The sequence below is a fragment of the Rhinoraja longicauda genome, chromosome 25 (assembly GCF_053455715.1).
Source record: "Rhinoraja longicauda isolate Sanriku21f chromosome 25, sRhiLon1.1, whole genome shotgun sequence".
Taxonomy (NCBI): domain Eukaryota; kingdom Metazoa; phylum Chordata; class Chondrichthyes; order Rajiformes; family Arhynchobatidae; genus Rhinoraja; species Rhinoraja longicauda.
In genome coordinates, this window is record NC_135977.1 from 6,592,950 (window position 1) to 6,737,128 (window position 144,179).

The window sequence follows — 144,179 nt, forward strand, 5'->3', positions numbered from 1 at the left end:
CAGATTCCAATATCTGTAGTCTCTTCTGTCTCCTACTTTTTCTGATTCTTGCAGGCATCTATTCTGCCATTGCATTCAAATAAACATCTGTGTCTGAATTTAAAACATTTCAAGGGATTTTCCTACCTTTTAATTTAATCAAATCATGAAAGCCAGACTACCAGCCCATTCCATTTTTACCCATGTTTCATAGTTGGCAAAGATTTAAACCATCGTGCTCCCTAACTCTAGAAATCCCTTTGTAAATCCCTCCAATTTTGCTCTACACCTTTAAAGGATAACTCAAAATGAAACTTTTCAACAAAACACAATCTGCAAGACACAAGGAACAGCAGATGCTGAAATGCAGAGTCCGAAGAAGGTCCCAACCCAAAATGTCCTCCAGAGATAGATACAAAATGTTGGAGTAATTCAGCGATACAGGCAGCATCTCCGTGCAAACCCCCCCCCCCCCCACCTCACTCACCCACTCCAACCCCCCCACCCACTCCATCCCCCCTCAACCCACCCCACTCACCCACTCCATCCCCCCTCAACCCCCTTTATTCACCCCCCACCCCCCCGCCGTTTGGACTGTCGCAAAGTCGAAATATCGTAAGTCGAAGCATCGTAAGTCGTGGAGCATTTGTATTAGAACACGTGGACGGAAGCGAGCTATAGCTCGCAACGGGTCGCTGCCGTTTGCACCATCGGAAAGTTGAAATATCGTAAATCGAAGCATCATAAATTGGGTAGCATCTGTATTAGATCAGCGGGCCCCAACTGCGCAATTGCGGACCTTCTCCCATTGTGACATCGAAAATGGAGGCAGGCACGGCTGACGGGCAGGGCAAGTAAAAAAGGGATTTTTTAAAGTTTAAAAGGTCTTTTTATAAGTTTAAAAAATGAAAACATTTTAAAATGTAACAAAAATTTGAATCCCAGGACGATGGTGAGTAAAGTGGGCCTAAAATTGTTATGCTTTCACGCGGATGCGGCGGCCATCTTATGTAAGTATTAAAGTTGAAAACGTGATCAGTGGCCATCTTACGTAAGTATTATAGTTTTAAAAGTTTTTGTCCCCCGGGGCCGTGGGCGGGGACAAGGAAAGGAAGAGGGAGCCACTCACCTCGGCCCCTTGCAGCCAGAGCGAGCCGTGGACCCGTAACCTCTCCTGCAGCTCGGCGGCAACGGCCATCTTGTCACCGCGCTGCACCAAGGGAGGAAGGTCAGGCGGAACCCCTCATTGGCTGCCTCCCGTCACTCTGGCGATTGTGCCCCCCCCCCCATTGGCCGCCATTCCCGTCACTCAGGCGGGTCCCATTGTGACATCGAACGCAGCTGACGGGAAAAGTGATTTTTTAAGTGAAAAACTTTTTTTAAATAACAACATTTGAACCCCAGGACAATGGGGAGTAAGGTGGTGCTAAAATTGTCATGCTATAGGTGAACCGTTTTGGCTGTATTTCGGGAACAACAGACTAGTATATAGTATATGACTTTTTCAATGTACAGAAAAGGACAGGAAGGCCCTTCAGAGGGTCATCACGACGGCCCAGAAGATCATCGGCTGCTCACTGCCCTCCCTGGAGCACCTGTTCAGACTACGCTGCCTCAGTAGAGCAGGCAAAATAATAAAAGATCCATCCCACCCCGGCCACCGTCTGTTTGTTCATCTGCCCTCTGGTCGACGTTTCAGGTCGATCAAATCCCGAACAAACAGACTTAAGAACAGTTTTTACCCCAGGGCCATACGAGAACTGAACTCTACCTTTGCACTAGGCAACACCGTTAAAAAATCTTGTACTTAATATAATTGTATTTAATTGTATTTATGTATTTATTTGTTTCTGCATTTATTGCATATATGTTTGTACGCACTGTCAGGATTGGCTATTTTTTAATTTCGTTGTACTCGTTGCAATGACAATAAATGAATATTATTATTATTATTATTATTATTATTATGTGTTTTGGCTTTAAGGAGAAAAATAGAATTAACTTCACTGAAGCATTTGGCAATGATTTCAAATTCAACTCCATAGAGTGCACAAGCATACTGAGACTCAGTGAAAGATCCCACAATGAAGTCATCTCCAGTACCTGGGCCAACACTTATTCCCCAGCTAATATTAATAAATTTATCTTGTCAATTTTGCACTGGTGTTTGCAAGGGCTTGTTGTGTGCAAATTGGCTGCTATGTTTCCTCCAAGATTGACTAACATTTATCAAATGATATTTTGGTTAAGTTCTTCCTGCTTCTCCTAAAAGGCTGGAATATAATTCCAAGAAAGACGGTCAGTAAGTCTAAGTTTGGTTTTGCCAATGTATTGCCACACTGGAAACACCGGATGCAATAGATGTGGTTAGAGGAGGTGCACATAAACCTCCGTCTCACCTGGAAAGACTGCTGGGGTCCCTGGATAGAGGCGAGGGAGGAGGTATAGGGACAGCTGTTACATATTGCAGGGGAATATATCTGGGAAGGTGGTAGATTGGGTGGGAAGGGATGAGTGAACCAAGGGGTTGCAGGGGAAGTGGTCTTTATGGAAGGCGGAAAAGGGTGGAGATGGGAAGATGTGACTGGTAGTGGGACCATGTTGGAGGTGACAGAAATGTCAGAGGATAATGTGTTGGATACAGAGGCTGGTGGGGTTGAAGGTGAGGACCAGGGGAATTTTGTCCTTGTTCTGTCCAGGGAGAAGCAGAGTGAGAGTAAAGTAGAACCACAGGATAGAGAGGAGATGCTGGTGATGATCCATCTATGGCAGCAGGGGGTTAACTATGTTTACTAAAGAAAGAGTACATTGTGGATGTCCTCGAATGGAAAGCCTCATCTTGGGAGTAGATCCACCAGAGATGGAGGAATTAAGAGTGGGGAGGTAGCGTCTTTGCAAGAGGCAGGGTGGGAAGTGTAGTCCAGATAACCGTGGGAGACAGTAGGTGTGATGTTCTGTGCCCTTAGAATGATCTGATGAGAACACAAGTGTTCAGTTGAATATGCTAGGGGAGTGGGAAATGGAAAAGGCACCAGGAACCTAATGGACACCATCTATTAATTGAAGTGGAACTCAGTAAACATTTAATGAGAAAACAAGGAATTGCTGATGCTGGTTTACTAACAAAAAATGACACAAAGTGCTGGGGTTACTCCTCGGGTTAGGCAACATCTTGGAGAATGTGGGCGAGACTAATAGATGGAGGCATAATTGTGATGTTCGATTTTCAGTGTTTCAACCACTGTTCAGGTGACATTCACTTGACTATGATTTTCTGTGCATCTTAGCATTACTTTACTTCGATTCTCTAGATTGGCTGAAGTTTAAAAGAACTTTAAAGAATATATAACAAAATCCCATAAGACGTAGGAGCAGAATCAGGCCATTTGTCCCATCGAGTCTAACATAGAAACATAGAAAATAGGTGCAGGAGTAGGCCATTCAACCCTTCGAGCCTGCACCGCCATTCAATATGATCATGGCTGATCATCCAGCTCAGTAACCTGTACCTGCCTTCTCTCCATACCCCCTGATCCCTTTAGCCACAAGGGCCACATCTAACTCCCTCTTAAATATAGCCAATGAACTGGCCTCAACTACCTTCTGTGGCAGAGAATTCCACAGACTCACCATTCTCTGTGTGAAGAAATGTTTTCTTATCTCGGTCCTAAAAAACTTCCCCCTTATCCTTAAGCTGTGACCCCTGATTCTGGACTTCCCCAACATTGGGAACAATCTTCCCGCATCTAGCCTCTCCAACCCCTTAAGAATTTTATATGTTTCAATAAGATCCCCCCTCAGTCTTCTAAATTCCAGCGAGTATAAGCCTAGTCTATCCAGTCTTTCTTCATATGAAAGTCCTGCCATTCCATGGATCAATCTGGTGAACCTTCTCTGTACTCCCTCTAAGGCTAGAATGTCTTTCCTCAGATTAGGAGACCAAAACTGTACACAATACTCCAGGTGCAGTCTTCACCAAGGCACTGTACAACTGCAGCAGAACCTCCCTGCTCCTATACTCAAATCCTCTTGCTAAGAATGCCATTTGATCAAGGCAAATCCATTTTCCAACTCTTCTCCTGCCTTCTTCCCCGACCCTTTAATGCCCATACTAATCAACTACCAAACAACCTCCACTTTAAAAATACCCAATGTCTTCGCCTCCACCAATGAATTCCACGGATTCACCACCTTCTGGCGAAAGCTATTTCAGTCAGAATGTGTATGGGTTTCCATGAATTCAACAACTCTTCAATAATTCTCCCCAGTGCAAATTTTGTGTTTGAATTGAGTTTAGTTTATTGTCACATGTACCCTGGTGCAATGGAATGTTTTTTTAAAAACGTGCTTACCAGTCAGCGGAAAGACAATACATGATTGCAATCGAGTCATCTGCAGTGTACATATATTCTTCACCAATCTGCCCAGGCATTTATTTTCTCCACACAAACAGCTGAACAGTTTATAGGGAGATGCAGGAGAATGGGGTTAGGAGGGAGATAGACAGATCATCTATGATCGAATGGCGGAGTAGACTTAATGGAATGGCCTAATTCTGTTCCTGTCACTTATGATCTTATGAATATTGTGTTATTTTTTTTTGCATTTCTGATTTCATTTCGGACGTCCAACAGCTGCAGTATTTTGGAGACACCAGAAACTGCAGATGACGCTTTGCTTTTGGTTGAGGCACCCGTCCATCAGGCGAATTCCCGCCCAAACCCCACGCCTTTACCTCAGCAAAAAATAAAATTTAAACGGTGTAAATCGTACCGAAGGTCTGTCTTCTCAACACTCGGTGCCGTTGTGGATGAGGAGTGCTTTTGAAGCCAGACAAATGCGCTCGACGGCGACAACCGCGGCCGCGGCCGTGACCGTCCTCGCCTCAGTCGACGCTCAGCTGCAACGGTCAAAGCGCTTCCATATTAGGAGTGCCGGACGTCTCGGGAGGGAGCGCTCCGATTGGCCGGCGGCGCCGGTGACCGCGGCCAGGGCGGGGGAGAGCGGCGGGCGCGCAGGCGCACTGGCAGTCGGGCGTTGCTTCCGGTCGGTGCGAGTGAGGAGCGAAGTGATCGGAGCTGGCGACAGCGCGAAACCAGAGACAGAGCCAGAGGCAGAGAGAGAGAAAGGAAGGCAAAAAGGGCCCAAACACGAAGTAAGTGGGACGGGCAGCTCGGGTTAAGGAGACGAAGAGCATCTCCCTGACGATGCTGGCTGGGGTTCGTTATTGGCGTTGATGTTGTCATTTTTAATTTGCGTATCTGGCGTTGGCGCCTTGCAGCCATCGACACGAAATGTTGGGAGTAACTCAGTGGGACATCTCTGAGATGCTGTCTGTCTGAGCTACTCCAGCATTTTTGTGACTATCTTCCGTGTAAACCAGCACCTGCAGTTCCTTCCTACACGTTGGCGCCTCACAGACTTGGCAGAGTTGCTGCAGGGACCACGAGAGCGATGCAGGAGCATCGATGGGAATGAATGAGCCTCCCCCAGAGCGTGCATCCCGGGGTCCCTTCTGCTGCGCCTTTCTCTTCTGTCCGTGCCTTTTGTGGCAGTTCAATGGTTAAAGAGTTTCAGGCTTTCCAGTTGCTATTGGCAGCGATAGGTGAGAAGCGATTTTATGAGGAGTAGATAGACGTGTAGGAATTGAAAACGAAAACCTAAGAGCGAACGTACTGAGATCGGAATATTTATTGCGATGTCAACTCGTAATGAACTGACGGAGTCATCTAAAACGGCCTCTCCCGATCACACCCAAATACTCGTGTCAAAAACTAACATCAAAGTAGTACTGCATTGGGCTATCTAAATTCCGCGTTTGGTGCATAAAGAACATTTGAATAAATTATTCCGTTTTGGTATGAATCGGGTTGTTTTGCCGAAGAGCAAATTTCATGAGATCTCTTCTAATGACGAGTTTGTTGTTTTTGCAGTGTATTTGTTTATTTAGCCATAGATTCGTGGTTTTGGAACTGATTGGGTGTGATTTTCTTTTTTGTATTATGCCTCTATTGTGGCTTTTGTGAATAACTTGCATCATATATATAGGTATGATTAGTGGGGGGAAATCTCGAGTCTAGGGAAAATATAGAAAGGTTTTGGTGTCTTTTGTTACGTAAACGGTGATACTGTGAAGCTTTACACAATGTTGAAGGTTATAATATTTTGACTACTTCCGATAGCTTTTTAGGGGGTTACAAGTAAGAGTGCCAATATGCAGTGATTTGTCATCTTTGATTCCATTATCAGTACTACCATAAGTTTGTTTTTGTGAACTTCAATGCACATTTAAAATCTACCACTTTATAAACAAATTTTAGTCGTATCTGGCCATTTGATGTACAGTATTTATCTCTCAAAGTATGCTAGAGTTAGTATGGAAATTATTTTCAGGAGTTGTTGAACTTGAAAGCTGGTTGAATTAGTATTAAAACGTAAAAGGATGCAAAGTGCTGGAGTAACTCATTAGGTCAGGCAGAATCTGGAGAAAATGACATTTCGGGATGAGATCCCTCATCAGGCTTAATTTAATTAATGTGATTCAATAGTCTTAGTGTAAAGTTTTTTAAAGTATTTATTTTGCTGATAGGGCAGCACAGAACTGCTGTCTCGGTGCCAGACACCCTGGCTTGATCCTGACCTTGGGCGCTGTCTGTGTGGAGTTTGCTTGTTCTCATCATACACCTCCAGTGTCGTGTTGTTTATATTAGAAGTAGACCCTTCACACCAACATTGTGAATTATCTTCCTAAATCTATTGCCTTTATATCTTTTGATGCCAAAACCCTCTGAAAAACTGCCTCGGTTACCTTAATGTTCTGGTCAAAAATTCCTTTTTTGTAATGTCGCATAAAATTTTATTTTAATTTGAATTCTTCCTGCAGGATTCAGTGATGAATATCAGTTGATGTAATGACATTTTAATGCTGGTCCCATGCACTATCTGAGTATAGTTACTGCAGTAGTTGTTTGATGACAATTCAGAGGAACAACCCTGTCCGTCCCGTCCCCCCACCGCCAAAGCTTGAAGATTTGCATGTCTGATTTAGTGCTGTGTAGTTCATTCTTTGCTTGTTACATTTGCAGGCCACCTGTTGTCACCATAATACAATCTCCAACTATCTGAATGTTTCATGGCAAAGTAAAGTGATGCCAAATACTTCCACACATTGAGCTTTTGAATGCTTCCCTGTCTGAGATCAGTTAATTCAACATAAACTAGGCCAAATGTTGGCTTGCATCACTGTGTTCCATGTCAAGCACTGCTCTTACTAATTGGTATGTAAGAAGCACCTCTGATTTGATTTCTGCACTATATTGATTGTATTTGTTCTGAACTAATTTTACATTCCATAAAATCTAAATCTGACCAAAATTTTAAAGATTAATGAATTGATCATCCAAGTTTCAAAAGTTTAAAAACATTTCATTTATTTTTCAGTTATGAATGCTGTCTTAGGCCTTTTCTTTGCATACTGTGTCTATAGTTTTTGACTGTTGAGAATGCCCAGTGTCTCCAGTGGATCTTCCCTTTTATAAAGAGGAAGAGTTCTGAGCCTACAGAGCTGAAATGCCTGAAGCTCTCTGCAGTTACAATGACATAAACTGTTCTATATTAGCATAAGAATTGCCTTTTATTGTCATCCATTTAAAAAAGTGGCTTTAATTTACTGGTTAAGTGCATCTGAGTCATAGGATGCTAGAATGGGTTTCATTGTTGGTATAATGTCCAGAAATGACAAAATATCTTAATTAAATGAAATGCTGTGAATGTCCCTTTTCACTGTGAGAATGATTTATAACTCGTGATGACTGAATTTTGCTTCAAGCAATTTTATTTAACCGCAGTCTGCTTGATGAATACATTACACTTTTGGACAAAAGCTAGTTAAAGAACAGTTAGCTGTTGCTATTATTTGAACACCAAGTTATTAATATTTCAATACAATCCAATTCAAAAGTTTTAATTTAAATATTTGCCCTCTTTGATTAAAAAAAAAGAAGCTATTTCAGTATGTTGCAATTGCAGATTATTATGTAGAACAAACTGATGGTATGTTAAAGAATTAAAATGCACCCCAATCTGTGGAGACATTGAGCTCTACCAAGTTTTCTTTGGTCATCGATAAGATAATCAGTCCTGCTGCAGAAAGGCTTTGCTAACTCAACACCTTATTTCCATTACCCATTAAGAAAAACCCCTTGGGAAAGTGAAAAGGGCACATTGTTTAGTTGCAAAATCCAGGCCTTGATTAGTAACAACATTTTTTTGTGATGTAAAGGACAAGTTAGTAGATCAGTTGAAGATTATTATGGAAGAGGGTGGATAGTTAGCTTATTTTAATGACTTATATTTCATGACCTCGACAGTCCCAAGTGCTTTACAATTAATGAAAGTATTTCTGAAGTGTAGATACCACTGTAATAATATAAGAACTATGGCAGTTAATTTACATAAATCTCTTGTGGGAATGATCTTGCCAGCAATTGTCTGCTTTAGTTGTTGATTAAGGAATACTGCGAGATCCCTTGTGCAGCTTTGAATAGTGTTACTAGGTCTTTTATTTCTGCTAGAGAGGACAAATTTCTTGGTTTGTCACTTTGTAAATCGGAGGATTTCATTTTTAATGAAATATGATTTTAAACAATCGTTAAATAGAGAGCACAAGAGAAATTGAAGTTTGCGGCCTTTCCAGTTGATAATATGGGAATATTGGATTTGTCTGTGTTTTGGAAGCACTATTGAATAGAGAAGTTCAATGACAATTAATGAAACTTTTTTGTCGATTCAAATACAATAAGGTCAGAAAATGTCTAAATCCCAGAGAATGAAAATTTTCCATGTTTCTGTTCCAGAAACAGCTGTAAATATCCGGAAGGTTTAAGCAACATCAATGAACAGAAGTACAAAATTAACTTTTCTGGTTGGTGACCTAGTATCTGCACTGGAAGAAATTAAAAGATTTAGTCATTTATAAGTGGAACTATGTAGGAGTCAGGACAGACTAAGACAAGGAATTGAATTGGCAAGCGACCAGAAGAAACTCAGGGTCATGATTATAGACGTTCAGAAAGCGTTCAGCTCTGGGCTTTATGGGTCACCCAAGCAACATTTTGTTTCTGTAGATTGTGAATACTGCCAGTATCTTGCCCTTGGCTGGTTGGAGAATGAAGAACTGAGGCATTTTGTTTTCAATGAATATACAGCACACTGCCAGTGTGAGAGATTAAAGATTGTTGGCATTGATCCTCTCTTTCCACTCTTCAAAGAAGTCTAATAGAATTGGATGTCCGGCATGATTACTATTCCATTTTCAGCTGAATGAATGACTTGTCTTGCCTGTAGCAAGTTAAGGCTGCATTGGAATTCAGTATTTGGAGTTGTGCAAGTATTGTGACAAGAATAGGGCTTGATTTTCATGTTTTTTGGCATTAATAATATTATTTACGTCATTGCATTGTTGTCAAAGGCAGCAGTGTATCTGATGCAGAATCATAACATTGACATGACTGCCTGCAGAAGCATAAATATGTTAAACTGCTTTTTAATATCAGGTGCAGTTTATCTGAAACTGCCCTGGAAAGTTCATGATCTAAAATGAGATTAGTGAAATGTGACATTTAGACTTTAGAGTTGCAGCGCAGAAACAGGCCCTTCAGCCCTCCGAATCCACGCTGACCAGTGATCACCCTGCAAACTAGCACTATCCTACACCCAAGCGACATTTTACAATTTTACGGAAGCCAATTAACCGACAAACCTGCACGTCTTTGGAGTGTGGGAGGAAACTGGAGAAACCCCCACACGGTCACAGGGAGAATGTACAAGCTCCACAAAGACAGCACCCGTGGTCAGGATCGAATCTGGGTCTCTGGCGCCGTAAGGCAGCAATTCTACTGCTGCGTCACTGTGCATCCTTCAATGTTTCTGCTGCTGATTTAGCTTCCACAAGAAGGGATTGGTATAATATTTCTACTTTAGAAATTGTATGAGACATGGGGCAGATGTCACTCAAAATCAACATCCTGTGCCTCTGCTTACACAACAGCTCAGTGAGAAAGTTGCCCGTTTTGTAATGTTCCCTTTATGTACGCAGGGAATCTTGGACTTTTGATTTTCTAGCTAAGCTGCAGTAGATTTTTAAAAATTACTTGCGTTTAAAAAAATAAAGTTGTATGATTTAACTAAATGTCAAAGAAGGGAAAAGGGAGGAAAATTCTAATTGAATTCTAAAGGAAACCAAGTGGTAGCCAAATGGTTTTAAAGAGATGGGTGCGTGGTGGTTGATGGATGATAAACAGCAGTAATCCAGAGTCAGAGGTGCACTCATATCATCATATCATATATATACAGCCGGAAACAGGCCTTTTCGGCCCTCCAAGTCCATGCCGCCCAGTGATCCCCGTACATTAACACTATCCTACACCCACTAGGGACAATTTTTACATTTACCAGCCAATTAACCTACATACCTGTACGTCTTTGGAGTGTGGGAGGAAACCGAAGATCTCGGAGAAAACCCACGCAGGTCACGGGGAGAACGTACAAACTCCTTACAGTGCAGCACCCGTAGTCAGGATCGAACCTGAGTCTCCGGCGCTGCATTTGCTGTAAAGCAGCAACTCTACCGCTGCGCTACCATGCCATAAGGGCCATAGCCATTAACAACGCAAACAATCATTCATCTGAGCTCTATATTAGGCTATGAGCAGCCGGTGGTAAGGGTGAGCCCGATCATATTGAATTTGAGATGCCAGCCTCAACGCAGTGGTAGCATCCTTGCCTACGGGTTCAATTCTCATTCCAGCATATTAACTTCCTAGTTTGCTTTTTTTTGTTTGTTTGCAATAATGGTGAGAGGCTTCTTTCTTGAGCCTGTTGAATTATCAATGTAGACAGACTAACTGAGGAGGATCAGTTTTAAGTTTAATATAGAATTGTAATCAGAATTTTCTGATTCATAAAGAATCCTTCTGTGGCATTGAAGAATCCTTTTATGTGATCGGTCACAGCTTTTGTCAGCCTTGCTTCTACGTAAGTGCCACACAAATAGTCTGGCAGCTCTGCAAGCATTTTTTTTGCAGTCCCCACCCAAGTGAAGTCATAACCACTAAGTCTGAGTCAGTTTTACGAGTAGGTAACTGCTTACTGAGGGAGTGTTTTGGGGAAGTTGCAATAGTATGAGATTAGGTCTATACTTTAGATGCATAACTTTAGAAGTAAGCTGTAAAGATGTTGACTTGCATGGTTGTTGATCCTGTTTCACCTGGTTGTTGAGACCCAAAGATAATGGTATGAAACAAAATATTTGCTTATTTTTCTCTATTCATACTTGTCCCCCAATGTGCAGAATTGTGTTTATTATTGCACACAACCACAAGCAGCAGCTTAGCTGAAGTAACAAAGCAAAGACAACCCTGAATTCCCTTGTAAGTTTGAAGAAGGGCCCCCACCCTAAACATCACCCATCCTTTTACTCCAGAGATGCTGCCTACCCGCTGAGTTAGTCCAGCACTTTGTGTCTATATTGCCATCTATGATTGCATTGCTAAACTCTGCCATTGTGCTTTAGACTTTGACCATGATCAAAAGTGGATCACACTATGTTACATTTGAAGTCAGATGAGAAGGAAGGAGTGCCATATCAAATTCTTAATCTCTTTCTGACTACACCTATGATATGTGCATGGGTAGCAAGGTGTATCCCTGATAAGGAACTTTGTCATTTGTTTGTGAAATATTGTGTGCGTGTGATCTGGAATGGAATAATTCATTTTGAAATTATCTCATGATTATGCCATTTATGGTGAAAATAGTGTACTATAATAAACTGAGTGGCGTTGGCACAGTGTGGACACACATGGGCTAGTAAATATTGGGACTGTGTATTACCACAGATTCACATGTGAAACCTGCTTATTTCGGTTGTCGCTGAGCAGCTAAATCCGGCATGTTGCATCTTTCACCTTTGAAAAAGGAAGGGGGCAGGTATCCGGTATCACAGTTTGGGGAAGTGACTTGAAGCGTGACTGAAGGAAGGATTGGTTGGAACTATTTTCATGGGGGTGGGGGATGCAAGCTAAGGATGAAAAGTTCCAGAGGTTGGCTCTGTGTACGTAGCAGGCAGGTTATGATGCTATGGGAATGGACAACCTTATTGGATCAGAAAGGCTTCATTCCCGAGGTTGACCATGTCTAAATACTGAAGGGTAGGAATGGGATGGGCTACTAGTATACTGAGCTTGTGAAGAAATTTGAGTGGGTTGCAGGATGGAAAGCTCTGAGTGCACATGTCTGGTACATAGAGTTGAACTAGTTGCAGCAAAGGATTTTTATCACTCTAATTTGACTGGAACCTATGCCAAAATGACAGGCTGTAGAGCATTGAACAACATTTGGTGATGCATTGGAGAATAGGTCTTGCCTATAATGTGTTGCCATGCTTATTTTTGTGCCCTCTTGTGTGTACTTGTACAAATATGCAAAATGTGGTCTCTTCTCCCTGCTTGATATCTTATTAGCAACCTCTTTCTACTGGGGATCAATTTATCTTGGATTTAAGAGACGGGCGACTGGGTAGCTGCGAGACACGGCACAAGTATGTAGGTTCTGACAATTTGCTTCACTGGCAGTAATTGTTCGTTCTGAAATGCTGGTAATACCATCTTTGCCGCAAGTGTTAACTACATTATTTTCTTTGAAATGGTAAGCTTTTGACATGGATTTTTTCTAACTTCAGTTGACTTGATGACTTTTCAAGCTGAAAGCTATTTGGTGTAAATTTGTCTTTCCTCGTGATGTAAAGGCACAAATGCGCTTTCATAGTTCATTTCAAGGGTCATTTAAATGATTTGAAATCTGTGTTTTCAAATCACAAGAGTATCATGTTCAGCTCTTGTATCCTCAGTGCATATGAATTAATGCCTTGCCTAACTCAAAGATTTTTTTAACCAAATTTAATTACATTATCAGGTTTGTGATAAGCCCCTCTCCGCCAAGGTTTTGAGGTTTAGGATTTTGTGAAAGTCCTCGAAGGGCCAGGGTAGGTGGAAAGGTGAATGCTGGAATAATTTAAGTATGCAAATAGCTGCAGGATGATATGTTGTGGGAATTAAATGTGTGTGCGTGGAGAAGGTGATGCATGCTTAATATTGCTCGACTGTAAGATATTCGGGAAGAGAAAGAAAGGGGACTTTAAGTGCAACTTTGATTAAGGAAATATTGGCGCAAGAGCAAACATCCAAGATGATCAAAGAATTTTATTTGGTTGTATGAAACCATTTGAACTATTATGTCTGTATTTAATAAGTCTCCAAATACAGATTTTGGATTTTCCAAAGAATTGCTGAATTGCAAAATTTGCAGAGCATCAGCCGAAGTCAGTACTGATTGTGTTAGGACCAATTTTTGTTAATGTGATCAGGAGAATTTTCATATTTCCTCACTAATAATGGTGTTGGAATAATAAAGATCTTGTCATAGAGAATGGATGCCTCAGGAATGGGAGAGGTGGGGGTGTATGGAAGTTTTGCATGGATCCAAATTGGACTACGGTTTAGTTGGAATTAAAGAATGTAGAGAAATGTACATCACCATATCCAATGCAGTTTGTGAATGGTATGGGCCTGAGCGTTTGGGGCACAGCTTGGAAAGACTGCAGATGGATTGAAAATTGGAAGTGTAGAATATAGGAAGAAGATGGTAATAGAACATACGCCATTGCGTCCAATGCTCTGCACTGGATGCTTTGAAAACCAGTCCTGTGTTGCACTGTTTTAGATTAATTGTGGATTGAAGCAGTCTTCCTGTCTTCTCTGAAACTTCTTCTCAACTTCCACGATAAAATATTTTATTACTCTATAGGAGGAAGTCCTTGAGACTCGTCATCTGAAATTCATTTTGAAAGCATTAAATTACTTATTTGAGCAGTTTCCAAGAATATTCTTCTGCACAGTCATTCATATGACACTAATATGATAGCCAAATGACCGCTGCCTCTGCTTGTTGTTCTGATTCTGTACTTAGTGTCTGGAATTATATTGCATATCACACTGCAAATATACATCTGTTTAGAAGCATTCAAATTGTTTTTTCTTAAAGCTCTACATTAATGCAGTATTAACTCTGGGCATAAATTATGATTTGGGAAGGTATAGTTGGCTATTGAAATGAATAATGTCAGGTGGAGCGAAAGATGGATATTAATTCAATTGATTGGCCCCTGAATGTGTAATGTACAATGCCAGCTATCGGCTGTCTATTTAAATAGACTGTTTCCCACTAGGCACACCTGCATTTTTCAGAAATAATTTAATACAGTGACTATTTAGCATATTTTGAAATATTCTCGCTCTCTAAACGAGCATCTCTTCCTCTGTTTTAAATTTGAATCTTTGGCTTGGATACAGAAGGGGCTGTTAAATGCTTATTTAAATGATAAAACATTAGCGAAAATTGACTACGAGCGAATAGCTGGCGTACTCAAATGGGGAATATCTTTGGAAAAGTTATTAATGTTTGTTTCTTCCTTCTACATGCGGACCACTCTGACCCCTTGTCCCTATTATTTTCTCCCTGAAAAGTAACTGATATATGGTTGTGTTGTTTCCCACAGACCTCTGACTCTGGGTTTGTAGAAGGATGTTCAATCATAATGGGAGCTCAATCCACTTCCTGCACCCAGCAGGAGAAAAACTTTGTAATGATATGCTGCTATTTGGACTTTTCTAAAGGGTCTCTGACTCACCAATGGGAAATGTAGGCAAGACTTTTTGTGAAGAAGCTTCTGCCTTTGGGGCCGTAGTAAATAACTTAAACAAAAACCACATGTGTCAACCTGTGGTGTTACACAACCCCCAGAGGGCTGATCTTTCTGTCACACCATATTGGTTGGATATCTCAACCCTAGTCGGCACAGATGTTTCTGTTAAAAAATGTTAACAAATACAATTAATTGCTTTGTCATATACTGACTTGAAGAGGCTATGTATGAAATATAATTTACAGTAAAGGCACAATTTAAAACTAACAATCTGCGTGATAATCTGTCTTGAGAAGCAAATGCAGCTGGAAAGGATTCTTAATTCCCAGCAATCGACTTTTGTTTAACTGTATATGCAGACTTAATGAAACGTACAAGTTTGGAAAATTTTTAGACTAATGTGGAAATATTCAGCAACCTTTGTGTTGGCTGGCATATGTGAGGTAGGCGGCAATATAAAAAGTGGAAATCCTGGTTGGGTTTTATGGTGAGTATCAGTGACCTCACTTACCGCAAAACCTAACCAGTATCAGTGTGTTCAAATCAACAGATTTAGAAATACTCTTTATCTCTCTCACCATATATCCTTTTAATTCAGTTTTTTAAATTCGTCTCTGACTAACTGGTCATGTAGAATCACATAATTTACAGCAGAAATGGACCATTTCTTTGCAATTCTGCTTCTACCTTCAGCTAACCCCTATCAGCATATTCTTTTATTAACTTTACCTCCTGTTTATTAAGCTTCATCTCTGTATGTTGTTTGCCTCAAACACTGTGGGTGACATGGTGTTCATCTTCAGGTAATGAAATGTTTACTGAACATCTCCTAGATTTTTTCCTACTGACTCCATTTGTGGCATGCTGTTTTGTTTTCGATAAGTGGTCACTTCCTTTACTTATTTTTTTCCTTCGGAAGATTTAATTTTGAACAGTTCTGTCAGGTCACCTCTCAGCCTTACTCGCTAAGGAAAGTATCCCGGTCTGGTTACCATTTCCAGATGCAAATAACTTCTGTTTGGGCGTCTTCCTAGTAAATGGTTTCTAATTTTTTCAAAATTGGAGGCTGAAAAGTGTATTTGATACGTATGAATTTCAGTTAGATCTTTGTATTTCGGTATGTCTCCTATGTCAGCAACCCTTACCTACTTCTGAATACGCACCGTAAAAGGTGTCGTGCCGGGGTGCATTGCAACTTGGTTTGGCAACAGCTCTGCCCACGACCACAAGAAATTGCAGAGTTATGGATGTAGCCCAGGCCTCCCACCACTATCAACCTCCCCCAAATTGACTCCATCTACACTTCTCTCTGCTTCATGAAAGCAGCCAACATATCAAGGACCATTTGCACCTTCTCCCCCTTTTCTCTCGGGTGAAAGATACAAAAGCATGAAAGCACGTATCTTCAGATTCAGGAACATCTTGTCTTGCTGTTGTCAGACTACTGAACAGTCCTTCTGTAAGCTAGGATGTATTTCCAATCTTCTAACCTACCTCATTGTGAACTTTGGACTTTCACTGTAGTCCTGTAGCTGTAACACTATAATGCTGTAACTAGTGTTACAGCATTATAGTTTTACTATTTTCTGCACTTTGGTATTTTTCCCTTTGCATTACCTGTTGTACTTGATTGTGCACATGTACGGCATGATTTTACTAAATATCATACTAACAAAGCTTTTCACTGTATCTTGGTACATGTAACAATATAATCTCGATACCTCATGCTTTTATCATTTAATGAAGATATTAGCCTGCTTTAAAATTTTGCTTCAGAGCAAGTCGGAAGACTTCCTAAATAATTGATTTGTGGCTGATTGCTGCAGTGATTGAAGAAGGCAAATTCTTTGTTCTGTTTGCTTCAAGTTTGCTCTTTTGTACATGGCAAGTATTGAATCTTCAAGCAATCTTTAATCTTTTTAGATAAGGGTATTGTGGTTCCTGTAGCAACTGGCTGTCTATAATTTGCTCTGTGTATCCTGAATTGTAGAAGCTAGTTCTCTGACCACCAATACCAGCACATAGAACATATTTGCTACAAATGAGCAATTTTCACAAGGGTAGACTATTAAGCCTTCAAGCCTGCCCCACCATTTATTATGATCATGGCTGATCTATGTTGGCATCAACTCCTCTTCTGTGCCATTTCTCCATGCCCCTCCATTCTTTGATCTATTAAATATGTATTCACCTCCATTATAAAAACTTCTTACAATGCAGCCTCCATTGTCTAATAGGGCAGAGAATTCTAAAGATTCAACATTCCCTACAAGAAGAAATGTTAATATACCTTAACATTTTTAATTTTAAATGCCCCTTGTAGTTTTGTCCTTGTGATCAAGATTCATTCACCAGTGAAAACAACCCACCATTAACCCTGTCAGGCCCCCTTAGGGTCTTAGGAATGAGGTCAGCCCCAATTCTTCTAAACTCCAAGAAATACAATTATCTTGATAGGACAACCATCTTATCCAAGGAGTCAGCCTGATGCATCTCCTTTGTTCGACCTCCTATGTTGCTATATCTTTGTATAAGGGCGCCAAAAATGTATGTAGTATTCCAGGTGCGACCTCGCCAACACCTGTACAATTGCCATAAAACCTCCTTAAACTACAGCTCCATTGTAATGGAGGCCAAAATGTTGTTCGCTGCCTTAACTACTAGTTGGACCTCTCTACTAGTGATTGATGCACGAGAGCATGTGGATCCCTCTGTATCTCACTAATTACAGTTATCTTCCAGCCGCAAGTATTCTAACCTGCTGAAAATGAACCATACTTCTCGATCTATGTCTGTATCCCTCCTGAACATAGCTTTGAATTTTGGACATAATATCAAGATTGTTTATTATAAAATCCCCACATCTCTGGCAAATTTGAATTCCTACTTTTATAATGACCAATTTCAGTGAAAGTAAATTATTTTTTAAGATGGACAGACTTGTAATGTTGTTAAGCATTGGCCATCAGATAATCAGCCCCCTTGGTACCTTTCTGTTGTGGCGGTCCCTGGTGGTGAGCCACGAGTGGTGCTAACCCTCGGGGCGGGGGGGGGGGGGGGGGGTCACGGAACTTGGAATGGGGAGGTGGCAGTTGGTAGTGGAGTTCCAGGAGGAGTCGAACTGGTTGGGGGTTTGGGGAGCTGTGTGTTGCTTGAGGAATAAAGAAAACTTTGCTTGACACATACTTGACACTCGTGTCCCGCTTCACTGTATTAATTAATCCTTCCCCCTGTTAAGAAATGTAATTCCTTTAAGTCCTTAGCATATGATTTTTTTTAATCAGATCTTGAAGTAAGTTCTTTTCTGTTTGCTTATCACATTGTTTTTTAATACGTGGCTAATCTAATGAAAACTACAGTGGTCATGACCTTGCAAGTGTTCTTGCAGTGCTTTTGCTTAACCATTCTGAAAAGTGTGTTTACTGTGCAGCCTATTCATTTGTGACCTCGTAGTACAGCACATCCAATATCTGAAGAAGGGTCTCGACCTGAAACATCACCCATTCCTTCTCTCCGGAGATGCTGCCTGTCCCGCTGAGTTACTCCAGCATTTTTTTGTCTACCAATATTAATGATCAATAATATTGAGTTTGGTTTATATTATTAAATGCAAACGAATTAATAGAACCAGATTTTCCTTTCATACTTTATGATGGGTTATGTATGTATTTTCAAACTACTGTAGTTGAACACTTTTATTCTTTCCACCTTCATCCATGTATGGTGATTGTTTACATTAAATTATTTAACGTTTACAGCTAAAACCCAAAGGGCATTAAGAACCCAGCCTTGATGGCTAAATATTGGTGGTGCAACATGGACTGCCATTGCAGTGTAGCTTGGTTTAATCCTTGGGCTCTGAAATTAGTTAATTTTTGTAGTATGTTTTCTTCCACATCTGAAAAAGGGTGGTCTCTCTAAGCATTTAACTGTCTAACTTGTCATGGACAGGAAACCACACGTGGAATTTCTAGTTTTTTTTGCCTTTGTTGAGGAATTGCATCCAGTTATTGAATCTGCCAAATTGTGTAACAAAATTTATTTTATTTTCACAATGGTTAAATGTACCTTTGGGTGGGGAAGAGGGTGCAAAGTATGCTTAATTCTAAAAATACTTGGGTTGGGCCGCATCTATGGAGAGAAACGCTTGATGTTTCTTGTCCGTGACCTTTCAACAAAATGTGGAAAATGTTTCAAGTTGCAGTGACGTGTGAAGAGAACAACAGGAGTGGTATAATGGGATAGAGGCCCATAAATATAGGTACAGATGCTGTTGGTGTTAAATGAAAGAGGGTGATGCATGATCATTAATAGAGGGAGATGAATGGGGCCCATGGTGTTGTGGGGTGGGGTGGGGTGGGGGGGGGGGAGGGGGGGGAGGGGGGGGAGGGAGGAGGAGAGCTATGTTGGTTCAGTGAGATACAAGGCACTTGCTGGAAATAAGATATTAAAGAGAGCAGGTAATACTTGACAGATTCCATAAGTAAAATGCACCCAATTGCCATCTTCTCTTGGAAGGCAAGTTTTTGCAGATTTTGATCAGGCTGAAACTTGTTGGTTATGCTTGGTGTTTCAGCAATGCTGTTTTAATGTTTACTGCTTTTGATGAGATTGAGGGATTAAATTATTGTCATCCACGCTAGTTCCAATCCTTGTTTGCATGAGGCTTGTAGCTTAAAGTATACATGGCAATGATAGATACAACAATAAATTCAGCTACAATGTTGCAGAATGGTGGAAAGATTGTAATACAATCTGAAATCATGAAATAAAAGTACAAAGGTTTAAATAATGGAATAACTGAAAGAAGTTGAGTTAAGAGTAAGGAAGGAGTGAGAAAGAAGTGATTGTTTTTTTGAGCCAGAGAGTAATGGGGAAGAAGCGGGATATCTGGGCTTTCAAGCTCCTCGATCATCTTCTAGAATGTTGAAGAGTAAAGGGAGTGGTCAAAGCGAGAGCCTTTCATGACAATACTTTCAGCTCTCCTGATGCTATGCACCTTGAAAATGGACCGGATGGATGGAAGTGCCAAGCCTGTGCTGGACTGGGCTGTGTTCGCCACTCTGAATTTTTCGACAGTCGCAACCAAAGCAGCTGCCATACAAGGCTGAAACGCATTCCATCAGAATGCTTTCTATAGTGTGTATGTAAAAGTTCAAGAGAATCTTTGTGGACCTGCTATTCACAATCTTTATGGTGCTGAAGGATGTGCTGGAGTCAGAATAGCATCCTGAAATGGGTATTTTTAGTTTGGTAAAACAGAGCTAAATGTAGGGCAAGGGAGATGGTGTCCTGTATGCAAACTGCATGGGTCTAGATTTTCCAGAAGAATGTCACAAATGTGGGCTATTACCAATCTTTCAAAGCACTTCATAATGGTCGATGTTAGATCTATGGAGTGGTGTTCATTGAGGCACGTGGTGCTTTTGGGGACTGGAAGGATAGAGACTTTCTTGAAGCTGATGGGGCCACTAGACTGTTGAAGCCAGACATTGAAGATGTCAGGGAAGACTGGCCATTTGATTGGTGCACAATGTTGGATTCAATCTGGTTTGACCGCTCTCTGAAAGTTCATCCTCGTGAAAGCAGATCTGACTTCTGCTTCCAAGATATATGGGACATCTTATGGGGAATGGGAACGCATATTGGTGGGATTTTACCTCTAAAACATGTGTAAAAGGAATTGAGCTGATCCGGTAAGGTGTTTCATTGCTAGAGACCCCCCCCGAATTTGGCTTGTAGCTCCTGATTGTATTCAGGCCCTGCTGCAGTCACTTGAAATCTGCTTGATTTAACTGAGCCAGTGGAATTTTTCCATTTCCATGCTTCGAGCTATTCATATTGAGTTTAAGACATTAAAGTGGACAAATGCAGTGCAATGTTGAACATTCCACTGGTTATCTGTCTGATTGCATAACAGAGCCATGTGTTTCAAGCCTTGTCAGCAAGGATTCTTTCTGGTGTTGTCTGCCTGGACAAGCCCTGCTTTAATTCAATACGGCAAATATTTGAGCTTGAAAGTTGGAATGGCTTTGGTGGGGATCTGAGAGCAAGCTGACAGCTGTGGTTAGTCTCTTGCTTGCTCAAACATGTTCACTTGGGAAATTAATGATGCTTATGATTTTACATTTTCCAGTATGATTGAAAAGACATGCCCTAACTGAGGAGAGTGCCAAATGAGTTCCCAACCTATTTGGGTAAACATTTTAGATACCTCGCCTACATGTTATAGGTTTGAGTTTATTATTGTCATATATAATTAAATATATAGATATAATGAAAAGATTTGTTTTGCATGTTATCCAAACAGATCAGATATACCATACATGAATACCTTCAAGACAAACTCGATTACAAAAGATAGAGCAAAAGGGAAGATACAAAATGCAGAATGTAGTTCTTGGCATTGTAGCACATCAGGTCCGATGTCCACAATGGGGTAGAAGTGATCGGGCAGTACCCTAGCTTATGGAAGGACCATTCAGAAGCCTGATAACAGGGGAAGAAGCTGTTCCTGAGACTGGCAGTGCACACTTTCAAGCTTTTGCACCTTTTGCCAGATGAGAGCAGGGAGGTACAGAAGCTTGAAATTCATGGATAGACACAAAATGCTGGTCAGGCAACATCTCTGGAGAAAATGGATGTGATGTTTCAGGTTGGGGCCCTTCAGATTGATTGTAGGGGAGGGGAGTGGGGGGAACTGGAAGCAAGAAAAGACCAGGACAAATCGGGGCCGGCAACAGATGATCTCAGGTGGTGTGGTTCCCTGATAGGCCCGTTTCTCGGCACTTGAAATTCATGGGGTGAATAGATACATAGATTGTCCTAAGGATAGGTTGTTCATCACAATCTAACCCTGATGGGCATCATGATTCTGTAGGAGGGAGAACATACACAGAAATGATGCAGTGTGTTTATTAAGTTTGTATTAGTGGTAATTGACAGCTGAATTAAGAGGTTATTCTGGTCGGGAAAGATTGAACAGCTGCAACTATCTTCAATGGAAAGTGTAGTACTGAGAGACAAATTGGTCTTTTGAAATGGTGATTTTTATTTGATAAGTTGCATGCAGAGATGTTTCCTTTGATGGACAGAACCAGAGCTAGATGCCAAAATTAAGACCACAAATAAATTAAAAATAACTATTTTAGGTTAAGTTATAGAATGTGGAATTCATCACTATACAGGGCAACTAATGTTCAGGGGATGATAGATATGCAGAAAGGCAAATGGAATAGGAGGGTATATTAATAGGGTTCTTGAAAAGAGGTTTGGAAGGGTCTTAATGTCAGGCGGAACTAGCTGGATCCATAGAAAGACACAAAGTGCTGGAGTAACTCAGCAGGTCGGGCAACATATCTGGAGAACATGGATAGGTGATGTTTCAGGTTGGGACCCTTCTTCATTCATTCTGAATGAATGAATTCTGAATATTCTGAAGAAGGGTCCCGATCCGAAAAGTCACCTATCCATGTTCTCCAGAGATGCTGCCTGGCACGGCGAGTTACTTTAGCACTTAGCTTCTTTCTTTGGTAAACCAGCATCTGCAGTTCCAGTTCTTATACTTTCTGGATCCATGCCTTATTCCTGCCCTGCAAATGATGTGCAATATATTTTTTCATTCGGCCACTGGGTATATTGACACACTTGATACTTCTATTGTCCAGTTATCAGGCTGGGTGACCATTAAAATCTGCAGTTCCATTGTGGATACCAAGTGCCTTGATAGTGATTGCACTAAGCTTTTGTAGTTTTGTAGACTGATGGCAATCTTGCAGGAATATCTTGATATAAAGCAACTGGAGGTTTGTGTGTCAGGAAAAAATGTTATCAGCTCCTGAGCTATGATGTCTTTAATCAAAGATCAACTTGGATTTCTTAGGCATGCTGTATTCCTTCTTCAAAAATGTTAAATTCATTATTCTGCCTCTGACAAGGGGGAAATCGCAACCAGTCTGAGCTGCAATAACCATCTTCGACATGGTATAATGGACTTTGGTTAAATGAGAGCATTGGTTCTTCAAACTTGAATGTTCACTCCCATACACAAGCTGATGGCTTTGATCAGTTTTCAAACTCCTTCTCCCGTGTCAATTTTCATGAGCACATCTTGTCCTGCCTTCCTTAACATGTCAACTCATTACAGGGGTATTGTTCATTGGTCATGGTTGAAAGCTGGTTGATGAGGCAATGTCAGCTGAGGGTTTTGTCTGTTCCATTATACAGAGTTTAAGGGAGTCAACTCTAATCCTCCACCTATTGTATTGTCTGTCAGGGACCCTAGCCACAACACCAGTAGCCCCTCTTCCCACAATAATGCACACATATCCCAGTCAGTCCTTAAAATGCTCAACAGTGGGAGCATATAAAAATGGAGGTATTGCTCTGTAAGTGTCTTCATGTTATTCTTTGTGTATCAATTTTTATGTAGTGCTTTTATTGTAGTGAAACATTCCAAAATCTTTCAGAAGAAGGACACAAAATGCTGGAGTAACTCAGCGGGTCAGGCAGCATCTCTGGAGTAAAAGTATAGGTCACGTTCTTCAGACTGAAAGTAGAGGTGTGTAGGGAGGGGGAGAAGGAAATTGGAGGCAAAAAAAGGGCTGAACAAACTTTCAGCGTTCTCTAACAAATGTTGACATGGGTGCGCAAGGAGATTTCGGACCGATAACCAAAAGCTGGGTTGGAGTTTTAAGAAGGGTGAATTCCAGAGCTTGGTGTGTAGGCAGAGCCAATGGGAGTGGAATAATGAGAACTGGTGATGTGCAAGATACCAAAAGTGGAATGTAGGTACCTTGAAGCATGTAACATTAGAGATGAGTTGCTGGTGGCCAAACTATAGTTTGTAACTTTTATAAAGCAACTCAGCTTGTTAGCCTGCACAACATTTTAAAGCAGAACCTTTCTAAAATTCCAGTGTAAACTGGACAAATTCTGAACGCTGATACACTTAACACAATAGAAGAATTTCTTCTATCGGAGGCAGCAACGCCGAGACATAAACCTTTATTGTTTTTTGCTCTTTCACCTAATTCTCAATTGCTACTTGCCTCAGCATGCTTTCCACAGTAGAATAGATCTGGTATTTGGTTGTAAAGAATAGCAAAGCTGGCAGTCAGTAAACCCACTAATTCGGACGAGAGGTTCTATTGTGATTAGCTGCTTTGATTTTGCTTTTATAGTTTGATCTGCTGAGAACTGCTTCGTTGTCTTATTCAATTCTGGCTCCATTATTTCATATCAGACTATTGGGCTACGATGCTATCCATTATTAAATATTGCAGATGAACAGCTTTGCTATGGCTCACAAATTTGTCAGTGGTAAATGATTTTCATTCAGCAGCATGAGGGACTCATTTGCTTTTGCATGCTGCCTATTGATATTCGTAATAAACTGTCCGTAATGAACCTTTGGCTGGTTTTATTTTGGCCAAATAAACATCACTCAAAGTGAACAATTGAGAAGACATTAATAGCATAGTGCTTATGCAGCGCCTTGTGATCTGTGATGTGCTGTAGAAAGGATAGAGGGAGCAGACTCCATAAACTTGTACAGGTCCACCACCAATTTTCCGACACCCTTGGTTCTGGAGCCTTGCCATATTATCCGTTTTGCCAGACCAACAGCGGGCATGGCCTTGTGGGGACGAGATACCGGCATACAAACTCAGCCGTGGAAGTTGGCTATGGGATTGGATCTGCTGGCTTTGGCTGGGCTAGAGTTCCAGAGCCTCGGCAGCAGCGCGGCAAAATTAGACCCACTAATCGGCGTGGAAGTCCCGATGAGGTCGGGATCGGCTCATACAGTGGTACACTTGTGTTCACAGATAGCATCCAGATCCCGTGACCACTTGTCACGGGATCTCTTATGAACATTGACTTCTCCAACTTTAGATAGTTCCTCTGTCCCTCTCTTCCCCTCCTCCTTCCCAGATCTCCCTCTATCTTCCTGTCTCCACCTATATCCTTCCTTTGTCCCACCCCCCTGACATCAGTCTGAAGAAGGGTCTCGACCCGAAACGTCACCCATTCCTTCACTCCCAAGATGCTGCCTGACCTGCTGAGTTACTCCAGCATTTTGTGAATAAATACCGTGACCACTTGTCATCTCTTGTTGGATGTCATGGAACCTATTTCTTCCCCCACTTTGTCTGGCTGCACAGCTCTCTGAAGTCCAGAGATTTTACAGCGATAACAAGCTTAACTTTGTTTGCAGAATGCTGTGGATGTGACAACCTCAGTTAAGCTTGTTATCACAGAGAAATCTGTGGCCTGAACGGGAGCAACTTCCACCACATCTAATAGAAATGGTTGAGAGTAACAGTGTGACATTGTATTGGAAGCGTTGCAGCCACTACTCCAGGGGCGTTCCGTTGTTTTCCAGATCATTTCATATGGTTGTGATTTGCCCTTTCTGTGCACTCCAACGTTGCTTTCTTCTCTCCTCCATTGCTAGTTCCAATGTGCATTAGGCATAGAAGTGCAGAGGTGATTCACCAAGATGTTTTACGGGGACTACCTGCTGGAGTAATTTAGCGGGTCAGGCAGCATCTTTGGAGGATTTGGATAGGTGACATTTGGGTTTGGGACCCTTCTTCAGACTGAAGATGGGTTCTGACCCAAAACGTCAGCTATGCATGTTCTCCAGAGATGTTACCTGACCCTCTGAGTTATTCCTGTACTTTGTGTCCTTTTGTGTAAACCAACATCTGCAGTTCCTTGTTCCTACAAGATGTTGGTTATGGTTATAGGGTGAGGTTAGATAGACTGACTTGCTTTTCCATGGAACAAAGGAAGTGGAGGGTGACCCAGCTTATCCATTTCCCATTTCTCTAAGAACTAAAATGCTCCAATCCAGGTAGTATATTGGTAAATTTCCTTTGCCCAGCTCTCCAGTGCAATCATATTCTTCAACCAGGACTGCACATAATATTGCAGGTGTGATCAAACTTATGATTTACGTTGGTGGGAGGGGGGAGGTGCTGGATGAACTCAGTAGGGCAGGCAGCATATGTGGAGGGAATTAACAAATGATGTTTCGGGCCAGGATCCTTCTTTGGACTGATGGACTAGGGGGTAGAAAGCCAGAAAACAAAGGTAGTATGGGCGAAGCCTTGCAAATGGTAGGAAGATTCAGGTGAGGGCTGCTGATCTACACATGAGTGGAGAAAGTCACAAAGGCTATTGGTGAAAAGAGGACACAAGGGTATCAGAAGGAAAGACGAGGAGTGAAATGTAAAGCTGGTCGGATATAGGTGGAAGGCGATGGATTTGGGGGGTGGGAGATGAGCATATAGAGTAGGGGAGAAAAGCAGGATAATTATGGTGGTAGGATAAATGTGACAATTTCTCTGAGCACTTGTGCTCTGCCAATCTACAAGAGCTCCTGGTTATTAACCATTTTAACTCCCTCCCCCCCCCCCCCCTTCCCTCCATTCCCATTACGACCTTCTGTCATTGGCCTCCATTGCCAGGGTGAGGCCACAAGCAAACCGGAAGAACAGCACCTCATCTGCTTGGATAGCCTATAAACTAACAGAAGATAGACACAAAGTGCTGTTACTATAAACAAAAATATGGATTCTGAATTTTCCAATTTCAAGGTAATAACCCTGCAGCCCCCCCTCCCCTTCTCTTGAGCCCCTGCACCCCCCCCCCCCCAAAACTTGATGTGCGCACATTCTTCCCACCATCACAAACCACTCTCGTCATGCTTTTCATTTCTAAACCTCCTATGCTAATCTCTCTTCAGCGAGTTCCATATTTCCTTTTATACCTCCTCATTCGTCTCCCCATCCCTTCCACCCATATCTCGCCCATTGTCTTTACATTCTACCCCTTTTTCCATATCTGACACCCTCTAGCCTTCGTCACTTATGCCACCCATCTGCCAAACAACCCTCTCTAGCCTATTTACTTAATGCTTGCCAGGCTTTGTCCCCGTCCCACCTCTCATTTCCAATTTTCTCCTCCCTCTGCTCCCATCGGTCAGAAGAAGTGTTCTGACATGAAACTTCAACTGTCCATTCCCTCTGCAGATGCTGCCTGACCCTCTGAGATCTCCCAGCACATTGCTTTGTCGAGGAGAAAGCGGGAGAATGTGATTGAGAGGGGAAAAAAAGATCAGGCAAGATTGAATGGCATAACTCTGCTCCTACTATGTCTTCTAGTTTTTGGCTCATGATTCCAGCATCAGCAGTCTCTTGTGTCTCTGTTTTATAAAGACATATAAGGCTCCACCCTTTCTACTATCAACTCTTTTCTCTATCTGAATATTTGGGGACATGGGGTGCATTGGAAATTAGAGATGGGAGGGGGGAGTTACAAGGAACAAGCATCAGTGAGTGGTTAGAATTGGAGAATAGAACTGTTACAGTGACAAATGGTAACAACGCCTATGCATTGTTGATGTTCACCTCAAGGGAGCTTAAATACGCCAGGGAGGAAACTTTTCCAGTCATTAATGTGGAGTGTTTACCCATGTATTTTGAAAAACGATCTAATGGAAGTGTATATTTATACAGTTGAATTCCTTTATTTGTTTAGCGGGGAATCCAGAAGAATGGGAACTGAAAAAGACATAATGTGCTGGAGGAACTCGGTGTGTAAGGCAGCTTCCATGGCAAACATGGATTGGTGACGTTTTGGTTCAGGACCCTTCTTCAGACTGATTGTGTGTGGGGGGGAGGGGGGGGATTGGGGGAGAGATGGGAAAGAAAGCAGGAGGAGAGGAGGGGCAGGACAACTCAACAGTATGACTATTGAATTCTCCAATTTTGGGTAACCTTTAACATGTGAGTCCCTCCAGCACTTTGTGTTTTAATTGCAGACTTGTTAGTTTTCACTTTCCAAGGCTCTTCAATTTCAAATGGTAACTCGCTTTCTACAGACATTCTGGCCTTCCATCACAGTGAGGAGGTGACTGGAGGAGACTCACTATGATGGATGTTTCTTTTTTTTGTTTTGTGTTGGTTTGAGATTGTGTGTATTATTGCTTATTTTTGTTGCTGGACTGTGGGTAACGGAATTTCGTCCAAAAGACATTTTTTGGATGACAATAAAGGCTATTCTGATGCTACCTAAATATTAAGTGGTTCCAGAAATATTGTTTTTTCAGCATCTGTAGACTTATTTTTGATTTTTACTTACAATAACTATTTGTCACTGCCAACCATATTTTTGTTGTAACACCTAAAATAGGCAAGGCTGAAAGGACACTGAATTTTCAGAAGTGGGTGTAAACTTGAGTGTGGTCAGTTCCAGGTTCTTGTACTTGTGGAAACAAGGAACTGCGAATGCTGGTTTACACAAAAGGAGAACATGGACAGGCGTCGTTTCGGGTCAGGGACCCTTCCTCTGAAACCAAGAACATTCCACAGATCCTGACACAGAGGAAGGTTCTGACCTGAAATGTTGCCTGTCCATGTGCTCCAGGAATGCTGCCTGTCCCACTGAGTTTTTCTTGCACTTTGTATGCTTCATTGTACCTGCACAGGTTAATGTAATTTTCCAGTTGATTTCCCACATGACATGGATGACAGTGCGTTTTGAGTTTAATTGAATGTTTAGGTCTACATTTTTTAATCAAAGAAGAAAATATATGCCTCCTTTCCACCTCCGTCCCTGTTTGTGGCTTGGGGGTAAAAGCAGAAGCATTGCTTTTTTTGGTGTTAATGTTTTACCAGGCAGTACCTGAATCTTTCATTGTGGGCGGTTTTCTCCTTGATTCCAAGCAGAGTCTGTCTGTTTGTCTTAGAAGCTCTACAACAAAAGTTCAAATTTCGTCTTTAAAAAAACAACTAGGTTTCAACAGAAAAACCCAGCAAAAAGAAGTGCTCCAACAGGGCATTCTTTCCAGAGGAAGTCATCTAAAACAAAACTTGCCCCACGAGTGTGTGCTGCTGGGTTGAATACAATAGTTGGGATACTTCCTGCATTGTAATCGCAGGCAGGATGCATTTCCTCTTGAAGTCAGGAGGGCTGCTGTACGTTTATCTCAGCATGATAACAATTGGCTTTAAAATACTTGTGGGGGAGAGTAAGGATGCATTGAGGAAATAGACTTTAGCTGGAACAGAGTAATAATGTACAATTTCAAATCCATTTGTGCTTTGCTGGTCTTTTGGCTTCAGTTTTGGGCATTTTTCATTTGGGCCAGTTGGTGCTTGGGTTTGAATAAGCTAAATTACTGCCTACAAAGTTTTCCAGATTTTCGGCAGTTTTCTGCTATTCTATTTAATCTCTATCCAGCACCATACATGATCGCAACATTTTACAGTGTAAAACTGATTTCTAATAACTACTAGACCAAGTGGACCTGTTGGGCCCAAACCTCTCTTGCATTGGTGCAACACCCTCTCCACCCCACCACCCTCCCCCCAATTGTCGCGCTATCGTGTACCATTTTGGCTGTAGTTCAGGAACAAACAAACAAGAGTTTTAGTATATAGATTATCGTACATTTACATTGTGTAAATGGACTATGATTTGTTAAATTGTAGCATTGACAACCGTATCTTAAACGGTAAGTTGTTATGGGTGGCACAGTGTCACAGAGGTGGAGCTGCTGCCTCAGTGCCAGAGACCTGGTTTTGACCAAGACTATCTGTGCTGTCTGATCCTCTTTGTAACGCCACATATCCTTTCTGCTCTCCAACCTTGGACCTGGTGCGGGATACTTTGTAACTTTGTCGTTGCCCTTAAAGTGGCGACTATTGCATACCTTGTGAATGCAAGCAAACAATTTCACTGTGACTTGTTACGTGACAATAAAGTATTCATTTATATCCTCCACTCCTACAAATGCTCTTCCCTCTCAGGTATTTATTCACAAAGTGCTGGAGTAACTCAGCAGGTCGGGCAGCATCTCGGGAGAGAAGGAATCACCCATTCCTTCTCTCCCGAGATGCTGCCCGACCTGCTGAGTTACTCCAGCACTTTGTGAATAAATACCTTCGATTTGTACCAGCATCTGCAGTTATTTTCTTATACTACTTCCCTCTCAGGTGTTCTGCAACTTCAAATATGGCAGATTATGTATTTCCCTCTCCCTGAGCTCCTCCGTTGACTGCTTTGTCTCCAGTTGCCTTGACTCTAAGCTCTGTAATTTGCTGCTTTAATTTCTCCATCTTCCCAAAAACATTCATTGGAAGTTGTGATGGACCCTTGAGCCTGCTGTTTAAATGGATTATGAGTCATAATTTATGACTGATTCTGTCCTTCTGTGCCTTCCAGTCACCGCCACCTCCCTTCTCACATTAAAATCGTGAGATTTAAGCTTCTGGTAATTAAGTTGACTGAGATATTTTACGAGCAAGATGGTGAGAGGATGTTCAAATTCAAATGGATGTAAACTCAGAATAAAGTTGGTTTCATTCTATTTAACAACTTAAACCTTTTTAAAAGCATGATTGGGAAGACTTTCTGTAGAGGATTAAGCAGTTTTTCAAGAGACTAGTTGCTATTTACAGGAAACAGAGTGTATTTTGAGGTAGTGACAGATGGGCTATGGGATTGGTTCCCAGTCTTTTGGGTGCAAGCCCCACTCGTTTAGACTGGGTAAAATACAAACGCCCCACTCCCAAAATCAGATGCCTGGTGATCTAATGGGCTACTCCTTTTAATGAGTTGTAGCAATAAAAAAAACTGCATATGCTGGTTAGACTGAAGAAGGGTCTCAACCCAAAACATCACCTATCTGTTCTCCAGAGATGCTGCCTTGGCCTGTTGAGTTACTCCAGCACTTTGTGTCACATTGTGCCTTTTAGTGAGTTAGTGTTTTCCTGGGAACAGCTAGCAGCCCGTCAGCAGAGGAAGCCAACTTGTCAAGACTATTGTAATTGCTATTGCTGAGTATGTGAACTGAATTACTTCTATTATTAAGATCTGTTGTCATGCGCCACATGTGCACCTTTGCCAAGTGGCTTAAGCACACCTGATTGCGGACGGCTGGGCTATGAGTAATGATTGTGGTGATGGATTTTGGTTTCCTCTCAAATGTCACAAACATCACAATAATGGGGGAGTCAAAGTTCCTCTATTGTAAAGGAATATATATTTAAAATAGCAGAAGTTGAAATTCAGGAATGAGGAAGTATTTAAAACAAATTGAGTCAACTATGTAATCGTCAAAAGTATTTCACAAACTTTGGCTACCCCAGCTCATCTCTGACAGCCATTTGAGAATCCAGAATCTGTCAGTATCGTATCTTCTTGGTCTTGTTTTCATATCTTGAAATCTTGTCTCAGTAAACTTGTCTCGTATCTCGGTAATCTTGATTCATATCTCAATAATCTTGATATTTCCCATCTCTCTGCCTTCATCAGCTTTGTAATCTAATGTAATTTTTGTAATCCAAAGCTTTTGTATAACCAATTTATTTGGCACAATGGCAAAATCTGTTAATTGCTTCAGTGAAGGGCCTTGTGAATTTTGTTGTACATTTCATAAATGTAGTTTGCTCACTCGGCAATCTAGCCAGAGCCCCATTACAGTAGTAGTGCACAAATATTTAATGCTCAAAGGAACTCCTGAGAGAATTTAATTTCAGGAGAGCAGCATGATGCATTGAGCCATAATGCATGTGAAGTGCGGTCAGTTATATTTTTATAGATGCTCAGCGGAGAAAAACGTTGAGAATTAAAGAGTGCAAATAGGAATTTTTTAAATGATCGGAAATTGAATATGAAAAACGCATGAGATGCTGCCTGACCCACTGAGTTACTCCAGTACCTTGTATATTTTTTTGTAAACCAGCATCTGCGGTTCCTTAGTAACAATTTTGCAGGGAAGCTGCAAAATGAGAGAAACATGAAGTTCTCCTCCTTTCTCTGATGGAAGTTCAGTGAGGCCCTCTCTCACTGCTTCCCCCGCTATAATTCCTGCTGCTCTCCTACTCTGACCATGAGTCCAAGGAAGGATTCCGACCCGAAACGTCACCTATTCATGGTCTCCAGAGATGCTGCGTGACCCGCTGAGTTACTCCAGAACTTTGTCTTTTTTTATATGTAAACCAGCATCTGCAGTTTTAACATTTTGCTGCTCCACTGTGAAATCTCCTCAAGGTATGCTTACTTTGAGTATCTGAAGAAGGGTCTCAACCCGAAACGTCACCCATTCCTTCTCTCCAGAGATGCTGCCTGACCTGCTGAGTTACTCCAGCATTTTGTGATACCTTCGATTTGTACCAGCATCTGCAGTTATTTTCCTACACACTGACTTTGAAGAGGTCTCCTCTCTCTTGGTGTTCTGTAAGGCCCTCTCACTGCTCCCCCTCAGAGATTCCTGTTGCTCTCCTGATCTGTGACCATGCAAGTCTGAAAAAAGGTCCTGACCTGAAACGTCATACAGTTTCTCCATGGTCTCCAGAGATACTGCCTGACCCGACAGGATTGGCAGAGGTATTTTGTTAAGTACTTTGGGCTTCCAGCAAAAATAATACACTGCCCAAAAATAATTATGATTTTAACCAAATGTGCCAGTAAGTAATGTGTCTGGGTGTGACCAGCCCTTCTGAGAGATACGACAGAACACTGCAGAGCTCCTGAAACTTCAACTTTAAAACCCTTTTTCACTGTAATTGTGTGCCAGAAGGCTGGAGAATAATGAATGTAATGCTTATCTTTAGGGCAGATGTCTGCAGGCATTATCGCTCTGAAAAGTAGAGGGAATATTGGAGCTGCAGATTCTGGAATCTTGAGCAAAACACAAAATGCGGGATTAGATAGGGTGAATGTAGAGTCTTTTATCCCAAGTAGGGAATCAAGAACCAGAGGACTTAGGTTTAAAGTGAGAGGGGAAAGACTTAATAGGAATTTGTGGGGCATTTTTTTCACTCAGATGGTGGTGGGTAAATGAAGTGAGCTGTCAAGTACCAGGCAGGTGTTATAACAACATTGAAGGTCAGGCAGCATCTCAGGAGAGAAGGAATGGGCGAAACGTCGCCCATTCCTTCTCTCCTGAGATGCTGCCTGACCTGCTGAGTTACTCCAGCATTTTGTGAATAAATACCTTCGATTTGTACCAGCATCTGCAGTTATTTTCTTACATAACAACATTGAAAAGACATTTGGGTACATCGATAGGAAAAGTTTTCACTGTGATATGGCCCAAACGTGGGCAGGTGGGGCATCTTGGTTGGCACGGACACGTTGGGCCAAAGGGCCTGTTTCTGTGCTAACTCAGCAGGTCAGGCAGCATCTGTGGAGGGAATGGCTTGACCTTGTTTCAGGTCGGAACCGTTCTTCAGAAACATTGGGACCTTTAACTAAAATGAGTGTTTATTCTTTTATTTTAAAAAATGTCAGTGCTTTTCAGAACAGGTAGAACAGGATTTGGGCAGAACTGATAGAAGTATACAAAATTGAGAGTCCGTCTGACAGTCAGAACCTTATTCCCAAGGGTTTGGGCACTGGTATTGTGGATGTCCTTTTAAAGCAGAACATTATAGTGAGAAACTATTAGACTTTAGAGATACGGTGCGGAAACAGGCCATTCGGCCCACCGAGGCTGTGCCGACCAGCAATCTCCCATACACTAACCTACACACAGAAGGGGACAATTTTACAACTTACCGAAGCCAATTAATCTATAAACCGGTATGCCTTTGGAGTGTGGGAAGAAACCGGAGCAGCCGGAGGAAACCCACGCGGAATGTACAAACTCCGTACAGACGGCACTTGTAGTCCGTATCGATCCCGGGTCTCTGGCGCTGTAAGGTAGCAGCAACTCTACAGTTGCACCACCGTGCCATCCAAAATGGTTGGAGATATCTGTGAAAACTCCAGCCCATTGGGCCCTGGTCAAGTAAACCATCAGGGCTAGGGCTGGATGCTTTCCGAGGGAACATTCTCGTCAAGTATAACGATTCAGAACTTCTCGGAAGCCTGGAGGGAAAGAAAGGAAGAAGCGTATATTGAATATATTGATCTCTGTTCTAGATCTTGCATTGACTGCAGAAGGCTAACAGTTTTGTTTTAATTGTTGCAGAGATGTATCAGCGGAAGGTTGTACGATCGAGCAAGTTTCGTCACGTCTTCGGACAGGCTGCGAAAAATGAACAATGCTATGATGATATCAGAGTTTCCAGAGTTACCTTGGACAGTTCATTCTGTGCTGTAAATCCCAAGTTTGTGGCGATAATTATAGACGCGAGTGGTGGTGGAGCATTCATGGTACTTCCTTTGCAGAAGGTAAGTGTAAATGTTGCTGTATTTTAGCACGTTGGTAATCTTCAAGTATATTTGGAATGTCTTGTTCAATGGTCACTTTTCTCCTGAGAAATAAATTGAGTATGTTGGCTATCAATGACATTGAAATCATCTGCAATTTTGAAATTTGATCCCTTATTTGTGATTCGTGAAGAAGCAATCGTATGTGCCCACCTAAACCATAGGCACATGTCATGTAGAACAATCAAGATACTTTATAGAAGTGTAATCAGAATGGCTGGGTGGGTAGTGGGGAGCAGAGCATCAATAGACAATAGGTGCAGGAGGAGGCCATTCGGCCCTTTGAGCCAGCACCGCCATTCAATGTGATCATGGCTGATCATTCTCAATCAGTATCCCGTTCCTGCCTTCTCCCCATAACCCCTGACTCCGCTATCCTTAAGAGCTCTATCTAGCTCTCTCGTGAATGCATTCAGAGAATTGGCCTCCACTGCCTTCTGAGGCAGAGAATTCCACAGATTCACAACTCTCTGACTGGAAATGTTTTCCCTCATCTCGGTTCTAAATGGCCTATCCCTTATTCTTAAACCGTGGCCCCTTGTTCTGGACTCCCCCAACATTGGGAACATGTTTCCTGCCTCTAACGTGTCCAACCCCTTAATAATCTTATACGTTTCGATAAGATCTCCTCTCATCCTTCTAAATTCCAGTGTATACAAGCCTAGTCGCTCCAGTCTTTCAACATATGATAGTCCCGCCATTCCGGGAATTAACCTAGTAAACCTACGCTGCACGCCCTCAATAGCAAGAATATCCTTCCTCAAATTTGGAGACCAAAACTGCACACAGTACTCCAGGTGCGGTCTCACTAGGGCCCTGTACAACTACAGAAGGACCTCTTTGCTCCTATACTCAACTCCTCTTGTTATGAAGGCCAACATTCCATTGGCTTTCTTCACTGTCTGCTGTACCTGCATGCTTCCTTTCAGTGACTGATGCACTAGGACACCCAGATCTCGTTGTACGTCCCCTGTTCCTAACTTGACACCATTCAGATCATACTCTGCCTTCCTATTCTTACCACCAAAGTGGATAACCTCACACTTATCCACATTAAACTGCATCTGCCATGCATCCGCCCACTCACACAACCTGTCCAAGTCACCCTGCAGCCTCATAGCATCTTCCTCACAGTTCACACTACGACCCAGCTTTGTATCATCTGCAAATTTGCTAATGGTACTTTTAATCCCTTCATCCAAGTCATTAATGTATATTGTAAATAGCTGCGGTCCCAGCACCGAGCCTTGCATTACCCCACTAGTTACTGCCTGCCATTCTGAAAGGGACCCATTTATCCCCACTCTTTGCTTTCAAATCAAATCAAAGGAGGATGATCCTTTCACACAAGGGGTGGTGGGTGTATGTAACGAGCTACCAGAGAAGGTAGTTGAGGCAGATACTATCACAATGTTTAAGAAACATTTAGACAGGTACATGGAAAGGACAGGTTTAGAGGGATATGGAACAAATACAGGCAGGTGGGACTAGTGCAGGCGGGACACATTGGCCAGTGCTGGCAAGTTGGGCCGAACAAACCTATTTCCACGCTGTAAGACTCTGACTCGATGAACAGCGCCTTTTCAAAATGCTTGCATATTTCTAGGAGGAATTGAACAGAATAGTCTTGAGAACAGAACTAGTCAACTGGAGATGTGCTTGTCATTGCATGGAATTATGTTGAGGATATTGATTTGAAAGGAATTGAACTGAACCTGTTTTAGTGGACACCAGCATTGGGTATTTGGGAAAATAAGGGAGTCATTTTCGTGCAGGAGGCGAGCTGAAGGCAACTTCTCAGTTGGCAAGAGGAGCTCAAAGCAATGAAAGCAGTTCAGTTGGGAAATGAAGAAAGAGATGAGCTAGAATAGGTGGCATTTAAGTTGGATGATAGAACAAAACGGATAAATAAATGGTCGGGTCTGCTGATGACAAAGTGCATAAATTCCTTTCGGGGAGGTGGAGTAAATGGATTTAAGAAAATTCTTTGTGTGCAAGTTAAATAATTTTTTGGAAATTAGTTAAGAGGTGATGTTGTCAAGGTGCCAGGGAGAGCAGGTGGCTTTTTGTAAATTAAGCAAATATTGTATTGGTAAGGGGATTAGGTGAAGGTGAAGCAAGTGTAGCAATGGGGGGAGACGTAGCATTTTAGGGCCTCGAATCAAATCAAAAATGGGAGGCCGTTCAACCCCTAGTATTCATGCCAAATAATGAAAACTATTAAGGATGTGTCAATATAGCAGATGATCTTCTGAAATTTTCACTATTTGGGCGCATCATAATATTGTCATAATTTAAAAATGTTCGTAAGACATGGGAGCAGAATTAGGCCATCCAGTCCATCAAGTCTAGTTTGCCATTGGCATCTACTTGGGCAGCACGGCGGTGGAGCTGATGCCTTACAGCGCCAAAGACCCGGGTTCAATCCTGACCTCGGATGCTGTCTGTATGGAGTTTGTGCGTTCCCCTTGTGATCATGTGGGTTTTCTCCGAGTGCTCCGGTTTCCTCCCACATCCCTAAGATGTGCAGATTTGTAGGTTAATTGGCTTCTGTAAATTGTCCCTAAGGTTTAGGTTAGAACTAATGTATAGGTCGAAGGTATTTATTCACAAAATGCTGTAAAAACTCAGCAGGTCAGACAGCATTTCGGGAGAGAAGGAATGGGTGACGTTTCGGGTCGAGACCCTTCTTCAGTCTGATTTGTACCAGCATCTGCAGTTATCTTCTTGTACTAATGTATGGGTGATTGTTGGTGGGCGCAGACTGAAGGGCCCATTTCCACGCCATCTCTAAACTAAAATCTAATCGTGGCTGATTTATTTTGCTCTCTCAACCTCATTCTCTTGTCTTCCCTCAGTAATCTTTGAATTGTCTTAAATCTCCCCACTTTTCTAGCCTTCGACATTCTTGCTGCTCCCATGTTCTCCATCTAGTAAGATCACATCCTCCCTGTGGTGTAATCAGAATGTGCAAAGTATTCCCAGCTGTGGCCTGTCTGCTGTTTTCAAACAATAAAGTCACTCTGCTGCTGTATTTTATGATGTATCAAATGTGTAGCCTTAAAACCACGCACATCTTTTAGGATCTGTGAGCTGGTCAACATCTTATTATAAAATGGCCCATTTCCTTGTCACCTGACACATGGGTTGAATTCCATTTTCCACAATTGGCCTTCCGGCCCTGTCAGTAGATGACTGGCTGCAGTTCATAACTTTCTTCCTTGATATTAAACACCATCGATTTTTGCCATCTGCATACTTGCGTATCTTGGCCCCTCCACTGAAGTCCAAATCATTGATGGGCTTCACAGAAATCAAGGCATCTATTGCTTGACCTCTGTAAAGTTCCATTTCATGAAAGCTTTCTATTTGGTGATAGAATGTGTCATTAGAGTCAAGAGCATTCTTACAGGCAGGCGATGGGACGTGTAATACGTGAGAAGTGTGTGCCTGTTAATGTGGCAGCAGGTATCAAAAGACTCGAGATGGCACAGTGGAGTTGCTGCCTGACTGCGCCAGAGACCCGGGTTCCATCCTGACTATGGGTGCTGTCTGTATGGAGTTTGTACTTTCTCCCTGTGACCCTGTGGGTTTTTTCTGGGTGCTCTGTTTTCCTCCCACACTCCAAAGACGGACAGGTTTGCAGGTTAATTGGCTTCTGTAAATTGTCCCTAGTGTGTAGGATGGTGCTAGTGTACGGGGTACACTTTTATAATGTTCCCCTTTTTAACAGTAGCTTGAGGTAGGATTTGGGCAACCTTTAAATTATTTTTAAATATGCATGTAGAAACATGGTCTTGGTAAGTAGTAAGAAATGTTAGCTGCTGGTAACATCGGTATAAAAGTTGCATCAGAGAACACAATTGACTGTTTGATGTGGGCTGAAGGGCCTGTTTCAATGTTTCAATTGCTAAAGTCTAAGACTCAAGGAGATAGATAGCATGGGACAGGGCAAGAAGAGTCAAACAATCAAGGAGATAAAACAATTTAGTTCTAGAGTAAGATGGTTGAAAGTGGTTGGGTAAAAATAGGCTAAGCCTGCCCTACCCCTATTGCGGTACAAATCAGACAGTCAAAGGCTTGTGTTCACAGGTGTTGTTTCCCCAGGGCCAAGTACTAGGCATGTTTCTAGATGTTAGCTTCTGTGCTATTGATTTTTTTTCTCTTTCAATCCTTCTTGCCACCCAATTCCACTACAGGAAAAAGATTGGGTAATGCTCAATTTTATTGATTTTTACCAGTTAGCCAATGAGGCAGCATTGTTTTCTGGCAAGTTGAAATGTGGTGCGGCAGGGCGGTGCAGCGGTAGAGTTGCTGCCTTACAGCGCCAGAGACCTGGGTTCAATCCTGACTACGGGTGCTGTCTGTACGGAGTTTGTACAATCTCCCCCTGACCTGTGTGGGTTTTCTCCGGGATCTCCGTTTCTCTCCCACACTCCAAAGACGTACAGGTTTGTCAACTAATTGGCTTGGTAAAATTGTAAATTGTCCCTCGTGCATGTAGCATAGGGTTTTTGTGCGGGGATCGCTGGTCGGTATGGTGTGCTGAAGGGCCTGTGTCCGCACTATCTCTAAACTAAATAAACTAAACTAACACTGTTCAGCCCTTTGAACCTGGGTAAGATTTTTCCAAGCACTGCTGACATGGTTTTATTTTCTTACCTTTTGTGACTTAAGGTGATTTGAGCAGGTTGCTGATTGTAAAATCCATCTGTTAAAGCTTGCAAGTTAAATACTTACTGCCCTAAAATACAATGCTTCCTTTTACTTTTAAAATGTTCTCCTTTTTAACTGTAGCTTGAGGTAGGATTTGGGAAACCTTTAAATTATTTTTAAATATGCATGTAGAAACATGGTCTTGTTAAGTAGTAAGAAATGTTAGCCGCTGGTAACATCGGTATAAAAGTTGCATCAGAGAACACAATTGATTCCAATAATGGAAAACATCCAAAGACCTGAAAGAGTCAATGGAAAGCAAATGGATCTTTTCCTGTGGTAAGCTGATTGCAGAAGTGTGGTCTATATGTGGATGGGACTATCAACGTTATACTGACGGATTAATGAGCCTGGCACTGTGATTATGTATCAATGATCCTATGGAAAAGTGTTATTTTGTTTGTTGGAACATTTGGAGTATTGAATCAAGCAGCAAATCCAGATGTTTGAGACAAAACTATTTCTTTAAAAAATGCAAAAGAAAGCAGATGTGCTGCCTTGCCTTGCCGTAGATCAGAACATTTAAAGATTGACTTTGAAGAGGACTCCCTCAGTGACATTTTATCCGTGATGTAATCGTGATAAAATTGCCTTGATGTAGTGGGTATGGAGGTGTAAGACAAGGGACTATATGGAGATAGTATTAGACAAATTGGTTGATTGCGAGCACCAGTGCTGACTGTTGGGAAGATATTTTGAAGAAAAAGGATGAGAAAGGGACATAAGCATGCTAAGTGTAGGGAGGAACTGCAGATGCTGGTTTAAACCAAGGGTTTCTCATCAAGCTTCAGCTAACAAAGGCCTGTTTCCTTTATCATTTTGTTATTTCATTCTATATCTCTACATCATGGTCTATATCTCTTGTTTCCCTTTCCCGTGACTTTCAGTCTGAAGAAGGGTCTGGAACCGAAATGTCACCTATTCCTTCTCTCCAGAGATGCTGCTTGTCCCGCTGAATTACTTCAGCATTTTGTGTCTAAGCATGCTAAATGTTAGGAAATAGCTACCTTTCATGCCCTGTGCTAATTCTATGTAGACATCAGCGTGATTGCTTCTAGTTCTTCACAAACATGTATTGGCCTGTTTGCTCTCTCCTGCATGAGGCAAACCTGCCATTCTGGAAATTTATGTGTGAAGCCTACTTTACTTGAGTGGTTGAATCCAACAAGTCTAAATTGTTTTGATAAATCTACCTGGCTCAAATAAAACTGCACTGATGCAGCCGTTGGTCTCTTGTAAAGTTGCAGCCTTGAAGCAATGATGTAATCTTAATTTGCAATGAGGTGAGACAAAGCTGCACTTTATGCATACGATTTACTTCAGTGAAGTGTGAAAATTACTGCTGAGGGGACAGGTGTGAATCTATTGGAACACCTTGTTTCACTGTCATCTTGGGCAATCCCTTGGATTCAGGATGACTAGATTCCACTCTAATTTTATAAATTCTGAGACTGTTATTGTGTGAACTGTACAGTCTTACAAAGATAGGGCAGGTGGTGCATGCTTTCTGTTGCTTATGTACAGCTAGTGTGTGTGTTTCCAGTACATGGATTTGAAGTTCTCAATACCACACCGCTGTTTCTTCTTGAGTGGTTGTGGACAAAAAATTCCCATTGGGGATAAACAATGATTCTTTGAACACATCTTTCAATCCGCCTGCAAGATAATCTCTTCCCATGATAGATGGAAGACTCACAACTCCCACGAAGTGTGTAGTTTAGAGATACAGCGTGAAATCGGGCCCTTTGACCCACCGAGTCCATGTCGACCAACAATCGCCCGTACACTCGTTCTATTATGCACACTAGGGGCAATTTACAGAAGCCAATTAACCTACAAACCTGAAAATAGACAACAAATGTTTGATTAACTCAGTGGGTTAAACCAGCATCTGCAGTTCCTTCCGACCGACAAACCCGCACGCCTTTGGAATATGGGAGGAAACTGGAACACTCGGAGAAAACCCACGCAATCTCAGGGAGAATGTACAAACTCCATACAGGCAGCACCCGCAGTTAGGATCGTGCCTGGGTGTCTGAAGCGGTAAGGCAGCAACTCACCTGCTGCGTCACTATGCCGCTCTGTGTCAAAGAGAATATCACCCTATCGTGCCCTGTGGGAATTTCAGTAAGATTATTTCTCATTATTCTAAGACCTCCTTAATCTCTGCTCCTTGAGACAAACATGATCTGCCCAAATAACTGGTTGTTTCTAACGGCCTCCATGCTGGATAGTTGAGATTATGACAATTATAGCTTGTGTGTATGTTACTTAAAATTTCAGAGGTATTCTTTGAACTAAATTGGCTGATCATAGTTTATTTGATGCATAGAATGATTTATTTTAGTTTTGCAATTAATCAAGATAAATGGTAGTAATTAAGCAGCTAATATAAATTTGCAGTACACTCACTATTATAATTGTACAATATAACAATTTTAATATCTTTCGTGAATTTCTGAGTAATCATGTGGTTTTGTGGAAAAATCCATTATGTTAAATCACTTAGAAGCTAGGCTCATTCGGTTTTGTTCACTTAGCATCTTAATTGCATTACAATTGCAGAAAAGAAAAAAATACCTGGGATGTTAACCATAGGTCATCATCTCAGTCGCAGGTTTATGCTCCATTGTTTACGTACTTTAAAAAGCATTAACAGTAACTCGGTCAATATAGTTGCTTGCATTGTGCAATATATCGCCTTTACTGTATTGTCTTTGTTAATAAAATCTCGGTATGCTGGTACATTACGAAGTTATTTTTGCCTTCCAAAATAATGAAGGCTCTTTATTCTTTAAAACGTGAAACTGTTCCAAGTAAAACTTCAATTCAGATTAGTTTATAGTCATATGCACCAGGGTGCACTGAAACGCCTTGTTCGCATGAAGCTCACAGAGTAAACGATATACATACAGGAATGATAAATACAACAGTAAATACAATGACGAGTGCAAGACTAGTGCAAAATCTAAGTAGTGGAAAAGAATATTAAAGTACAATACAGGCACATCGTGTTGTAATGTGTGTTTGGTTTACACGTTTTCTAAATAACGTGCTTGTTCCTTTAATGCCAAGGCTTGATTTACGCGCTCGTATTTTTGGAATAATGTGCTCAAATTTACTGCTGACAGTGTGGTTGTGTTTATATTTAATTTACGTATTTTTGAATTATGCATTGCTTTTTAAGGCATAATCCCCACATAAAACACAAGGTGCTTATAATGGAATAACCTCATGAAGCAGAGTACATTGCAGCACCTCACGGAATGGCTTGTGAAAGAGATGATTGATTCAGAAGTGACCGTGCGTAGCTGCAGGAGATGGGCAAGGCCCACAATGAACTCTGAATGCTAGTCTGAAGAAGGGGCTCGACCCGAAACGTCACCCATTCCTTCTCTCCAGAGATGCTGCCTCCAGTTACTCCAGTAAATGAGTTACTGGCCTCAGTGGATATTTCTCCTCTGTTTTAACTGTATTGAAAGACCTGAAGACGAGGGATCTTGGGCCAATTAATGATGTCTTGAGGATAGTGCATATTACATGCTGAACATCCTAAGTTTAATGAAGATCGATAAATCTTCCAGGCCTGATCAGATATATCCAAGGACACTGGAAAATTAGAGAAGAAATTGCAGGAGTTCTAGCTGAATCTAGTATTAGTAATATGAATCATCGTTAGATATGGGTGTAATGCCAGTGGGTGGCTAATGTGTCTTTATTTAAGAAGGGCTGCAAAGAAAAACCTGAGAACTATAGTCCAGTATAGGGACAACAGAGGAGATTGTGCAAGACTTGGGGAGAGATTTTCATAGGTGAGTTGCTGAGCCTGAAAGATGCTACTAGTCTGTAAACTTCAGAAAGGACATAGGAAAACAGTCAAGGATAATTAGTTATGATTTTACTGATTGGAAGAGTAGACTAAATTGTTTCGGGTTGAGATCCTTCTTCAGACTGGAGAAGTTCTTCAGTCAGAAGAAGGGTCTTGACCCGAAACGTCATCCATTCCTTCTCTCCTGAGATGTTGCCTGTCCCGCTGAGTTACTCCTAAATCCCTCTGCTCTGCAACACTCCCCAGGGCCCTACCATACTCTGTGAATGTTCTACCCTGGTTTGACAAGCTGCCAGAGGATGTAGTTGAGACTGGGACTATCCCAACAATTAAGAAAGAGAAAGACAGGTGCATGGATAGGACAGGTTTGGAGGGATATGGACCAAGTGCAGGCAGGTGGGACATGTTGGCAGGTGTGGGCAAGTTAGGCTGAAGGTCCTGTTTCGACACTGTGTCACTCTACGACTCTATGACTTCCAAAATGTATCACTTCATTAGCTCTAACCTAAACTTTAACTAAACCTCCTTGCACCGAAGATGGGCCCTTTCTGAGATTATTTCCCGATAGGTAGTCAGGCTGGCTTCCTGCCAGACTGTGGTTATTTTTAGAGATCAAGATCAAGATAGCTTTATTTGTCATCCAATATTGGACGAAATTCGGTCACCCACAGTCCAACAATAAAAGCATTAAATAGGCATTCAAATTACACAACCCCAAAACCCCCAAAACACAGTCCAACAATAAAATTACCCAACCCCAAAAACACACAAAAAAGAAACATCCATCAAAGAAACATCCATCACAGTGAGTCTCCTCCAGTCCTCTCTCTCCTCACTGTGATGGAAGGCCACAATGTCTTTCCCTTCTCCTGCTGTCCTCGCCCGCAGTCAGGTTGTTGTGGTTGCAGGCCGCACCGGACGGTCCACAGCGGGCCAAGCCCAAGGCGCGTCGCGTCGCAGCCGCTCCCGCAGCCTCCGAAAACGGCCGGCTCCGCCGATGATAAGTCCGATCCGGGGCGGGCGAACACGCTGCTGCTGCCGCTGTTGCTGCACGTCGGAGCGGTCGTGGCTCCCGACATTGAAGCCCCCGCCCAGCAGAGAAATATCCCGCGGCCATCCTAGGCCGCGCCGGACGGTGAAATGTCCGCGACCCAAGCCCCGTGATCCGGGGCGGGCGAACCCGCTGCCGTTGCCGGAGCTCCCGATGTCGGCATCCACGCGGCCCGAGCCTAAGGCGAGTCGCAGCCGCTCCCGCAGCCTCCGAAGACGGCCGGCTCCGGTGGTGGTAAGTCCGATCCGCGGGCTCTGCGAACCAGAGCCGTGGAGGCCGCCAGCTCCAGGAGTTGGGCCGATGGTAGGCCGCAGCAGGAACGGAGACACGGCCCAGAACACAAAGGTCGGGTCTCCGTTCGGAAGGGACACATATTTACAATGTTACAGTTCCCCCCCTCCCCCCCACATACACACATAGTACACAAACACAAAGACACCACATCACAACTACAATTAAGACCAAAAAAAAACAACAAAAACACAAGACAAATGGACCGCAGGTGTAGCCGCAGCTGCTAGGGCAGCGCCGCCATTTTGCCTTTTGGAGGCAAAAGATAACTTGTGAGTTGGAGTGATGTTTGAGGAAATGCACCCACCGTGGTTTCCCCATGGGTCTTATATCCCAGTGAATGGTTTTCATTCTTATCACCAATTTCGGTGATAAGACTTTTTGTTGGGCCCCTAACATTTTCATTTGTCCAACTAAAGATACAAACTGCATAGTTTTTTTACAATCAGTGATATTTTTCCATATATTCTACAGCTCAAAAGTAATTTTAGCACTGTGGAAACTACTTGGCTGCTGCTACTGATTAATCAAATTTGACGTGCCATACTTCACATTTTGGTTAAAGTGCAGTGACAAGTCTATTTGTAAACTTTGTTCATTTCCCCTGAGGCCTTTGCTTCCTCCAGAACTCTTGAGTGCCACTCAAATGTGTATCATCTTCAGGAGGAGCAGCAAATTACAAAGTTGTAAATAAGCTTCTGTTAGATTTCAGTTTGAACCCAGAAGGTATCTTCAAGCTTGTTGGACATGTGCATGAAAGTTGACTCTAAATCTATTGAATAGGATAGTCTTTTCCCACACCCACTGGTTTGGATTTCATCATCAAAAGCTAAAAAGCCAGTGCTCAATGCTTATCTTCAGTAAATTTGGACTCCCAAGGCGTGCCATTTTCTTGGGTGAACTTTCCCATTTCTGATATTAGAGCTTATTATTATTAGAACTTTCCCATTTCTGATATTAGGTTTTGGTTTCAAGTGGAAGTTAAGTTGCCCCCATTGCGCATTTTACGATGATTATACTATGGATTGCACAAAAAGAAGGAAAATTATTTCAATGTTAGACAGCACTGGTGCGTGGCTTTTTTTTGTGGAATGACACACTGGCACGGTGGTAGAGCTGCCACCCCACAGCTCCAGAGACCCAGGTTTGATCCTGACCTCGGGTGATGTCTGTGCCAAGATTGGACGTTTTCCCTGTGACCATGTGGGTTTTCTGCAGGTGCTCCATTTCCTCCCACATCCCAAACTAAAAACAAGACTACTTATCTACTTATGCTTCTGAGAGCATACAAAAATTATCTGTTTTGTGAAAGGAAAATGATGGTGGACAAATTTGCTGAAGTTTGAGGATATAATAGAAAGTGTAGATAAAGGGAATGTAGATAAACAGAGTGTAGATAAATGTTGAATATTTAATTTCCAGAAGGATTTAATAACAGGGCGGAATGGTGGCGCAGCGGTAGAGTTGCCGCCTTACAGCGAATGCAGCGCCGGAGACTCAGGTTCGATCCTGACTATGGGCGCCGTCTGTACGGAGTTTGTACATTCTCCCCGTGCCCTGCGTGGGTTTTCGCTGAGATCTTCGGTTTCCTCCCACACTCCAAAGACGTACAGGTTTGTAGGTTAATTGGCGGGGCAAATGTAAAAATTGTCCCTAGTGGGTGTAGGATAGTGTTAATGTGCGGGGATCGCTGGGCGGCGCTGACCCGGTGGGCCAGAGGGCCTGTTTCTGCGCTGTATCTCTAAAATCAAGGTGCCATAAAAGATTATTGCCCAAGGTAAACACCAATGGAATTGGGTTTAATATGTTAGTATGGATAGGTGATTGACAAACTGGAATAGAAGAAGACATAAAGTACTGACGTTGCTCATTGGTCAGGCAGCATCTCTGGAAAACATGGATGGGTGACGTTTCTGGTCGGGACCCTTCTTCAGCAAACATTTTTTCAGGTTTGGCATCAGTAACTAATTTGGCAGTAAGCAAACTGCTGTAGGAACTCTACGGAGGCAAATGGACAGGTCATGTTTCGAGCAGGGACCCTTCAGACTGTTGACATCATGGGGATCAGAGCTGGGGGATCAGATCGACTTTTAAAATCTGTATGTATGAGTTGAGTAAAATGAACAAATAATTTGTCAAATTTCCTCATAATACAAACCCGAGTGTGTTGGCAAGTGGAGAAGAGGACATAAAGCCTGCAAAGCGGATAATGAATTAAGAGTGTTCAAGCAAATGGAATAATGTGGGAGGGGTATAGATCTGGAAGGAAGAATGGAAAACCATTTTTTGTGAAATGAGTTGACAGAACAATGCACTACAAAAGGATCTGGGGGCCCAAGTGCATGAAACCCAAAGGGTTGTCGTGCAGATACATCCAGTAATTAGGAAGGCTAAGGGTTTGTTGGCCTTTATTGCAGGGGTGTGTGGTGTGAAATGGGAAAAAAAAAGAATGAAACTTTAGAGGCTGCTAGGGCGATGTTTCGTTTTAGTCTCTATATTTTAAGGAAAGATAAACTTGCATTTGAGGGATTGTAGCAAAGGTTCATAAGGTTGATTGTGGAGAGAAGGGGATTGAGATATGAAGGCAAGTTGAGCAAGCTGGGCTTATACTTACCAACATTTAGCAGCATGGGATATAAAATTACTGAAACTGTTTTTTTAGGGAGTCTATGCGTGGATGCTGAGGATGTTTATTCCATTTGGCCTGTCAAGAATGAAGTTTGGGATTAAGAGATTGTCTATGTAAGGTGGAAATAAGGAAAATAAATGTGCTTTTGTGTAAAGACTTTTCAATGGTTCTTCAGTAGCAGCTGAAGAGATAAATGGTTAGTTTGATATTACTCCTGCAGTGGTTTCATTTTGTGCAGTTATTCAGAAGCACTTTATTAAACACTCCCACACACATACTCTGCCAACTGGCTGATAGTAACTTGTGATATTAGCTACATGAAGAATTGCTCTGGCTGCTGCTTATCACAAGTATGCTGTCTGACTGAAGATTTACTTTTGCACTTGCTTTTTATACTAAATTTCTTCTGTCGTGATATGTTCTACTGAAATGCATTTGATATTTCTGCACCTCTTTACACCATATAGTTAGTTATGGCAAAGTTTGAAGGAGATATTTACTTTAAAGGTTAAGTTTCCTACAGACTATGCTGGGTGCCTGGAACATGCTGCCAGAGATGGTGGTGGAGACAGAGAAGATAATGGCATTTAAGATGCTTTTAGATAGGCACATGGATATACAGAGAATGGAAGGATATGCATCACACGCAAGCAGATTAATTTAACTTGGCATCATGTTTGGCACGGACAATGTAGACCGATGGGCCTGTTCCTATACTGTACTGTTCTTTGTTCTCTATACAATTGTAGAATAAATAATCAAATCATTATAGCACTGGACATGTCCTTGGCCCAACAAGTGTAGACCTGTTCTTTGTGGACCTCTCCCAACAGCCCCATGTTCACCCTTTTCTGGGACCCTGTGAATCATTGTCCTTCATGTGTCTTTTTAATTCCAAATTATTCTCACTTTCTGCATTGATCCATTTCTGTCAATTACAAAGATATATGCAAAGTGCTGGAGTAACTCAGTGGGTCAGACAGCATCTCTGGAATAAAAGCATCAGTGATGTTTTGGGTTGGGACCCTTCCTCAGACTGAGGAGTCACCAAAATCTGCAGTAGTTAATGTTTCTATTGAGATCTACAAGTCTGCTGTGGACTTTAGAAAAAAGAAACACCTTATAATTAGGGCTGAATGATCCTGATTGGATGGTAGGCAATGTATTTCAAAACAGCAGCAATAAAACAAACTTGTTTTGTTCCATATTTATAGTGTTCACGGCCAGATAATTCAGATGTTTGTTAAACCACATGCAGCCATTTGCCACGTTATAGTTAAGTCAGAAATCGGATTTTCATAGCCATGCTTACAACTCAATTCTGTTCTTACTGGTCTTTCAAAACCCCTAGGTATCTAGTTTGCCTGATGATATTGTGCTTTAGTGAGGCTTGTCTATGACTGTCAAAGGACTGTCCTTCAGTAACAGTGATGAGTGAATGGGCGGCACAGTGGCAGAGCAGTATCATCCTGATTATGGGTGCTATCTGTGTGAAGCTTGTACGTTCTCTGTGTGACCGTGTGGATTTTCTTTGGGTGCTCCGGTTTTCTCCCACTTTCCAAAAATGTGCAGGTTAATTGGCTTCTGTAAATTAGGGCCTGTTTCCACATTGTATCTCTAAAGTAAATTTTGCTGGACTCAAATTTGAAATCCTACGCACCAATTAGCTACCCATTGGATCACTCTAAATGAATGCAGCCTGCATATATTTTTTGATTGATCGGGTGCTGTGTTCCAAGCCCCATATTCAGTACTTCACAAAAATCGCAGCTGTGTAGCATAACATACCTCTGCCTTCACCCCAGATTACAGCTGTCAACATGCCGAAAGCTTTGCCTTCCATATGGTACGGATGATGTCACTCCTGATTTTGATTAACATTGCTAGCTGCTTAGTATATCTCCAAAGATTTCGTTTAGTTTTGAGATACAGCGTGGAAACAGGCCCTTCAGCCCACGAGTCTGTACCGCCCAGCGATCCCCGCACACTAACACTATCCTACACACGCACTGGGGGCAATGTACAATTTTACCGAAGCCAATTAACCTACAAACCTGTACGTGTTTGGAGTGAAGGAGGAAACCGGAGCATCCGGCGAAACTAACTAAAGATATCTCAAAGTATATTTAATTCACAATGTCCACAATCAATTTTCCTAATTCTTAGAATGTATGGTATTTATCAACATGATTTATTTTTCTAGAAAATGCACTTAAATTGATTAAGACCTGTTAATTTAGCAAACACTTGTAGAGAAGATCTTTCAAAGAAAATCGATATTCTTGTCAAAGTATTAACAATGATTTTTGAATCTCCCCTGCTTTTAGTCTGTCTGGGTCATGGAGGTGATGTACATAAGTCCTGCGTATTGAATTAGTCCAGACCTGAAGAGACCTCTGAAGAGGTGATCTTTTAGAGGTGTATAAATTATGAGAGGAATAGATCGAGTAGATGCCCAGAGTAGGTGAATCGAGGACCAGAGGGCATAGGTTTAAGGTGAAGGGGAAAAGATTTAATAGGAATTTGCGGGGTAACCTTTCACGCAAAGGGTGTTGGGTGTATGGACCAAGCTGCCAGACGAGGTAGTTGAGGCTGGGACTATCCCAATGTTTAAGAAACAGTTAGACAGGTATATGGATAGGACAAGTTTGGAGGATATGGACCAAACACAGGCAGGTGGAACTAGTGTACCTGGGACATGTTGGCCGGTGTGGGCAAGTTGGACCGAAGGGCCCGTTTCCACACTGTATCACACTCTATGACCTCAATGTAAGACAGTTCTCCAAACCTAGCATGTAGTTCATGAAATGTTATGTGTAGAAAGGAACTGCAGATGCTGGTTTATACTGAAGATAGACACAAAGTGCTGGAGTAACTCAGCGGGTCAGGCAGCAGCCCTGGACAAAAAGGATGGGTGACGTTTCAGGTGGGGACCCTTCAGACTGAAAAAAGGTCCTGACCCGAAATGTCACCCATCCTTTTTCTCGAGGGATGCTGCCTGACCCGCTGAGTTACTCCAGCACTTTGTGTCTATCATGAGATGTTATGTTTCTTATGCATTACAATTTAAAAGAAAATTATCCTGTCGGTTCTCTCTTTTAACATTTTCCAGTTCAGTAAACCTCAGCTCTGCACTCCCCTTCCATATTCTTCACCTTTGGAAATGCCTTTGACATCTTAAACTTTGAGATTCCTACCTTTTTAAACTTTTAATTTGCTGCTTAAAATGTGTCACCAATATTGAGATTGTGGACCACCTTATGTATCTGAACCACCTTATGTGACTGTTCCATACTGTTTGATTACTCTGTGATGTGCCTTGGTGCATTTGTCGAGTTAAAGGCTTTACTAATGTGCAGTTCATTCACTCTGATGTGCCTCGGCAGATTTGATGTGTTAAAAGGTTTTACTTGTGTGCTGTTCATTGTACTAACATTTATTAACTGGTTAATACTTGAGCCGAGAAATGCTCAAGTTATATTGATTAATTTGTAAAGCCAAGAATTTTAGCAATCAGAGCACATGCTGTTTAAAAATGCCTTGTTCTAAATGTCAGATTCTTGTAGAATGTTAGCCTCAGCATGTAGCAGCATTGCTATCGTCCTGTCTGGTTCTAAAATTCTTTCTTTGGGTGGAGATGAATAAGCAGCCAAGACTCTGCCGACCCCACAGGCATAGCGCCTGACACGGTCTGCTCATAGATGGAGGTTTCTCTCCTGAGACACGCTGCTTAATCTGTTGTCCTTCCATTTTTCTCCCCTCTCTTCCTGTTCCCTGGGTCTTGCCTCTTCCTGCGTCTAACTAATATGAATGCACTCTAACCACTGGCAGCATGTTTTACCATATATGGTCATCTAGCTCCCAGTCTGTGAAGCATTCAGAATAATGTCCTGATTCTCTCTGATTGGACAGTCAGGACAAGGACTGGAGCAGGTTTGATGCAGAAGTGCCCTGCGGAGAAAAAAAAATCAGCGTTCAATAATGTTAACCCTGTTAGTGCAGTGTTGAATTTTGCCGCAGCGCCTTCCTTGTACTCTGCATTTAAAATGTCACCCGTAATTGCACACTTTCAAGCCTGCTCTTGTTTGTTCATGAAACTCCCTCCCATTGTAAAGAATTGGTGTGTTTCAATCTGCACTTAATTCGTGGTTTAATTACTAATATAGTATACGTTGAACAGATGACCCAAAGCTTTGTAAGAGACTATTGGGAGGGAAACGGGTTTAAAGCAGCTATGTCTCCAAAAATATTTGACTAACTTGGCTCTGGTACTTTAGCTCACCATTCTAATATTGAAGGGGTCAGAAATGTACATTTTTGATTATTTTTAATTTCCTGAAACCCTGAAGCACCCTTGCACCTATACCTCCTGCATTGTTTGGGTGTGTTTATTTTATTTTATTCAATCAGGATAACAACGTGACTTTATCTGAGCTACTAACCAGCTCATTGGAGACCCTCAGACTAATTTTGATTGGACTTTACTAGACTTTATCATGTACTAAATGTTATTCACGTTATTTCTTTTATCTATCTGTATACTGTAGATGGTTTGATTGCAAATTGTCTTTCCGCTGACTGGTTAGCACGCAGCAGAAGCTTTTCACCGTATCTTGTACACGTGACAATAAACTAAGCTCAAGTTCAGGAGCAGAATTAGGCTATTCGGCCCATCAAGTTTACTCCGCCATTCAATCATGGCTGATCTATCTTTCCCCCTCAACCCCATTCAACTGTCTTCGCCCCATAACCCCTGACACCAGTACCAAGAATCTGTCAATCTCCGCCTTAAAAATATCCATTGACTTGGCCTCCACAGCTGTCAGTGGCAATGAATTCCACAGCATCGCCACCCTCTGACTAAAGAAATTTTTAGCACTCAAACTCTTCAGTTTGTCCTGTTGCCCCTCTGTTGGGATATACCCGAGAATTGCTTAAGTGTCGCTTCTGTGTGTGTCTATCTTTTTATGGGGAGGGGAAAGGGGGCCTTCTTTGCCCTGATATTGTGTCTCCGATAAGGAATTTGCTCTCAGTATACAGTCGTGGCTGCAAATCCTTTTGTTCCACTTCGAAGCAAATTCACTGCAACGGAAAAACAAGCATTAATCCAAGGTGAAGTGGGTATTATGCAATTCCAGCAGCCCCATGTTTGATCATCTCTTAGATCCTGTCTGGCAGATTGCTGATGCAGCCTCCGACCACAAAGCAAATGCTGCATATATTTATAGTCTTTCAGCCTGCCAATTTCTGCATGTATTGACTGAGAGGGAGGTAGTGTATTGTGGCTGAACTGGGTTGTTAATCTTTCACATTTATGCCATAAATTGCTCTGTTCATCAGGAATCCTTTGAAATATACTAAATCCCTCATATGTGTGAAAATAAAATATGAAGTCGGTCACAGCAGAACTGGTACTTTTCTTGAAAAATAGCCATAACCTGCTTTTTTACCATTTCATATGCATTAATAAAATATTTAATAAAATATTTTGAAAAGAATAATAGAATTGAGCAGTGTCGGCTTGAATGTATGAAAGGAAATCATGTAGAAACAAGGAACTGCAGATGCTGGTTAGTACACAAAAGGCCACAACGTGCTGGAGTAATTCAGTGTGTCAGGCAGCATCTCTGGAGAACATGGATAGGAGACGTATTGGGGCTGAAGAAGGGTCCCAACCTGAAACGGCATCTATCCATGTGCTCCAGAGATGTTGCCTGACCTGCTGAAATACTCCAGCATTTTGTGTTCTTTTATGAAAGGAAATCATCTTTGGCTCTGGGGTTCTTTGAGGATGGGACTAGTTCATAAATCTGTTGATCCCTTGACTGCTGGCTGTTGTAGCTAGGGAACCTACTTTCGACAGCCAGCAGCTAAATAGTTGTTAAACTGCTGTATTATGTGGAATCAGCAGCCAAGAAGAAAATTATTTACCATGTGTTAGTACCTGCCAGCTGTCTGATGCTAGCCATTAGATAAATCTAACTGGAAGCAGGTGGATTTTCAAGGACAGTGAGAAAACACTTTGCAGATATTGGAAAGAAATTAGTTTGTTGGTTCTTGCCCGGGTTAGTTATGAATGCTCTGTATGGGAGTGCTACTTGGAGTTTCCTTTGAAAGTTCTGAAATGGACCGTTGACAACTTCCATGTGATGGTCATTATTTCCCAATTGGTGCACTCATCGCAGACTTGGACAATGGGCAAGTTCAACAAAGGTAGGAAGTCAACAAAGAAGGCATTGGAACATTCCAATCTGGGAGTTGCAGTGGCATGGACGAGGATTTCAGCAGTAAGTAGAGATAAGCTGGAGGACATTAGATGGGGTCTCAGATGGAAAGAGGATGTTGGATTTACACGGTCAAACATTTTGATGGGACCGTCAGTTAATGCCTGCTCTCAGCTGAGTGTAGAAGCAAGGAACTGCAAGTGCTGGTGTACACAAAAAGCCAAAGGACTAGAGTAACTCAGCAGGTCAGGCAGCATCTCTGGAGAACATGGATAGGTGACATTTTGGATCGGGACCGTTCTTCAGACTAAAGAAGGGTCCCAACCCAAGATGTCACTTATTTATATTCTCCACAGATGCTTCCTGACCCGCCGAGTTACTCCAGCACTGTGTCCTTTTGTTCCCAGCTGTCCTCCACTGTCTTTATATTATTTTGAAATTTTCCTTGCAATGTGTTTTTATCTTTACTTGACTCTGTCACACACCCCCAATCCAGTCTACTGCTGGTTATACGCATTCCATGATCAGCCACCATAGAAGCCTCTCCCCAGATAATATCAGACAACTTCCAAATCCATGATCTTGGTTTGGTGATATCTGTGACCAAACTACAGTGATATTTTTAATGTGATTGACACTCATTTCTAATATGCTTGATATGAATAGTCATTTGGCTCTCCAAGCAGATGCAAAATAGCCATTCTATTACACCTATGGAAACATAGAAAAATAGGTGCAGGAATAGGCCATTCGGCCCTTCGAGCCAGTACCGCCGTCAATATGATCATGGCTGATCATGTAAAATCATGTTCCTGCGTTTTCCCCATATCCCTTGATTCGTTTAGTGCTAAGAGCTAAATCTAACTCTCTTGAAAACATCCAGTAAATTTGCTTCCACTACCTTCTGTGGCAGAGAATTCCACATTTTTCCTGCATCTAGCCTGTCAATCCTTTAAGAATTTTATATGTTTCTATATGACCCCCTCTCACCCTTCTAAATTGCAGTGAATACAAGCCTAGTCGACCCATTCCTTCGTCACATGTCAGTCCCGCCATCCCAGGAATTAACCTGGTGAATCTACGCTGCACTCCATCAATAGCAATAATGTCCTTCCCAAAATTGCACACAATACTCCAGGTGCGGTCTCACCAGGGCCCTGTACAACTGCAGTAGGACCTCCTTGCTCCTAAACTGAAATCCTCTCGTTATGAAGGCCAGCATGCCATTAGTGTTCCTCACTGCCTGCTGTACCTGTATATGCACAGCATTCTCCATGGGGTTGTACTTGTAGCAGGAGGGTAGAATAATTTTGGTGTGGGTGCATATTGAAATAAAGGCACTGGCATATTCTCGCCAGGAGATTGTACAATTTTTCCTTCTTGAGATTAGCCTTTTGGAATTTAACAGTTTGTGAATGAGGACTTGTTTTATTGCCACCATTACTAAAGAGCAGTTTTGATCAATCCCTTGAGAGTGGGCAGACCCATAAAGCCAACTGAGTAATAATCATTTGTCATGTTTGCCCAGCATAGATAACTCTAACCATTAGCTGTACATATTATCAACTGTTGGCTGTTGTTTGGCTTGTAGATTATCTGATGCTGAACGTAGTGATGATTGGGGAGTGGACCTAGGTACGGTTGGTTCATGGCATGCGATAAATGCTTCTGATCGTGAATCCTTTTTTAAAAAATCCATTGTTCACACAATTCAAGTCCTGAAAGGTCCAAAACAGAAACGTTGTCTGTCCATTACCTCTACAGATGCTGCTTAACCCGCTGAGTTACTCCAGCACTTTTTTTGCTCAAGATTCCAGCATCTCCAGTTCCTTGTGTCTCCTGAAATTCTGAGATAGCTTTCCCTTAAAAAACCTGAAGGTTTAGTATTGAAGTATTTTCCCATATCTCGTGCTCTTCTGGATTGATTAAAAAACACAACCTCTCTCCTCTATACAGCCTTAATATCAAGCATTCTGTTAATTAACATTCCAGAATGCTTGATATTAAACAACTATCTGCAACAACGAAAAATGGCATGGACAGCAAGATTAGTTTATTTTGGCTCACACACTGTTTTTGTCAGTATCCGGTGTAATGGCTTCTTGGTGTTACAAAATAATCTGTATCCTTTGTTATGACTTATCACAAAAGATTATAGACTAAAGTTCTCTCAGCTCTACTGTAACAATGTTGCTTCCTCCACCTTCTGTGTTAGTTGGACTAATTCCCAATATGCTTGTCAGGAATATTCATTTTGCCCTACAAGCAGATGAAAGCTCACTATATATGCGGTGCCCCCATGTTAAGTCAGGCAATGTGGCACAGTGGTGGAGTTGCTGTTTTACAGCACCAGAGACCAGGGTTTGATCCTGACTGCGGGTGCTGTCTGTACGGAGTTTGTACGTTCTCCTGTGACGGCTTGTGTTGTCTCAGGGATCACTGCTTTCCTCCCACACCTCAAAGATGTACAGGTTTGTAGGTTCCCAATGTTGGGGGAGTTCAGAACAAGGGGCCACAGTTTAAGAATAAGGGGTAGGCCATTTAGAACTGAGATGAGGAAAAACCTTTTCAGTCAGAGTTTTGAATCTGTGGAATTCTCTGCCTCAGAAGGCAGTGGAGGCCAATTCTCTGAATGCATTGAAGAGAGAGCTAGATAGAGCTCTTGAGGATGGAGGAGTCAGGGGGTATGGGGAGAAGGCAGGAACGGGGTACTGATTGAGAATGATCAGCCATGATCACATTGAATGGTGGTGCTGGCTTGAAGGGCCGAATGGCCTCCTCCTGCACCTATTGTCTATTGTCTATTAATAGGCTTCGGTAAAAAAAATGATGACAAATGAAATTGTCCCTAGTGTGTAGAATAGTGTTAGCGTATGGGATGATCGCTGGGCGGTGCGGACTCGGTGGGCTGAGAGGGCCTGTTTCCCCCACTGGTCTGAAGGGACTGTATCTCAAGTCTAAAGTCAATAGACAATAGGTGCAGGAGTAGGCCATTCGGCCCTTCGAGCCAGCACCACCATTCAATGTGATGGCTGATCATTCACAATCATTCAAAAGTCAATGCACAAGCTCGACAAGAAGAATAAACAAGGCGGCACGGTAGCGCAGCGGTAGAGTTGCTGCTTTACAGCGAATGCAGCGCCGGAGACTCAGGTTCGATCCTGACTACGGGCGCCGTCAGTAAGGAGTTTGTACGTTCTCCCCGTGACCTGCATGGGTTTTCTCCGAGATCTTCGGTTTCCTCCCACACTCCAAAGACGTACAGGTATGTAGGTTAATTGGCTGGGTAAATGTAAAAATTGTCCCTAGTGGGTGTAGGATAGTGTTAATGTACGGGGATCGCTGGGCGGCACGGACTTGGTGGGCCGAACAGGCCTGTTTCCGGCTGTATATATATGATATGATATGATAATAGTTGGGAGGGCCAATTGGTAATACTGTACTCTTATTTTAATGGTAGACTATTTTGTCATACCAAGCAAGAATCTGGTCAATTTAGACCTTTACCCCTATAAAATATATTTCCTTTCTTGTCCTCTTCCTTCTTGCCTTGATCATATTTCTGTCTGATTGCACCCTCTCACTTTAATGGCACATTGAAAGCCCGGTTGTGATTAAAGGATTTGCTTTCATTTTTGGATGCCTAAAACTGAGGAGCATCGTAAGTTCATCAGCTGAGTTGAATTGGCTTGCAATTTATTCCGGTGAATGTACACCACTTCCAAACACTAAACAAAGTGAGCCATATTTCTGCTCCAATACAGTCTTAAAAACCCTTTTTCACCTATGGTTGCTCACAACAATAATCATGAACACAATTTATTTAGTATTATGTAGGCTCCCATTCTTATGACCTGCCACTCCTAATTTGGGGCAGTCTTCTGATTACTACCTGCTGCTGCTTGTTTTCCTCCATCACATTTGTGGAGAGGAGTGATGAACCTGATGTCGCTTATAATCCCTAGATTAGTGTCCCACATTTACAAAAAGTTGGTAATGTTTTATGCAAAACCTTTCGCTGCTGCTTATCCAGTTGCAGTAGGTATAGATGTAGTGAGAGAGAGAGCTGGATAGAGCTCTTAAAGATAGCGGAGTGAGGGGGTATGGGGAGAAGGCAGGAACGGGGTACTGATTGAGAGTGATCAGCCATGATCGCATTGAATGGCGGTGCTGGCTCGAAGGGCTGAATGGCCTACTCCTGCACCTATTGTCTATTGTCTATTGTCTATTGTCTATTATCATATCATATCATATCATATATATACAGCCGGAAACAGGCCTTTTCGGCCCTCCAAGTCCGTGCCGCCCAGTGATCCCCGTACATTAACACTATCCTACACCCACTAGGGACAATTTTTACATTTACCCAGCCAATTAACCTACATACCTGTACGTCTTTGGAGTGTGGGAGAAAACCGAAGATCTCGGAGAAAACCCACGCAGGTCACGGGGAGAACGTACAAACTCCTTACAGTGCAGCACCCGTAGTCAGGATCGAACCTGAGTCTCCGGCGCTGCATTCGCTGTAAAGCAGCAACTCTACCGCTGCGCTACCGTGAATCCCAAGCACTTAGGTCTGTCTGGGTGGCAAAGGTTTAAACCTGATGTTAGTTCACCAGATTTTGCAAAGCATTGTAATTGAATTTAAACGCACAAGAATGTAATTTAATCTCAAGATTAAGTGGAAAATAAGTCTGAGGTTTGCTGCTGAGTTATGACATCAGTGTTTCCTGCAATTGGATTACTGCCTCATATTTCAGTTCTGTGGTAATATGATGCTTTATATGGTGATATGTGAACCTTGAGGTTAAATTACAACCTCAATCATATTCTGCGCCTATCAAACATCATTACTGGGTTGTACTTTTTGTTTTCTGCATTCTCTGGTAAAGTGGGCAATATTGTGAACAATTAAGTATGTCTGTGATACTTGTATTTGCAGTTTAATCCAAGATTTGTGTATTGAAAATCATGATGAAGCAAGGAACTGCAGATGCTCCTTTTCAAAAAAGGACTCAAAGTGCAGGAGTAACTAAGCGGGTCAGGCAGCATCGCAAGAGAACATAGATGGGTGACGTTTCAGGTCCCTGAAGAAGGGTCCCAACTTCAAATCGTCACCTATCCACATTCTCCAGGGATGCTGCCTGACCCTCTGGGTTACTCCAGCACACTGTTCCTTTATTGAAAATCATCCTGGATTGAGCTGTTTGACTGGGGGTGTTTAAGAGAGACTTACACAGGTGCTCCTCAACTTACGATGCTTCGACTTACGATATTTCGACTTTACGATGGTGCAAACGCTGGGCAACGGCAGTGAGCCGCAGCTCGCTTCCGGCCACGTGGTCAGGTGTATTAAACGCATTTCGACTTGCGATATTTTCAGTTTACGATGGGTTTCTCGGAATGTAACCCCATCGTAAGTTGAGGAGCACCTGTATACATATAAAAGGCACTTGAGAGGAGCTGACACCTTAAAGAGAAGTCTAGATGCTACTCATCTGCCCGTTTGTTGGTTATGATGTCTAGCTGTTTGACTATTATATAAATGGTTGAGTTGAAAGCGTTCTTGACAGTCAAAACACGCTTTAGAGACTTGAACATGAAAATCTAGACACACTCACCAATGCAGTGATGAGGAAGTGCTGTGCAGGTAAGGGTGTGGCTTTGTGAGGAGATATTGGGCGGAAGCTCTGTTTGCTTTCTTGTGGATGACAAACATCACATTGCAATATTTCATCAGACAGAGCATTCTGCCCAATAGTTATCGCTCACCCAACCATTCATCACGAGTACTGACCTTCCTTCCAAAAAAGGGATCAACAAGAGTCGCTGCCTCAAAAAGGCAGCCAGCATCATCAGAGACCCACACCACTCTCACCACAGTCTCATTTCACTTCTGCCATTGGAAAGTCAGTACAGGAGTCTGAAAACTGTTACATCCAGATTCAGGAGCAGCTTTGTCCCTACAAACATCAGTCTATTTACCATACACATCCAAATATACTGTGAACTAGATGAACTTGAGGGCATTATTTTTTACTTTACACTAATATTGTTTGTTTGTGTGTGTGTATAAATCTGTGTGTGTGTGCGCGCGCATATATATATATTAATGAAACAATGCGTTTTACAGAGCACTTTGCATACATATCTGTTGTGCTGCTGCAAGTAAGAATTTCATTGTTCCGTTTCGGGACATGACAATAAAACACTCTTACTGAAAGAATTTGCTTTTCACATTTCTTGCAAAAATGACTACACTTCAGATATTTATTTTAGCTGATCCAAAGAATTGTTTCCTTGTTATTGAAGAACCACACACTTTATCAGTTTAAAATTGCTCATTGTACATGTTAATTAAATTGTAGTTGGGTTTTCACCGATTGAAGGCAGCCAACATAGTGAGACCAGTTTGGTTTGTTCAACTCCCAGACCAATGAGATAGTTGGGCATCTGCAACATACATTGGAAAGGAGGCATGAGCTTCCTGCACGTAAACAATAAACGACAGAGCTCTAAACCAGAGCTGCTCATGAAAATTAAACACTTAATATTGCCAGTTAACTTGTGCTAAGTTGTCAACACTACCAGTGGATGTACATTGAACAGAATCCCAGTGTATGACAGCTGATTTTTTTCCTCTCTCTAGAAGAGATTAATTTCAGCACAGTGTTGCCTCTTTATCAGTACTGAACTGATTTCAGCATTCTTAAACTGTTGCAATGTCCATTGGCACTCAATTGGATCAGTCTTACTGCATTTATCAATTATGACTTCAAGTGCAAGTTAGTGTGCCTGGAGCCTAGAGGAACATGGCATTTTGAAGGAAGGGGAAAGAATGAAATCTAAATGTAGTTGCTCATGTTGCTTCTTTTTCTGATTTTCCCAACTTGAGAACTTGTGGAGCTTCCTGTTTCTCAGACATTCACAAGTGGATCATTTGACAGGCAGGCATCTCAGAAATATTCAAGTGATAGGAGCAGAATTAGGCCATTTGGCCCATCAAGTCTACTCTGCCATTCAATCATGGCTTATCTATCTTTACCTCTCAAACTCATTCTCCCCATAACCCCTGACACCCTTACTAATCAATACTGATAGAGGCACTTCCTGAGCTGCCAGCCTATGTAATACAGGAAACACAGGTACACCTATTAATTCCATGTGACAAATACTAAATATAAAATGCATGTATGGGTCAAAACCTGCTCATGACAACTGTGGTCATTCTGGTCGTGATTTATTTATTATAAAAATAATTTAGGAGTTTGAATTTCCTGAGGATCTCGTCTAGTTGTTTACATCTGCATGATTTTTTTAATTTCTGGAATGCACCTTTAAAAAAAAAATCGAGCCATTCTGCATCAAAGTGAAGAGTTCCATTCGAAGGGTGGAGCCATACCTGGTGTTATGCTCTCTGGCATTATGGACGGCTCGATCTGTACACTGTGGACGGCTCGATTGTAACCGTGGATTGTCTTTCCGCTGACTGGTTAGCACGCAACAAAAGCTTTTCACTGTACCTCGGTACAGGTGACAATAAACTAAAGTAAAATGCTGACATCAACCCCTGCTGACTCTCGTGGCCACTGTCATATCTGAATTAATTCAGTGTTAAACTTTAGGTGTCATTTTCAGCAGAGTGAATGAGTTCAGATACCCTGTGGCAGATGAAGAGATTGGAGGGGGAATTCAGTTTGCATTATCTCATTGGGATCTGCACCCAGAACTCTGTTGTATCAAGTGCCTGAAACTGTTGATAATTGTCAATACTGCCTGTTTAAACAATATCCTGACATATATTATTCTCTGTTCACAGATGGGCCGGATTGATAAGGCATATCCAACGGTTTGCGGGCACACGGGGCCAGTGCTGGACATTGAATGGTGCCCGAACAATGACCATGTCATTGCCAGTGGATCAGAGGATTGTGCTGTTATGGTAAGTATTTTATAAATTAGAAAAATATGTAATGACTTAACTTCAAGCTAATTTCCTAGTGGGTATTAGGATTTTGGGCATTGCGGTAGAGCTGCTGCCTTACAGCGCCACAGATCCGGGTTCATTCCTGCCTACGGGTGCTGTCTGTACGCAGTTTGTACTTTCTCCCTGTGACAAAGTGGAGTGCTCCGGTTTGGATAGATTAGGCGAGTGGGCAAATGCATGGCAGATGCAATATAATGTGGATAAATGGGAGGTTATCCACTTTGGTGGCATGAACAGGAAAGCAGAGTATTACCTGAATGGTGGCCAATTAGGAAAAGGGGAGATGCAACGTGACCTGGGTGTCATGGTGCACCAGTCATTGAAAGTAAGCGTGCAGGTGCAGCAGGCAGTGAAGAAAGCGAATGGTATGTTAGCATTCATAGCAAGAGGATTTGAGTATAGGAGCAGGGAGGTTCTGCTGCAGTTGTACAGGGCCTTGGTGAGACCGCACCTGGAGTATTGTGTACAGTTTTGGTCTCCTAATCTGAGGAAAGACATTCTAGCGTTAGAGGGAGTACAGAGAAGGTTTACCAGATTGATCCCTGGGATGGCAGGACTTTCATATGAAGGAAGACTGGATAGACTAGGCTTATACTCGCTGGAATTTAGAAGACTGAAGGGGGATCTTATAGAAACATATAAAATTCTTAAGGGGTTGGAGAGGCTAGATGCGGGAAGATTGTTCCCGATGTTGGGGAAGTCCAGAACCAGGGGTCACAGCATAAGGATAAGGGGGAAGTCTTTTAGGACCAAGATGAGAAAACGTTTCTTCACACAGAGAGTGGTGAGTCTGTGGAATTCTCTGCCACAGAAGGTAGTTGAGGCCAGTTCATTGGCTATATTTAAGAGGGAGTTAGATGTGGCCCTTGTGGCTAAAGGGATCAGGGGGTATGGAGAGAAGGCAGGTACAGGTTACTGAGCTGGATGATCAGCCATGATCATATTGAATGGCGGTGCAGGCTCGAAGGGCCGAATGGCCTACTCCTGCACCTATTTTCTATGTTTCTATGTTTCTCCGGGTGCTCCGGTTTCCACCCACACTTCAAAGACGTACAGGTTTGTAGGTTAATTGGCGTCAGTAAAAATGATAAATTGTCCCTAGTGTGTAGAGTAGTGTGGTTTACGGGGTGATCGCTGGTCAGCGTGGACCTGGTGGGCGGCAGGGCCTGTTTCTGCGCTGTATCTCTAAAGTCTAAATACTGGGCTATATTAAATGCTTTTAAGAGATGACGATCACATTTTCATGCAGGATAACCGACAGTTTTTATTCCGACCCAAATCTTTGTGAAAGCTTTATTCTTTGCTTTCCCCCTTTCATGTGAATCTATTTTTGATGAGATTTCTCAGCTAAAGTGGCAATTTGACTAGTCCCCACCTAAGTGATCTAAATATAAGATGCTGTATACAAGCTTGAATAAGAATAGCAAATGCTAGATAAAATCAGCACGGCAGGCAGCATCTGTGGGGAAAAGAAATTAACATTTTGTCTTTCCACAGATGCTGCTTGACCTGCTGAGTTTTCTAGCATTTTCGGTTTATTTCAGATTTTCAGCATGTGCCGTTTTAAAAAATGTTGTCTATATAAACCTTTTTGTACCATTGCATGCTACTGAACAGAAGGAGCATTTGTACATCACATTCTTGTTCCCATGAATTTAACAATATCTCTGATCTGAATCTTGGTTATCTAATGTATGTCTTATCCAATAATGAAGACCCATAAAATACTACATATTTATAGCAAAATCTCTCAAAATTCAAATGGGCAAGTGAGGTACTTTTTATAGCTAATACAAAGAGAACTAACATGCTATCAGATGTGCCTTAATTTTCAGTCTCTTGTTTATCCTTCTGAAATAGCGATGGATATTTTTCTGATGTTTAGAAAATCAAGGGTGATGGAGATAAATAGTTCCGAAAAATGGTGCTAATGTAGAAGATCAACCACGATCCTAATCACGATGTTACGACAGGATAGTGTTATTGATTTTGTTTAAATTCAGTGTAGTACGTCAGCGTTCAATACCTGGTCTGACCATCAAAAGCAGATTAGTTGACAACACGTCTGTTAATGGGATCAACCTGTGCATACAATTTGCAATCTCTGTCTACTCCACCATAATCCTGCTTTAAAATTCTTGTTGGTGAAGACTTTGAATCAATGCTTTTCCTTTAAGTGTTTTGATGTGAATAAATTTAGTACAGGAAACTCGATTGAAACCTCATCCGTAATTGCTTTACCGTGAAATGGAAAATCCATTGTGCTTTTAGGCAACATTCTCTTGAGAGAATTTGCTGAACATTCATCTCTTCCAGTAACAAGTACGTGAGTGACCTCTGGTACTCAAACAGTGCTGTTAGGATATTGAATAGAAGATTTAAATTTAAAAGAAATAACCGATGGGCACATTTTTAAATTATTTGCCCACTTGAAATTTACAGATATCAAAGTGTTGCAATACAAAGATGCTGGTTTGCACCGAAGTTGGAGACAAAATGCTGGAGTAACTCAGCGGGACAGGCAGCATCTTCAGTCTGAAGAAGGGTCGTGGCCCAAAACGTCACCCATTCCTTCTATCCAGAGATGCTGCCTGACCCGCTGAGTTACTCCAGCATTCTATCTTTGCTGCAATACATTATCAGTTTTGCACCTTCAAGTCTGGGATAAATATGAAGCTGAGGACTATTCTTTGTTTTTTTGCTAAAACAGAAATTGTCAACGGCTCTGATTGTGGTTATAAAACAAATATGAAAACGTTTGGAAATGGGAAAAAGATTCATAAGGACAGTATGAAAAGTGCAAAGTTGTATCTATCAAGAAAAGATAATCGGATTGCTTTTCTATTCAAAGCCGCATTTGAGGCTTGAAAATGTAGAGATAGTTTTGATAAAGTACATTCATTTCTGGAAAATAAAATCAGAATCCACCAGTTTTACTGTCCACTCTGTCTGTGCCGAACATGATGCCAAGACCAACTCTTATCTGCCTGCACTTAACCCATATCCCTCCATTCCATAAATATCCATGTGCCTGTCCAAAAGTATCTTAAGTACTACGCACGTCTTCATTTTGTGTTCGGAGTGTTGTGGAAAAGGTGCTGCTGAGCAAAGATAACGTTCATCCCCACAGCCAACAAGGTCAAACTAGTTGATGAAACCAGGAGCATGAGCCAAATGGCTCCAAATCAATTTGTAACCTCTGCATAGCTTTACATTCTCCCTCCGCCAACTGGATTTGAAATTGAATCGGAAAAGGCAAGTGGTCATGTTGAAGAGCAGGGAACAAATAAATAGATTCCAATTTGTTAGATTTTCCCTGGATCATACAGACTGTCACCACTATGTTAACAATGACATCATCTTATAAGTTGGGCTGACTACATTGTAACCTATGATTGGTCTTTACAACCAGCCATTTTGTCTCTCGGGTTAAAATGTTCTCTGGATACGTGTTTAGGCTTCATTCACACTGCTGTGGCCATGGCAGGCAATTTGCCAGTGACTGTGAATGACTCTTGATGCCACTATAGAGCTTTCTATACCCCTTTCCCAATCTACCTGTTTTGCTGCAAAGGCTCAGCAAATTCCTTATTTGATAATTTCACGTTTTCCTTCAGTCTGTTTCTTTGCTCTGCTGTAATAGAATTGAAAATTTCCTATTTGAAGTTTTTGGAGGTCTCCAGTGGTGGCCTTTAGTTATTTACTAGGGTAGTGAAAGTGGTTTTGTGTGCCTAACATGCATGAATCTGTTTGATATCAGAGCGTTTATTATTCAGCTGGAGCAACTGAGCCGTGCAGAGAAGTGAGAAGCTAACATCAATCACCTGGATTTGTTTAACGCTCCCAAGTTATGCTCCATTTATGTACCTGTTACCTGCCACACTCTTTCCTGCCTCTCCCCTTTTCCAGCTTTCTTAAATCAGTCTGAAGAAGGGTCTCAACCCGAAATGACACTTGTCCATGTTCTCCAAAGATGCTGCCTGACCTGCTGAGTTACTCCAGCACTTTGTCTGTTTATGTTTAATTTATCTCCCCAATCAATCCTGAATATACAAACCAATATATTCTATATTCTTTACATTCTATAAAGCCAATATATTCTATATTGCCTATCCATGTCCTCCAGAGATGCTTCCTGATACACCGAGCTACTCCAGCACGTTGTGAGCTATTCTGTTTTATATACAGGTTCTTTTTTTTAACTTGAATAAATCACATTTTCGGCCATACATTTGGTGAGAAAATGATTAAATTATAGGCATCTATGACTCAAAGTTATTTTGTTTTGTTTCATTTATTTTGTCTGTTTTTGCTGCCGTTTGGTTGCCAGTGTTAATAGTCTAGCCTTCTGACGATAGCTTTTGTAGTTGGAAAAAGGATCTCAACCCAAAACGTCACACCTCCATGTTCTCCAGGGATGCTGCTTAGCCTGCTGAGTTATTCCAGGTCACTTTGTGACCTTTGTAGTTTTTAACTTTCAACTTAATGGATAAACAAAGTAGTTCTGTGTTTAAAATCATTATTTTCTCCCCAAAAAATGTGTCCTGATGCACGGCACGCTTATGTCCTGAGCAAGACCTGGCATGACATGGCGTGGGTTTCTGAAAGTGCATCTTGAGCACATGTTTTCCTCAACGTAAATTCTTGATGATTTAGGGATTGGGCCGGAGTAACTCAGCAGGTCAGGCAGCATCTCTGGAGAACATCAATAGGCGATGTTTCAGGTCGAGACCTTTCTTCACATGCGGCCCCTTGAGTTATCATCTCACACACATGTCCATTTAACTCTGGCTCACTAACTCACCGTGCCTGCAATTATCACTTGAAGTCTTGACTCGTGCCAACTTTTCTTTCTCCATCCAGATACTGAGCAGAGCCGTTTTTTGCCAGACCGTAGACTATGATGATCTAGAATCTGTTTCCTATTGTATTAACAGCTGGTTTCATCACTGCTTAGGAATTCCAGTGTTTTAAATGCTGACATATGTTCTATAGTTTGATGTGTTCATCACACAACCTCTGCCATTTGGGTATTTGCAACTCTTTAATTTCAACCCTAGAATTTTGATAATTCTTGACCTAGAATCTATTTAAAAATTCAAAAAGCAAGGATTGTCTGGAACTTTAAAAAAAATAAATTGTGAGTCTACTTTAAAAAGATTTAAATATTTTTCTAAAAAAGAAATGCTGATTTGAATACGTTAGATTTGAACCACCCCAGCCTGGGAGGTTCCATGGGTTTATCACTGAGCTAAAAGCCGTCCACAACATTAATATGGAGACAGATGAGTGAGTTATTTTTGTTTAACATCTGCAGATTTAGTGTCTCAAAGGATCATGCATTAGGATATGAGTCATTACATTATTTTTTCCCCTCTGCTGCTCTAGATTGGAAAACTAAAATGGAACTTTGTGTGAAGATTTGGTAAAGTTAAACTTATTTCCCTCAACTTGACCTGTATCCAGCAGTTGATACCAGTATTCGGTTGTGTTTGGCAGAACTCCTGTACATTCCAGAATGGCATTTTGTGCACTATTCTTGCCTTGATTGTTGTCACATATGCAAGAGATGCTGCTTGACCCACAGAGTTATTACACCAGCACTGTGTGTCTTCCACAGTACATCGTTGCTGGTTTAACTGCATCACTGCCATCTACTGTTGAAAACCTGTATTACATACAAATTCCAACACTATAAATGGTTGTGCCAGCAATCACAACTGTGATAGCAATCCTCCTAATTTCATATGCACTCCATGTTCTGCTATCTAATTTGGAGTGTGAGTTTGCTTTGTGTAACTTGACTGATATGATTTCTATATTTTCTACATTTGTTTTATTATCTAATTATTTCCCTTTTATCCATTTATCCATCGTAGTTTCCTATCAAAACATGGTTAACATCTCAATTTCAGTAACCAATGTTCTGTACTGGTAGTGCCCAAGAAATACAATTAAAATTTTGTCGCCCTTGAAACGTAGAAAAAACACTTGTCCATTTGCACAAAGGAAGCTCTCATTCCTAGCAATACTGTAATGACCAGAGGAAGTGGTGTCATGTTTGAATGCGAGATTAATTTGAAAACATTTCAAAGGACTGAGGAATTATCTTGAGTGAATAATACAATTAGCAATTTCTCATAGATGGAAGTGATAGCAGGGCAGTAATAATGGTAAGATTGCAAGTTCTCATTGGTCACCTTGCCCATTAACGTTTACAGTATTTCACAATGGTTTCATTGTGGAAGGAGCCACCGGGGCCATTCAGTTTATACTTCCTCTTCAAGAGCAGTCTATGCCATTTTGACTCCCCTTACACCAATTCTTTCTTTTCTGTTATCCCTCTTTTATTTTCCTAAGATAGGAATCTATTCATCCTATCACGTCTTTGCCATTTCTGTGAGCAATTCCATAAATCCCATCACCCAACCTCTTTTGCTGTAATATTCTCTCATGTGCCCATCAATTCTACCCTCTATCTTCTAGCAGTTGGTAGAAGCTGGTAATGCACAGTGGCCAGTCAATCTGCCCAGCTAGCATGTTTTTGAGATGTTCTGGTTATGGGGAGGGAATATCAACTCCATACAGCGCCCAGACTCGGGATCAAATCCATGTCCTGGTGCAATGAAATAGCAGCTTTGTCATCTATCTGGGACAGCCTGTTTGTATCTCCTTGAAATGCAGGAGTTGAATGAATCAACTGTGCTACTATCTCTGGCAGTGCATTCCAGACCCTAGCGGCAAACTCGGAGACAAAAGAATCCCTGTTCCCTCCCTGGTTAACTCATCCCTTCCCACCCAAACCACCCCCTCCCCAGATACTTTGCCCTGCAACCGCAGGAGATGCAACACCCATCCCTATACCTCTCCACTCCGTCCACTCCACTCCAGCATTTTGCGTCTATCTTCGACAAAAGAATCGCTCTTCGTTCAAATGCTGATCACTCTTTTATGCTTCTTGACTCCTCCATCAACGCAAACAGTTTTTAATACTTTTTGGATGTCCTTTTCTATCTCCTCCGTTCCCAGGAGAACAGTCCTTGCTTCCACAAATCCCTCTTCCCTGATATTATTTTGGTAACTCTCTTCTGTATTATCTCCAAAGCCTTTACATCTGTCCAAAGAAAGTTGTGAAGAGGACAAGGAGGCTTCAAAGGGATATACATGGGTTAAGTTGTATAGGAAAAGTAAATGTTGGAAAGGCTTTATCAAAATAGAGAGGGGCTGCAGATCTCTGAGTTACAGAGAGATCTTAATGTCTTGGTGCATAATTTGCACAAGGAGGTAGTGAGTTGATATTGTAAATAGGTAAGATAGCAGCGTGCTGCAATTTGTCAGGGGAGCGAAATGCAGAAATAGATAGGCTATGCTTCAAATATGTATGACATTGGTAAGTAGTATTCTTATAAAAGATGTTAATACATTGGAAACCACACAGGGAAGGTTTACTAGGTTTACCTGGAAGAGATGAGTTATCTTGGGAGGAAAGGAAATATGGGTTAAGCTTGTATCTGCTGGAGTTTGGAAGAGTATAAAGGGTTCTGATGGATCTTGACAGTGTGAATGTAGAGGGGATGTTTCTTCTTGTGGAAACATCAAGAGTTAGTTCATTTTTACTTCCACACTGTTGTATCCAACTTAGTCTGGCTGTGGTTTTCTTTGGGATCTTTTTTGTGTCGTTGTGGGTCTGGCATTTTGATAAGTTATAAAATGAGGCATCTAAAGGGCCTGTCCCACTTAGGCGATTTTAAGGTGACTGCCGGTGACTAGGCTGTTGCCGACAGTTTGCCGGGGTGTCGCGGGCATGATCGTGAGGAGTCTTCAAAGAATCGTAGTGGATCTCGGCGCGTCGCTGAGAAATTAACCAGATTGAAATTTCTCGGCGACAGCTGGCTTGTCGCCAGGTATCGTAGCTTATTGCGGGCGCTGTCGCATGCTGTCCCCAGGTTTGCTAGGTTGTCGCAGATGCATTTAGAAGCACGTAATATTAAATTAAGAAAAGTCATTTGAAAATACCATAAAATACTTGTGTTTAACCAATTTATTTACCGTCAGGACATTTGACAGATAGATTGGAGGCGACAGTTTGATGGTCGGGTAAGCGCGGGGAATATCGCAATGTTTATGGCCATCAGCGATTACTTTTAAAGTAGGCTCCCAACCCAGATATGCAACCCAGAAACCAGATATGCATCTCCCGTACATTTTCATAGAATGCCCACACTCGCACAAAAATCCATTTAACCACGTTTAAAATTAAATTTCTTTATACTGCTATTAGTAAACTGGAAGTCAATCCAGTTTATGCCTTGTTACCATGAAGCTTGGTTTTCAAGTAACCCAGGCAAGATGTTATATTTCAAAACTCAAGTAATTACAGACTTGTCAGTTATTTCAGCGAAAATTAGGACGCCGGAGAAGCATTGATAAGCGTGGGAATTTCGCGATGTTTCTGAAGACGGTGTAATCTCTTAGCCAGGTGCTAGTTTCACAAAAAAAGTGACTTGTATCGACCTGACTCGGCATTGTCGTAGGGTAAAAGAAAATTTCGGTGATCTGATACGATTTTGACAGTCGCTTAAAAAATCGCCCAAGTGGGACAAGCCCTTAACATTCCTGACACAATTGGGTGATAGCAGTGGGAAGTAGAATCCAACCTGTTTTGTAATGCACCTGTTGGTGATGCAGCAGCATCTCAGTAAACTTGGTTAATTTCCTCATAATTAATGAATGTGGGTTGCATGTTATGAGGATGTCCTGATCTTTCTTTCTGATCCAGGTTAAAATATCATTTGTCTCCTGTGGATAGATTTGGCAGATCCCGGAAAATGGACTGACAGTTCCCATCACTGATCCAGTTGTCACCTTGGAGGGACACTCCAAAAAAGTTGCGATTGTATCTTGGCATCCGACAGCGCGCAATGTTCTCCTCAGTGCAGGTGAGATGATGGGAATTTGCTGTGGGACCTTCGTGGGGGGAGATATAATTGTATGGACAAAATGTAAGCAGAGTTCTGGACCTTGCCATAACATCTCAGTAGAAACAGTAGTAGTAACATAAGTTCCAACCTCCTTAATCACCCCATCCCCAACATTCAACTCCAAGTTGAAAGTGACGATGTATTAGTGATATCATGAGGTCATAAGACATAGGAGCAGAATTAAGCCCTTTGACCCATTGAATCTGCTGCACCATTTGATCATGGCTGATCTTTTTTCCCTCTCAACCCCGTTCTACTGCCTTCTCCCCATAACAATAGACAATAGGTGCAGGAGTAGACCATTCAGCCCTTCGAGACAGTCATTATGATCATGGCTGATCGTCCACAATCAATAACCCGTGCCTGCCTTCTCCCCATATCCCTTGATTCCACTCGTCCCTAGAGCTCTATCTAACTCTCTCTTAAATCCATCCAGTGATTTGGCCTGCACTGCCCTCTGTGGCAGAGAATTCCACAAATTCACAACTCTCTGGGTGAAAAGGTTCTTTCTCACCTCAGTTTTAAATGGCCCCCCCTTTATTCTAAGACTGTCGCCCCTGGTTCTGGACTCGCCCAACATGTGGGGGAAAAAGCGCACATGTTAACCTTTGACGCCCTTACTAATCAAGAATCCATCAATCTCCCCCATAAAAATACCCAATGACTTGGCCTCTACAGCCATCTGTGGCAAGGAATTCCACAGATTCACCTGCCGAAAGAAGTGGCTAAAGAAGCTCCTCCTCATCTCCATTCTAAAGGTATGTCCTTTTATCCTGAAGCTGTGACCTCTGACACCTAGACTGTCCCACCAGTGGAAACACCCTCTCCACATTTGCTCTATCTAGCCCTTTCATTATTCAGTAAGTTTCAGTGAGATCCCCCCCTCAACCGTCTGAACTCCAGCGAGTACAGGCCCAGAGCGACCAATCGCTTCTCATATGTTAACGCAATCAACCCTGAGAATTATCAATTCTCATAAACCTCCTTTGGACATTCTCTCAACCACCAGCACATCCTTCCTCCGATATGGGGCCCAAAACTGCTCACAGTGTTCCAAATGTGGTCTGACCAGCGCCTTATAAAACCTCACAGCCTTAATCTTTTATTTTAAATGTCAGCGAATTCTCAAGCTTTGGAGCGTTTTATGTCTATAAACATTAATATTGTTTTAAGAGTATTTAATATGCTAAATATATAGTATAAATGTTGTGGATCAACAAAGACTCTTCCAATCCAGACGGCTCACCACAAAGATGAAGCAAAAAGTTGCTCCGGGACTTATTTGCCGCAACTATCCAGTTCCCTTTTAAATAAATCTCTGAGCATTCCAGCACAGTTTCTGCACTTCCGTATTGTTGGATAAAAATCTATAGTCATCTCTCTGCTGGTCTTCAATCCATGCATTACATCAGCCTCAAGTGAAATGAAGCTAACTTTCGATTCTGTTCTCAAGCACTTCACAATTGTTCCAAGAAATCCTTGTAGCAGGCAGTTTCCGTTCCCTTATTCAAGATTCAAGATAGCTTTATTGTCATCCAAATTGGACGAAATTCAGTCACCCACAGTCCAACAACAAAAGCATCAAAATAGGCATTAAAATTACACAACCCCCAAAACACACAAAAGAAACATCCATCAAGAAAACATCCATCACAGTGAGGCTCCTCCAGTCCTCTCCTCACTGTGATGGAAGGCCACAATGTCTTTTCCCTTCTCCTGCTGTCCTCTCCCGCGGTCAGGTTGTTGTGGTTGCAGGCCGCGCCGGACGGTCCGCAGCGGGCCGAGCCTAAGGCGAGTCGCAGCCGCTCCCGCAGCCTCCGAAGACGGCCGGCTCTGCCGATGATAAGTCCGATCCGGGGCGGGCGAACACGCTGCTGGTGCCGCTGTTGCTGCACGTCGGGGCGGTCGTGGCTCCCGACATTGAAGCCCCCGCCCAGCAGAGAAATATCCCGCGGCCTATCTTAGGCCGCGCCGGACGGTGAAATGTCCGCGACCCAAGCCCCGCGATCCGGGGCGGGCGAACACGCTGCCGCTGCCGGAGCTCCTGATGTCGGCATCCACGCGGCCCGAGCCTAAGGCGAGTCGCAGCTGCTCCCGCAGCCTCCGAAGACGGCCGGCTCCGGTGATGGTAAGTCCGGTCCGCGGGCTCTGCGAACCGGAGCCCTGGAGGCCGACAGTCCAGGAGTTGGGCCGATGGTAGGCCGCAGCAGGAACGGAGACACGGCCCAGAAAACAAAGGTCGGGTCTCGGTTCGGAAGGGACACCTATTTACAATTTTACAGTTCCCCCCTCCCCCCACATACACACATAGTACACAAACACAAAAACACGACATCACAACTACAATTAAGACCAAAAAAACAACAAAAACACAAAGACAAATGGACCGCAGGTAAGCCGCAGCTGCTATGGCAGCGCCGCCATTTTATATTAGCGGCGAGCGAAGATTATACATTTTTCTGGGATTATTGGTCCCCTATTAAATGAAAGTTTTGTTCGTAGTTCAATTCTGGGGAGAGCATTGGTGATGATTCTTAGAACAAATTAATTTATCGAGCCATCCTCTCTGTCAAGTCAGAATTTAGCAAGGGTTTAGTGGTGGGGATGGGGAAGCTAACGAGGCTGGGACTAATATTATTGCCCTCATGAACAAAATTTGTACTTATTGGACATTTTAATTTTGATAAAGCAGCTTCAATTGCCGATCAGACCAGCTCGGTCATGTATAACTATTGATGTCATTCTTTGCTAAAAAAAATCCAGGAGTATTTAAGTACTTTCCCCAGCCCAGTATTTTTTTCTAAAATGGAGTTTTGGAGGAGGAGCTCACAACAATACATACAAGAAACTAGGCAGCTTTGGCCATCTGATATAATCATGGTTGATCTGACCCCAGCTGCAACTCTTCTGAGCAAGTTCCACATAGCTCAGTTTCCTGAGCTTTCAAAAATCTATTTTGCTCACTTTTAATATGTCTATTGTTTCGGTCTCCACCACCCTGTGATTGAGTTCTGGAGAATCGCAATGCTTTGGTAGAAGATTCAGCACGCCTCACTTTTAAAACTGCCCCTCGTATACTGTAAATATGTGCCGTGTTGCAAGATTCTTGAAAGAGAACATCTCAACATGTACCTTGTTTAGCCTTTACCATCTTCTATGTTCATCCCTCATTTTAAGTTCATCCCTCATTTTAAGTATCTTCTGCTTGTCTTATCATAGAGACCTACTTTTGTGTTATCCATATCTGCATGTTTCCCCCCCCCCCCCCCCCAGTTATCTTTTGTATTAGCCTTTTGTGAGGTGTTGTATCAAATGCCTTCTGGAAATCTAAGCAGACCACACCAGTTTGCTCAATATTAAATCTGCTTGTCTTATCCTCAAAGAACTGGAGCAAATTTACTTGAATGTAGCAAAGTATGCTATTGCAGGTTTTTTTACTAATCAAATTAGGTCTTAAATAACATCAGTGAAGTTGATATCAAAAACTATGAATCATATTAAAGGGGAAGGGTGTTGATGGTCAAAATTCTTAAAACAATGCATTGATCATATTTAAATTATTTTGAAGTATATTGTGTCTGAGAAAAGGTGGATAAAAGAAAAATGAAGCTTCCTTCAATGCAGTTTAATGATTTTTATATACGCTATTGCCCGAAACACCAGCTTGACTCAGACCTTCGTTGCCCCTGTGTAACTGCTGCCACGTTAAACTATCTAGATCAGGAAGGTGCAGATTATCATGATCTGTACTAATTGAGCTGATCTGATCACAGTGTTTTGAGTGGTGCAAACAAGGTTAGCACCCTCTCTTAGAGAGCAAATGTGACTCATTCACTCATGCATATAGGTTCAGATTTACTTTTGTTACGTGTACCGAGGTACAGTGAAAAGCTTTGTTTGACATGCTATCCAAACAAATCAGGTATTATACATAAATGCAATCAAATCAAATGCAAGTGCACAGATAAGTGACGTTTCGAGTTGGGGCCCTTCTTCCTGACCTGAAATATCACCTGTCCATGTTCTCCAGGGATGTTGTTTTGACCTGCTGAGTTACTCCAGAACTTTGTGTCTTTTACTTTTGTAAACCAGTATCTGCTTCTACGTCATTATGGCCCATATTGTTTACTTAAATGCTCCCCAAAGCATTTTAGCATTTCCAGCAGTCTCTAAAACTGACGAATGAAACATGCAGAGAGTCTCGGATTTAAAACCACTGATTTGTTCATTCCAGTCTGACTTGATTATTTCTGGGTTTAAGACAAATAAGTAAGCTGGAGAGAACTGGCTTTTTAAATGACTTTTAAATGGAACTTGAAAACATGCAGTTTTATCAAACTGATGCCATTTTCAACAGAAACAGATTTGCATCAGCAGTAAAGGTTTGTGGTGAGTATGTTGGTGTCCCATCTCTTCCTACAATGAGAAAATGTAGTCCAGGCTAATCGAGCCTAAATGTTGTTTCTTTACTGTCTTTGTTACATTTAAGATTGTTACACCCATTTGTTGATATAAAACGGCACCAAGTCACCTGGTGAAGTAATAATTGCATTAGTTGAAATGGGTTTGGGGGGGTGGGGAGGAGGAATTGAATGCTATCAGCAAAGCCTGAAGTTTGTTCCATCTTTCTGATCAATATTTCCATCATAAATTATTGTCTTTGTAGTCACATTTAAGCTACCTAAGCAAATAAGACAAAAGGACACACTCAATGGGTCAGGCGGCATCTCTAGATAACATGGTTAGGTGATGTTTTGGACCGGGGCCCTTTACTGTAAACCAGCATCTGCAGTTCCTTATTTCTACTAAATAAGACATTTGACTTTGTAAAATAAAGACAGGAAATGCTAGAAATACTTGCATCAGTAGAAGGAGAAGCAGCGTCAATGTTTCAGGTCAGAGAGCTTTTAACTTGCTTGTTGTGTCCTCCTGATACGTGATGCTGTGGCAGCTCGGACGTTCCCCTTTTTTCAACATGTACTGTGAAGAAGCACTTAATGTGTAATTGTCTCTGATGTCTATGTTACAAATCTTGTGAATGATATGATGGTAAATAAATAGAAATAAAATTTATAACGGGTACTGAAAAATAAGTGCCGGTCCACTTACCCTCCACTCTCCCTTATATTCTGCTGTTTGTCAAGGGTTCACTTGACTTTCATGAAGCCCCTAAGACTAACTAATCCAGATGTTATAGAGTCAAACAGCATGGAAACAGGCTCTGCGGCCCAACTTGCCCACACCGGCCAACATGACAATAGACAATAGGTGCAGGAGTAGGCCATTCGGCCCTTCGAGCCAGCACCACCATTCAATGTGATCATGGCTGATCATTCTCAATCAGTATCCCGTCCCTGCCTCCTCCCCTTTCTACACTAGTCCCACCTTCCGGTATTTGGTCCATATCCTTCTAAACCTGTCCTATCATTGTACCTGTGTAAATGTTTCTTAAATGTTGTGATAGTACCTGCCTCAACTACCTCCTCTGGCAGCTCGTTCCATACACCCACCACTCTTTGTGTGAAAAGGTTACCCCTAGGGTCCTATTGAATCTTTCCCTCCACGCCTTAAACCTATGACCTCTGGTTCTCAATTCCCCTACTCTGGGCAAGATCTGCGCCTTCCTGATCTATTCCTCTCATGATTTTGTACACTTCTATAAGATCACCCCTCATCCTCCTGTGCTCCAAGGAATGGAGTCCTAGCCTGCTCGACTTCTCCTTGTAGCTCAGGCCTTCAAAGTTGAATTTGTTGCAAGTTGGTGAAAACTGAGACAAGAGCACTTGAATTTTGATACTACTAACATTTGGTTTATTGTCTGGGAAATAAGCATGATGAAAAAATGTTCTATTTCTGTGCATTTGCTGCAGATATACTTTGGGGCATCCTGAGGAAAAGAAGACTGCTGCAAGAATGTTAATTTTATTCGGTACAATTTCTTTAGGGTGGGATAACATCATCTTCATCTGGAATGTGGGAACAGCAGAACCCATGATAACGCTCGATGTGCACCCAGACTTGATCAACAGCACATGCTGGAATTATAATGGCAGCCTAATCTGCACTACGTGCAAGGACAAGAATATAAGGGTGATTGACCCACGGAAAGAGGAGGTCATTAATGTGAGTGCTTTACAATACCTTCCAGTAAACGATCACGGTTGTTCAATGCATACTGAATTTGATATAAGCAATAATTTTGAAACTATAAATGCATTAAATTACTCTACCGGCTTTGATTGAGTTTGACCGATGATAGATGAAATCTGAAGGGAACCTTTTCCCTCAGAGGGTGATATGTGGAATGAGCTGCCAGAGGAGGATAGTTGAGGCAGGTACAATAACAACATTTAAAAAGACATTTGGACAGGTACATGGATTGGAAAGGTTTAGAGGAATATATAGGCCAAATGCGTGCAAGTGGGAATAGTGTAGATCTTTGTCGGCATGGGTAAGTTGGGCCAAATGGCCTGCTTCTGTCCTGTATGCTTTTATAACTATGCACTGAAGCTGAAAGGAGCATGCAAGATGGCAAGTTAGGAACACGCTAAAAATTCATTGTCATTCAGCAGTAAAACTAAATCTTTTGGCCCACTGTGATCTTGCCAACTATCAACTCTGTTAAGCCCATTTTCTAGTACTGATTTCATAGCTTTCCATGTTTAGTTTAGTCTATTGTCACATGTACTGATGAGGTACAGTGAAAAGCTTTTGTTGCATGCAAACCAGTCAGCAGAAAGACAATAAATGATTAGTATCGAGCCACCCACAGGGTGCAGATGCATAATAAGTGAATAATGTGTAGTGCAAGATAAAGCCAGTAAGATCCGATCAAAGATTGTCTCCAGTGAGGCAGGTAGCAGTTCAGGACTGCTCTCTAGTTGTTGGTAGGACAGTTCAGTTGGCTGATAACAGCAGGGAGGAAACTCCCTGAATCAGGAGGTGTGTGTTTCCGCACTTCTATCCCTCTTGCCCGATAGGAGAGGGGAGAAGAGGGAGTGGCCGGGATGCGACTAGAGGTTTTTTGCTTTTATTTTCTATTGGAATGAGAGAGTTTTTTGTAAATTCATTCCTTCCCTGTATAATTCCAGGAGATCAAAGCTCACGAAGGGCCACGGCCCATGAGAGCAGTTTTCTTGGCGAACGATAACATCTTAACCACTGGCTTCAGTCGTATGAGTGAGCGGCAGGTCGCACTGTGGAGCTTAGTGAGTACTGACATTCAACTTGCCTTTGACAAACTGTGATATGTTACTTGAGTGAAGTAGAATGAATGTGTTTTCTCCAGCGTGCTTTATTAAAATATAAAATGATGCACAGATGCACAATGCAGCTTGTCGCTTGTCGTGTTGAATTGCTTATCAAATTTTTCATTCAATTAGAAACTCTCCAGCAGGATTCATAACTGGAGCTCTGAATCATAATAAGGCCCATTAAGGATCGTTCTGTTTTGACGCCTGCTTTAAACCTATACAACACGGAAACAGGCCCTTCTGCCCAACTCATCCGTGCCGACCAGCTTGACTACCTGAGCTAGTCCCATACGTCTGCGTTTGGCCCATATTCCCCTGCCTCACCTAAAACAAAATCCTATCCATATAACTGTCCAAATAGCTTTTAAACATTGTAATTGTACCAGACTTTTAACACTTCCCCATGTAGCTGGTTCCACGTATCCTCCACGCTCTGGGGAGGAAAAACCTGCCCTGCAGGTCTGCTTTAAGCCTTTCCCCTCTCATCTTCAATCTATGCCCTCTATTTGTAGGCCCTCCTGCCCCTGGAAAAAGACTGACCACTAACCTGCCTCCTTTTACATGAATGATCACATGAGCTGTCTTGCATTATCATTGTGTTTCTCCCTTCAGGGATCTGTGGGGATCCATTTCAAAATGCCTGTGTTCGTCTCAATTGTTCCTGTCACTAATAGTGTTTTGGCCCTCCAAACATGTTACCCATGCTTTCTTTTCTTCTGCATTGAATTCCACATGCTGCGATTCTTTTGTCCGCCCGACCAGCTTACATCTTTCTTCCTCGCATCCCATCACACCATCAATTTAGATATTATCTTCAAATTTGATTGCGAACCACTGATATTCTACCATTTTGCAAGGGAACCGAGCCAATAATATTGGGTTAACTTTTTGCATTTCCCCATGGAGTTCATGGCTTTTATTTTATTTTTCCAGTCATTATGCTGTTTGGATCTTTGTCAAGTTTAGATTTTCGTGTTTAATGATACAGCATGGGAACAAATGCCTTCATCCAATTGAGTCCACACCGACCATCGATTACCGGTTCACCCAAGTTCTATGTTATCCCACGTTCTCATCCACATCTTAAGCATTAGGGGCAATTTAGAGGCCAATTAACCTACAAACTCGCACGTCTTTGGGATGTGGGAGGAAACTCGTGCAGTCAATAGACAATAGGTGCAGGAATAGGCCATTCGGCCCCTCGAGCCAGCACCACCATTCAATGTGATCATGGCTGATCATTCCCAATCAGTACCCCGTTCCTGCCTTCTCCCCATACCCCCTGACCCCGCTATCCTTAAGAGCTCTATCTAGCTCTCTCTTGAATGCATTCAAAGAATTGGCCTCCACTGCCTTCTGAGGCAGAGAATTTCACAGATTTACAACTCTCTGACTGAAATGTTTTTTCCTCATCTCTGCTCTAAATGGCCTACCCCTTATTCTTAAACTGTGGCCCCTGGTTCTGGACTCCCCCAACATTGGGAACATGTTTCCTGCCTCTAACGTGTCGAACCCCTTAATAATCTTATATGTTTCGATAAGATCCCCTCTCATCCTTCTAAATTCCAATGTATACAAGCCTGTACAAGCCCAGTCACAGGGAGAACATGCATACTCCACACAGACATCACCCAAGGTCGGCATCGAACCCGGGTCTCTGGTGTGAGGCAGCAGTTCTACCAGCTGCTTTACTGTACCTCCCTTGTATCTTATGCTGCCAAATACCTTATCTGTGTAGCCTACTTAAAAAAATATTCTCTCAGTCATCCTATTTTTTAAACAAAGTTAAATAGATATTTGGACAATACTTTCCCTTAAATCCACACTGGCTATCTTTTCTAAATTATTTTGGCTGTTCCCAGATTATTTCTTCATTACTTTGCCCACCACCTATATTAGCTGGCTGTTTGATTTGTAATTATTTGATCTCTTTTGCTCAGTTTATTAAAAAAAACAATGCTACAGTAGCAGTCATCTGGCATCAGGCCTGTGGTCAAAGATGATTGGAAAATAATGGTCAGCGTTTCTATTTCCTGCCTTGCCTACATAAATAGTCCAGAGAAACAGTCGTGCTGATGCAGTGATTTTGGAATTTGATTTAAATTGCAATTATTGATGTTTCGGGGTTGTTTTTGAACATTGTACATTAAATATATGTTGCACTATGTAAACTAACCATGGCTCAATCCCATGGAATATTGCCACATTCTCCACCGATGGGGTGGCATTTACGCAGAAGAGGGGTCTCGACCCGAAACGTCACCTACTCCTTTTCTCCAGAGATGCTGCCTGACCCGCTGGGTTACTCCAGCATTTTGTGCCGTTTACCCAGCCTGTTTCCATATCCCTTTCATCGGGCAAATGTTGGCCATTTTCATGGCTCTGTCTCTGTCACTCATTCTGAGATTGAATTCCATTATTCCACATTTCTCTGTGATTTTCCTTGTTCCAGAATCTCATGCATTTAATCTTGTACTAATGTTCTTGGTTGTAGCCTTTCAAGTGACTGAGAATGTTCAGCATCAGAGATTGTGGGCAACAACAGAGGAGCAAAATGAAATTTCCATCTTCAGTCCAAAAAATATGTTCCACCCTTTCCCCATTTAAAAAAAAAAGATCAACATGATTTCTTTCATGAAACCTTGTTGACTTTACCGGATTGCGATGAAATGTTCTCAGTGTCCAGCTGTACATATTTAATAATAGCTTCTAACATTAGGCTAGCTGGCCTTTAGTTTCCTGCTTTTGAGCATAGAACAGTACAGCACAACAACAGGCCCTTCAGCCCATAATGTCCATGCCAAACGCGATGCCAAGTTTAACAAATCTCCTCTACCTGCACGTGATCCATATCCCTCCATTTCCAGCATATCCACGTGCCTATCCAAAGGCCTCTTAAATGCCACTATCGTATCTGCCTCGGGGATCACCCCTTTGTCTCCCTCCTTGTTCTAAATAAACTATTTCCTATGGCCTTGTTTCCTATCTAAAACAATCATCCCCAAACTGGGTGGATTGTGCAAAGTTGAAACCAACGCATCAACTAATTCAGTAACCATTTCTTAAGATCCCAGGTTAAGTCCACCTAAGCCCACAGCTCCAACTGTTTGTTCTATAGCATTTTCCAGAATTTCTCCCTCACATCCAATTACTGACGTACAACATTTGACATGTTACTTGCATCCTTAAAAGGGAAAAGTGACACAAAGTAATTACTTATTTCACCTGCCTTTTTTTCTATTATTAATTTGTCAGATCCTTCTATTGATTTTATTCTTCTTTAAACAAATCTATCGAAATCTACCTTTTGATTGTGACCTTTCTGGCTAGCTTTATAACAGTCTTTACTGCTTTTTATATTCTGTCCGATTTTCTGACTAGCTACCCATTTCTAAGATTTAATCAGTTCTCACATTGTTAAAAACTGAGTTAAACACTGAATTCAAGCCCATTATCATATCATATCATATATATACAGCCGGAAACAGGCCTTTTCGGCCCTCCAAGTCCGTGCCGCCCAGTGATCCCCGTACATTAACACTATCCTACACCCACTAGGGACAATTTTTACATTTACCCAGCCAATTAACCTACATACCTGTACGTCTTTGGACGTCCAAGACTTAATTTATTAAGTTGTCAATAATGTAGTCTAGGAGAATTCTGTATTTTTGTGTGAGATGACACCTTTACAGATCAGGTGTTAAATTTGAGAATTTTGTGGTAATTGTGAAAGATTCTAGAGTTTAAGAAGATTGACATTTCTGTACAAATGTGCAAAATCGTTTGTGTGTATCCTATACACTGTATACTGAAGAAGGGTCCCGCCTCATATGTCAGCGATCCATGTTCTCCAGAGATGCTGCCTGCCCCACTGAGTTACTCCAGCATTTTGTCTCTTTTTCCCCCCACTGTGTTTTGTGTTTTACCGATGTGGCGCTAATCAGATTTGAAACATTTATTGAACTGCAGGGTTAGTAAAGCCTTTCACGAACTACTGCCACACTCCCAAATGATGTTTCTAAACCTAACTCATCTGCTTCATAATTTTTGAACTTGCTATTCTCACGGTTCATCCCATGGTTAGAAGACACCAGTTTTTGTTTACTTGAAGTAGCATACAAATCAATTCAATTGTCAATCATATTTTAAGTTACCTCTGCTGCCAAAATCTAATTTTGTTCTCTAATAAATCTTCTAATAAATTATAACGCTAGCCCGTGTGCCGTCACTTCATTTATGCACTGCTTGTGCACTGTACAATGTGCACAACTAAATAGTTTGTGGATCATTTCAGAGGGCATTCGAAAGTCAGCCTTATTGTTCTAGTCCTGGTGTGCTGCTAACCGGGACCAATAGATTCCTCTGGCAATCCCAGTAGCTTTCCTGCTGCTTAATGTTTTTGGGATGAGTTGAGAAATCGATAATTTGTTTGAATATCTTCCACTTATTGCCACAGCTTTTACTGACTCTGAACCTTTGTTCCAGGAAAGTGATACCTTCATTGCGCAGCAAGAAATGGACAACAGCAATGGGGTGCTTTTACCGTTTTATGATGCAGATACAAACATTGTTTATGTGTGCGGAAAGGTAAGAGACCATGGCCCAATTATTCCAAACATCCTGAAGCAAAAGTGAAAATTGAAATATTATTCTTAAAGATGGTTCCAACATCTGGCCAGCTGCTCAGATAAGGCAATCAATTGCCTGTTTATGAGCAATTGATCCATCCAGAAAAGGCTATGTGAGCAACATTATATGACACAGCTGCTGAGCAATAGTAAACTGCACTTTGGGGTTGATTTTGTTAAACCCGCGAACCCTTAAGTATCATTGAGGCTGGGACTCTATTCCTTGGAGCGCCGGTGGATGAGGGGTGATCTTATAGAGGTGCATAAAATCATAAGAGGAATATATCGGGTAGACACGCAAGAGTCTCTTGCCCAGAGTAGGGGAATTGAGAACCAGAGGACATAGGTTTAAGGTGGAAGGGGGAAAGATTTAATAGGAATCTGAGGGGTAACTTTTCACACAAAGAGTGCTGGGTGTATGGAACGAGCGTGTTTGGAACGAGCTGCCGGAGGAGGTAGTTGAGGCAGGGACTATTACAACGTTTAAGAAACATTTAGACAGGTACATGGATAGGACAGGTTTGGAGTGATGTGAGCCAAACGCAGGCAGGTGGGACTAGTGTAGATGGGACATGTTGGTCGGTGTGGGCAAGTTGGGCTGATGGGGCTGCTTCCACGCTCTACGACACTAGGTTGTGGCTCAGCAGCAAAGCTCATTGATTATCCCTTTGCTTTCGAGTGCAATGGAGATCCAGCTGGTGTCGCCACTGAGCCATGTAGTCTTGGTGAGCACTGGCACTGTCATTAGCTAGAGTTCAAGTACACGCTCTGAGTCATTCGTCTCCACACTTGAAGGTTGCTAACCAGTATGCATGGCATTCCTGCACCAGCCAGGAAATGAGATGCTGGAATTAAAGCTTCTGTAAATCTCACTTAAAAATAGACCGTAAGCTGGCCCTGAATTATACCTAACCTTAAACAACAGAGTATTAGAGAGTGTGCTTCAGGCTGTGGAGATTAACTGTACCTGCTATTTCAAGACACAAATGCACACTCTGGCCTTTTTGCTTCTTGCCAATTTGGTATGCTTGCTTTCATAGGTCGGGGCATTGAGTACAAAAGTCAGGAAGTCATGATGCAGCTTTGTAGGGCTTTGGTAAGGCCGCATTTGGAGTATTGCGTGCAGTTCTGCCCGCCCCATTACAGGAAGGATGTGGAGGTTTTGGAAAGGATGCAGAGGAGGTTTACCAGAATGATGCCTGCATTAGAGGGGTATTAGCTGCAGGGAGAGGTTGGACAAACTTGGATTGTATTTTCCGGAGCTCCGGACATTGCGGGAAGGTCTGATAGAAGTAGATAAAATGATGAGAGGAGTAGATAGGGAGATAGTGAGAAACTTTTTCCCAAGATGGAAAAAATCAAATACTAGTGGGCATATAAAAAGGTATAAAGTGAGAGGGGCAACGTTTACAAGAGATGTATTTTTTACATGGGGAGGTGTGTGTCTGAAGCACACTGCTGTGGTTGAGGCAGATGCAATAGTGGCATTTAGGCGACTTTTGGATAGGCATGTGGAAATGCAGAGAATGGAGGGATATGGATTTTGTGCAGGTAGACAGGAAATGGTCGTGGCATCATATTCAGCACAGACATTGTGGGCTGAAGGGCCTGTTCTTGTGCTGTACTGTTCCATGTTTGAACAGCTCTGCTTATATAACTCCATCATAAATTGATTAGTTAATGCTGAAACATTTTGTAATCTGAGGCCAAATGCATTAGATTAGCTTGTCTGCCTTCTGCTCCGAGCGCAATTCAAATGTAGAATCCTTAAATGTTGTTAACAGTGATGAACAGTCATCAATGATTTGGATGAGAACATACAGGGCAAGATTAGCAAGTTTGCTGATGATACAAAAGTGGGTGGTTTTGCAGATAGTGAAGATGGTTGTGAACCATTGCAGCAGGATCTGGATCGATTGGCCAGGTGGGCGGAGGAATGGTTGATGGAATTTAATGCAGAATAGTGTGAAGTGTTGCATTTTGGGACGTCGAAAAGGGCAGGACCTACACAGTGAATGGTAGGCCTCTAGGTAGTGTTGTAGAGCAGAGGGATCTGGGAGTAGAGGTGCATAGTTCCTTGAAGGTCAAATCACAGGTAGTTCAGGTGGTCAAAAAGTATTTTGGCCCTTTGGCCTTCATCAGTTAGAGTATTGAGTATAGAAGTTGGGAGGTCATGTTGCATGATGTTGGTGAGACTGCATGACTTTAGATGACTCTGACTCTAAAGACTATTCTGAAAGATGGTATGAAGAATATGATTAGGGAATTGTTGGTGATGGGTTCACAAATTGCTTTAGTAACTCTGAGTCAGGCAGCATTTCTGGAGAACATGGATAAGTGACGTTTTAGGTCGGGCTGGAAAAAGGGTCCCAACCCGAAATGTCACCTATCCATGTTCTCCAGAGATGCAGCCTGACCTGCTGAGTTACTCTAGCACATTGTGTCCTTTTGTGTAAACCAGAAACTGCAGTTCCTTGCTTCTATATGCCAGTGATGAGATTTGCAGCCTAATATATTGATGATCCAGCTACATTGTGCTTTTTCTCAGTTACTTCACAGGCCCGCAACTACTGCTTTAAAAAGGAATGAAGTGGGTTAATCCCTCACCAAGGAGAGCTAATGCTTTTATGCAATGTTTAGGACTTCTTCACCATAACATTTCTCAGCAGTTGTGAAGTTTGTACGTTCTCCCTGTGACCGTGTGGGTTTTCTCCGGGTGTTCCGGTTTCCTCCCACACTCCAAAGACATACAGGTTTGTAGGTTAATTGGCGTCAGTAAAAATTATGAATTATCCCGTGTGTGTAGGGTAGTGTTGGTGTACGGGGTGATTGCTGGTCAGCGTGGACTTGGTGGGCTGTACGGCCAGTTTCTGCGCTGTATCTCTAAAGTCTAAATATTGGGCTATATTGAATGATTTTGAGAGATGGCAATCACATTTTCGTGCAAGATAACTGACAGTTTTTATTCCGATCCAAATCTTTGTGAAAGCTTTATTCTTTGTTTTCCCTCTTTCACGTGAATCTATTTTCGATGAGATTTCTCAGCTAAAGAGGCAATTTAACTAGTCCCCACCCAGGTGATCTAAATGTATACAAGCTTGAATAAGAATAGAAAATGCCAGATAAACTCAACACGACAGGGAAAAGAAATTAACATTTTCTCTTTCCACAAATGCTGCTTGGTCTGCTGAGTTTTCCAGCATTTTTGTCCAGGTTAATCGGCTTTAATAAAAAAAAAATCTAAGTAGTCCCTAGTGTGTGGCACGGTGCTAGTGTACAGGGCAATCAGTGGTTTGTGTGGCTCGGTGGGCTGCAGGGCCTGTTTCCGTGCTGCGTCACTAAAGTCTAAAGTAAGAACCTTGGGTGTAAGTATGGCATTTAAAATCTTTGTTCTTGGGAATTGCTAATTTTGGACTTTATTGAAATGCTGCTGAGATTCCAAAATGAAAAAGCTAGGACTACGTGGCAAGCAACAACACAGGACTGCTGGCTAATATTTAGTTTGGATGCACCGTTGTGCTATTTCTGATGAAAGGGTGTTTCCATTAGCATGTTGGGTTTCTTTTTAAAGCCCAAGCATGGTTTGCATTTGTTGAACACGTGTCACCGAGGCGTTATTCGCACAGCGGAGCAGTCACTGTATTCACCCGTGTGCGTTGTTGCAAATTGCAGCGTTCAGAAAAGGCCGATTAACTGCCTCTAATTAGTGGGACTGGGATTATAAATTCTGATTGTATTCCAATGTCTAGTGTAGTTTAGTTTAGGGATACCAAAAAATTAACCTGCAAACCTGCACATCTTTGGAGTGTGAAAGGAAACCGGAGCACCCAGAGAAAACCTACGCGGTCACAGGGAGAACGTACAAACTCCATACAGATAACCCCCCGTAGTCAAGATCGAACCTGGCAGCAACTTCACCACCGTATCCTCTAACATTTTTACCGTCACAAAATTGTACAACATGGGAGTGGACCAATCAGCATATTTGTTAGTGAGAAGTTCATCAGTCATAGGAGCAGAATTAGCCCATCGGGTCTACTCTGCCATTCAATCACGGCTGATCTATCTTTCCCTCTCAACTCCATTCTCCTGCCCATTCTCATATGGCTTATAGCAATCCCCCTTGTATTTATCCCATCTCCATTGGCAAAGACTGAATCTATTGACGCAATCGATTGACTCCATTATGATTTATGGTTTAGTTTGGAGATCATCACATAAACAGGCCCTTCGGCCCACCGTTAACACTTTCCCACACGCACTAGGGACAATTTACACATACACCAAGCCAATTAACCTATATGTGTAGGAAAGAACTGCAGATGCTGGTTTAACTCGAAGGAAGACACAAAATGCTGGAGTAACTCGGCGGGACAGGCAGCATCTTTGGAGAGGAATGGGTGACATTTCGGGTCGGGACCCTTCTTCACACTGAATTAAACCTATTAATTAACCTCTATACCTGTCCATCTTTGGAATGTGGGTGGAAACCGAAGATCTCAGGGGAAAACGGGGAGAACGTACAAATTCCATACAGACACCACCCGTAGACCGGATTGAACCCAGGTCTCTGGCGCTGTAAGGCAGCAACTCTACCGCTGTGCTGTCGTGCCACCCACAGTTTTAGTTTGGGCTAAAAAATAAACATTTTTTTTAAATCAATTACCTTGAATCAGAATCCCCTGGTTAGCTTTTTCGTCAATTGGATAATTGTTCCTTGTTTACCCTTTCATAGTTTTGAATATCTCTTGAAATGAGAAGTGAAATCTTTTAAGATTTGCTAGCAAGTCTCCTCTGTACCTTCTCAAAGTGTGGTGTCACAATGTGAAGGCAAAACTAATCATTTATAGATGTTCAGCTAAATTTTTGTACTTTTGTGCTCTTTGGATTATGAAACCTGAGGATTGCAAGCACTTCAAAATAACCTTTGTCGATTTCTGTTTTCAATAATTAAGAAAATTTCCCTCAATGGAAATGATGCCTTCATGACTGAGTCATTATTTTTCAATCAAAAATAACAATGGTCTTAATGCAGCTGCTGAAGGAGCAGCACTGTACACTTTCCCAGAGTGGAAAAATGTTAGTCACAGTCTTGAGGCCATGGTCTCTTTAATTCCGGGTACTTCAGTTCTGCCAATTTTAGGCCTTGAAAAACCACATCACAAGATCTGCATGCTGAAAGAACACAGCTTGCCTTAGATCTTTAGTTTAGTTTAGCGATGCAACGTGGAAACAGGCCCTTCGCCCCACCCGAATCCGTGCCGACCGTCAGTCACCCGTACACTAGTTCTATCCTACATGCTACATGTAAATCCGACATTTACAGAAGCCATTTAACCTACGACTTTGGAATGTGGGAGGGAACCAGAACACCTGGAGAAAACCCATGCGGTCACAGGGAGAACGTACTAACCCCGCACAGATAGCACCCGTTGTCAGGTTCGAACCTGGGTCTCTGGTATTGTAAGGCAGGAACTCTACTGCTTTGCCACTGTGCCACCCTATTCTAACTTCTATTGAGATTTTTCAGCTAACTGTTAAATCATGATTTTCAGTCAATCATAGCTGTAATTTTCTTTCTCTTGCCCGCACCCTTGACAATGCCCCATGGAGTAAATCTCCAGATTCTAAAATGACTACTCTAAGATGTTTGTAGCTACTCACTGTGAATTGTACCAGCAACTGAAATGCTAGTTTTAGTTCTGATTCGTGGATACTTACGGACATATCCTGTAATACTTTATCCATTTTAATTAGAAAATTCGCAACTTATAGCATTGATGTGAGTGGTCAGGCGGTAATTTATTTGATGTGGAAGTGCAAGTTGCAACTGGTAATGACTGCAGGAATCAGGTGCTGATTATTTTGTGATGTTCGTGGTTATTCTGCACACAGACTGAAGTTGTATGCTTGGGTCGAGTAAGCTGCACCACGATTAGTAGTGGGCTAATTCCCGTCTCTGTTCCTCATTCTTCTGGAACTTCTGTTTTCAATGTGATTATTCATAATGTTCCTGCACAAAAAATATTATTGCTTTAACGAAAAATCTCCCCCGCAAAAATATCCCCAATGTGGCTTTGCTCGTGTAAAACGTGGCTCATTGTAAATCTTGTGGCTCATGCATGGCTGATATGGTGGAGAAACAGCAAATGGATCTGCTTTGGTTTCTCGCTCTAGACCCTAGATATTGATCAGCATGAGAGAAAGGTGAAAGAGGCTGCGCTCCAAGAAATAAACTTCCAGCCTGCCCAACCTATCACTGTAGTTTAGGCCCTCGAGTCCTGGCAGCATGTTTATCAATATTCTCTGCACTCTTTCCAGCTTGATGGCATCCCTCGTGTAGCAGGGTGACCAAACAAGCAGGGTGACCAATGTTCATTCAATGTCATTATATTCAGATAATAAACAAACCTGCCATATCTATGCAGGCACCTTTCACATTGCCAGAATGTCCAAGCATGCTACGATCAAGGGACAGTGTTCAAATTCAGTAACTTTGTAGGAAGGCATGTCAGATGCTGGTCACCACTGAAGATAGACACAAAATGCTGGAGTAACACAGCGCGTCTAGCAGCATCTCTGGAGAGAAGGAATGGGTGACGTTTCGGGTCGAGACCCTTCTTCAGACAGCGTTGTACCTAACTTTGTACATTGCCTGCATTGCCGTCTTTATCATTCATTGTGAATAATTTATCCTGTCGTAAGGTGTAGTTGTGCAATCATAATGCAAGTTTAATTTTGGAAAAGAAAAAAAAGTGTGATTTTTATGAAGGTCCAAATGACTTTCTAAAGATAGATAAAATTGTTGAATCTGTACGATTTAAAATAGCAAATACAGGCACTCCCCGACTTGCATAATAGGCGACTTGTGTTAACAATTCTTTAAGCCCATATCTTTATTTCTGAGTTGTGAGTTTCGGTGGGAGTGCAATGCTGCCTTCTCATTCGGCAGTTTTCGCAAGCCCGTTCTCGGGGATGCTCTGTGTGGGAGCTCCCACATGGTCCTCCGACTCGTGTAACATCTGACTTAGGCAAGGGTCTCGGGACGTAACCCTTATGTAAGTCGGGGAGCGTCTACTAAGTTTGACCAGCTATTGGGCCAATGAGGCAATGTATTCACCATGAATGTAATGTATGTTGTGACTATTGATCAACATCAAGTTCACACAGTAGCTCACCCGATGGTATGGCTGCCTCTCAGATCCACCTTACCCGGGTTCAATCCTAACCTGGAGTCTGCACCTTCTACCTGTGACTGCAATTGTTTTTTTCCATGTCAAAAGACTCGCTGATAGGGAGTTTAAGCAGTCTCTGTAAATGATCCCTGGTACAGAAGGGTGGTAAGTGAATTCGGGTCCCGTCCCGAAATGTTGGCCATTCCTTTTTCTCCAGAGGTGCTGCGTGACCCACTGATTTACTCCAGCACTTTTGTGTCTATCTGGGGTGGAGTTGACAAGCCTGTGAAAGAAAATGAGCTGCAGGTAAATAAATAAATGAAGGAATGTTACTGATGGCCAGCAGACGTCTGATGGCTTCCTACGTCAGGAGAAACTAAAATATGAAAACTCTGAACCCTGTCTGGTTTTAACTCTCCCCTGCCCATTCATTCCATGGTTTAACCAGCACACCATGATAAAAGCCTCATGGCTTTTGATTTCTGCATTTTGTTTTGAGGCGCCACCTTGATGCATAATTCTTGACTTTTGATCAAAACAGGGGGACTGCACCATTCGCTACTTTGAGATCACTGATGAAGCACCGTTTATCCACTATCTAAACACATTCACCAGCAAGGAACCACAGCGAGGGATGGGATTCATGCCAAAAAGGGGCCTTGATGTCACCAAATGTGAGATTGCCAGGTAAGAGATATTGTTCTGCAGTCCCAATGAACCATGGGCTGCAGTTTCTACTCACTTATTCTGTTCTTTGGCGTGGTTTGCTCATAAGAGGTCCTAGAATCGTACAGCATGGAAACAGGCCCTTCGACCCAACTTCGACCCAAGATGCCCCATCTACCCTAGTCCCACGTTTGGCCCATTTCTCTCTAAACCTTCTTAACCACATCCTTCCTGTAGCTGAGTGACCAAAACTGAATACAATACTCCATGTATCTGTGCAAAAATATTTTAAATGTTGCTGTGGTACCTGCCTCTTCTACCTCCTCTGGCAGCTCGTTCCTACCATCGCCTGTGTGGAAAAAATTGCCGCCTCAGATTCCTATCAATTCTTTCCCCTCTCCCCTTAAACCAATGCCCCTTGGTTCTTGATTCCCCTATGGGTAAAAGATTACGTGTATTCGCCCTATCTGTTCCCCTCATGATCTTGTGCACCTCTATAAGATCGCGGATTCTTGGAGTTTACCCCCAGGCTGCCGGTGTGCCCACTCTCCGGGGAGGCCCAGAAGATTCCAGACACGATAGTCCCCAACAGCAAGCAACAAACCTCAGGACCAACACCGTCTGATTTCACTTCTGCCTTTGTTATTTATTAAATTAGTGGTAACGTGATATAGTGACATACGACAAATCATCCAATCAGGGTTGCCTTTGGGAAGGCAGGTACGTGAGGGTGGGGGCATCAATGAATTGACCTCGTGGCAGACAACCCATGGGGGGAGAGTATTACACCAGCAAATCAGAGGGGGGGTTCAAAGATTCATAGTTGTACAGCATGGGTATGACCCCTGCGGCCTAACTTGTTCATGCTGACCATGAACAGTGGCTATCTACACTAATTCCATTTGCTTGCATTTGGCGCATATAAGATCGCCCCTCATCCTCCAGTGCTCCCAGAAATAAAGTCTTAACCTTTACTTTAGATTTCAGACTTTCGAGTTGCAGTGGGGGGGGGGGGGGGGGGGGGGAAACAGGCCCTTCGGCCCACTCCACAGCAATCCCCGTGCACTAGCAATATTCCTACACACGAGATCATTTAGAATTTTTACCGAAAACAATTACCCTACAAACCTGTACGTCTTTGGAGTGTGGGAGGAAACTGGAGCACCCGGAGAAAACCCACGCAGTCACAGAGAGAATGTACGAACTCCGAACAGACAGCACCCGTGGTCGGGATCGAAGCCGGGTCTCTGGCGCTGTAAAGCAGCAATTCTACCGCTGTGCCACCATGCTGCCCGAACCTGCCCAACCTACGGCTCAGGCCCTCAAGTTCTGACAATATCCTCATAAACTTCTCTCCACTCTTTCCAGAGGAACAACATCCTTCCTATAGCAAGGTGTTGTTATCGGATGGAAAATAGACTGAGCATAATACTACAAATGTGGCCTCACTAACGTCTTGTTGAGCTGTAACATAAATATCCCAACTTCTACACTCAACGCCCTTACTGAGAAGACCAATATACTGAAAGCCTTGACTACCCTATCTACACCATCTCAGGAAACTTTGTACCTACATGCCTAGAACTCTCTGCTTCACAACCCTCCTGGTGTAGCTCCTGCCCAGCTAGGCTTTCCAAAATGCATCACCTCGCACTTATCTGCATTAAACTCTTAACCCGTGCTCAGCCCACTTACCAAATTGATCAACATCCTGCTGTAATTTTTGATATTCAAATGGTGAAGATTGTGGAACATTTGGTAGAGTTTGCATTTAACTTAGCTTTTTTTCCACAGTATTTTGGTTTCCAAAACAACGTTAGCTTCACCCATTACACTGGCTGTACTTATGGCATGAATTAATCATCATTTGGAATTTCTATTTAATGCATTCTTGACACACATGCTACCTTTTAAAGAATCCAATATGGACCGGCCTTTGCACTGTTTGAAGTACTTTATTGTTTTAATTTCTGCTTGCAGGTTTTTCAAGCTTCACGAAAGAAAATGTGAGCCGATCGTCATGACTGTGCCAAGGAAGGTGAGTTGCATTTTCAGTGTCCATGCTTCTGCATATTCCAGCAGAGATGTGTACACGTTTGTGATTGATGCTCATTCCACTGAAGACTAAACAAATGAAGGATGCATGCTTGAAGATCTTGTCTGTGGTAGCGAGTAATGAAACTACTGAAAGCCTTAAGCAGAGAAATATTTAAATAGAAGATATGTGATGGTTTGTGTGGAAGGAACTGCAGATGCTGGTTTACACCAAAGATGGACGCAAAATCCGGGTCGAGACCCTTCATCAGACTGGAGTCTGCAGTCTGAAGAAGGGTCTCGCCCCAAAACATCACCTATTCCTTTCCTCCAGAGGTGCTGCCTGACCCGCTGAGTTACTCCAGCTTTTAGTGTCTGTTATTATATGTGATGGTTTGATTGATCGGAAAATACAGCTTGGTAGCGGGCCCTTTCACCCCACTGAGTCAATACCGATATCAATAATTCGTTCACACAAATTCTGTGTTATTTCACTTTCTCAAATACTGTGTTATTTCACTTTCACTTCCTTATCCTACAAATTGTCAAATGCTGTGAGCATAGTCGATGAAGAGAACAAACTTCATGATCTAACTGGCATTGATCTAGGCACCAAATTTGGATTTTGCAAATTCACTCCCAGCTCATTTCACCTTGCAAAGTTTTCCTCAAACATCTGGACTGGTGTCTCAATTGAGAAAACGTATCTGGCGGTGAGTTGAGCAATGGCCTTACACTGATATAATCAAAGAATTAGTGTTACAGACAATATCATGGATAACCACCTTCATTGACTAAGATACCACTTTTTGTGTCATCTGCAAACTGTAAAACCATACCACCTCCTTTCTCATCCAAGTCGCTAATATAAAGTAGACGGGCGAGGATCCGTTGGGTCCAAATCTCTCCTGCGGGTGCAGCAACCCCTGTTGGGTGCAAACCTCTGCTGCGGGCCCGGCAACCCTCCCAAAACTGACGATCTGTCGACCCATTCCCGGCCGGGGAGTGTCCCTGGGGATGTGGGCGGGCGAGGAGGGAGATGAAAGGGGAGAGGTAGCCACTCACCTCGGCCCCGTTCGCCCATCGCGTCGGCCAGAGCGAGCCGTGGACCCATTGGGTGGAAACCTCCATCAGCGGCAGCTCGGCGGCGACAGCCATCTTGTTTGGCCCTCTGCCGCCGCGCTGCATCACGGGAGGAAGGTCCACTCCCGTCACTCGGGCGGGTCCCACCCCCGCTGGCCATCTTGGCCATCCCCCCCTCATTGGCCACCACTCCTGTCACTCGGGTGGGTCCCGCCCCCGGCAGCCATCATGGGCCCCCCATTGGCCGTCACTCGGGTGGGTCCCATTGTGACGTCGAACGTAGCTGATGGCCAGGGATGGTGGAGCCGTGATTTTTTAAAGTTTAAAAAGTCAATAAATTAAAAACTCAGCAGGACAGGCAACATCTCTGGATAGAAGAAATGGGTGACATTTCGAGTCGAGACCCTTTTCAGAGGGTCTACACCAGAAACGTCACCGATTCCTTCTATCCAGAGATGCTGCCTGTCCCGCTGAGTTACTGCAGCATTTTGTGTCTAACTGCAAATGCTGGTTTGTACCAAGGATAGACACAAAGTGCTGGAGGAACTCAGCGGGTCAGGCAGCATCTCTGGAGGAAAAATGGTAAGCAAAGTTTTGTTCGGGACCCTTCTTCAGACTGTTTCTTCACCACTTTGTGCTCTCGAGATGCTGCCTGACCCGCTGAGTTACTCCGAAGAAGGGTCCCCACCAAAACGTTACCTGTCCGTTTCCTCCAGATCCACTGTGTTTCTCCAGCACCTTTTGTGTCCATTTTTGTTTCTAAACCTTTCCTGCTCTAGGAGCTGCCCTCCACTTAGTGCCCGTTTTCAGTAAAATCTTATGTAGATGTGCTGTGTCATTAACGCATTGTATTGGCTTCCCCTTTGTGTGCTACTTCCTATTTTTCATGCGTTCTTTTTCTAACGGCACTTATTGTACAAAACAGCATTGCGATGATAGTTGAGATTCCACACCTTAAAGTCAATTTTTAAAATGACCGTGCTCCTCTGTCAGAGCAGAATAAGAGCTTGGTGCTTCTTCATCTTGCACTCAGTCCGTGGGTCACTTTGGCTGATGGTAGACAATAATTCCTAACAATTCTAAGGTCCAGAGAATTAATTAAAAGAAAACTCATGGCACTAACGATAACTCGCCTAACATTTTGGATTTTCAACATTTGCAATTTTTTGTAACCCTGCTTTCTTGTGAAGTAATTTTGGCAGCTTTATAAGACTTTGGTTGAGCTGCTTTTGGAACATTGCGTGCATTTCTGGTTGCCCCATCACAGGAAGGATGTGGAGGCTTTTCCAGAATGATGCTTAGATTAGGACGTTTAAGCTACAGGGAGAGGTTGGGCAGACTTGGATTGTTTTCTCCGGAACACCGGGGGTTGCGGGGAGACCTAATAGAAGTATATAAAATTAGGAGGCATAGATAGGGTAGACAATCAGAACCTTTCTCCTAGGAGAGGAAAATCAATACTAGTGGGCATGGCTTTAAACTGAGAGAGCCAAAATGAAAGATGATGTGTGGGGCAAGTTTTGTTTCTTACACAGAGAGTAGTAGGTGCTACCCTCTGTGTTTAAACAAAAAGTCCTGCACATCTCCTTTAAACATTACTTCTCTCAGTTTAAAGCTATGCTCTGTGATTTTTGAATGCACTGCCGGGGTGATGGTTGAGGGCGAAATTACAGGGGCATTTAAGGGACTTTTGGGTATGAGTATGGATATACAAGGAATGGAAAGATATGTCCCGGCAGATAAGAGTTGATCTTGGCATCATGTCCAGCACAGACATTGTGGGCCGAAGGCCCTCTTCTTGTGCTGTACTTTTCCATGTTGTGTGTTAACTGGTCCTTCTCGTTCTTCCCAGTCTGACCTTTACCAGGATGACTTGTATCCGGATACACCTGGACCAGAACCGGCAATGGAAGCAGAGGAATGGTTTGAAGGGAAAAATAAGGATCCCATTCTCATCTCCATGAGGGATGGCTACGTCCCGGTCAAAAACCGAGAGTTTAAACCTCAAAAAATCTCCTTAGACATACGACAAAAGAAAAATGAAAGTGGCGATACGCCACTGAAAGGAACTTCTCTCATTGCAGTGAGTATATTCGCAGCCCTTTGCTTTCTCTTCCCATTTCTCCCAAATGCAGATCCTTAAAATGTGGTCCTTCCATTTTATTGAAGTGTATTCTCCTTTCTATAATTTATATTTTAAGGATCACAGAAATGGGAAACTTGTTCATCCCTCCCTCAACTGTGGTTGAGTTTGTACAATGTAACTCAGCTCTTAAATGAATCTGCTTTTCTCACGTCATCTTCACCTCCTACCTCCCAGATCTTTTTCATTCAAAAGGACACACACGTGCTCATAACTCAGCAGGGCAGGCATCATCTCTGGAAAACATGGATAGTTGTCGTTTTGGGTCAGGACCCCTTCTTCAGACAGTCATCTTTTTCACTCATCTAACTTTCTGTGAAAACAAATTTAATTTTGTCATCTATTCCCCTTCAAAGCACAAGGCTATAAACCTTTTGAAAGGGACAGAGCAAGTTGACAAAGCAAACAGCATGTGGACTCTCGGCATAAAAGCGGGTACAAAAGCAAGGGAATTGTATAACAGTATAACAGAGCTTTATTTGTCATTCGGTACCGAGGTACCGAACGAAACTACATAGCAGTCATAAAAAAAAGAACACAAGACACATAACCCCAACACAAACGTCCATCACAGTGACTCCAAACACCCCCTCACTGTGATGGAGGCAACAAAACTTCCACTCTCTTCCCCACGCCCACCGACAGACAGCTCGTCCCCGACCGACCCGCACAGTCCCCGCAAGGGGATGGAAGTCCCCGCGGCCGAATCGCACCGGGCGCTGAAACGTCTCGCGGCCGAGCCGGGCGATGAAAGGCCCCGCGACCAAGCCTTGCGCAGCTAAGTCCCGTGGCCGAGCCGCACCGGGCGATATTAAGTCCCGCGGCCGAGCCGCACCAGCGATGAAAAGTCCCACGGCCGAGCTGCACCGGGCGATGTAAAGTCCTGCGGCCGAGCCGCACCGGGCGATGTTAGGCCCCGCAGCCGAGCTGCACCGGGCACTGTTAGGTCCAGCGGCCGAGCCGCACCAGCGATGTAAAGTCCCGCGGCCAAGCCGCACCGGGCGATGAAAAGTCCCGCGGCCGAGCCGCACCGGGCACTGTTAAGTCCAGCGGCCAAGCCGCACCGGGCGATGTAAAGTCCAGTGGCCGAGCCGCACCGGGCGATGTAAAGTCCAGCGGCCGAGCCGCACCCCGCGCCGTGAGGAAGAGAAAAGTTTCCCCACCACCCCCCCACCCACACCACCACCCCCCCCCCCCCCACCCACACCACCACCCCCCCACACATACACAACCAAAAAAAAATACAAGAACCATCCCAACACCGACACACAACAAAAAAAAGGAAAAAAGACGAACAGACTGCTAGCGAGCCGCAGCCGTTAGGCGCCGCCACTTCCGCTTTAGGTTGGGTCTAACTAGAATATTGTCAGTTTTGGTCAAAAGCTGGAACTCAAAACCATAAATGTACTTTCATTCTAAGATCTCTTCAAATTACACTCCTCGGTTCTCCCAGTTTAGGCAGTGCCTTGTTTCACTTCAATGTGCAGCCATTTCTCTTAAAACTCTAGGCTTCTAGCCTGAAAGTTCATGCCATGTTTCTTAACAGTCACTCAGAAAGCTCCAACAGTGAATCCATACAAAATAGATGCCTGGCTTGGTTTAGTTTGGAGATAGAGCGTGGAAAGAAGACCTTCGGCCCACTGAGTCCATGCCGACCAGCGATCCCCGCACACTAATACTATTCTACACACCAAGGACAGTTTACAATTTTTTACAATAAGTACGGATCCCTGCCCTCCATGCCAGTCACTGCATTATTGAATCGTTTTTTAAAGTATCTGCCTGCATAACATCTGTTTTAAAAGTTTATGCAATTGCTCAAAAGGGTTCACATTTAATGAATGTCATTGCAGTGAATGTTAAATAGGTAAATATGGCAATTATTTTGTATGCCAAGATCTGCCGAAATGCAAAGAGATGCTTGGTGTTTATTTTTGTCCAGGCAAACTGATCTTAACAAAGGAGGATGTTTCCTGTGTTGCAATCAAAGCCACATTGCAATAGTTATCAAGAGGCAAGCGTGTTCAGTTGTCGTATGTACTGACAACAGAACAATGAAATTCTTTCCTGCTGCAGCTTAACAGGCCCATTTATGCAATAATACAGATAATGTACAATAATCAAGAATAGAATAAATTAATAACCATGATATTTGAAAACCAATGTCAGTGATGAAGCCAGAGACTCATTCTATAAAAGACTTTGTGTCCTTCATATTTTGTTTGCAATTTCCACTGGGTTTGTACATTTGCAATAGGGTCTTCATTCTTGGCGCTAGCTTTTTGAGCCAGAATTTGCTGACAAATATTGGCCTTGAGGTTTTTAATGGTACAGGTTTCTAATGGTGAGTGTTGAGCCTCGCCAATAGTAGCAATGTTTTGTATAATATATTTACTAAACCCTTGGTCTCCAACCCGAAATGTCGCCTGTCCATGTTCTCCACAAATTATACCTGACCGCTGAGTTACTCCAGCATTTTGTCTTACTTCACCAAAACATTGTTGGTTTTGATACCCTCTACAACATTTCTTTTGAATTCAGATGTTGGACACACTATTGAACTATTTTACTGCCTATTGTTAGAACTGCAACCTTGGTTCTTCACTAAAATGTGTGACTGTTCTTTAGTAATGGTCCTGAAATTCATGCTCTTCTACGGCTTACCTGAAGGGCACGAGTACATTAAGAAAAGGTCTCTTTTGCACCCTGAGAGCTGATCGCAAGAGTGTGCAGAAAGACGGAAGGTGAAATGTCTTCTCTTGTGCTTTGGTTTTCAGAATTCCGAATCCAAGTTGGACGAGCTGGTGCAGGAGATCAAAACTCTGAAGGCCACCGTTGCTAGCCAAGACGAGCGCATTGCCAACCTTGAGGATCAGATGGCCAAGATCGCTATCTGTAGCCAGTATTCTGCTTAATTATGGGGGTACAACTGTCTGGTGCGGATTATCAGATTCTCCAAAAACCAAACTCTAACCCCCGTTACCCTGCCATTGATTGAAGCACCTTCAGCTTTCCAGTATCAAACCGCCCTTTCTTTCCTCCTCTCTCACTGGACTAACCTTGTTGCAATTTGGAAACACAATACATTTTTTTTAAATAGAATTTATTTTCTGGATTTTTAATGCCAAGAGGAATCTATTCTTTTTTTTCTCTACACTTTCCACATCAAAAAAAAGTATTAATTTTTTTTATTCCTAACTTGAGTCCTATGCATATTATCAAAGGTGTGCTCTACTCTAATTCTAGAGTGATTTCCAGGTTAAATGGGCTTGTCTGTCTCTTGTCTGTCAGGTACCTGTTTTTAAGTGACTACACATTCCATGTACAAGTGTACAGCACCATTGAAGAACACTTAATGGGTTCAACTCTTATAGAGCAAATAAAATGGTGATCTGTCATTAAATATACTTCCAGCTGCAAAGATAAAACATTGATTATAAAATACTCTGGTGGTTTGTGCTTTTTATTCCAACTTTTTTTTAAAAACATTGGTGCAAAAAGGCTCCATTAGGAAATGCTCTTCAATAAATAAACAAAGCATCAGCAGAGGCTGAGAAGAATTGTATATGAACCTAATGTTGTCTCTGTGTCTTGCATTTTACTGCACTGCAAGCTGGAAATTAAAATACTTTTCTTTTTTCGTTCACCTATGCTATTGCTCTTTCTCCATTGAGGTCAACGTGCATCACAGGCAGATAGGGCAGGTCCTTTTCAGGAAGGCCCTGGGAGGTGTTGCTGAGCAGAGCGATCTCGAGATATGGGCGTGGGCAAGATGCTTAGAGATGACTGTCTAGTGTTTTTGGTAGTGATCAGATCGTGTGAAATATTACAGCATCAATGAGGGTTAGGAAGTTAACTTGCAGAGTTAGTTTGGTTGAGACTTTGAAGGCTGAAATTTTAGGCGAAGAAACAAGGCGGAGTGTTGCAAGTCAAAGGAGGAGAGAACGTGCAAATACTATGGAAAGAGAGAAGAGGACTTAGCTCATATTTGTACAAATGTTTTTTGATATTCTTGGGGTAATTATAAGATTTTAGGCATATGTGAAATTAAAATCTCTGGCTAAAAATACTTCACCTCACCAATGCCATTCTCATACATATAAAATTGAGAGGCTTGGACAGGGCAGACTGTCAGAACCTCTCTCCCAGGGAGAATCAATCAAACTATAGAGAACATAGCTTTAAGGTGAACGGGGTGAAGTTTAAAGGAGATGTGAGGGGCAGGTCTTTTACACAGAGTGATGAGTGCCTGGAATGTGCTACCAGAGGTGGTAGTGGAGGCAGATACAAGAGTTTTTTAAGTAGGCAGGTGGATATGTAAGGAATGAAGGGACATGAATCGCATGCAGACAGGAGATTAGTTTTAACTTGGCATCATATTCTGCACCAACTTTTGGGCCTAAGGGCCTGTTTTGATGCTGTTTTGATCTATGTTTGATGTTCACTGTAATTTTGCATATTAAGAATTTAAGTTTGAAGGCCTAATATGAATGATTAAAACCGCTTATTGTTTAACCGACTGATTGCTCATATCCTGTACAGAAAATCTCTGCTGCCACAGATTCTGCTTGACTACAGAGGCTTGTCAAGGAGGAAGTCCAGTGCTTCCCAGGAAGCCTGCACTGGTGTGAGATGTTGACTCGATGAGTCATTGAGTACTGTCTGGACCAGGTGGAAATGACCAGCAGTCTCGAGTCGAGATCTGAGCCGTGAAGCGATGCAGCACATACTCTGGCTGCAGTCATTGCATTTCAGACTAGTCTTTGGTTTAACTAATTTCTTCGTAGTCTGCTGTTTTTATTCCAATCCTACAACAGCATCCCCTTTTGTTACATCCACTTCCCTCATGTTTCCAAAGTTTTGGGGCACAGTGCAGCGGTAGAGTTGCTGCCTTGTAGCACCAGAGTCACGAGTTCAATCCTGACTACGGGTGCTGCCTGGGGTTTAAGAACTTAATGAAAACACATGACCTTGGACACTGCAACGCATCTGGATCATGGCCATGATCAACATCAAGATCTTGGCCACATCTGGATGCCACAGAGTGCTTGTTTGGAGTGGGATAACATCAGAACACTCTGGTTTAGACTCATCAGTGCCAATGACTGAGAGCTCGAGTTCACTTGATTCTATCAGCTGCCCATCGCACGGAGAAATGTGCAGATATTTTTGAGCATCTTTTGAGATGCTTTTGACAAACTTCCATTTTGAATTAAGTAATCCATTTATAATTGAAAAAGTTAGCATGAAGCAATAGTTTTGTAGATGCAAAAGACCAGTTCCTGTGTCTAAAATTGCTTAAAGAGAAAATTTAAATGTAGGTAATTAGAGTATATAAACTTACCATCAGACTTCAATCATTTTGTGTTTTTATTCAATCATCAGATGCAAACATCACTGGTGAGGTCACTCACCATTAATGCTTATGCCTCATTCCCTTTGAACCGATGCCATTTTGTAAGGCTGGTTTAGGTTTATTGTTGTCATGTTTACTGAGGTACAGTGAAAAGCTTTGCTTTCCAAACAGATCAGATCTACTGTACAGTGTCAGCGTCAGTGCTCTGTGTCCAGTATCAGAGGTCACAGTAGATGAAAAGAGCCAGGTTCCTTCCCTCAGGAATTAGTGGGTTTTTGAGAATTTAGTCAGATGAATGTGTGGAAACAGGCCCTTCGCCCCAACTTGCCCACACCGACCAACATGTCCCATCTACACTAAAGGTTGTTGGCACATTGGCCTTCATCATAATTTAGTCCTTTTATTGTTTTATCTGGTTGCAACTTCTGCCCCAGGATAGAATAGTAAGCTATGCATTTTGTAAAAATAGTTAATTTATCAATGCTGTCGGAAACATTGCCTTGATATTCCAGTTATGTAATACAGGTCCACCGATTTATCCGGCATCCTTAGTTCCAGAGCCTTTCTGGATTATCTATTTTGCCGGACCAACAGAGGTCACTGCCTTGGGGGGGCTGAGACACCAGCCCAAAGTTGGCCTTGGAAGTCGGCTATGGGAATGGATCTGCTGGCTCTGGCCAGAGCCCCAGCCGCAGGGGGGGCAAATTCGACCTACTGCTCGGCTGCGGAAGTCCCGATAAGGTAGAGATCAGCTGCCTCACCTGACCTAGGCGTCACATTTCCAGGGAGGGGAGGGTTTTGTCCAGATTAAAAGGGGGGAGGGGTGGGGAACGAGCCATCAGTTGCCAGAAAATTGGTGGTGGACCTGTATTACACAGTATAAAACAAGATGAGCCTAAATGCACCACAGACAAAGGGATCACAACTCAACAAAGGTGGACGCTGTCAGAATCGAGACCATGCAAAAACATTTCAGCAAAACCAGGCCCTGATTTGTGTGCGGCCAGGGTGTCCGGCTTAGCTGAGCTGCAGACCATTACAATGATGCATAGATTCCAGGAAACCTGTGAGACTGATTTATACCACAAATGGCCGGGACATTTTCACCATTCCACAGAAACTCTCACTGGATGGGAAAACAACTAATTATCTCACTTCTGCTCCCAATCAATGACCTGAGTTCCTTCAGTTACAAGCGTTATGTTTGCCACAGCTCTCTAGACCATCCTAGAAAGCCAGGGACGCATTAACTTGGTCCGAAGGTTTTAATACATCCTACCTCAAACTTACACTAAACAAAATCACATGTGTTTAATAGATTGGACATGATGTACTCAGCTTCTGCTACATTGGACCACTGGTCATCCCAACCATCTTCAGCTTCTTCATTAACGAACTTCCTTCCACTCCTGCGGTCAGAAGTGGGACCATCACTGATGATCGCACAATGTTCAGCACCATTTGTGACTTGGAGAATGAAGTCCACATCCAAATGCAGCAAGACCTGGACAATATCCAGGTGTGGGGTGATAGGTAACAAGTCATATTCATGCCACGCCAGTGCCAGGCAGTTCAGTTGAGTTTATTGTCACGTGTACCGAGGGACAGTGACAAGCCCAGGTATCACCTCCTGACATTCGATTTGCGCTACCATCACTGAATCCCCCCACTGTCAATATCCCGTGGATTAGCTGGTGCCACCATATTCACAATGTGGCTTCATGAGCAGGTTAGATGCTGGGATCCTGTGGTGAGAAAACCATCTCACCCCAAAGCCTGCCCACCATCGGCTAGGCTAAAGTCAAGGAATGGAATATTCTCCATGTGCGGCTTCAACAACTCTCAAGAAACACAATACTATACAAGACATAACATCCTGGGCACCATATCCTCAATATTGATGGTCTCCCAGTATCCACCTCCCCTCACATCCGGAATCTTGGAATCATCTTTGATCAAACCCTCTCCTTCGACAAACACATCAATCACATCACCAAGACAGCCTTCTTCCACCTCAAAAACATCGCCCGTCTCCGTCCATCCCTCTCCTCCACAGCTGCAGAAACCCTCATCCACGCCTTCATCACCTCCCGTCTGGACTACTGCAACAGCCTCCTCTATGGCTCACCCTCAAAAATCATCAGTAAACTTTAATACATTCAAAACTCCGCTGCCCGTCTACTCACCCACTCCCCGATCCGTGACCATATCACCCCCGTCCTTTACAAGCTCCACTGGCTCCCCAGAGAATCCAGTACAAAATCCTCCTCATGACCTACAAAGCCCTCCATAACCTGGCCCCATCCTACCTGACTGACCTCCTCCACAGACACACTCCCACCTGCACCCTCCACTCTGCTGCTGCCAACCTCCTGTCCCCCCCCATCCGGACCAAACTCAGATCCTGGGGGGACAGGGCTTTCTCCATCGCTGCTCCCACCCTCTGGAACTCACTACCCCAAACCGTCAGAGACTCCTCCTCACTCACCACATTCAAAACATCACTGAAGTCTCACCTGTTCAGCACTGCCTTCAACTACTGACCGTCACCTCACCTTCTGTCTCCTTTTTCTGTTCGTTTACTTATTTATCTATTTATTTTCTTCTCGATGTTCTAGAAATCCCTGTAAAGCGTCTTTGAGTGTTTGAAAAGCGCTATATAAATGTAATGCATTATTATTATTATTATTATAGAGTCCACTGGCACTCCTGGATCCCATGCTATCTAACCTTCCAGAGCAGCCTACCATGTGGAATCTTATCAAATCAAATGCTTTGCTGAAATAGAACCTTATCAATGGCTTGCTGAAGTCCCTAACAGGAGAGTACAAGCACCTGCCCTTGACATTCAATGGCATTATCATGGGAGAATCTCCCACAAGCAGCCTTGGCTGAAGAAAGGCCCTGACCCAAAAAACATCACCTATCCATGTTCTCCAGGGACCCTGCGTTACTTTGTGTCTAGCCTTTTTTGTTAAGTGAATAGCCTTTGCAAAACAAAAATCAAAGTGATTCTTGCTGATTAGAAGGCTGATTAACAAATGTATAGCATGCACTGGGTAAAATGCTGCAAATACACTGGGCCAGGTAGCATGCCTGCTGAGAGTGAAATCTTAAAATCTTGAACTCTTGAAATCGAAGCACTGTTGGCTTGAGTGTGGAAGCAAAATGTCTGAGCAAAATTGAAGTGAGTTAGCACCAAAGGAAATCACTCCAGCGGTTTTTAGTTCTTTTTTAGTTTTAAAGACACAGCACGGAAACAGGTCCTTCAGCCCACCGAGTCCGCACTGACCAGCGAGCCCCGCACATTAACACTATCAATAGACAATAGACAATAGGTGCAGGAGTAGGCCATTCAGCCCTTCGAGCCAGCACCGCCATTCAATGCGTTCATGGCTGATCACTCTCAATCAGTACCCCGTTCCTGCCTTCTCCCCATACCCCCTCACTCCGCTATCCTTAAGAGCTCTATCCAGCTCTCTCTTGAAAGCATCCAACGAACTGGCCTCCACTGCCTTCTGAGGCAGAGAATTCCACACCTTCACCACTCTCTGACTGAAAAAGTTCTTCCTCATCTCCGTTCTAAATGGCCTACCCCTTATTCTTAAACTGTGGCCCCGTGTTCTGGACTCCCCCAACATTGGGAACATGTTTCCTGCCTCTAATGTGTCCAATCCCCTAATTATCTTATATGTTTCAATAAGATCCCCCCTCATCCTTCTAAATTCCAGTGTATACAAGCCTAATTGCTCCAGCCTTTCAACATACGACAGTCCCGCCATTCCGGGAATCAACCTAGTGAACCTACGCTGCACGCCCTCCTACACTATCCTACACTAGGGACAATTTACAATTATACCAAGCCAATTAACCTACAGACCTGTACGTCTTTGGAGTGTGGGAGGAAACCCACGCAGGTCACGGGGAGAACGTACAAACCCCGTACAGACAAGCACCTGTAGTCAGGATCACACCCGGGTCTCTGGCGCTGTAAGGCAGCAACTCTACCGCTGTGTCACCATGCTGCTTTGTCGGAGATTAATCATCCCAGACCTCGGAGTTTTTGTTTTTGTTTTTTTTAAAGATACAGTGCGGAAACAGGCCCTTCGGCCCACCGAGTCCCGCCGCCCAGCGATCTCCGCACACTAACACTATCCTACACACACTAGGGACAATTTTTACATTTACCCAGTCAATTAACCTACATACCTGTACGTCTTTGGAGTGTGGGAGGAAACCGAAGATCTCGTAAAAAACCCACGCAGGTCACGGGGAGAACGTACAAACTCCGTACAGACGGCGCCCGTAGTCAGGATCGAACCTGAGTTTCCGGCGCTGCATTCGCTGTAAGGCAGCAACTCTACCGCTGCGCCACCGTGCCGCCGTGGGGAAGTTCTCTGGGGAAGTGTCCTAGGCCCAACTATCTACATCAGTTTCTTCAATGACCTTCCTTCCACCATAGGTCAGGAACGGGGGATGCCTGTCCATAATCATACAGGTTCAATTACGTTTGCAACTCCTCAGCAAAAGAATCAGACCATGTCTTCAAATAACAAGACCTGAGACACTCCTCAGATTATCAGATCGGATTAGTGCATTGTCGTATCTGCCACGATGCAATGAAATTTCAAATTTGCGTGAAGTACAGAGAGTAAAAAAGAAAATACAATAAGTCCACAATAAAAATAACAAAATGCAAAGCAACAATGTGCAATGGTGGTTGTGTATTCTGACGCAGAACATTTGATTAGTACGGGTGTCCAGGCTTATGGGGAGAAGGTAGGAGAATGGGGTTAAGAGGGAAAGCTATGATTGAATAGCTGAGTAGACTTGATGGGCCAAATGGCCTAATTCTGCTGCTAGAACTTATGAACATAAACATGAACAAAAAAAGTGCTCAGGAGCAATAATGGAAAACCCAAAAGAGGTGGAGTTCGAAGTGAGAAGACGTGTCAGCACCTCCAGGAAGGAGTTGATTGAATGTGGAGGCTGGTGGGATGGAAGATGAGGCTTATCGTTGAGGGGAGAGTGGATGAGACCAGCAGCATGGGAAATAGAGTAGACTCACAGCCCCGTCAGCTATGATGGGGTGAGGAACCAAGAATAGAGAAATAGGAAACGGAAAATCATAGGAGGCTTGGAAGAGATGATGTGATCACTGGGAATCTGTGCACTGGTAATGGATGCTGGAAACTCATCTGTGAGCAGGCTGGAATGTCTTGGAGAATTTATGAGACCTTTGAATTCTTAGTTTAGTTTCGAGATACAGCGTGGAAATAGGCCCTTCAGCCCACCGAGTCCGCGCTGACCATCGATTACCTCGCACACTAGTTCTATCCTACACATTCGGGGGAGAATTTTACAGAAGCCAATTAACCTATAAACCTGCACATCTTTGGAACCAGAGCGCCCAGTGAAAGCTCACACAGTCAAAAGGAGAGGGTACAAACTCTGTCAAGACAGCAACCGTAGTCAGAATTGAACCTGGGTCTCTGGCGCTGTAAAGCAGCAACTCTACAACAGTGCCACTGTGCCACCCAAGATTCCATATGAGCCAGTTTTGTTTCCCATACTTCTCCACCCAACCACATCAACCAAAAGCAAGGATAGGATTTCTGTGACCTCCTCTACCACACCTTTTCTATCCACATTTAACAGACACTTTCTGTCAACTTTAAAGTGTTGCCACCTCGAGACACATCTTTCTCCTACTTCAGCAAGGAGCTGTTTCATCCATAACTCCCTAATTTCCTCGTTCATCTCCATCAACACCTTTTGTCCTCGTGCTACTTCCTGTGCAACCACAGGAAATGCAACACCTGTCTCTTTTACCTTACACCTCCAACCACCCATGGCCTCCTTCAGATAAGGACAAAACATTTGCCAACGTGTTTCGTTTGAAGCATGTCATCTGCTTTATGTTAAAGAAACCCAAGGCAGATCGGGTAACCATTGGAAACAGGTACTATCACGACATTTAAGAAACTTTCTGACAGGTACATGGATAGGCTAGGTTTAGAGGGATATGGGCCAAACACAGGCAGGTGGAATTAGTGTAGATGGGGCATGTTGGTCGGCAAGGGTAAGTTGGGCCGAAGGGCCTGTTTTCATGCTGTATGACTATGACTCCCTGTGACTCAAGAGAGTGACTCAGGCAGAGTACCTTAGTCACTACACTCAGATAAAATAGGTAACCCTGAGTTTCTAGTTGCCCATCACATAATTCTCCATCCCATTCTTACTCTGGCCGCATGAACCGTTCCAACGAAGCCCAGTGCGAAGTCCTATGGTCCCATAATCAGTGCTTAACAGAAGGGTCGGAAACCAAGCGTTTGTGTACCATTGTCACAACTGACTCATGAAACCTCAACTTCTGTCCCAGGCACGTTCTCACACACTTCCTGCTCTTCCGCCGAGCAGTTGAAGCTGAAAGTAAATGGGGCATGAAGTCTTGCGGTAGCTTTCCGCGGGTAAAAGACAGACTCCGTGTGCCTTCAACCAAAACAATTTCTATCTCATAACCTATAAGAAACATTATCAACTGGCAGTATCGCAATCGAGTGGCAGGGTTGTACGACGGTTCATTGCTCTATCGCCATTGGAAAGAGGTTCCTTTAACTGACTGCACATCAGCACAGTAAGTTATTTTCCCATTATTCCTCTTTGCACTCTTCAATGTTAGATTTGAATTTGAACATTTTCTAAAAAGCTCCTGGTGTTACACAGGTAAGCTTTCAACTGCTGTGTATTTTGATTCTTTAAACAACACATTTATCATCTTTGTTGAAGAGAAGACAAATTAAACTTCTTTAAATTTATTAAACCTTGTTTAATTTTAAACCATTTGCGGCTAATGACCTAAAATTTCATCAGTTTGTCGGTGAAATAAAGATCTTGCATTTGAATGTTGTTCTCAGAATGGATCTTAGATTTCCAACTTTTTTTACTCTGCCATAAATTTAAAACGCTTCCCCTTCATTCTGACCTCAGTCATGTTCCTTGTAGATTAACAACATGATAGCTGGAGCCAACGAACTAACAGTTGGTTGGCGGAAATTGTCGCCTACCCATGTCCTCCAGAGATGTTGTCTGACCCGTTGAGTTCCTCCAGCACTTTGGGTCTTTTCTTGTGAACCAGCTTCTGCACTCCCTTGTGTCTACAGTATAAAGTTTTGTTGAGATCTTTCATTCAGATCCAGTGATCTATCAATAAGCTTGTAATTCATTCCTGTGGTGAATGGTTGTGCCCCAAACCTCTTTCGTTTAAAAAACGCAAGAGGTTCTGTCCTCCCAGTGGGTGAAGGGGTGCAGAGGGGGGCGGGGAGGGTGGGTTAGTGGGACAGTGTGGTGTGACCGTGAATTCATAAAAGGAGCCAGTGGACAAAGCTCAGACACCTGAAGTTGCTCAGACTTAATGAAAATGAAGTTTGCAAATGCAAATGATATCCTATTCAAAAAGGCCAGAATCCTGGAGTAATACAGTACGGAAACAGCCCCTTCGGCCTAACTTTCCAATGCCGACCAATATACACCATCTACACTAGCCCCACCTGCCCGCATTTGGACCATACCCCTCTGAGCCTTGTCAAATTCTGTAAATGACTTGACATATAACTTGATGCAACGACATAATGCATCACATTCTTAGAAATATGTTGTTGTAGGCAGAGAGACCTCAAAAGTACTTGAAAGGTGGGGACTGATGACTTTATATATATATATTCAATTCAATTCAATATATTTTCGTTTCCAAAATCTGGATTGAAATCCATCCCAATTAATGAGAAGGAAGAGTTTTCTGGTTGCCAGCATTCTGTGTGAAGCGTATTTGGACAGTCTTCACTGCACTAGTTGTTCTAAATGAGAACCCTGGTGTAAATGTTGTGCCCAACTATTCCCAGTCCATGCTTTGGGAGTGTCTGGGTGTAGCTGAGCCCAAGACAATCAGGGTGTGACAGTTATGGCTCTGGGCACTTCGGCCATGCCGGCTGAACAGATGTTTGGTGCTCGAGGCTTGGGAAGAAAGCTGTCTTAGATACATGGCATTGCGAAGTGAAAGGCCACAATAAACACCATCTGCCACTCCTCAATCCGTTGGAATTGGAACGGGTAGTTGGAATAAGGGCAGCACAGTGGCACATTGGTGGAGTTGCTGCCTCACAGCGCAAGAGACCCAGGTTCGATCCTGACTACGGGTGCTTGCCTGTACGGACGTTTGGACGTTCTCCCCATGACCTGCGTGGGTTTTCTCCGGGTACTCCGCTTTCCTCCCACACTCCAAAGACAAGCAGGTTTTTTGTAGATTAATTATGTTTGGTAAAATTGTACCGAATTGTAAAATTGTAATTTGTCCCTATTGTGTAGGATAATGTTAGTGTACGGGATGATGGCTGGTCGGTACGGATTCGGTGGGCCAAAGGGCCTGTTTCCGTGCTGCATCTCTAAAGTTTAAGAGTCTAAATCTTGACTGTCATACAGGAACTTCAAACAAAAACCACGGATGCTATAAATCTGAGATAGAACGGAAAATGGTGACACTCAGCAGGCCTTAGATTTATACAGCACGGAAACAGGTCCTTCTGCCCAACTTGTCCATGCCAACGAACTTTTACCCAGAGTAGGAGAATCGAAAACCAGATGACATAGGTTAAGGTGAGGTCAGGTTCCTAAGGTTCAATAGGACCCTGAGGGGCAACATTTTCACACAGAAGGTGGTGGGTATATGAAACGAGCTGCCAGAAGCAGTAGTTAAACCAGGTACTATAACAACATTTGGTCAGTACATCGATAAGAAAGGGATGTGGGCAAAACGCAGGCAGGTGGGACCAGTGTAGTTGGGGCATGTTGATCAGTGTGGGTAAGTTGGGCCAAAGGGCCTGTTTCCACACTGTATGATTCTATAGCCTTATGAATCTGAGATGCCCCATCCTAGCTAGTCCCTGTGACTTGGTAGGGTTCCACTGGGTGCTCTGGTTTCCTCCCACATTCCAAAGGCATGCAGGTTTGTAGGTTAGTTAGCCTCTGTAAATTCCCCCTTAGTGTGCAGAGAGTGGTTCTTCTTATCGAGTCCACATCACAAGATTGGAAAATGTTCAGCCCGAGCTGAACACACTTCTCGGCATCTGCATGCAATGGTGTCTTGCGCTTCTGGTGCCTCCAGTGCGTGGTGGTGGAAAGATTGGTGGAAACAGGGCCGCGACGTGAATGCTCTTTCCTTAACCCCAGAGTGTGGTTGAGAAAGTGGGATAACATAGAACAAGTGTAATGGACGATCGAAGGTCGGCGTGGACTCTGTGAACCCGTTTCTATGCTGGATCTTTCAATCAATCAATTCAATCAATCAAAAAGCTAATACCAGTAATCATGGCCATGAATTTTACTGGATATCTGCAAACCTCATCTGGTCCATTATGAGCTATGAGGGGGAAAAAAAACCCTTAAATCTTTTCATTGCCTGTAACAAGGTTGGGGAACTCTTAGTTCAGGGCAACTTGGAATTTTAGTTTTTTAGTTTTTGAAGATACAGAGTGGAAGTAGGCCCTTCAGCCCACCAAGTCCAGGACAACCCGTTCACACTGGTTCAATGTTATCCCACTTTCACACACACTCCCTACTCACAAGTTTAATTTAGTTCAAAGATACAGCGTGGAAACAGGCCCTTCGGCCCACCGTCCACACTTACCATTGATCACCCATACACTGGTTCTGTTCTACACACTGGGGGCATTCCTGGAGGGCATGGACAGGCGATGTTTCAGGTCAGGACCCTTCTTCAGAGTGAGTGTTATGAGCCAGCATGCATCTGATGGGCCAGAAAAGCTTCCTTCTTTGTCATCATGAAATGTCAGTCACTAGGGAAACAGAATTAACATTTCAAGTCATCCATTTCCATTTCCATTTAGTTTTCACTTCGGATTTTCAGCATCTGCCCATGTTTGCCTCCCTGCGACTGAAAGAAGGTAGCTTTTGAAACACAAATGGCAGTGATCTGCCTGAGATAAATATTTGTGGTTCAGAGTTCTAAGGGACAATATAAAAAAGTCGTAACATAATTTGGTATCAGGGCGTGACCCAAAAAGAAACAATGGCAAAAACATTCACAGGAAATATACAGAATAAGTCAGATTTATTACACGTATGTACATATATGGGAAAGTACAGGTAAAATTAAAATCTTGCTTGTAACAGCGTCACAGGCACATAGACAACACACAAAAACATACTTTCATAAATGTATCACTTGTCATTAGGTGCTCCACAGTCACATTGGGCCATTATTCTGCCACTAAGTTGCAGTCCTTCGACTTTAGTTTTTTTAAAGTTTAGAGATACAGCGTGGAAACAGGCCCTACGACCCACCGAGTCCATGCTGACCAGCGATCACCCATACACTAGTTCTACGCCACACACTAAGGACAATTTTTACAGAAGCCAGTTAACCTACAAACCTGCACGTCTTTGGAGTGTGGGAGGAAACCGGAGCACCCGGAGAAAACCCACGCGGTCACAAGGAGAACGTGCAAACTCAGTACAAACATCACCCATAGTCAGGTGAAGCTGGAAGCTGCTGAGACAGTTAATACTCTCACTGAGTACAGACCCAGAGCCAGTGATTCTGACCTAAAATCTGACTTACGTAAGGGTTCAACTGTAAGGTAGGCCTTACCTAAGTCGGGGCGTGCCTGCACTTCTAAAACAATCAATTGCATGGCATTATAAATTTTGCTTGGATGTTTTAGGAGTCACAGATTATCCCCTTGCCATTAGGCAATGAAGTTCACAACAGGATAATTTTAAAATGTTTCAATTCTTTCATGGCCTCATCTATTCCTATCTCTGTAATCTCACTACACCTAAAATCTCATCTCCAGCCCTGAACTCCTTTTCTCTTATTTTGATCATTTCCCCATGACCTTTCAGCCCAGTATGTTGGCATCAAGTTAAGAAGCACTTTCATGAATTTCCACCCTAAAGCCCTCAACTTTCCACGACCTTCTCTCCGTTTAATGGTTTACTGAATAGTGAAAGGCCTGGATAAAGTGAATGTGGAGATGATCTTTCCACCAGTGGGAGAGTCTAGGACAAGAGGACATAACCTCAGAATAAAAGGATGTATCGTTAGAAAGGAGAAGAGGAGAAGTTTCTCTAGTCAGAGGGCAGTGAATCTGTGGAATTCATTGCCACAGACGGCTATGGAGGCCAAGTCATTAGGTATTTTTAAGGTGGAGTGACAGATTCTTGATTAGTACGGGTGTCAGGGATTATGGGGAAAAGGCAGGAGAATGGGGTTGAGGGGAAAAGATAGATCAGCCATGTTTGAATGGCAGAATAGACTTGATGGGCCAAATGGTCTAATTCTGCTTCGAGAACTTATGAACTTATGAACACCATTTCATCAACAACCTCCTGAAGGATAGTTCTTTGACTTTTTTCATCTGGACTCTATGGGCCAACGCTCCTAGTTGCAGACACCACAATTTCGCTGTTTTTTGATCAGAGGAGGTTTCCTCAAAATATAACTTGAAGTGAAAGTAAATAAAAATGAAAGCAGCTTGAAATAAAAAATCATGTGTGCTTACTTTTATTCTTTTGACAATAGTATGTGAAGGATGATGAAAGATGGGAGGCGCTGTGCTATATCTTGTGGTTTTGTTGACTAAACAGGAAATCTTGCAACACTGTTCTCTGCAAAAGTCAAACATATCGGTGGCTACAACTTCACCTTTAATTAAGTGTTTGATACTACAAAGCGTCGGCAAGAATTGTTTACTTTACATTATTTTAGAGATACAATGTGGAAACAGGCTCTTTGGCCCACCAAGTCCACGCCAACTCGGTGGGCCTTTAGACTTTAGAGATACAGTGCGGAAACAGGCCCTTCAGCTCACTGAGTTTGTGCCGACCAACGATCACCCCACGCATCAGTACTATCCGACACGCTAGGGGCTATTTACAATTTACTGAAGCCAATTAACCTTCAAACCTGTTCGTCTTTGGAATGTGGGAGGAAACCGGAGCACCCAGAGAAAACCCACATGGTCATAGGGGGAATGTACAAACGCCATACAGACATCACCCGTGGTCAGGATCGAACCTTGTTCTTTGGAGCTGCATGTTGGCAACTCTAGCACTGCACCACTGTGCCGCCCCGACTACCAATTACTGTGATACTAAATCAGTGGAGGAAGGGAAATCCAGATCCTTCAGCGAATATGCAGTTGATCAATAAATGTTGAATTATTCAAATAAACTCTACTTAAAATTAGGCTACACATGAGGACGTTGAAACACAAAACATGAAAACCTCCATGTGCTCCAATTTCCTACCACATTCCAAAGATGTACAGGTCTGTAGGTTAATTGGCTTCTGTAAATTGCCCCCAGTGTGTGGGATAGAACCAGTGTGTGTGTGTGAACGAAGGTCGGCGTGGACTCAGCGGGTGAGGGGCCTGTTTCCATGCTGTATCTCTAAACTAAACAAAATTAGATTAATGTAATGAAAGGTATATTGGAAGTTGAATGTTCAGAAAAATCTGCCATTTGGTTTTAAGGGAGAAAAGACCGTCGAACTAATTCTAACAACGTTCAGCTCATGTGTTGATTATTAGGTGATGTGTCTAGTTGTCGTGACAGGAAGTGGTGGAGACAGGTACAACTACAATGTTTACATAGAACAAAGAACAGTACTGCACTTTGCCCCATAATGTCTGTGCCGATCATGATGCCAAGCTGAACTAATCTCCACTGCCTCTACAAGATCCATACCCCTCCATTCCCTGCATATACACATGCCCATCTAAAAGCATCTTAAATCCCACTTTTGTACCTGCCTCTACCACCATCCCCAGCATCAGGTGCCTGGAACCCACCACCCCCCCATGGAGAAAAAACTTACTGCACGCATCTCCTTTAAACTTTGCACCCTTCACCTTAAAGTTATACGCTCGAATCTTTGACAATAAAAGACATCGTATTTCTAAACGAAACTAAACTAAACAAAATTAGATGAATAAAATGACTCTGTGGGCCGAAGGACCTGTTTCCACGCTGTATTTCTAAACTAAATCTCTAAACTAAACAAAATTAGATTCATGAAACGAAGAAGGGTCTCGACCCGAAACATCACCCATTCCTTCTCTCCGGAGATGCTGCCTGTCATAGAAACATAGAAAATAGGTGCAGGAGTAGGCCATTCGGCCCTTCGAGCCTGCACCGCCATTCAATATGATCATGGCTGATCATCCAGCTCAGTAACCTGTACCTGCCTTCTCTCCATACCCCCTGATCCCTTTAGCCACAAGGGCCACATCTAACTCCCTCTTAAATATAGCCAATGAACTGGCCTCAACTACCTTCTGTGGCAGAGAATTTCACAGATTCACCACTCTCTGTGTGAAAAAAAACGTTCTCATCTCAGTCCTAAAAGACTTCCCCCTTATCCTTAAACTGTGACCCCTTGTTCTGGACTTCCCGAACATTGGGAACAATCTTCCTGCATCTAGCCTGTCCAACCCCTTAAGAATTTTGTAGGTTTCTATAAGATCGCCCCTCAATCTTCTAAATTCCAGCGAGTACAAGCCGAGTCTATCCGGTCTTTCTTCATATGAAAGTCCTGCCATCCCAGGAATCAATCTGGTGAACCTTCTCTGTACCGCTGAGTTACTTCAGCATTTTGTGTCTATCTTTAATGAAATGAATGGGGTGGGCTGAAGGGCCTGTTTCCATGAAGTGTCTCTAAAACTAAAACTAAAAATTAAAACCTGCTTACCTGGATTCCACATAGAAACTAGTTGTACACCATGTGTTACAAAGAGAAATAAGAGCAAGTGCGCTACTCGTGTAGGTTTAACTTTGCTGAATGTTTGTGGTTTCTTTTAGGAACAGCTGCTTGCAGACATGCCGGTGATACGGCACAGTCTTCCTGTGTTGCTTGTTGTTGTATCCAGTCTGGCTGTAATGGGACAAGACACAAGTGAGGCTCCAGAGTTCCCTACTTCAACCTCTGCTGACACAAGCTCCGCCACGCCACAAAGCACATTGGAGAAATCTGAGTCAACTGCACCAAAGTCTCCTGTAGAAAGTGTCACCGGGCCACACAGCACGAGTGAAACCACACAGTTATCTGACTCAACTTCTGTTGCAACTAGTGCCGATGTGCCGGAACAACAAACCACATGGAAAACATTCGAGAATTCTCGTCCACCTGAGCCAACGTCCACTGCAGTCACCCCAAGCCCCAGCACCCACTCCGAAAACATCAGAGGGAGCTCAGCAACTGTGTCGTCTCAGTTCCCAACCACTGCGCACATTGACGATACAACTGGAAGTACTGACCAACTCACTTCCAGAACAACCGTTTCAACAGTAGGGGTCCACTCCACCGAAGGGTATCTGTCCCAAACAACCCAAGAAAACAGTTCTTCTCAGCCGGCCACCACTAACCTGACGGAATCATCCACCACTCCTGGACTGGACGTGGGGACCAATGAGTCCGAAACTGACATCACCACGACTGAGGTCACATCATTCTCTACTCCAACCACCAATACGTCGGAGGCCGGTGGCTTCCTCGCTCCAGGTGTAATGGGGAAAACCCAACCTCCTCCATCTAGCGGGATGACTTCCACCAAGAAGCAAACTCTGGTCGCCCGTCCAACGACCGCTGCCAGTACAGCGGTAACATCCAGTGGCAAACCGAGGGCAACCATTCCCGCCGCCGCCAAAGTCACCACCAGAAGTCATATGACCGCTCAAGTGGTGACCAAGAAAATTAGCCTCGTGACTCAGTGCCTGATAGTCATTGCGTTCCTGGCGGGGGTCTGCACCATTTTTGTCATCTGCACCATCGTCCTCTGCACCAAGCTGTCCGCCCAAAGGCACAACTACAGAGTTAATCAGAGGAACGGCACAGAACTGATCTGCATTTCGTCTCTGCTGCCCGAGGAAGAAAGAAAGATGAGGAAAAAGCTGAGGCCAAAGCGGCTACGAGATTTTAAGGAAACCTTGACTGGGAAATCCAGTGACTCTGATGACGATGACCTTACCCTCCAGAGCTTTGTGACTGAACACTAGAGCTGTGCATTACATGCAGGTTCAGAGTTACCCGCCCAGACCTCAGATAATCATGTAGTAACGGGATGAACCAAGGGTCGAGCTTTGATTAACAATATGAAAGAAACTCTGCAGACTTTCTATAACTGAGTTCTGGAAAGTATCAAGCAGTCCTGGTTTTCTCTCAGCTCTGTAATGCAGGACAACCAGCATCTGCAGTTCCTTCCCACAGCTCCACTGTGAAATCTCCTCATGGTATGCCTACTTTGGAGAGGTTCTCCGCCTCTCTACGACAAGAGGTCTGCAAGTCTGAAGAAGGTTCTCGACCTGAACCATCACCCATTCCTTCTATCCAGAGGTGCTGTCTGTCCCGTTGAGTTACTCCAGCAGTTTGTGTCTATCTTCTTATGTCGGGCTTCTCGATCTGTACTGCTCTTGCAAAGCTTTGGTGATGAGTGGACCTGTTTCAGTTCTCGTTTGACTGCGAAGATCAGGTTGCTATGCAGAACTTTCATGCTCTAAACACATTTTTTAGACATCATAGGTACAAATTTGAAAAAAAATTAAAGATGTTTTATTGTGGACTTGCCTCAGCACGTTGTGGAATCTGATCATTGGATCAAAGGATTGATTTATGGATTAAGTCACAAAATGTTCCTGGGTCCATTTGAAGAAGGTTTGCACACTGGAGTGTTAACACCTGAAGCATTGGTTTCTTCGTCAGAAGTTACAGGTGCCATTCGGCCCATTCTTCTGTGGCCAAGCCAATCTTTTGGCCTTGGGAACTAATTCTCTGGATGGCACAACGGCAATGTGGGATTAACCTACCTAACAAAGGCCTCTAAAACTGAGAAGGGTTTTGGTAAAGTGTAAAGTAAATATCTGTTTACCCCAGTTGTTGACTCAAAGCTGTTAATTACTGACTATTGATAATTACTGATTGGTGAGGTAGATAAATGCTTACAAGATGGGACTTAAGGGCTAACCAGTACTGAGGAAAAGATGAGGCCTGAGACAGATCAACCATGATCAGTTTGATCAGCAGGGAAGACATGCGCAAAGTACAAAGTGCTGGGAGAACTCAGTGGGTCAGGCGGCATCTGTGGAGGAAATGGATAAGGCAGCATTTTGGGTCGGGACCCTGGGTCTTGAGAGTTAGGGTTAAGATTAACTACAAATGGTGATGTTTCCTTGTTTAGACTTTAGACTTTACTTTAGAGACAGCAAGGAAACAGGCCCTTTGGCCCACTGAGTCCACACTGACCGGTACACTAGCACTCTGCCACACACTAGGACAAATTATAATTTTTACCAAAACCGACTAACCTACAGGCTGCACGTCTTTGGAGTGCGGGAGGAATCCGGAGCACCCGGAGGAACACCACGCAGGGAGAACGTACAAACTCCGTACAGACAGCATCCGTGGTGGGGATGGAACCCGGGTCTCTGGCAGCAACTCTACCACTGTGCCACCATGCCGTTCCCCAGCATCGGGGCAACATTGTTCATGTTATCGTTGCCCTTTCAAGTGACTCCATCCGTGTGTTCAGGAGGTGCCGTTGAAGTCATCTAGGGGTGACTGTTGGACAGTTTGTTGATGGTCTACGCAGCGAGTTCGGTTCACCGGTTGCGGAGGGAACGAATGATTAGATGATGGCCGCAGTGCCAGACTAGCTGGCGGACTTGTGTTGGATGGTATCGAGGTTTGGAGTAGACTTTGTGGTGACAGAGCAACCGTCTTCTGAACCGTCACAGTGAGCGATCGGTTTGGGCTTCTGGTCTCCGGTGAATGCTGGGGTGTTGATGGTGGGGGACTCGTGGTCATTCTGCCCTTGGATTTCAGGTGTAGGGGGTTGGATTAAGGTTTCTGGTTGTGTTGAGTGAGTGTTATTTGCCACAGATCGGCCTGATCAATTCTTTAACATCAATATAATCAGGCAGAGTCAGCAAAGTTTTATGAGAGTTTCTGGTTTAAGCAATTTATTGAAGTTCTTTGAAGAAGTAACAGAAGATATGAATAAAGAGGAACTGATGAATTAAAAAAATTGAAAGAAGTAGCTTGGAAACAGGCCCTTTGGCCCACAGAGTCCAAGCCAACCATTGATCACCTGTTCACATTAGTTCCCTGTTATCTCACTTCTGTATCCACACCCTACTCTCGAGGCAATTTAAGGAAGTCAATTAACCTGCAAGCCCGCATGTCTTTGGGAAATGGGAGGAAACCAGAGCACCCGGAGGAAACCAACAGAAACTGTTTGGATCCGAAACTATTCTACTTACTTCGAACAGTCTAATTTGGCTCTTCCAATGCAGAGGGAATGTGTGCCATTTATTAGTCACTTTCTAAGTAGAATTTTGAAATAACCTGTTGTCGACCGTGTTATAATGTGTAATTCGTGCTCCTGAATAGATTGGTAGTATTTATCTGGTTGTACAACTATACCAGGAAAAGTAATGTTAACTATTTCATTCGTTTTCCATTAACTGATGAGAGTGCATCTGGTATTGTGTGATCATTGTTGCTCCAGTTGTTAAGGATGTTGACTCATCGGGAACAGTTCAGAGAATTTTATTTTTTTTTAAATTTCAAAAATAAACTTTCCTCATAATAAAAAATATATATAAAACAAAAAACAGTGCAATCAATAGTGTGACACATTCAACAGTGTCACACTCAGTAGTGTTCGCACCGATCATGCAACAAAACACCACTGCAAGGGTGGCGCAACGGTAGAGTTGCTGCCTCACAGCGCTTGCAGCGTCAGAGACCCGGGTTCGATCCCGACTACGGGTGCTGTCTGTACGGAGTTTTCTGATAAGCAAGGAAGTGCAAGGCTTTGCGGTAGGCAGCAATGAGGCTTTGTCACTATCAGATCACTCATGAGCTTGTTGAATATCACATGTTTGATGGGGCATTTGCCTTACTTCTGTTCTTACTTTATATGGTTAAAACCAGTTCCCTTTTCTGCTTCAGCTGCCTTTTATGGAATAGAAACACTGCAAGTCTGAACAATCCACAGTGTTGATTAAATATTTCCTTGTCTTTTAGTTTAGTTTAGTTTAGAGCTACCGCGTGGAAACGGGGCCTTCGGCCCACCGAGTCCACACCGACCAGCGATCCCCGCACACTAACACAATCCTACACCCACTAGGGACAATTTACAATTATATCAAACCAATTAACCTACAAACCTGTATGTCTTTGGAATGTGGGAGGAAAGAGCACCCGGAGAAAACCCACGCAGGTCACGGGGAGAACGTAGAAACTCCATACAGAGAAGCACCCGTGGTCAGGATCGAACCCATCTCTTTGGCACTGTAAGGCAGCAAGTCTACCTCTGCACCATCACGTCTTGTGGCTCTTTTGCCATTCAGAAGAAGAATTCTGAAGAAGGGTCTCGACCCGATACGTCACCAATTCCTTCTCTCCAGAGATGCTGCCTGACCCGCTGAGTTACTCCAGCATTTTGTGTCTACCTTCACCTTACGTTTAGCTTAGTTTAGTTTAGTATTGTTTAGTTCAGTTTGGTTTATTGTCACGTGTACCGAGGTACAGTGAAAAGCTTTGTTGTTGCCGGTCAGTGGAAGACTGTATTTGATAGCAATCGAGCCCTCCACAGTGTACAGATACAGGATGACGGGAATAACGTTAAGTGCAAGATTAAGTTCAGTAAAATCCGATTAAATATAGTCCAAGGGTCTCCGGTCTCTGGGGCAGCAACTCTACCGCTGCGCCACCGTGCCACCGTGGTTGATGAGAGGACTGTTCAGATGCTTCTCGGACATTGAAGGGTGTGGGGAATTGGGAAAGAAACTGGAAGAAATAAAGGCTTAAATGATGGTGGGGTCTGAACCTTTCTTACAACCCCGAGTCAAAATGCACAGCACTCTTGAATGTGATTTCACTCTGGTTCTGTGCATCATCCTCTCCAAGACAGTGTGCACGTGTCACTGTGCCTTAGGGTGACTAATATTGCATTGGTAAACATCTGTGCAGAAGTGCTGTTGCTGCAAAGTGTGTCCATGTGGAACAGACAGCAAGCTGTTCACTGTCGACCCAGTTACTGGCCATGACAACGTAGAAAGCACCAAGATGCATCCACAGCCTGGTTTGGGAGCAGCTCCATCCAAGAACGCAGGAAATTGCAGAGCGTTGTGGACGCAGCACAGACCATCACAAACCAACCGCCCTTCCATTGACTCCATCTGTACTTCATGCTGCCTTGGGAAGGCCAGCAGCATAATCAAGGACTAGTCTCACCCCAGTCGCTCCCTCTTCTCCCCTCTCCCATCAGGCAAGAGGCACAGAGGTTTGAAAACGCACACCTCCAGATTCAGGGACAGTTTCTTCCCGGGGGTTATCAGGCAACAGAACGGCCCTCACATCAGCTAGAGCTCGCTTTTGACCTCCCTTCAACCCTCATTGGAGACCTTTGAACTATCTTTAATCGGACTTCATCGGACTTAATCGCACTAAATGTTGTACCCTTTATCCATTATCTGTGCACGGTGGACAGCTTGATTGTAATCATGCGTAGTATTTTCTTTGACTGGATAGCAGGCAAACAAAAGCTTTTCACTGTACCTCGGTACACTTGACGATAATAAAACAACTAACCTAATCTGAACTCACCCTTGATGGGGGTAAGCTGCTCCAGCATTCACCTCAGGACCCTGAATTGAATGGAAAACAGCTGGTATTGGTCAACCTAAGGAATATGTAGTGGAATATGCAGGGGATTTAAATTGAATCAGGAATTTAAATTTAAAAGGATAATGGACGGTCATTCTGGATCTTAAGTGACATTCAATGTGAAGATTAGACAGTCAGAACCTTTTTTTCCCCAGGATAAAACTTTAAGATGAAAGGGGCAAAGTTTAAAGGAGACTAGCACAAGTGTGCCCGTTGGGCCCGTCCTCGTAGGGTTTACATTGTTGGATGGTGGTTGAGGTAGATACGATAGTGGCATTTACAAGTGGCATTTGGATAGGCATGTGGGCATGCAGGGAATGGGGGGAGGGGGAGATAGAGAAGGGAAAGATTTAATAGGATCTCGAAGAACAACGCTTTCACACAAATGGTGGTGGGGATACGGAACGTGCTGCCAGAGGAGGTATTTGAGGCAGGTATTACTAAACGTTATTCCCTTTATTCTATATCTATACACTGTGGACAACTTGATTGTAATCATGTGTAGTCTTTTTGCTGACTGGATAAGATGCAACAAAAAGCTTCTCACTGCACCTCGGTACACGTGACAATATAATAAACTAAAATAAACTGATCTAAACCTTCACTTTCCTGTCACTAACGCTAACTGCTCCTCTCCCTCTGCAGCTCACTGGAGTGGTCTGACCTCATGCAACAATTTCAGGTCTTCCTGCCCCTCTTAGATGGAAAACAATGAACCCAGGAACAGCCTGGGCTCTGAGCCGTGAAGGTGATAGCTGGCAGTCCCAGGGTGTGTCGCGGAATGGAAGGAAGCACGTGTACGTGGCCAGGAAATGCCGGCTGTGCTTTCATTCTTGACAGGTTCCTGGTCCCAACCGAATCTGTGAAGGAGGCCGTGGGACTCCATGGAGAATAAGCCACCGAGAATCAGCGTGGCACCTTCCCCACGCATCCAGCCTGCGACCTGCCCCCCTCCCACGGCAGAAATGACAATGTCAGAGAGAGAACGAGCACAGGGGCACAGTGGCACAGTGGCGCAGGGGCGCAGTGCTACAGTGGTACAGTGGCATCGTGGCACAGCAACACAGTGGCACATTGATGCAGTGGCACAGTGGCACATCCATACAGTGGTACAGTCATATAGTGGTACAGTACTACAGTGGTACAACGGCATCTTGGCACAGTGGTGCAGCGGTAGAATGGCACAGTGCAGAGTGGCACAGTGGCACAGCAGAACAGTGACACAGCATTACAGTGGCAGATGGCACAGTGAGACAGTGGCACAGTGAGACAGTGGCACAGTGCACAGCATTACAGTGTCACAGAGGTACAGCAATACAGTGGCACAGAGGTACAGTTACTGCTTTACAGTGCCAGAGACCAGAGTTTGATCCTGACCTTGGGTGCTGTCTGTACGGAGTTTGTATGTTCCCCCTGTGACCACGTGGGTTTTCTCCGGCTGCTCTGGTTTCCTCCCACACTCCAAAGATGTGCAGGTTTGCAAGTTAATTGGCTTGGTAAAATGATCCCTAGTGTGTGTAGGACAGTGTTACAGAGCAGGGTATTCGCTGGTCAGCCTGGACTCACGGCACCGAAGGGCCTGTTTCTGCGCTGTACCTCAAAAATCTAAAGTCTAAAGAGTGGGGAGAGTGGAGAGGGGACAGAGAATGAAGGAATGAAGGAAGGGGGAGAGAGTTGAAGGGGAGACGGGAAGAGGCTGTAGGAGGGGGAAGAGAGTGAGTGAGAGGGGAACCCGGGAGAGAAAGTAGAAAGGGGAAGGAAAGAACGGGGCGGGCGGGGGGGGGGAAGGGAGGAAGGAACACTAACATGGGATAGGGAAGGGGTGGGGAGGGGGAGGGGCAATTGGGAGCGCAGGGCAGGAGGGCGAGCATAGATTTATGATGAGGAAGGGGGGACTGGGATGTTGAGCAAGAGGAGAATTGGGAGAGGAGAGAGGAGTAAACCAATGGTTGCAGGGAAGAGGAGAGAGAAAGGGGAAAGGTATGGAAGAGGAGGGAGAGTAAAAGAAAGAGGGAGGTGATAGAGGGACAGGAAGGGGGAAAGGGAATGGAGAAGTGAGATAAGGGAGGACAAGGGGGAAGGGGAGTAGGTACACACACACATTTGCAGTTTCTTTGATTATAATCTGTATTTTGATTTCTTTCACTTGACCTCTCACATCCCCACGATCAGCTTCATTTGCTAGTATAGTTTAGTTTAGAGATGCAGTGTTGCTCTGCTTTTAATACCATTATCCCATCCAAACTCGTGGATCTTGGAGACAGCACTCATCTCTGCAACTGGATCCTCGACTTCCTGAACAACAGACTACAATCAGTGAGGAGAGGGGACAAATCATCCTCTACGCTAATTCTATCTGACTACATTCTATCTTTGTCCCACCCCCTCCCCTGACATCAGTCCGAAGAAGGGTCTCGACCCGAAACGTCACCCATTCCTTCTCTCCTGAGATGCTGCCTGACCCGCTGAGTTACTCCAGCATTTTGTGTCTACCTTCAATTTAAACCAGCATTGCAGTTTTTTTCCTACACTGTATGCTAATCCTCAACACTGATGTTTCTCAGCCCCCTTTGTTTACTCCTTATGCACCCAAGACTGTGCAGGCAAGTAGAGACAGGCCCTTCACCCCAATTTGCCCATGCCGACCATCACACCCCACCTACATTAGTCCCACCTGCTTGCATTTGGCCCGTATTCCTCTAGGTGCGTCCTATCCTTGCATTTGTCCAAATGCGTTTTTAAAATTGCGATAGTACTGTGGAGATGAGGAACGCAGAGCCAGATCTGTCCTTTTTGGTTGCTTCGGCCACTGGACTCCGCATGGGCTTTGCAGCATTGTGTGCTAGGTTAAAGCACATGCTTGAGGCTCTCTCTCTCTCTCTTACACCTCCTTGAGGCTACGTAATCACAAAAATGCTGAACTTGCTAAAGCTAGTAGTAATCAGTAGCCCAAACCGCAGAAGGCGTTCCTCATCTCCACAGTACTTGCCTCAACTACCTCCTCTGGCAGCACATTTTTGCCCCTCAGGTTCCTATTAAATATTTCCCCCTCACCTTAAATCTATGTCCTCTGGTTCTTGATTCCCCTACTCTGGGTAAAAGACTGCGCATTTACCCTATCTATTCCTCCCAAGATTTTATACACCTCTATCAGTTCACCTGTCATCCTCCTGTGCTCCAAGGAATAAAGTCCGAGCCTGCTCAATCTCTCCCTATAGATCTGACCCTTGAGTCCTGGCAACCTCCCCATAAATCCAAAACTGAACACATTACTCTAAATGTGGCCTCACTAACTTCTACACTCAACATGCTGACCGATGAAGGCCAATGTGCCGAAAGCCTTCTTGACCAACCTATCTACCTGTGACGCCACTGTCAAGGAACTATGTACCTGCACTCCTGGATCCTGCTGCTCGATAACATTCCCCAATGCCCTGCCATTCACTGAGTAGGTCCTGTCCTGGTCAGCCTTTCCAAAATGCAAAACCTCACAATTCTCTGTATTAAATTCCATCCGATCAAGATCCTGCTGCAACTTTCTTCACTATCTACAATACCACCCACATTAGTGTCATCTGCATTATTAATGCATAAGACACTAAAATGTCTTACTTATCAATACCTCTCATAAAAGTATATTTTATATACTTCAATCAGGTCTCACCTCAGCCTCCAACTAATTTTGATTCATTGACTAATTTTAGTGCACTTAGTGCTGTACAATTTTTATTTCCTGTAATTCATGATAGAATTTTGCATTAGAATTGAATTAGCTACTGCCCTCTAGTGTTGTTACTAATACTACACCTGAGGTCTCCTGTCATAAGTTCATAAGTTCTGTGAGCAGAATTAGGCTATTCGGCCCATCTAGTCTACGCCGTCATTCAATCATGGCTGATTTTTTATTTCCCTCTCAACCCCATTCTCCTGCCTTCTCCCCATAACCCCTGACACCCGTACTAATCAAGAATCTATCAATCTCCACCTTAGATTTTTCCATTGGCGGCCTCCACAACCTTCTGTGGAAATGAATTCCACAGATTCACCATCCTCTGATTAAAGAAATTCCTCCTCAACCCCTTTCTGAAAATACGTCCATTTATTCTGAGGCTATGGCCTCTGGTCCTGGACTCTCCCACTAGTGGAAACATCCTCTCCACATCCACTCTATCCAGGCTGTTTGCTATTTGGTAAGTTTCAATGAGGTCCCCCTCATCCTAATGAACCCCTGTGAGTACAGGCCCAGTCTGACTGGAGTTTTCTGTCATTTAAAGCAGTTTATCCACTAATTCAGTCCTCCATGCCTGAACATGAGCACATGCCATCAACCCGAGGCCTAATTAGAGAACGATCATCAGCGTACAACAGTGTATGGATGGCCTCCTCAAAGCCTATGGTGTGAAGGATCTTAAAGTTTTAATCCTTTAAAGATGCTTCATTCATCCTTAAATCTGTAAGGATGCGTAAAGAACATCCTGAAGTTTTCAGGATTAGAAATGGAAGGGGGAAATAAGCAAGTGATGTAATTTGAAAGATGACTGATTGATTGAAGGATCAGCGTGGAAACAGGTCCTTCGGGTCCACACCGACCATCGATCACCCATTCATTACAGTTCTATGTTATCCCATTTTTGCATCCACTCCCAGAGGCAAGTTACAGAGGCCAATTAACTTACAAACCAGCACGTCTTTGGGATGTGGGAGGAAACCGGAACACCTTGTAATGTCCCGTCATATCTGTTAGTCTTGTGTCATGTTCTGTGTTTAGATTCTCATTTCAGGTCCCTTGACTTCCTGCCATTGTAATTGTCAGCCCTGCCTTGATTGTTTCCACCTGTGTGCCCTTACCTCATGTATATATAGTCCACGCCTCCCTTTGTCCTGTGCCAGTTCGTATTGTGATTCATGTGCTCTGATTCATGTGCTCTCGGTCGCAGTATAGCTAGTAAGTAACTTTTGTAACTAATGTTTTTGTAGTTGAGTAAGTTTAGAGTTTTTGGTTCGAATCGCAGTGTTCTTTAATGTGAAAATTAAAGAACGCCTTTATTTTCTCCAAATTGACTCTTGTGTGTGAGTCGTGCGTTTGAGTCCAGTTCCTGTGTGCCCCAGAGCATAACAGAACGAACTGGCCTTAATATGGACTCAGCCGACTAAGATTTGGAAATCAGCCCTTGCCAACCAGGGCACTAAGATCCAGCACCAGGAGGAGCAGCTGCGCTCAGTCAGTCACGGGGTGCGCGAGCTGAACGATCGACAAGGCGAGTTCCAGTCATCAGTGACGACCCAGATTAACCACTCGCTGTACAACTCCATCAGGTTCTGGCTGGTCTCGACCCAACCTCGGCAGCTTCTCCACTGGCTCACGTTGAACCTTCAGCCGGCCATCCGCCTGCTGTTCCGGCCACGCCTGCGAACCCCACGCTGATTCTACGCCTGGCTTCACCAGATAAGTTCTCTGGAGACTCAGAGAATTGTAGATCATTCCTTGTACAATGTGATCTCCACTTCAAGCATAACCCTGCACACTTCCCCTCAGACCAGGCCAGGGTAGCATTTATTGTGTCCCATTTGACGGGACGAGCCGCAGCATGGGCCACTGCGAAGTGGTCTCGGGGCTCCACAGTCTGTCAGGATCTAGACCTCTTCCAAAGAACATTTAGCAGTATTTTTGATCACACTTCCTCTGCTAAGGAAGCTTCCCGAGTCTTACTGCAGCTAAAACAGAACACTCGCCCAGTGATAGACTATGCCATTGACTTCCGAACCCTTGCAACAGACAGTGGGTGGAATATGCCTGCACAAGTGGATGCATTCATGAATGGGTTGTCAGAGGCTATAAAGGACAGACTTTCACCTTTTGAGTTACCCAGTGATCTAGAGACATTAATTACCAGGGCTATTCGTGTCGATAACAGGATAAAGGAAAAGGAAAGACACCAGGCTGCTGATCGTCCTCCCAATCACCAGGGGCGCTCCTCCGGGTCCTTCACACTGAAGAAGTCATCGTTCCCTGTCCATCGCTGGCCGGAGAAAACAGCGTCCTCTCAGCCATCGGAGGAACCCATGCAGCTAGGACGAACCAGGCTGACTCCGGAGCAGCGACAGCGCCGCCTGAAGGACGGAGCCTGCTTTTACTGCGGTCAACAAGGACACCGTCTGGCCGACTGCTCGGTAAAAGGGGTGGCTCACCAGTGAAAAGGAGGACACTGGTGAGCCAATTCCCCGTTTCGGACTTACCTCCTCGACCTCTGACACAGGCCACCCTCACTCTGAATCAGCAAATTGTGACTCGGGGGGTTTTGATCGACTCCGGAGCTGATGAGAGTCTCATGGACTGGACTCTAGCTCGATCGTGTAAGGTTAAATCTGTGCCCTTGTTGCAACCTATTGTGGCGAGCGCTTTAGATGGACGTCAGTTTGAGATAACTCATCGTACAGAACCTGTCAAAGTCATGTTCAATGCTAACCATGTGGAGATAATGTCTTTTCACTTGTTTGACTCAGCTCAACATCCCTTGGTCTTTGGTTTCCCTTGGCTGCAGAAACACAATCAGGGTCTCGACCCGAAACGTCACCCATTCCTTCTCTCCCGAGATGCTGCCTGACCTGCTGAGTTACTCCAGCATTTTGTGAATAAATCAATTTGTACCAGCATCTGCAGTTATTTTCTTATACTCAGATTGATTGGCGATCTGGTAAGATCAGACGATGGGGGGTTGAGTGCACACAATCATGTCTTGTTGAACCAGTGAACAAAGGGGTGAGTTACGGGAAGATCGGGGCGGTTTTGGGAATAAATGTTCTTAAATCTGAAGAAATAAAGATTTCTAATGATGATGATGACTATCCCGATCTGTCGAAGGTTCCACCATGTTACCATGAACTGAAAGAGGTGTTCAACAAGTCCAGGGCCACCACCCTACCGCCTCATCGACCTTTCGACTGCGCTATCAACCTGCTGCCGGAGGCCTCTATTCCCAAGGGGCGGCTGTACTCCATATCCGGCCCCGAGAGGAAGGCGATGGATGAATACATTGAGTCCTCCCTGAGGACGGGCATTATTCGCCCGTCCTCCTCGGCAGCAGGCGCGGGGTTTTTCTTTGTGGGCAAGAAAGATGGGTCACTTCGTCCCTGCATAGATTACAGCTTCCTAAACGAGATTACGATCGAATCGTTACCCACTTCCTTTGATGTCTTCTGCTTTTGAACTGTTGCACAAAGCCAAAGTATTCACTAAACTAGACTTAAGGAATGCATACCATCTAGTGAGAATCAGAGAGGGGGATGAGTGGAAAACTGGGTTTAACACCCCTAACGGGCACTACGAGTATTTGGTGATGCCGTTCGGGTTAACCAATGCCCCCGCAGTCTTCCAAGCTTTTATGAACGAGGTCCTCAGGGAATTTCTCAATGAGTGTGTTTTTGTCTACCTTGATGACATTCTTATCTTCTCTCCAGACATAGTCTCATGAGCGTCATGTCAAGTGTGTGTTGCAGAAGCTCTTAGCTAACCGTCTGTATGTGAAGGCCGAGAAGTGCGACTTCCACGCAGACACAATGTCCTTTCTGGGCTACATTATATCGGCCGACCACATCCAGATGGTCAGTGCGGTGGCCAACTGGCCCACCCCCACTAACAGAAAGAAGGTGCAACAGTTTCTCGGATTTGCAAACTTTTACAGACGTTTTATTAGAGACTTCAGTGCTGTTGCTGCTCCTCTGCACTCTCTCACGTCTTCCAAGACCCAGTTCCAGTGGAATCCTCAGGCCGAAGCCGCCTTCCAGCGCCTCAAAACATTGTTCACCAATGCTCCTGTTCTGATCATCCCAGATCCCCAGAGACAGTTCATTGTGGAGGTGGATGCCTCCAACGAGGGGATTGGGGCGGTACTTTCCCAGAGAGCGGAGAAGGACAACTGGATTCATCCCTGCGCCTACCTGTCACGTAAGTTGACCCCCGCAGAAAAGAATTACGATGTCGGAAACAAAGAACTGCTGGCGGTCAGAGCCGCATTGGGGGAGTGGAGGCACCGGCTGGAGGGGGCCGAGCAGCCTTTTCTGGTATGGACAGATCACAAGAACCTGGAATACATCCGTAAAGCCAAGAGACTCAACTCACGTCAGGCCAGATGGACTCTGTTTTTTAGTAGGTTCAACTTTTCTCTGTCTTACAGGCCCGGTTCCCAGAACACAAAACCAGACGCCCTGTCCCGACTTTATGACCCTGAACCTGATACCAGAGAACCCAAACCCATCCTGCCACTTAACCGTGTGGTAGGAGCGGTGTCTTGGCAGATCGAAACAGATGTGAAACAGGCTAATGATGAGACTCCAGCACCGAGTGGCTGTCCTACTAACTGTTTGTTTGTTCCTGTGACATTGCGCTCCCAGGTAATCCACTGGGCTCACACGTCCCTGCTCACATGCCATCCAGGTGCCAAGAGAACTGTTTTTGTGGTTAAACAGCGTTTTTGGTGGCCTTCACTTGAGAAGGATGTAGCTGAATATGTAGCCGCCTGCCCTGTCTGTGCAAGGAGCAAGCCCTCCAGACAAGCCCAAGCGGGCCTGCTGCACCCACTTTTAGTCCCTCAGAGGCCCTGGTCCCACATCTCTATTGACTTTGTTACTGGGTTGCCGGCCTCCAAAGGTAACACAACTGTCCTGACGGTGGTAGACCGATTTTCAAAGATGGTACATTTTATCGCTGTGGCCAAGCTCCCCTCTGCCAAAGAGACGGCAGAGGTAATGATGTCTCACGTTTTCCGGATCCATGGTTTCCCTACAGACATTGTCTCGGACCGAGGCCCTCAGTTTGTGTCCAAGTTTTGGAGTGAGTTTTGTTCCCTCATAGGTGCCACCGTCAGCCTGTCTTCTGGTTACCATCCGCAATCCAATGGCCAGACTGAGCGGATGAACCAGGAGCTCGAGACCTGCTTGCGCTGTCTGATCGCGCAGAACCAGACCACCTGGAGCGACCATCTCATCTGGGTCGAGTACGCACGCAACATGCTTCCTACGGCTGCCATGGGACTCACACCCTTCCAGTGTGCCTACGGCTATCAGCCCCCCTTGTTCTCGGCTTATGAGGGTGAGGTGACGGTGCCTTCTGCCCACGCCATGATCCGACGCTGTCGCCGAATCTGGGACGGAGCTCGGAGGGTTCTACTCCGGGTCAGTCCCGGATGAAAGCGGCAGCCGACCGCCACCGCAGATCCGCTCCGCATTATCGCCCAGGCCAGAAGGTATGGCTGTCTACAAAGGACTTGCCACTTCACGTCCACGCCAGAAAGCTGGCTCCAAGGTTCGTGGGTCCATTTCCCATTTCGAAAGTCATTAACCCTGTTTCGGTCCGTCTACAACTCCCCAGGTCATTAAGGGTTCACCCTACATTCCACGTCAGCAAAATAAAACCGGTCAAGGAAAGTGCACTCGTGCCCGCCTCCAAGTCCCCTCCACCCCCCCCGGCTCGTCGACGGTGGTCCGGTCTACACAGTTAAGGCACTTCTTGCAGTCTGCAAGAGAGGTCGCGGTCGCCAGTTTCTGGTCGACTGGGAAGGCTACGGTCCTGAGGAGAGGTGCTGGATTCCTGCCAGCTTCATTTTGGACAAGACTTTGATCAAGGACTTTGACAAGACTCATCCTGACCAGCCTGGACCGTCAGGAGTCGGTCCTAAAGGGGGGGGTACTGTAATGTCCCGTCAGATCTGTTAGTCTTGTGTCATGTTCTGTGTTTAGATTCTCATTTCAGGTCCCTTGACTTCCTGCCATTGTAATTGTCAGCCCCGCCTTGATTGTTTCCACCTGTGTGCCCTTACCTCATGTATATATAGTCCACGCCTCCCTTTGTCCTGTGCCAGTTCGTATTGTGATTCATGTGCTCTGAGTCATGTGCTCTGAGTCATGTGCTCTGAGTCATGTGCTCTGAGTCGTAGTATAGCTAGTAAGTAATTTTTGTAACTAATGTTTTTGTAGTTGAGTAAGTTTAGAGTTTTTGGTTCGAATCGCAGTGTTCTTTAATGTGAAAATTAAAGAACGCCTTTATTTTCTCCAAATTGACCCTTGTGTGTGAGTCGTGCGTTTGAGTCCAGTTCCTGTGTGCCCCAGAGCATAACACACCTGGAGGAAACTTCAGTGGTCACAGGGAGAATGTGCAAAGTCCACGCATCCAGCACCAAAGGTCAGGATCGAATTCTGGTCTACGGCAGCTCTACCAACTGTGCCACTCCTCTGAAGGACTTTAGACTTTAGAGATTACAGCGTGGAAACAGTTGCTTCGGCCCACTGAGTCTGCGCCGACCATTGATCACCCCAACACTAGCACCATCCTACACACAGGGGACAATTGACAATTTTACCAAAGCCAATTAACCTGCAAATCTGTACGTCTTAGGAGTGCGGGAGAAAACTAGAGCACCTGGAGAAAGCCCACGCAGGTCACAGCGAGTACCTACAAACTCAGTACTGAAAGTACCCGTAGTCAGGATCGAATCTGGATCTCTGAAGCTGTAAGGCAGCAATTCTACTATCACTGCGCCACTGTGCAGCCCAAACAATTTCAAACTATTTCTGAAAGTAGATATTTCCAGGCAGGAATGCTTATGATGGGCCTACTCACTGCAGATAACACACGTTGGAGATAATCACCTGGATCGCGGCCGCTTGGAGTTTGCCAAATATTTTATCCTGAAGTTCAGTTTAGTTTTGTTTAGAGATACAGTGCGGAAACAGGCCCTTTGGCCCACCGAGTCCGCACCGACCAGCGATCCCCACACACCAGGGACAATTTTCCAAGCTAATTAACCTACAAACCTGAAGGGAGAGAAGGAATGGGTGACGTTTCAGGTCGAGACCCTTCTTCAGACCTTCGATTTAAACCAGCATCTGCAGTTCTTTCCTACACAACCTACAAACCTGTACGTCTTTGGAGTGCGGGAGGATACCAGAGCACCCGGTGAAAACCCACACGGTCACAGGGAGAACGTACAAACTCCGTACAGACAGCACCCGTAGTCAGGATTGAACCCGGGTCTCTGGCGCTGTAAGGCAGCAACTCTATCACTTGCACCACCATTGTGCTGGGAAAGAAGCCATTTGGGTGTCACGGGGTAAATGAATGATGAAATGCTTAAGGAATTCATTGTGCGGAGGAGCCTCAACAAGGTTTCCTGCAGAAGACATCATGAGACTCAGTCTCTCTCCTTGCCCAATCTGTTTCTGAAACGCATAAGAGACACATTGTGGTGATAATGCTGGCTCCTGATGCATGTCTGAGCCTTTAGCTCAGAGTCCAACATCTGCAAGTTGTCAGTTGGCACTGCAATCATCTGACTGTTCATGTGCATATGTCCTCAAGCTAATTCACAGCAGCTTTCATTAAAGTCACCAGAGATCCCGGAGCAGAGCAATTGTAACCTCTAGCTCTAGGCTCCCAGTTACCCTGACTTCCTGTTCCATTGTAACATTTAAGCATGCTTTCTCACAAGATCCAAATCTTGGTGAAACAAAGTTTAATTTAGTTTAATTCAGTTTAAACATACGCCAGAGACACCGACCCTTCGACCCACCGAGTCAGTCACAAGGCAGTGTGCAGTTACAGCGAATATCCACCCGAGGTCACCAGGACATGATTTTTAGTTTGAAATATTTCATGTCCCAGACTCGTGTTCATGTTCACCTTCAGCTGTACCAACAACGACCTTTCTGCCATCATAAGTTCGGAAGTGGGAATGTTTACTGATGATCGCACTGTGTTCAATTCCATTCGCAACTGCTTAGCAGATGGGCATGAAGCAGGAACTTGTTTAGTTTAGTTTAGAGATACACCGTGAAAACAGGCCCTTTGGCCCACCAAGTCCGCACCGACCAGCGATCCCCGCACACCAACTCTATCCTACACACACTAGGGACAATTTATAATTTTAACCAAGCCGATTAACCCACAACCCCGTGCATCTTTGGAGTGTGGGAGGAAATCGAAGATCTCTGAGAAAACCCACGCAGGTCACGGGGAGAACGTACAAACTCCGTACAGGCAGCACCTGTAGTCAGGATCGAACCCAGATCTCTGGCGATGTGAGGCAGCAACTCTACCGCTGCACCTCCATGCTGCCCATCTTCCATCGAAACCTCCTGAACCCGCACCAACATCAATGGAGACACAAGGAACCACAGATGGTGGTTCACAAGGTGTGTCCTCACCCAAAACATCACCTATCCATGTTCTTTAGAGATGCTGCTTAAACCTGCTGAGTTACTCCAGTGTTTTGTGTCTTCCTAAGTCAATGGATTTCAGACAGAGAATCAAATGTGGAAGAAAGGACATAAGGCGCTGGAGTAACTCAGCGGGTCAGGCAGCATCTCTGGAGAACATGGATAGGTGACATTTCAGGTTGGGGCCCTTCTTCATAGAAAAAAACGTAGAAAAATAGGTGCAGGAGTAGGCCATTCGGCCCTTCGAGCCAGCACCGCCATTCAATATGATCATGGCTGATCATCTAAAATCAGTACCCCGTTCCTGCTTTTTCCCCATATCCCTAGATCCCTTTAGCCATAAGAGCTAAATCCAACTCTCTCTTGAAAACAAGATGTTGTACTTGCATGTCAAAGCATTGCTGTCCAGTCAGTGGAACAAACGACAAATCTCCGCAGAGTTTGGTCCACCACGGGACCAGGGCAAGGCCAGGATCCTAGGATCAGTGTCACTTAACACAAGGCAGGGCAGTGTCCACACATTGTGCTTTGCGCTTGAACCTCAGGTTAAATAACTTCAATGAGCTGATTTTCAGAAGTATGGTACATCTGCCATCTTTCTTTCTTTCGTATATGTCAACTACAACAGTCAAAAGTGGCAATTGGTGCTTCAGTTGACGCTTTGCTGCAAATTCTGCCAGTTCCGTAGAACTACCCAGGGTGGGCGACGGGGACATAAAGCAGCTCCCACCCCACAACTGCCATGCATTTGGTGTAGCTGATCAGAGAACAAATCTCCCTTTGGCCCACAACGTCTGTGCCTAGTGTGATGCCAAGACTAAAAGGACACAAAGTGCTGGAGTAATTCTGTGGGTTACGCAATATCTCTGGAGAATATGGATAGGTGACGTTTTGGGCCGAGACCCTTCTTCAGACTTGTTTCTACAGTTGCTAAGTTATGATTACATAAGGCCAACTCTTATGTACCTACGCATAATCCATATTCCTCCATTCTCTCCATTGCTTGCATATCCTTATGCCTGACCAAATGTAATGCATTACATTCCTTTTGACAACCCAAATGTACTTACAACCAAATAACTACATTGCAAATGAAGTCATCGTTGTTATGCAAGCCTACGCACCAACCAACCGGCACACTGCAATAAGACAAAGGCCCAGGTAATGCTGGACCAGTTGAAAAAGGGACATAGAGGGAAAGACACCGGGGGACTTTTCCTTACGCTATGAGTCCTTTACCAAACGCCCCTGAGTAGGGAGGTGTGGGTTCATTTAGATTTCCATTCGGAAATTAGTACTTTTGACAGTGTGTCACCCCCTGGGTAAGGCAATTTGTTCATGTGCTCACATCCTGGAATGGGTCTTGCTTAAGGCCGAAATTGATTCAAGGATAGGTTTGCATAGATTTAAGGTGAAGGGGAAAAAGATTTAGTAGGAATGTGAGGGGTAACATTTTCACACAAAGGCTGTGGAACGAGCTGCCAGAGGAGGTAGTTGAGGCAGGAACTCTATCAATGTTTAAGAAACAGTTAGACAGGTACATGGATAGGACTGGTTTGGAGGGATATGGGCCAAACGCAGGCAGGTGGGACATGTTGGCCGGTGTGGGCAAGTTGGGCCGAAGGGCCTGTTTCCACACTGTATCACTCTATGACTCTAGGAAACTTATCTCTATTGATTCTTAAATACGTTCAGTGCCTTGGTCTCCCTAGGTATATCCCCCCAATGAGGCAGCAAGTTTTTAACAACACCCAGACACAAAACCTTCAAATTAATTGGCAAAAAGTGCAGACGTTTATTTTATTATATTTTAGGGGTGCAGTGTAGAAACAGGCCACCGTGTCCATGCCGACCAATAAATGCCCATTCATTCGTCCTATCCAACACACTAGGGACACGTTATGGAAGCTCATTAACCTACAAACCTGTACATCTTCGGAGTGTGGGAGGAAACTGAAACACCCGGGGAAAACCCACACGGTCACAGGGAGAATGTACAAACTCCGTACAGACAGCACCCCTAGTCAGGATCAAACCCAGTCTCTGGCGCTGTAAGGCAACAGCCCTACCGATGTGTGTGGTATGCATTTTCGGTCTGGTATCTCACAAGCTGATATAAACGAACTGAGGCTAAGCCCCTCGATACCTGTGGCACCTCTATCGCTGTATCACCCATGATTGATGTATAAAACGAAGAGCAAAACAAGTACGAATTCCATGTCTCTGCCTGAAACCACTCTTGTGTTGTTAAGTGTCCTCTGGTCTGAAAACCCTTCCCAATGGGTTAAAAAGTAAATATTCCAGAGGAAAGAGCGGAGAAGCCTGTGTAATCTTTTTTACCGGCCATCGTTATATTCCCTTGGTGAGGATGTGGAGTCGCATTCCTGCCTGCAGTTCGGTTCATGTGGCTACTGAATAAACAGTGTCCAAGGCAGACGCTGGCTCTCTGCGTGTCTGAGACCGCCACGCTGGCCTGATTCATAACCCTTTACATTTGCTCCCTCGAGGCCTGTTTTCCCTCACACATGTCAACCATTGCAATACCAAGTACGCCATCATTTGAAATAAATTCTTCGTTTTTATCGTTGAGTGTTGTGGAGTTGAACAATTCTTACAAATTTCAGCCACTTCAAATTTTAGAGATACAACGCAGAAACAGGCACTTCGGCCCACCAAGTCCATGCTAACTAATGATCACCTTGTACACTAGTCCCATCCTACACACTAGGGCTAATTTACAGAACTTATAGACTGGTTAGTATGCAACAAAGGCTTTTTACTGCACCTCGGTACACGTGACAATAAAATTAACTGAACAGAAGCCAATTAACCTACAAACCTGCATGTCCTTGGAATGTGGGTAGAAACCGGAGCACCCAGAGAAAACCCATGCAGTCACAGGGAGAAGGTACAAACTCCATACAGACGGCACCCGTAGTCAGGATCGAACGTGGGTCTCTGGTGCTGTAAGGCAGCAGCTCTACCACTGCGCCTGTACTGACACTTCCCCAACCTTCGTTCGTGTTTCCTTTATCTCGGACAATAAAATAGTGATGGTATTGCAGCAGTAAAGAGTTATGGAGTCATCGTCATAGAGTCACTCACATTGAGAGGGAGAGAGAGAGAGAAATTGAAAGAGTAAACCAAAACGGAACTAACAGAACCAACAGTTGCTTTGCACTCATCCAACAACCTTAATCAGCAGCAAACGTGTGCTTGCTGGTGCACGAGGCATTGTAAACCCCCCTCAGCTTTCATTAACCAGTGAATATTTATAGCATTAACATCCTTGCTCTAACATGTTCATCTTTTTAAGTGAGCTGCCTCACCAGTCGATGGCATGGTTTAGTTTAAGAAAATAACTGCAGATACTGGTACAAATCGAAGGTATTTATTCACAAAATGCTGGAGTAACTCAGCAGGTCAGGCAGCATCTCAGGAGAGAAGGAATAGGTGACGTTTCGGGTCTGAAGAAGGGTCTCGACCCGAAACGTCACCCATTCCTTCTCTCCTGAGATGCTGCCTGACCTGCTGAGTTACTCCAGCATTTTGTGAATAAATACCTTTGCATGGTTTAGTTTAGTTTAGTTTAGAGACACAGCGTGGAAACAAGGCCTTAGTCCCATCCAGTCCGCACCGACCAGCGATCCCCGCACATTAACACTATCCTACACACACTAGGGACAATTTACACTTATACCAAGCCAATTTACCTATGCACCTGTACGTCTTTGGAGTGTGGAAGGAAACCGATGATCTCGGAGAAAACCCACTGCAGGTCACGTGGTTCTATGCAGGAAGGAACTGCAGATGTTGGTTCACACCGACGATCGACACAAAATGCTGGTTGGACAAGAATGGTTCTCCTGTGTAACACATTCCGGGAAAGTAGAATTCATTGTAGAACCCGCATAGATTTAATTGTGACTTTGAGGTCTTAAAAGACCTGACTTGTGCAACTATTAAATATTTAAAGAGATAAAATAGAAAGATCGCCTTGAGTGCAGGAAGGAGTTTGAAACAGGTTTAATGGAACGTTAGTAATTATCTAGTTGCCTCTCAAATGGGGCTGCATTGGTCATGGTAATGAGTTGTGGTGGCTTTTAATCTGTGCTCATTCTGTTCCTATGATGATGGGTTGTGGAGAACATATTAAACTGCAGCAGTTTACAGCCCATGAAACCATGAGGCCAGAGAGGGAAGCATTAAATTACTTTTTGTCACATTTGTTGTTTATTTGAAGACAACAACAACAACTTCCTTTCTGTGGCATCCTTTCAAATAGTAAAACACTTGACCGGAGTGTTTATTGAATGCATATTTTGACATTGTTATAATAATAATAATAATAATGCATTACATTTATATAGCGCTTTTCATACACTCAAAGACGCTTTACAGGGATTTAAAGAACATAGGGAAGTGAATAAATAGATAAATAAGTAAACGAACAGAGAAAGGAGACAGAAGGTGAGGTGACGGTCAGTGGTTGAAGGCAGTACTGAACAGGTGAGACTTCAGTGATGTTTTGAATGTGGTGAGTGAGGAGGAGTCTCTGACGATTTGGGGTAGTGAGTTCCATAGGGTGGGAGCAGCGATGGAGAAGTTTGGTCCGGATGGGGGGGATAGGAAATTGGCAGCAGCAGAGCGGAGGGTGCAGGTGGGAGTGTGCCTGTGGAGGAGGTCAGTCAGGTAGGATGGGGCCAGGTTATGGAGGGCTTTGTAGGTCATGAGGAGGATTTTGTACTGGATTCTCTGGGGGATGGGGAGCCAGTGGAGTTTGTAAAGGACGGGGGTGATATGGTCACGGATCGGGGTGTGGGTGAGTAGACGGGCAGCGGAGTTTTGAATGTATTGAAGTTTACTGATGATTTTTTAGGGTGCGCCATAGAGGAGGCTGTTGCAGTAGTCCAGACGGGAGGTGATGAAGGCGTGGATGAGGGTTTCTGCAGCTGTGGAGGAGAGGGATGGACGGAGACGGGCAATGTTTTTGAGGTGGAAGAAGGCTGTCTTTGTGATGTGTTTGATGTGTTTGTCGAAGGAGAGGGTTTGATCAAAGATGATTCCAAGATTCCGGATGTGAGGGGAGGTGGATACTGGGAGACCATCAATATTGAGGATGAAGTTTTGGGTGGATTTGGTGAGCGTTTTTGGACCAATGATGATGATTTCAGATTTGTTGCAGTTGAGTTTGAGGAAATTTGATTGAAGCCAAGATTTTATTTCAGTGATGCAGTTTGTCAGTGTAGAGTGTGTGGTGGAGGAGATTGACTTGGTGGAGATGAGGAGCTGGATATCATCGGCGAAGCAGTGGAAGTTGAGACCATGACGGCGGATTAATTGACCAAGGGAGAACCAATGAATGAACAGGAAGAATGACTACTAGGATACTTCATCTTGCTGAGCAATTGGCAAACTCCGATCATTTCCTTATTTAGACTTTCTCTTCGAGCTCCTCTAATTGTTCACAGTGGTGCAGTGGTAGAGTTGCTGCCTCACAGCGCCAAATACCGGGGTTCGATCCTGACCACGGGTGCTGTCTGTGCAGAGTTTGTACCTTCTCCCTGCAACCTCATGGGTTTTCTCCGGGTGCTCCAGTTTCCTCTCACGTTCCAAAGACGTGCAGGTTTGTCGGTTAATCGTTTGCGACGTGAATCAAAAGGACGCACCTTTAGAAAGGAGATGAGGAGGAATTTCGTTAGTCAGAGGGTGGCGAATCTCTGGAATTCATTGCCACAGAAAGCTGTGGAGGCCAAGTCCATGGATATTTTGACGGTGGAGATTAATAGATTCTTGATTAGTACGGGTGTCAGGGGTTACGGGGAGAAGGCAGGAGAATGGGGTTGGAAGAGAAAGATAGATCAGCCATGATTGAATGGCGGGGTAGACGATGGGCCAAATGGCCTAATTCTGCTCCTACAACTTGTGAACTTATGAACTTATGAACTAGGAATAGGTGACATTTCGGGTCGATACCCTATTGTGTTGGATGGGATGGCATAGAACTGACTCTAATGCCTAAAGTTTGACAATTTGAACAGATTTGTACTGGAAGCTCCTTACGCAGCTTGTAAAGAGCTGGGGAGAACTGTCTTCCAGACTTGGCTGGTGTTCAACTTGTTTCTGAAGCCAACCAGCAGGTAACATAATCTGCACATAATGAGTTTAGTTACAGGCACTCAACATGAATTTTAGATTTAGATTTAGAGATACAGTGCGGAAACAGGCCCTTCGGCCCACCGAGTCCGCGCTGCCCAGCGATCCCCGCACATTAACACTATACTACACACACTAGGGACAATTTTTTAACATTTACCCAGTCAATTACCCTACGTCTTTGGAGTAGACGATGGGCCAAATGGCCTAATTCTGCTCCTACAACTTGTGAACTTATGAGCTTATGAACTAGGAATAGGTGACATTTCAGGTCGATACCCTTCTTCAAACTCATATTTTTGCCCCTATTGTGTTGGATAGGATGGCATAGAACTGACTCTAAAGCCTAAAGTTTGACAATTTGAACAGATTTGGATGAACGAGGGACTTTTACCTGGAGCACTTCATTAATTATTTCCACAGAATAAAAAACTCATCCGTAAATATCTGATTCGGAACAGGCCTGAAGATTTTAAGAAAAGTTAAACCGACAGATCAGTCAATGCTCCATGCGTGATTGGCCAGTGTAAGAGTCAGAAAGGAATGTTTGACTAATATCCTGGGAATGCACAAGTTTAATCCTGGGAAACAGGGAGAAATGTTATCTCTGTTTAAAATGTGTGGGCATTTAAACTTCAGGAAGTTGTTTCAATTGAAGAGGAACTAAAGCCTTAAAATTCCCAGTCAAAATGCCAGTGTGGGAGAGGGCATGGGGTAATGGGTGAAACAAAATCCTGCTGTAGTTCTACTTCATTTTAAATGTTTTTTTAAACCCAGTCAAACACAAAGTTCTGGAGGAATTCAGAGGGTCAGGCAGCAGCTGTGGAGGGAATGGGCAGGCGAATTTTTCGGGTAGGGTCCCTTCTTCAAACTGTTGTCCTGTTCCCTCCTCTCTCCAATGGCAGTTTTGTGTGCGAAGTCACTTGAAATCCTTTGGTGGCGCAGCGGTAGAGTTGCTGCCTTACAGCGCCAGAGACCCAGGTTCGATCCTGACTACGGGTGCTGTCTGTATGGAGTTTGTTCGTTCTCCCTGTGATCTGCGCGGGTTTTCTCCGGGATCTCCGGTTACCTCCCACACTCCAAAGACATACGGGTTTGTAGGATAGTGTTAGTGTGCGGGGATTGCTGGTTGGCATGGACTCGGTGGGCCGATGGGCCTGTTTCCTGGCTGTATCTCAAAACAAGCCCTTAGGCCCTCGGAGTCTGAGTCGATCAACTAGTAAACTAGTTCTATCCTACACACATAGGGAAATTTACAGAAGCCAATTCGCCTACAAACCCGCAGGTAGGTGGGTCTGAAGAACGGTCTCGACTGGAAATGGCAACCATCCTTTCTCTCCAGAGACGCGGCCTGAACCGCTGAGTTACTCCAGCACTTTACGTCTGTCTGTCCTCAAGATATCTCCATTAACCTTCCCTAATCTTCACATCTTTCTCTGCGCTAAAATCTCGCTTGCAGCAGCATGACATTTTTTTGTCTCTGAGAGGGTGAACATGTTAGACCAGTTGGCAGCAATTCAAGACTTTCCAGCTCGGGTCAGGTTGACTGGTGTTGCATCTCTTTTACACACCGCATCATGTGGAGTGGATGGATGCACACACGAGGGGCAGGACTCAGTGATCTCATGGTACCAGGGTTCTGTTCCCCGCACCACCATCTGTTCTCAAGGATGGAATCTCGACATCAAAGGCAAGAGGATTCCGTGCAGATTGTTCCTCTGTTTATGGTTTCATTCTTGGTTAGAGACGCAATCTCTAACAAGCCACCAGAAGACAGATCACCAACATGAGCCGGAACCTCCCTTTGATCCTCTGTCATGCTCCCACTCTGAGCCCATCCTCCATGTCCCCGACAACTCTCACCAACCTCCACAGATGCGCCGTAGAAAGCATTCTAGCGGGATGCATCACAGCACAGTTGGAGAACAGCAAGAAAGTGCTGAGTTGTGGGCGTAGCCCAGACCATCGCACAAACAAACTAATATTAACTATGAGGATAGGTTGGACAGATTTGGATTGTGTTCTCCGGAATGCTGGACATTGAGAGGAGACCTGATAGAATTTTATACAATTATGAGAGGGGGCATAAATAGAATAGACAGTCAGAACCTTTTTTGCCAAGGCGGAAATGTCAAAGACGAGAGGGTGTAGCTTTAAGGTGAAAGGGGCAAAGTCTGAAGGAAATGTGTTGGGGAAGTTTTTTACAGAGAGGGTGGTGGGTCCCTGGAACACGCTGCCAGGGGTGGTGGTGGAGGCTGATACCATAGTGGCATTTGAAGGTTTTAGATAGGCATATGGATAGGCAGGAAACGGGGGGATATGAATCACATGCATTGGCAGATGAGATCGGTTTATCTTGGCATCTTATTCAGCACAGACATTGTGGGCCGAAGGGCCTGTCCCTGTGCTGTACTTTTCTATGTTCTATGTTCTATACGATAAGTCATCTTTTGGAAACAGAAGAAGGGTCCCGACCCGAAACGTCACCTATCCATGTTCTCCACAGATGCTGCCTGACCCGCTGAGTTACTCAGCATTTTGTGTCTATAGTAAAAATCAGCATCTGCTGTTCCTTTTCATTACATGCAATCTTGGAAACCGATAGTTGTTCCTTCATCATAAGTTTTAGTTTTGTTTTTAGAGATACAGCGTAGGAACAGGCCTATTGGCCTACCGGGTCCGTACCAACCAGCGATCACCCCTCACGTACACTAGCGCTATAGCGATACACTTGTGACAGTTTACAGAGGCCAATCAACCTACAAACCTGCAAGTCTTTGGAAAGTGGAAGGTAGGGGCACCTGGAGAAACCCCACCCTGTCACAGGGAGAACGTACCAAACTATGTATGAACAGCACCCATAGTCAGGATCGCCCCTGTGGAACTTACCCGCTGATGGCACAGGGGAGAACTTTCACCTGAAGGACGGCAGTAGGTCAAGGAAGCAGCACACCACTAATCCTGAAGGATAGTTGGGAATGGAGAGGAAATGCTGGCCTTGCCACTGAGGTGGCTGATCCTTAAAAATGAACATATAACTAAAAATAATTGGTTGTAAAGATTTAAACGCTAGTAAAAGTCCTATTAGTGCCTTTGTGCCTACAAAGGACAGCTTCGTTTTGAAAGCCTGCTTGCCAATCACCATGGTGATTAATTTGACTCTCATGGAGTTAGTTTTGGTCCTTTAATTACTGGGGCTTGTAATTGGGGTGTCAGGAAAGGGCATCAGCCCGCTGAAGTATTGTTGGTACAAACCTCAGTGTCTGGTTAATTTTACATGTGACAGCCTGCCTTGTCAGTCGAGGGCTGCTTATTTTAACTACGACTAAGACATTAGTTGAACGACTGAAGCATTCATCTTGCATGCTTTCTATGTAATACCAGGTCATTTCACTCATAAACACAGTGGGTCGTAATGGCTCAGTTACATTGAGCCAGGCTCTTCACTGGTTGAGGAGTCATAGAGTCCTAGAGTCATACAGCGTGAAAACAGGCCCTTCGGCCCACACCGACCAACATGTCCCATCTACACTAGTCCCACCTGCCTGCATTTGGCCCATAATCCCTCTAAACCTGTCCTGTCCATGTACCTGTCTAAATGTTTCTTAAACGTTGTGATAATACCTGCCTCAACTACCCCCTTCAGCAGCTCATTCCGTACACCCGCCACCCTTTGTGTAAAACCATTACCCCCTCAGGTTCCTATTAATTTTTCCACCCTCACTTTAAACCCAAGTCCTCTGGTTCTCAATTCCCCTACTCTGGACAAAATACAGTGCTCTGTGCATTTACCAGATCTATTCCTCTCATGATTTTGTACACCTTCATAAGATCATCCTTCATCCTAATGCGCTCCAAGAAATAAAGTCGTAGCCTGTTTAACTTCTCCCTTTTGCTCAGGCCCTCGAGCCCTGGCAACACCCTCGTAAATCTCTGCATCCTTTCCAGCTTGACAACATCTTTCCTATAACATGGTGATCAAAACTGAACACAATACTCTAAATGTGGTCTCACCAATGCCTTATATAACTGTAACATGACCTCCCAACTTCTATACTTAATAATCTGACTGATGAAGGTAAAAGCCTTCTTGACCATCCTATCTATCTGTGACGCCACTTTCAAGGAGTAATGATGGTTCACCTACTTGAGAATTAAACTCCAAATTTAAAATTGTGACTTAAAAAAATATTTTGTTCATTGATATTAAGACGAGATTCTATGAACATAGATGGCTTGAAGTCACATAAATAATGCCAGGAAGCCTTTGCATCTCCCATTATTAATATTATTTTTTATTAAATGAACAATTGCATTGTGAATTCTGAGATCATAATTATTCTTTTTTAATTATTTATTCAAGGGATATGGTCCTTGCAGTAGGAGTCGGCATTTATTTCTATATAAAAAAAAGGCACAAAGTGCTGGAGTAACTCAGCGTGTCAGGCAGCATCTCTGGGAAACATGGAGAGACGATGTTTTGGGTCAGGACCCTTCCTCAGACTGATTGTGGTAGAGGGGAGAAAACTGGAAGGGAAGCATTTTGGTTCATTTGAAACGTCACCTATTCATCTCCTCCAGGGATGCTGCCTGACCAGTCTGAAGAAAGATCTCGACCCGAAACGTCACCCATTGTTTCTCTCCAGAGATGCTGCTTATCCCGCTGAGTTACTCCAGCATTGTGTGTCTACCTTCGATGCTGCCTGACCTGCTGAGTTACTCCAGTACTTTGTGTGTGTTTTTTTTAAGAACCAGCACCTGCAGTTCTTTATTTCTACATGTAATTGCCCATCCCTAACTGTCCTTGAGAAGGTGACAAGGAGCTGCCTTCTTGAACGGCTACAATCATTGCAGGTGTGGTTATACCTGCAATACCGGGAGGAGGTGGCTGATCTGGCACTCTGGTGTCAGGACAATAGCCTCCTCTTGAATGTCACTAAAACAAAGGAGCTGATTGTGGACTTCAGAAGGGCTAAACATCCAAGGACGTACACGCCACTGGAGATAAATGGGCCGATTGTGGATAGGGTGAGCAGTTTTAAATACTTGGGAGTCCGCATCGCAGAGGATCTGACGTGGGCAACGCACATTGCCGCACTGGTGGGTAAGGCTAAGCAGCGCCTTTACCACCTTAGACAACTGAGGAAATTCAGAGTGTCTCTGAAGATCCTTCATTGCTTCTACTCTGGGGCTGTAGAGAGCATCCTGTCCGGCAACATTACAGTCTGGTTTGGGAACAGCTCTGCCCAGGACAGGATGGCCCTGCAGAGAGTAGTGCGTTTGGCAGAACGCACCATGGGAACTACACTCATCCCCCTGCAGGACCTATACATCAGGAGGTGTAGATCCAGAGCAAGTAAGATCATGAGGGACCCCTGCCACCCCAGTAACGGACTGTTCCAGATGCTACGATCAGGCAAACGCCTCCGCTGTCACGCTGTGAAAATGGAGAGGATGAGACGGAGCTTCTTCCCACAGGCCATCAGGACTGTCAACTTTTATAACCCCAGAGACTAAATTTTTGTCGACACTAATAGTAACTTATTAACTTTATTTATATGCTGTAACTGTAATTCTTTTTGTGCACAACCCGCAGGCATTGCCACTTTCATTTCACTGCACATCGTGTATGTGTATGTGACAAATAAATTTGACTTGACTTGACTGGTAGCAAGGGAGTTACAGGATTTTGTTCCATTGGACGGTGAAGGAACGGCGATGTTTTTCCAGGCGGGGGTAGTGGGTGGTGGGTGGTTTGGAGGGCAATTGGCATTGGTTCTGTCTTTTTGCATTATTATTGTTTTTTTGTTTTTTTATGTGTACGTGTGTGACACAAAAAGCTAGAGTATCTCCGCAGGACAGGCAGCACCTCTGAAGAGGATGAAGGGGTCGAGGCCCTTCTTCAGACTGTAAGTCACGGTAAATGGACACGAGAGATATAGACAATGATGTAGAGAGATATAGAACAATGATGAAAGATATGCAAAAAAGGTGTGTGTGTGTGTATGTATATATATATATATATACATATATATATATACAGAGAACAG

The 144,179-nt window shown here is 43.7% G+C and overlaps 2 protein-coding genes across 2 annotated transcripts; both read left to right on the forward strand.

Moving 5' to 3' along the window:
• Positions 1-5,017: 5,017 nt before the first annotated feature.
• LOC144606038 (coronin-1C-A-like) lies at positions 5,018-99,178 on the forward strand. The gene is made up of 11 exons (XM_078421824.1): positions 5,018-5,134; positions 33,729-33,931; positions 60,530-60,652; positions 69,507-69,636; positions 75,623-75,801; positions 76,770-76,886; positions 81,420-81,521; positions 89,279-89,424; positions 91,384-91,441; positions 94,373-94,603; positions 97,441-99,178. The coding sequence occupies exons 2-11, from the start codon at positions 33,731-33,733 to the stop codon at positions 97,576-97,578; spliced, it is 1,425 nt and encodes a 474-aa protein (XP_078277950.1). The 5' UTR covers positions 5,018-5,134; positions 33,729-33,730; the 3' UTR covers positions 97,579-99,178.
• Positions 99,179-106,468: 7,290 nt separating this feature from the next.
• On the forward strand, positions 106,469-117,628 carry LOC144605714 (uncharacterized). Its single transcript, XM_078421222.1, has 2 exons — positions 106,469-106,656; positions 113,898-117,628. Exon 2 carries the CDS (start codon positions 113,916-113,918, stop codon positions 115,089-115,091), a length of 1,176 nt encoding a protein of 391 aa, XP_078277348.1. The 5' UTR covers positions 106,469-106,656; positions 113,898-113,915; the 3' UTR covers positions 115,092-117,628.
• Positions 117,629-144,179: the final 26,551 nt, after the last annotated feature.

Bases quoted from the DNA above. Each gene is read 5' to 3' on its own strand.
- LOC144606038 (XM_078421824.1), top strand. From the start codon at position 33,731: ATGTATCAGCGGAAGGTTGTACGATCGAGCAAGTTTCGTCACGTCTTC. The intron at 69,637-75,622 runs GTGAGATGATGG...CAATTTCTTTAG, and splicing joins CAATGTTCTCCTCAGTGCAG to GGTGGGATAACATCATCTTC. The intron at 81,522-89,278 runs GTAAGAGACCAT...TGATCAAAACAG, and splicing joins TTGTTTATGTGTGCGGAAAG to GGGGACTGCACCATTCGCTA.
- LOC144605714 (XM_078421222.1), top strand. From the start codon at position 113,916: ATGCCGGTGATACGGCACAGTCTTCCTGTGTTGCTTGTTGTTGTATCC.